Source organism: Amphibalanus amphitrite, unplaced genomic scaffold (assembly GCF_019059575.1).
Source record: "Amphibalanus amphitrite isolate SeventyFive unplaced genomic scaffold, NRLGWU_Aamphi_draft 000157F_arrow, whole genome shotgun sequence".
NCBI classification, from domain to species: Eukaryota; Metazoa; Arthropoda; class Thecostraca; order Balanomorpha; family Balanidae; genus Amphibalanus; species Amphibalanus amphitrite.
This window is the reverse complement of record NW_024881652.1, coordinates 615,716-759,894: the sequence shown is the minus strand read 5'-3', so window position 1 is coordinate 759,894 and position 144,179 is coordinate 615,716. Positions and strand designations below refer to the sequence as shown.

The 144,179-nt window shown below is 48.1% G+C and overlaps 4 protein-coding genes and 1 long non-coding RNA gene across 5 annotated transcripts; 1 reads left to right on the top strand and 4 right to left on the bottom strand.

The window, feature by feature from the left end:
- Window positions 1-17,847: 17,847 nt before the first annotated feature.
- On the bottom strand, window positions 17,848-20,516 carry LOC122383178 (putative histone deacetylase complex subunit cti6). The gene is made up of 2 exons (XM_043369341.1): window positions 19,390-20,516; window positions 17,848-18,192 (listed from the first exon to the last, which is right to left on the bottom strand). Exons 1-2 carry the CDS (start codon window positions 20,346-20,348, stop codon window positions 18,117-18,119), a joined length of 1,035 nt encoding a protein of 344 aa, XP_043225276.1. The 5' UTR covers window positions 20,349-20,516; the 3' UTR covers window positions 17,848-18,116.
- A 4,938-nt stretch (window positions 20,517-25,454) lies between these two features.
- Window positions 25,455-36,777, top strand: LOC122383185. The gene is made up of 2 exons (XM_043369346.1): window positions 25,455-28,878; window positions 36,668-36,777. Exons 1-2 carry the CDS (start codon window positions 25,455-25,457, stop codon window positions 36,775-36,777), a joined length of 3,534 nt encoding a protein of 1,177 aa, XP_043225281.1.
- A 6,767-nt stretch (window positions 36,778-43,544) lies between these two features.
- LOC122383176 (mucin-19-like) lies at window positions 43,545-85,358 on the bottom strand. The gene is made up of 10 exons (XM_043369340.1): window positions 84,960-85,358; window positions 83,919-84,237; window positions 83,476-83,630; window positions 82,262-83,268; window positions 69,891-70,207; window positions 69,164-69,313; window positions 68,221-68,425; window positions 67,298-67,443; window positions 45,273-45,391; window positions 43,545-44,257 (listed from the first exon to the last, which is right to left on the bottom strand). The coding sequence occupies exons 1-9, from the start codon at window positions 85,347-85,349 to the stop codon at window positions 45,327-45,329; spliced, it is 2,754 nt and encodes a 917-aa protein (XP_043225275.1). The 5' UTR covers window positions 85,350-85,358; the 3' UTR covers window positions 43,545-44,257; window positions 45,273-45,326.
- LOC122383177 lies at window positions 55,909-58,844 on the bottom strand. Its single transcript, XR_006256795.1, has 3 exons — window positions 58,821-58,844; window positions 57,282-57,394; window positions 55,909-56,679 (listed from the first exon to the last, which is right to left on the bottom strand). It is a non-coding gene; the product is annotated as an uncharacterized LOC122383177 (long non-coding RNA).
- Window positions 85,359-113,496: 28,138 nt separating the features above from the next.
- On the bottom strand, window positions 113,497-135,148 carry LOC122383184 (trichohyalin-like). The gene is made up of 6 exons (XM_043369345.1): window positions 135,136-135,148; window positions 132,693-133,166; window positions 132,021-132,210; window positions 127,886-127,987; window positions 114,458-114,514; window positions 113,497-113,533 (listed from the first exon to the last, which is right to left on the bottom strand). Exons 1-6 carry the CDS (start codon window positions 135,146-135,148, stop codon window positions 113,497-113,499), a joined length of 873 nt encoding a protein of 290 aa, XP_043225280.1.
- Between the last annotated feature and the right edge of the window lie 9,031 nt (window positions 135,149-144,179).

Here is a 144,179-nt window from a genome sequence, read left to right as displayed (position 1 = left end):
CGAAAATGACCTGACCTCATATGACCTTTAGGGAAAATCCGAGATATAAAAAATGTGAGACTCATAATGGATACTAGATCCTGCAAGTTCCATTAACCTGTGACATCTTCTCTGGCAGTGAGGGCGTTGCGAAGTTGCGACAACTGAAGACCGTGCAGAGGTTCACTTATGACGTCATAGGTCAGTGACCTGACCTGACCCGAAAAGGCGGTTGGTGTCAAAAGATCCGGCTTGAATCAAAGGTTAGGTATGCCAAGCTTCAGCTCTCTATGGCCAGCGTGTTCGGAGCTATCGCGAAAAAAAACCTATGGGGGGCGGCACCCGCCCCCCCCCCTCGGCCGGCGAGGGATATGCAAGACTCTGAGTTGTCCATAACGATGACCTCAACATGAGTTAACGACGGGCGGGCGTTTTTCTTAATTCAACAGTGTGGCTAATGAATTCAAAGTCCAAACCTTCGGGCCACAGCGCTCCTCGAAAAGCGCTGCCCTCGAGAAACGATGACCTCAACATGAGCTAACGATGCACGTTTGTTGTTTTGTTCGTTTCTTGTTGTGTGTGCCTATTTGTCCATCCCAGAAATGGCAAGTGCTCACTCAGCTGCACGTTTCGGTCACTCTGACATGTTTTTGTTGTCTCTGTCCGCACCTCGACTCCATGGTGTTTCTGAGACTGATGTCGACATTTCAATCGGTTCCTATTCTGATGTCGGTCCTGTCATCTCACGACATATTCCGGCACCGACGGCAGCAGATGGGTATCTTGGACTGGATCAAATCTGACTCTATTCAAACGTTATCATTGTATTTAGCACAATAAATGTACTTTCCATCTGCTTACCCGCGCCCTGCTGGGGGAGGGGGTTTTTGAACACCCCCTTGTGGTTTTTCGCGAATATCTCAAAAACGGCGGCGCGGAGCGCCGCCGTTTTTAGTACACCTTATCATACATCAATTCTACACATGTTGTGAAAATTTCAGACCAAGGTCATTCAAGGTCAGGTCACCAGGTCACTTGAAGTGACCTCACCTCATAAAAAAACTTTCAATGTCTGTCATAGCTACACCGAGTGACCGATCGCTTTGAAACTTTCAGCGATTGCTTAGAGTAATAGCATGTACAAAATGTATTTCTCAGAATTTTGATATCGATGACCTAAGGTCAGGTCAATTTTGCGACCTCCCCATTACCTATAAGTCAATGGGAGAAAATTGAAATGCGCCTCTTTTGAATGAAAGACATTATAAACACTCCCAAACACCGAATTACAAGTGGTTTAGACACACTGAGCTTGAAAATGGTGTCCGTGACCCTTGTTTATGCCCTGAGGTCATCTTAGGTCACGAATGGTATCTAACAGTTTTTCGCAAATAACTTTTGATAGAGGCATGCTAGAGCGATGAAAACGCCTTAGATGTGTTCAGCTCGACGATACGGATCGACTGATATGCAACATGACCCTTTCCGGTCAGGTCATGACCTTGACCTGAGGTCAAATTTTCAAGTTGACCTTTCAAGGTCAAGTCATAGTTCATTCGATGCGTCTTGACGAGAGGAACACGATGCCGGTAAAAGTAAGCTCGTACAAGGCTTGGGTCAAAAGTTATTGCAGAAAAACTGTTTTCGAAAAAATCGGCTATTTTTGCAGTTTTTGCCCCCTGCAGGCAAAACCGTTGACGTTAGGTCAAATCTGAGAGAATTACTCAGAAAGGGCGTTAATAGGGCTATCGAATGCGTTTTTTTGCGGCGCTGTAGCTCTATTGGTTCCTGAGTTATGCGTTGGCTTCTTGGAAATTTTCGACATTCGACCTGGAAATCGGCGAAATTTTGCCTTCAATGACCTCTGGTGACCTGACCTTTGACCTGACCAAAAAATTGACTGAAGTGATTTCGTCATTATTTTGTACGCTCTTTCGAACGCCGCCTTCCGCGTATCGCTACGTGGCCCAGGAGCCGAGTTAGAAGGGGGGGTGTTCAAACACCCCCCCCCCCCCCAGCAGGGCGTGGAAATCCAGGACCCCAGCAGGGCGCGGGTTAATCTAGTTACGTTGAACCATCTTATTTTATTGCAAATATCCTGGCTACTTAGTACCTACCTATAGCTAATCTGAAACGCAAACATGATAAATAAATCAATGCAGCAGCTGAAAATGATTCATAATTTGCTCCCTCTATAAACAAGTATGACTGTCATATCTTCCTGTTTTGCTGTATTCCTGAAGTTCGACGCACCTTTCAACGGTATTCGTCTCGTTGCCAATAACCCTTTTGTTTGTGATTGCAGCTCTGGCCTGGAGTTACTGTGACTGGTGCTGCCACCTACACAAGCATCAATTGACGGTGCTGCCATCTATCAAACTGCTTTCGGAGCCGACTGCAGCTCATATCTTGGACATTTGTCTCCAAGGGCAGTCTTCCCTACTGAGGCTTTTCAACACCGTGGTATTGGTATTGTATTGGAGGTATTTACGGAATTGCATAAGCTTTGACATCATGAGAGAGATGCAAACTCTTACAGATATTCACTAGCATGATATAGGTAGGTAAATCGCACTTGGACCATATAATAGAGCGTACCTATATCTAATCATATAATCATACTGATCATAACATCATATCATATAATTCACTTTAATATGTAGAATTGATCAATGCCACGGGTCACATTCTGATTTAGGATCGGTCCACGGCCATTGAACAGTCGGTGGTCTCTCGTATTGCCGCTGTACAGTGATGACCAATCCGGTCCAGTGTTGTGGCCACCGGGTGACGGAGTGCACCTCCCACTTGTGTGTGTGCCTGTGTGTCAGCGGGAGGGGGAGGAGCCATCCGGAGAATAATCAACTTCTCCTTATAACTCACTAATAAGACAATCAGTGAAAAGTGGCTGCGTGGCGTAATAGTTAGCGCGGTCGCGTTCCAAGCCAAAGGTTCCGGGTTCGGGGCCGGGTTACGCCATTTGCTTTTGCCTGTGTTTCTAAATAGCATTTATTCAGTGAGTAACTCTGTCGCTAAAGTGAAACACGCGCGGCGGCGCCGGCGGCGGTCTTACCTTGTGTGTCGTCCTCCGCCAGGTAATGCTGCAGCAGCTGCCACCGGTCCGGCCACCGGCCGACGGCCGCGTCGTAGGCCGCGCGCAGCCGGTCACCGGACAGCAGCTGCTGCAGCCGCCGGCGCCAGAGGCCGGCCGTGGCGACCGCCGTCGGGCCGTCCATCTCCGGTAGATTGACACGGAGCTCGTGCTGCAGGTCACAGCTGAGGAGCAGCTCCAACACCTCCCGGCGCTGCTGGTAGGTGGCCGGTGGTTGGAAGTTCCCATCCCAGGCCTCCTTCTCCTCCCGGTCCACCCCTCGCCACCAGTCCATCTCCCGCGGCACGGCCTCACCGAGGGCCCGCAGCAGCAGCTCGGGCCGCAGCAGCAGCTCGGCCCGGCCCCGCGGCGTGTCCGGCTCGGCGGTCAGGCCGGCCGGCCGCTCCCGGCGACACCAGGCGGCCACCGCGGCCGGCTCACCCAGCAGGAACTCCAGGTCGGAGTCGGTGAGGAGCCGGGTGAGCGGCGTCACGTCGAGCGTGACGGTGACGTCACCGACCAGTGACGTCATCGGCTCGCCGTCCGCCAGGTCCGCCGGGTCCACCACGCTCCAGGCCATGAGCAGGAAACACTGCTGGCGGTGTGTCCCCGACATCACGTGGTGCCACCACTGGAGCAGGCGGGGGGCCGCGCGGGCCAGGCGGGGGATTTTGGCACTCCACCAGCTCTCCCAGCAGGGAGCCGTGGGGCGGAGATGGATACCGGCCAACACAGCCGACCGGAGGAGCGTCCGTCCCAGACGGAGCCGCAGCTGGCGCTCTGAGAGCGGCTCCGTCGGCCGCCCCTCCAGCAGGATGTCCAGGGACCACCCCCGCTTCTCACAGCAGGCCATCAGGAGGGGTGTCAGGTGCTCCCTCACCAGCCGGAGGGAGCCGATGATGGCCTGCCGCTGGTCCGCGGACAGCTCCGCCGCCACGTTGATGGCCGGGTAGAAGTAGCAGGGCAGCACTCCGTCATCGAGGCGCCGCTCCAGCCAGTCCAGGAGCCGGTGGACGCCGTCCGTGACGCCCGTCCGCGGTCCACCGTGCGGCTCCTGGGCCACCCAGAGCGCCGCCGTCTTGATAAAGTACGACTTTAATAAGTCGCCAATGGCTACCCCGCTCTCCTTCAGGATGTTTTTGATGGCCTTTAGGGCTGTAACCGCAGCCCGCAGCCCCGGGCAGAGCTGACGGACGGCCAGCAGCTCCGCCCGAGACAGCGAGATGCGGTACTCAATGAACTCCGTCTTACTGCCCGGCCGGCCGGTGGGCACCAGGTGGACCCCGAAACTGGTGTCCCAGGGGGCGCCGTCGGGCCAGACTGGCGCGGGCCACCAGCCGCGCACCAGCAGGCAGAAGACGAAGTCTATGCCGCCCTCTGTAATGTGTTTGTCACCAGGCCTCTTGACATTGACTGCCGGGCCGGTGGGGGTGATCTCACCATTCATCCTGACCCGGCAGTAGTCTACCATCATCCGACGGACGGAGTCGGCCGGCAGCGCCTCCAGCGGCTCCTCGTGGCCGCACCGGTCCGTCCGCACCCAGTGCAGCGTCACGAAGCCGGCGTTGTCGGTCGGCCGGGCCCACAGCTGCGGCGCACAGCGCGGCTCGATGTCGGCCGGCTTCTCCGCGCCCGGCGGCGCCCAGCGGAAGGGGCCGTCAAACTCCAACATAATGTCGAAATCTGACGTGCCCCCCTTACCGATGATATGGTCCTCCAGCCCCTCAGCCGAGCTCCCCGACCTGTTACAGGTGACCAGCCGGAGCGGCTGGCGGGGCTGGCAGTGACGACACCGGGCGGCGGCGGCGGCGGCCCCGACCTCCGCCAGCGCCGACAGCAGAGGGCGGCGCACCAGATCATCGACGGCGTCACCGACCTCCATAGCGGTGATGTTCGCCTGGTCTGAGGGCCCGTGGTTCTTCACCAGGTCTGTGGCCACCAGCAGCGTGTCGGCGACCAGATGGGCCGCCGACCCGCACAGCGCCACCAGCTGATGCACCGCGGGGTCCAGCCTCCTCTCCACCAGCCTCCAGTTCCGCTCCACCCTGTAAAGGCGAACAGCATCGAGGATGTTAGACATACTTGTATCTATGTAGGCAGTTGAAATAGGTTAGCGATCTAATGTAAGGCAAACACTAGGTGTCACTGATCACTGTCACAGAAGGACTGGCCGGTGCCGGCCGGCGCCGCTGCTGATATACCGACCGCCGGCGGCGGCCCCGATAAGAGCCGCCGGCCGCCGGCAGCGACAGGCGCGCGGCGCCGACTGGAGCCGGCCGGCGGTCACCTCCGGCTGCCGGTGTCACGGCCAGCACAGAGACGAGCCGGGCCGGCGCGGGGCCACACACCAGAGACCTGGTACCTGCGCCGAGTAGTTTATTATGAAATGGTTCGTTTATTAGCCTTGTTAATTGTCAAACAAACATAAATGCATTGTTCCGTGCTGTTTATACACGACAGGGATGGAAACTACCTCCCCCGTCTGGATGGGCAAAATAATGGACTCGTCCGTCTGTACTGGAACGTCCAATGAGCACCGAGTGCGGTGATGCTGGAACATCAGTGCTGAAGTATTGAAATAAACGACTTCTTGGAACCCTTTGCTGTCTGTGGGGGGGGGGGGAGGGGGAGCTAGAGGGGGGGGGGGGGGCACGCAGCTCATACCTGTTCTGAAAACTAACGGTTCAGCATCGTTTGTAGAACGGTGATTGGTGATTGCTTAGAAATGAAGACCAAACCATCGAACTTAGGTAACGTGCAAGCACAATACAACGATTTTAAATGTAATTAGTGTTTAGAAAGTTCCCCTACAACGCGTTGTCGCGAGTTGTCTCGTGCTGTAAATACATCGGGTCGCCGGCGGGCGAAATTGACATGGATACGCCGTTTGTATGTGTGGATGGCGACTTCCAGCGGCGTATTTAGAAAATCGCGAAGGGGGGGGGGCAAGGGTTTGGAGGGCGCCACCTCACCCAAGGAGGGCGCCATACGGTCGCGAGATAAAAAATCGCTCAGCGGGGTGGGGGGGGGGGGGGGGGGTTGGGAGGCGTTTTTTACCATGCCACCAGTTTTCTTTTTTTTGTTTGCGTAACCTCGTATAGGTCGTGCTGCATTGATTTTGCATCGTGTGTATTCTTTATACTCCAGGTCACAAAAGGTCAAGTGTTCTTGAAATGCTGCGCCGAAGGCGCGCGAAATTTTTGAAAACAACCTTTTCCTCCGCTTTTTAGGCACGCCTTTTATACGATCACCGTTCAAAGCTCCTCTCGCTCTTTTACCAAATTTGAAGGTGTAAAAAATACCTAAGGTTTGGTCGGGCCGCTGCCACACAAACTGTATAGAAAGCTTGGCTCATGGGTGTCGATGTATAAAAGTTTATTGGCGGTGGCATATCTACGCACCAGATCACCGTATCGGATTGATACCGGAGCGCGAGATGCGTAAACATCATCCAAATTACCTCAGACCAGCCTTCATAGCCTTCTCACAGATGCATACAGTGTACCCACATAACCAGTTTCAATCACCGAAACTTCAGATGCCTGCTGTTGCGGCCGAACCTGTTGACAATACTTAATCGTAATCCATATAGATGCCATGATGCACGTAAAGTAGGATCAATCCGTTAAGACCAAAGACGTGTTTTATGCATCGTGGAGCGTAGATAGTTTTGGTAGGTATAGGTACTTCATTCATTGTGCTGAATGCACGTTCATTTGTGGCAGTTTTCACAGGCAAGACATCAACTATGTGCAATAGAGCGACTAAGTTGAAAAACATGCCAAAGGAGTAAATAAATGATAAGAGGGCAGCGATCAACGGATGTTGCCAATAGGTAGAAGGGCTGCGATCCACAGGAGGGCGCTAATAGGTAGGAGAGCCCCGATCAACATCCCGAGTTTCGATAGTAGGGCACCGATAGGTAGGAAGTTGGCGAGCAGCAGGAGGGCGCCAATGGATAGAAGGGCAGCGATCAACAGGAGGGCACCAATAGGTAGGAGGGCCCCGATCAACAATCAACAGGAGGGCGCCACCAGGTAAGAGGGTGGCGAGGAACAGGAGAGCACCAATAGGAGGGTGGCGATCAACAAGAGGTCGCCAATAGGTGGGAGGGCGGTCATCAACTGGAAGTCGTTAATGAGCGGAAGGGTGACGATTAAAATGGGGGTGGCAATGGTGAGGAGGGCGCCTTTGCTCAAGAGGATGGCACGAACAGGAGGGCGTCTGTGCGGAGGGCGCTGGTCAACAGGCAGGTACCAGTGGATAGGAGGGCGGTGATCAACAGGAGGGTGCCAGTGGTTAGGAGGGCGGCGATCAACACGAGGGCGCCAATAAGAGAAGGGCCCCGATTAACATTCAACAGGAAGGACTAGGGAACCAATAGGTAGGAGGGCGGCACTGAACAATAGGGTGCCAAAAAGGAGAAAGGCGGCCTTGAAAATTTCACATGAGGGGGCAATAGGTAGGAGAGCGCCAATAATTATGAGGACGCCGATCAGCAGAAGGGCGGCAATATGTAGCAGGGTGGCGACCTACAGGAGGGCACCTTCGGGTGAGAGGGCGCTTATTTACGGGACAGCGGCTTACATAGGCGACCACCGTTACGCTTAGAGAGCTACAGCCTACAAATGTGGTTGGAGGGCGCCCGAGGGAGCCCTCCAACCGTATTTGGAGGGCGTATTTGGAATGGGCGTCCTCCGAGGGCGCCCTCCATCCGTATTTTCCCTGTAAACACATTCGCGATTGGAGGGCGCCCTCCAGTCGCGATTGTTTTTCGATTCGATAATATCACAATTGCATTTGCGATTGGAGGGCGCCTTCGGCGCCCTCCAATCGCAAAGGGCGCCTTCGGCGCCCAAGGGGGGGGGGGCCATGGCCCAGTGGCCCCCCCCTGCCTACGCCCCTGGCGACTTCAGTGATTATTTTGTGCCAATGGGAGCTCGGTTGCAAATAAATAACCACTTGTTGCCTTCACTTGCTGCCTACCTGGTCTGTGAATCTGCTTTTGAAATGCCAAGAACGACAATCGAACGATGCGTTTGGAGGATTGTCAGCAATAATTTACACGATACTCTCACATCTAGGTCAGCTCAAATATCAGGTCAACAGGCGACGTCATAACTCATATAGGTAATGTATTTTTCCTGCGTTCTAGCTTTCAGAGTTGACCCCACAGGTCACACATGGGTGACCTGGGTTTGACCTGAGAGACCGGTCGTCGCAGGAGCTCCTCCAACGATAGCTGAAAGCCGACGGCCGATAGCTGATCCGCCGATGGCAGGTCACCTCATGTCTGAGTCTGCCCTGAGTGGTGTGACACTCGGGCCTCTATAATCCTGTAGAGCCTGTCGTCGGAACAGTCGAGGTGGGCTCGATAACGCGGCGTCGTTCAAATATTGCACGACGCTAACGGCTCTCCATCGGTATCTCCATCTGGGGTTCCGTAGTCCACTCCCTGCCTCAACTTCCTAAATTGTCATTCCCTCACAGTCGGACATTGGAACCCAACCAGGTAAGTAAACCAGGTAAGGTAAATTTCCACTGCAATGAGTGGTCCGATATTGATATAGCTAATGCCCAGCGAAGGCCAGCCCGACTTCTCTAATCCGAACAAGGTATGTCTGTTGAACTCTGTCCTGTGTCACGTGAACTCGACTGGCGTCTGGGAGGGGAGGGGGGGGGGGGGGCTGCAGGCACGGTACCCTGCCGGTCACGGGGCCGACAATATACTGCTGACCTGACTAACTGACCAGGTCAGTCAGTCCCGAACGGTCTGGGCTGAGTCCGGGCTGCAACGAATGGGGTGGCGTTTATTGGTAGGTCACGTTTATTCGTGAACTACTGCGGAGGTCAAACGGGGTCACATATCGAGAAGCTGTTTTCAAGGAACGATACTATGGCTTAGGCTTATGAGCTGATAATGCGCTTTGATTTGGAAATCGACCGACGCTTATAATCGATAACCGCTGTGAGAGTTTATTTTCGAAATAGGTATCCAAAAATGACCTTTGGTCATCGCATGACCCTGGAGACCAATTTGCTACCGAGAAAGTAAGATGTAGGGGAAGATGGGGGAACACCGACCCCCTTAACCTTTTAGGGTCTAGTCACGCAATTTTTGGCCAAATGATAAATCTCTCCGTTTCATTGTTTCATTGGATTGTCGCATCAATTTTACATACATATCAACCAATTGTTTTCTTGTAGTGTCGTTCATAATTGCATTATTCCATATTAAGTAAATGCCTACATTTTTTCGGGGTAACACCGACCGTTGGGTAACACCGCCCGAGCTCAGCAGGCAACGAAATTTGCAGATTGCTGGACTATTAAGTTGTTCTTCGTATCGTAAATTTCGAGGCGTTTTAGTAGATTTCTAAAGTACCTACAGTGGAAACGATTTTTTTATATCACTGGGACAATGTAGTAATCATTTATTTATATAACTAGGCGACTTAAAGTCCCAAAATTTCATTTTCTCGAAATTTTTCATTGTACTCTAAAAAAAGAAAACATAGCAACAACGGTCTTCCATTATTTGAAATGCGCCACTCGTGGGTTAGGTGTCACAATGTGCTTTTAGATACCGAATTTCCCAAGTAGGTGGTGTTACCAAAGTGTCTGCATTTTTCTTAAAAGAAAAATCCTTCACTATGGCAGCACGACAAAAAATTCGCTCGAGTAGGAGCACGTAATGCTTGGATGAGTCCTAATTATGGCATAAAATACAACTTCAGGACTACCTAATGTCTGTCAAATAAGATAAGTTTTCTTCTGCTTATTACCTATGCTAAAAAAGTATAAAACGCATTCACGAAACGTAAATCTAGGAATTTATCGCAAATCACCTAAACCCATACGGTGCACTGACCATACCTGCGCTTCTGTTGTGGTAACGCTGCCAAAACTAAAAGGCAGTCAGCTGTCGCCCTAAACCTTTTTACATTTCTGATATCGGGGTGGGCGGTGTTCCCCAAAGGGCGGTGTTCCCCCATCTTCCCCTAATACTGTCGAGTCGTCTGTTGTCATTTTTGGCGCTTTAGCTTTACTGGGCGGGTTACAATCTGCTGTGCAAATTTTTGGTCATGTGAACTTTGTTGACCTCTGCGGGTCAAACGGCTTGGGGTGCCACCGAATTGCTCGGGCTGTGAAATTTGCATGTCACAGCCTCTATTGCGAGGAAGTTTCAGCTTGATCTGAGGTGTCCCGAATCTGGGCTGAATCCTATCTAAATCTGGGCTGAATATGGGCTGTCTTGAAGTCATCTGGCCCCGATCATGACTCGATGACTGGTGGTGCCGTCCTATATGATCGCTGGACTCCATCTCTGTGGACTGGGTGGGACCGACAGAACATGTCAGTCATCGGCAGCATGTTGATGGTGGTGCCGTCCTATATGATCGCTGTACTCCATCTCTGTGTAGGTACTGGGTGGGACCGACAGAACATGTCAGTCATCGGCAGCATGTTGATGGTGGTGCCGTCCTATATGATCGCTGTACTCCATCTCTGTGTACTGGGTGGGACCGACAGAACATGTCAGTCATCGGCAGCATGTTGATGGTGGTGCCGTCCTATATGATCGCTGGACTCCATCTCTGTGGACTGGGTGGGACCGACAGAACATGTCAGTCATCGGCAGCATGTTGATGGTGGTGCCGCCCTATATGATCGCTGTACTCCATCTCTGTGTACTGGGTGGGACCGACAGAACATGTCAGTCATCGGCAGCATGTTGATGGTGGTGCCGTCCTATATGATCGCTCTACTCCATCTCTGTGGACTGGGTGGGACCGACAGAACATGTCAGTCATCGGCAGCATGTTGATGGTGGTGCCGTCCTATATGATCGCTGTACTCCATCTCTGTGGACTGGGTGGGACCGACAGAACATGTCAGTTATCGGCAGCATGTTGATGGTGGTGCCGTCCTATATGATCGCTGTACTCCATCTCTGTGGACCGGGTGGGACCGACAGAACATGTCAGTCATCGGCAGCATGTTGATGGTGGTGCCGTCCTATATGATCGCTGTACTCCATCTCTGTGGACTGGGTGGGACCGACAGAACATGTTTAGGTTTAGGTTTAGGTTTTACTGGTGGGCTTGGGTAGACCGGGTCTATTCAGGGCCCACATCCGGATAAGGTCAGAAATGACTCAGTGAGGATTCCTTGTGGCCCAGTGGTGGTCCAACCGGTTTTTAAAACTGTTCGTAGTCAGTGCCGATATAACTTCCTCTGGCAGAGCATTCCAGGGGGACACCACACGTTGAGAAAAGAACATCATCCTTGCATGGTGGGTCACTCGTTTCTTGGTCAGCTTGAGGCAGTGTCCTCTGGTTCTCCCCTCCTGGCTCTGCTGGAAGAAGTGCTCCGGCTTCAGCTTCGTCTTCCCCGTCAATATCTTGTAGGTCTCGATAAGGTCTCCTCTCCGTAGGCGCTGTTCTACACTTGTCATACCAAGATTGATGAGTCTCTGCTTGTATGGTACGTTCTTCATCCCCTTCACCATCTTTGTCGCCCTTCTCTGAACTTTCTCCAACGCTTTGAAGTTTTGCGCCATGTACGGTCCAACCGCTTGGGCACAGTACTCGATGTGGGGTCGGACAAAAGCGTTGTAGAGTGGCTTGAAGTTTCTCCTGCTTATTGTGCGGAAGGTCGCCTTGAGCTGCTTCAGGGCTGACATGCCTCTGCTGGCTGCCATCTTGCAGTGTAGTGTCGGCTTCAATGTATTTTCCACAATCACTCCCAGGTCTCTCTCTTTGCAGGTCTCTTCCAGCGACTCCGAGGTTCCGTCCTGTGTCATATGGTACACTCTTCGAGGATTTCCTGTGCCGCAATGCATCACTTTACATTTGGATATGTTGAACTTCATCAGCCATGTCTGTGACCAGTGCGAGAGTGTGTCCATGTCTTGTTGGAGTGCCTGTGTGTCGTTGGTGCTGGTGACTGCCCCATACATTTTCATATCATCAGCGAACATCTTCACTCTGCTATGTAGTAGTTCGGGAATCTCATTGACAAAAAGCAGAAACATGACCGGTCCCAAAACCGAGCCCTGTGGGACACCGCTTGAGACGTGGGCCCAACTTGAGTGGCTACTACCAACCTTCACCTGCTGCTGCCGTGCATGTAGAAAGTCTATCAGCCACCTCAATACTCTACCCTTCAGACCATAGGCACTTAGCTTGCGATACAGTCTCTTATGCGGTACGGTGTCGAATGCCTTCTTGTAATCTAGGTATACGACATCCAGTCCCTTACCCCCATCCAATATCTCCGTCCACTCCTCGAATGACTCCAACAAATTGGTTTGACACGACCTCTTCTGTAAAAATCCATGCTGATGCTCACTGATGATATTGTGCTGCTCCAGGTGCTCAACAATGTGTCGCTTCAGTATCCTCTCCATGACTTTGCACACCTGTGAAGTGAGGCTGACTGGTCGGTAATTACTCGCATCACACCTTGCTCCTTTCTTAAAGATGGGTGAGATGATTGCCTTCTTCCAGTCCATGGGTAATTGTCCACTCTCCATCGACTTCCTGAATAGCAGGCACAGAGGCTTGGCTAACTGGTCCGCACATGCCCTGAGCACTGCGCTGGGCACTTCATCTGGGCCTGGGGCCTTGTTTGGGTTCAGGTTTCGCAGTTCCTTGAGCACTTGCTCTTCTGTTACATCGATGTCGGTCATTACTTGGTCACTGTCCAGACGATCCGGGAACTCTGGGATGTCACCTCCTCTTTCCTCAGTAAACACTGTAAACACCCATTAGATACGCTTGGCAGCTTTTGCTGCCACAGGACAAAATAGCGCCGCATTCCTAAACGTTGCGGTGAACTTTCAAAGTTCTCACCCGAACGGAAGACCAAAACAATGCACGACATGTGCGCTCCGAATTATTGATCGAGAAAGCGAATGGGCTGAGAAATAAACAATTTATCGCGGGGGTGCAAGGGGCGCGCGATGGCGGCCGTGCGGCGGACACCAAAGAAGTCAGTTGCGAAGGTGGTGTGAATAAATGTTACCTTTTTATTATTGATTATTGTAAAGAAATGTGTGATTATCAATGGGAAGAGCTTAGGTGCGACATAAATTTCTCTAAGTACCTCCAATCGTGCGTTATATTTAAGTGGCAGCAAAAGCTGCCAACCGTATCTTACGTAGTCAAAAATGGAGCAGTTACGTTCTTTTTGCTATGCCATTCGTAAGTGAGCAACAATGTCTGGCTTTATGGCTCATAGTGTAATGCCCCAGTTCTTTGCCTTTCCAAAAATGGTCATTACCGGGGTTTCTGCTATTTATTCTTGTCTGCAGAGCATTGCATACCGACACACTACCAGGCGTGTAATGTATTCCGCCATTGCTGAAGCAGGGACGTTGAACGGAGTGGTGCGGACAAACTGTCATCAGAGGCGCCATCCCTCAAGGGGCGCGCCGTCGCCTAAGGGAAGGTGGTGCCGTGGCTCTATAGATGAACGGGAAGAGGGGCGCCTCCTAGGCCTGTTGGGGCGCCTTTGAGGCCTAACTATGTATGGGGTCGCCCCCGCCCCCCGCCCCGCTCCCGCCCCCCATGCAAAAGAGGGGCGCCTACGAAGGTCCTGGCCATAATGGCGCATCTGCACGAAAGAGGGGCGCCTGCATGCCGAAGAGGGGCGCCTATGAAGCCCAATGGGGCGCCTCTACGAGAAAGAGGGACACCTGTAAGGTCTATAGGGGTGCATGTAATGTCCATAGGGCACCTTTATGCGAAAAAGGGGCGCATTGCATATGAAAAAGAGGCGCATTGCACAAGAAAGAGGGGCGCCTCTGAGACCTATAGGGGCGCCTTTGATGACCAAATGGGCGCTTACACGGGAAAGAGGGTGCCTAAAAAGCTTAAAGGGACGTCCTCCATGTGAAAAAGGGGCGCCTGGGACTTGAGCGCCCTTCCGAGCTGTCCAAGGTCGCCGGAAAGTTCGTATATGTCCAGCTCCTGCTGCACTATCCTCCAAAATAATTCGATTGGATTTAGGCCAGGACTGTTCCCTAGCCAAGTGTCCTTCCCCCAGATATCGGACAGATGGTCCTGACACCGCCTAGTTCCGGAAGATCGATGAGATGGAGTACCGTCCAGCATGAAAATGCTGTCCGACCTGCGGGACACCAGGCGCCGTTGGAGCACGGGGTAGTGGTCTTTTAATGCCAAATGCACGCTTTTTCAGTATGTTTTCTAGGTAGTAGTCGGGATCGACTTCGTCTTTTGCTAGATCACGTCCAGCTGGTTCAGCTCAGGCCCTGCTAGGACATCGTGATCGTTCGACATGCCATTGCGGCGAGAATTTTTCGCAGAAGTCTGTCGGAACTTGGGCCGCGTTTTCAGCCCATGCTCGTTTTGGGGGTCCGTGTGGTGAAACCATTGAAACGGAGACTCGTCGCCGAATTAGACCCGCTTCTACATACCTACTCCGTTTCCACTCTTCTACCGGCCAGATTCTCCGTTTCGTGCAAATCTGAGGGCTCTGGGCTTGCTGATTTTCGTTATTTTGGCCGCACCAATAGTCAAGCGCCTTCAGTCAAAGGGCGTTCCTTCCTTATCAATGGACAACATTATCCGAGTGATCATTATGAATAAGACTTCAGATTCTCCGCAGAATGGTCAGACTTCCCAGGTGCTTTCTTCATGACGATCTTGGCGACGGTTGAGACGCAGGAGGACCATGCTGATTGGGGCTTATGCGTGACGCTACTTGTCCCTAAACTTCTTCCACCAGCGCTTGTTGGTGAAAACGGGGGCTTAGAAGTGTGAGGCAGCGTCCTTCCATGTGTTGCCACTTGCCAGCTTGGAGCATGCCAACAGCGCAACTACGAACCTCTCAACTGTAAAGCTAAACCTTCATGCTTAGGCGTTCAGTAAATGCGCCGTTCAATGGTTAAACAATTACCCATGCCAGTGAACCCCATTGGTAAAGGTCAGCTTTTCAGATAATCTCCGCTTCAGAGAAAGACTCAGGGACACAATTCGTTGAAAGGAACGCGATATTTAGGAGCACATTGGAAACACGCCAAGTTGCATAAACGGTCGACGGAAGTCATCAAAACCTTCGTCGCATCCTATATAAGATTTTGTGGGGAGGGGAAGCGCGTGTGAGCTGAAATAATGAGAGAAAGAACATGATCTCTCAGAACGAGCTGAACTGTTAGCTGAGGTCTGGATTTTGAGTTCATTTTTCTTGAGAATTATTGGCTACGGTCGTTATTTGCAGGCTACGGTCGAATGGAAATCCGAACAATTGCACATATTCAAGATCATATCTGGTACGTAAATAGAATAGTTCGTGAAAACTGTACATGCACCAACAGGAGACACTCTGTGGCAAAGGTTGTTGGTATCGAAAGATCATTTCCTCGCGGTTTTGATATGTTTGTGCTTTGAAATATGACAAACCACTCCATTTTTGACTATGTAAGCTACGCTTGGCAGCAAAAGCTGCCAGACCGGAAACGTACACTGCCGGTTTCGTGATCTGGCTAAAAATGCACATGTATTCCCCTAAAGGGTGCCTGACAAACATATGTTAAAATCGCAGTGAAAGTCGACAAAAAAAGTTTTCGGCTCTAATGGGTTAAAGAATGATTGCAGGACCTCTGCTGCTTCTTCATCTGTCTCCGTCTACTGGCCTCTGTTGTCCTTGAGTGGTCCGACAGCTGCTCTCACCCTCTGCTGTGTCCTGATGTAGGAATACAGCTTCTTTGGTGCTTGTTTGAGACTGCTTGTAATTCTTTTCTCATAGTCCCTTCTTGCTTTTCTTATCTTACTTGTCGTCTTATTTCTCTGCTGTACAAAACTCCTCCAATACTCTGTGCTCTTCGTCTCCACATATTCCTTCCAAGCTTTATGTTTCTTCTTGACTTCTCTCTCTAGGCCCTTGTGCCACCATGGCGCTTTGCACTTCTTAGTTCTTCCTGTCTTCATCTTTGGAACATGTTCCTCAATCATCCTCTTGAGTTTCCTCTTGATGCAATTCCAGGTTCCTTCTGTATCCATGTCCAGCAAGATGTCGTCCCAGTTAACTTGTCTGAGTGCTGCAGACATGTTGGTATAGTTCCCTTTCCTGTAGTTGAACTTTGTCTGTTCACTTCTTCTCTCCCCATCACTATCATTACCATACCTGAATAACCATGATAACACTACATGATCACTCTTTCCCACTGGACTGCTTGCCTCCAAGTTGTCTATCATAAGTTCTTCAGTACTAAACACCAAGTCCAGCTGTGATGGGGTACAACCCTCTCTAAATCTTGTCGGGAAACTTACATGCTGGAACAGCAATAGATCCTGGACCGATTCATAAAACATAGCAGCATCAGAGTCATCCGGCCCCCTTACTAGTCCTGCTTCCCAATCTATTTGCCCATAGTTAAAATCCCCCATCAGTAGTATACTTGAAGCTTGAAACCTTCTAGCACGCCCAACAAGGTCAATCAGTCTCTCATTGTTGTCAAATGTACTTGCCGGACTTCTGTAACATAAGCCGACAAGGATCCTGACTGCCCTTGTTGGCTTCACTATACGCCAAACTGATTCTTTGTATGGCATTTCGTTAACCCGCGCCCAGATGGGGTCTGCCGAGCAACGCGGTCTGATGGGGGGGGGGCCATTTTGGCCCCCCCCCTCAGATCTCGAGAACCACGCAACATAGCGACAAGCGGTAAACGGTGTTGGATAGCCCCAACAGGGAACTACCTTGTGACCCAATTTCATTGACCTCGGTCAAACCGATGACGTCACAGGTCAGGTCAAAGGTCGAATTTTCACCGTTTACAGGCATTTCAAGAAATGCGTTGTAAAATCGTGTAAAATGCATTTCATTGAAAATCATCGATGGGGAAATGTTCTTCAAACACATATTTTGCTATTTGAGGTCACTGATACCAGGTCAGGTCACAGAGGTCAGGTCACTGGGGGGTCACAATATGAAAGTGTCGAGTGATACATGTTTTATGGTCCATTTTACATGACAAATGCGATTATGTGAGTCAGACAGACTTTAGGGCCAGCTTAGGTCATGTTTTGGTCAAGGTCAGGTCAAGGTCAGGTCAAGGTCAGGTCAAATTAGGTCAAATTTCAAAGTTGATATTTTTGCATAAAATGGGTATCGATTCGATGCAGCTCGTCACGAGGAGTTCAATGGTGGTCTCCGTTTTGCGCTACGAGGTCTAGAATTGCTAAAAATTGAGTTCAAAAATTTGACGTCATCAATTTTTAACAGTTTTTTCGCTATAACTTGGCCAAAAAAAGAGATATCAATCTAAAATTTGGTATGTATATCGAAGAGCGCAGGGACTATCACATATATTCCGGTTTTTTCGAAATTCGAAAATTTTTTGGAAATTTTTTGAGTTTTTCTAAAAAAAATCAATTTTTTTGATTTTTGGGGGTCCAAATCCAAAAATTTCAAAAATCCGAGATAGCAGTTTTGTAGCGCCGTTTTTTCTCTACACAACCACATAAAGAACTTTAAAATTGCTTGTGAACTGTAGAATTGGTGAGCGTTTCAAGATGTCATGTTTTTTGCTCATTTTTACTCGAACATGACCTCAGTTTGACCTCAATAACTCCTGACCTGAGGTGACCTGTGACTTGAAATTTTGTGTGAAGGTGTCAAATTGATGTCCGGTAAGGTACCCAAAATTTGGCGGCGCTGCGCGCCGCCGTTTTCTCGCTATTTAAGAAAAACCACAGGGGGGGGGGCCAAAATGGCCCCCCCATCAGGGCGCGGGTTAAGTTCCATACACTCAGAGACCGTTAGGCTGTCCCGAACCAACAACATGACGCCTCCTCCGAGTTGATCATCAGGTCGGTCCTTTCTAAAAGCTGCATGATAACCCTCCATCACAAACACCTCTTTTTGCCAAACTTCAGTCAGTCCAATCACATCAGGATTTTCTTGCTGTACTCGACATTTAAGTTCATCATGCTTGTTTGACAGGCTATTGATATTTGTATACATACATTTCAGGGACTTACTTGTACTTTGTGTTTTCTTGTCCCTTTCTGCAGGCTTACTGTCTCGGGACAACTTTGCCCCGAAAGACTCTGTGTGTCTCTCGTCCTTTTGCTATCAGCTCCTCCCTTAACCCGCGCCCGGCTGGGGGTCCTGGATTTCCACGCCCTGCTGGGGGGGGGGTGTTTGAACACCCCCCCTTCTAACTCGGCTCCTGGGCCACGTAGCGATACGCGGAAGGCGGCGTTCGAAAGAGCGTCAAAAATAATGAGGAAATTACCTCGGTCAATTTTTTGGTCAGGTCAAAGGTCAGGTCACCAGAGGTCATTGAAGGCAAATTTTCGCCGATTTCCAGGTCGAATGTCGAAAATTTCCAAGAAGCCAACGCATAACTCGGGAACCAATAGAGCTACAGCGCCGCGGAAAAGCGCATTCGATAGCCCTATTAACGCCCTTTCTGAGTAATTTTCTCAGATTTGACCTAACGTCAACGGTTTTGCCTGCAGGGGGCAAAAACTACAAAAATAGCCGATTTTTTCGGAAACAGTTTTTCTGCAATAACTTTTGACCCAAACATTGTACGAGCTTACTTTTACCGGCATCGTGTTCCTCTCGTCAAGACGCATCGAACGAACTATAATTTGACCTTGAAAGGTCAACTTGAAAATTTGACCTCAGGTCAAGGTCATGACCTGACCGGAAAGGGTCATGTTGCATATCAGTCGATCCGTATCGTCGAGCTGAACACATCTAAGGCGTTTTCATCGCTCTAGCATGCCTCTATCAAAAGTTATTTGCGAAAAACTGTTAGATACCATTCGTGACCTAAGATGACCTCAGGGCATAAACAGGGGTCACAGACACCATTTTCATGTTCAGTGTGTCTAAACCACTTGTAATTCAGTGTTTGGGAGTGTTTATAATGTCTTTCGTCCAAAACAGGCGCATTTCAATTTTCTCCCATTGACTTATAATGGTGAGGTCGCAAAATTGACCTGACCTTAGGTCATCGATATCAAAATTCTGAGATAAACATTTTGTACATGCTAATGCTCTTAGCAATCGCTGAAAGTTTCAAAGCGATCGGTCACTCGGTGTAGCTATGACAGACATTGAAACTTTTTATGAGGTGAGGTCACTTCGAGTGACCTGGTGACCTGACCTTGAATGACCTTGGTCTGAAATTTTCACAACATGTGTAGAATTGATGTATGATAAGGTGTACCAAAAACGGCGGCGCTCCGCGCCGCCGTTTTTGAGATATTCGCGAAAAACCACAGGGGGGGGGGGGTGTTCAAACACCCCCCCCCCCCAGCAGGGCGCGGGTTAACTTCTTCTGAACTTCCCTCTCCTCAGGTGTGAGGTCTCTTGTCAGGTATACATTGTCAAACGTTGTTTTACGTAAGTCCCATCTCTTGCTCATGAGTGCTTCCACATGCTCCTTCTTCTTCAACCTCACCAGCATCAGCCTTGGTTTGGGCTCTTCTTCTCCATTTTCACTCTCCCTTTTCTTTCCCAGTCTATAGATCTTGTCTACCTCCATATTACCTTCTCCGAGCAGAGCCTCCTTTATGTTACTGAAACTTTTCAGGTCATAGCCTTTCCTCGCTTCTGGGTCACTTGACTTACTTTCTGGTACATTGTGAATTATCAAATTCACTTCTCTCTTCTCTTTGTCCTCCTTCCTTTCCACCAGTGTTTTCAACTCTTGTGCGCTTTTCTTGAGCTCCGACTGGAGCTTTGGCATTGTCTGTACGACTTCCTTTTGTGCCTCAAGTGACTTGTCGACTTGGGCTTGCTGCTTGTTCATTACCTCCACCACTACTTTCTCCAGAGCATTGATTTTTTCTTCCAACTGATTGTTCTGATCCGGTTTGGGACCCGACACTTTGAACACTCCGATGATCTTTCTTTCTACTGCCTCTAGTTTATCTTCAAGCCTCTTTCCCATCCGCAGCACATCCATCAAGTTTGGCTTACATGTCATGCAGAGCCAAAGGAGCTCACTGTCTGATATAGCCTGAAATGCCTTATCATCTAGTCCCTGACAGTTTGGATGGAACCACTGTTCACAAAGATCACACTGGATTGAATCTTCCCCATCAGCTACAGCAAGGCCACATACCTTTTTACCTCCTTTACAGGTGTACTTGGTCTTTCTCGTCTTCCTACCTTTCTTCCGCCATGCTCCACCTTCACCTTCGTCGGCCTCTTCTCCATCAACGTACACACATTGACTATCTGCATTTTGCGACGACGCGTTGGAGCCCAGCCGGGCTCTGGTGGACATGTTTGTGAAAGTGCAAAGTCTTGCTAACAGCTAAATATTTTGAATATTTTTTTATATGTTTTCTACTTAATTTTCAAGTCTCCTGTGATTTTGCAGCAACTTGTGCTAAACCAAAACAATTTTCTTCTGAAACATTTAGTTTTCAATCGGCGAGTCTTCAAAACAAACCGGGACCGGGACAAACCGGGACCACAAGGTCAAGGGCTCAGGTGGCGAATTCGGCGCACGACCGGACAGGGCGAGGAGTGGGAGGGAACATGTCAGTCATCGGCAGCATGTTGATGGTGGTGCCGTCCTATATGATCGCTGTACTCCATCTCTGTGGACTGGGTGGGACCGTCAGAACATGTCAGTCATCGGCAGCATGTTGATGGTGGTGCCGTCCTATATGATCGCTGGACTCCATCTCTGTGGACTGGGTGGGACCGACAGAACATGTCAGTCATCGGCAGCATGTTGATGGTGGTGCCGTCCTATATGATCGCTGTACTCCATCTCTGTGGACTGGGTGGGACCGACAGAACATGTCAGTCATCGGCAGCATGTTGATGGTGGTGCCGTCCTATATGATCGCTGTACTCCATCTCTGTGGACTGGGTGGGACCGACAGAACATGTCAGTCATCGGCAGCATGTTGATGGTGGTGCCGTCCTATATGATCGCTGTACTCCATCTCTGTGGACTGGGTGGGACCGACAGAACATGTCAGTCATCGGCAGCATGTTGATGGTGGTGCCGTCCTATATGATCGCTGTACTCCATCTCTGTGGACTGGGTGGGACCGACAGAACATGTCAGTCATCGGCAGCATGTTGATGGTGGTGCCGTCCTATATGATCGCTGTACTCCATCTCTGTGGACTGGGTGGGACCGACAGAACATGTCAGTCATCGGCAGCATGTTGATGGTGGTGCCGTCCTATATGATCGCTGGACTCCATCTCTGTGGACTGGGTGGGACCGACAGAACATGTCAGTCATCGGCAGCATGTTGATGGTGGTGCCGTCCTATATGATCGCTGGACTCCATCTCTGTGGACTGGGTGGGTCCGACAGAACATGTCAGTCATCGGCAGCATGTTGATGGTGGTGCCGTCCTATATGATCGCTGTACTCCATCTCTGTGGACTGGGTGGGACCGTCAGAACATGTCAGTCATCGGCAGCATGTTGATGGTGGTGCCGTCCTATATGATCGCTAGACTCCATCTCTGTGGACTGGGTGGGACCGACAGAACATGTCAGTCATCGGCAGCATGTTGATGGTGGTGCCGTCCTATATGATCGCTGTACTCCATCTCTGTGGACTGGGTGGGACTGACAGAACATGTCAGTCATCGGCAGCATGTTGATGGTGGTGCCGTCCTATATGATCGCTGGACTCCATCTCTGTGGACTGGGTGTGACCGACAGAACATGTCAGTCATCGGCAGCATGTTGATGGTGGTGCCGTCCTATATGATCGCTGTACTCCATCTCTGTGGACTGGGTGGGACCGACAGAACATGTCAGTCATCGGCAGCATGTTGATGGTGGTGCCGTCCTATATGATCGCTGTTCGAGAGAAAACGTACCGTGCCGCACAGCGACGGCAGCGCGCGGCGGGCACGGCCGAGCCCCGCCGTCCACGTGGTCCTCTGCAGGGCCTGGGGGGTCATCTGGAGCACATGTGTGCTGACCGGCCCCAACGCGCCGGGCCGGCCGCCGCCGGCCGGCTCGGCAGTTCGCGGCGAAACGACGACGACGGCGCGGCTCCGCCGGCGCAACGACGCCGGTGTCGTACGATTCGATTGACGTGCAGTGTGTGACGAGTAATCCAGAAATAGATAGACATTCATCTAAGAACTCTTTTGGTCCTCCGGTTAATGAAACGATACGATCAGCTACGCAATTCTTAGTGAACTGGACGATTACATGAACACTTTGGTCTGCCGTGCTGGGTCAGAGTAAACGACCACGATTCTCACGAACATTCTGGTCCTCCGGGCCGGATATCAGTGAACTAGTGTGCGAATGGATTTACAGTGACGACGCGGTAGTGTGAACTGTGAGTGCAATGTCTGACAAACGGTCACGACATGCCAGTGATGCGAAATCACATCAAAGCCGCCGAAGCTCGTATCACACGAGGAGCGAGGCGAGCTTCAGCACGGCGTCCTCCGGTCTCAGTGAAGCCCGCCGACGAGCTGCACTTAGCCAGCTCCAGGCGGAACAGGCCCAGCGCACCGCCGCGGCCAAGGCTGAGCTGGCCCGGCGTCAGGTGGAGCAGGCCCGGCTACAGGCGGAGCAGGCGGAGGCGCAGGCAGCGCTGCAAGCTCAGGCGGCGAAGGATGAAGCAGAATGCCGCCAGCTGGAGTTGGAGCTGCTGGAGCAGGAGGAGCGGGGTTCGCAGCTCGCTCGTTCTTACGCTGCACCATCCGGCGCCGGCCTCCCGGTGGTTGCAACAGAGCCGCCGGCGCAGGTATGCGTGTCTCGACAGACGGACGAGTCGGTCACGCGCACCCGACAGTGGCTGACTCAGTCTCAGCTACACGTGCCACCAGTGGATACGGCTCCCGTCAGCGCTGTGCCTCCACCTGCAATGCGTCTGCAGCGCCCGTCCAGTGACGACACGCGAGCGGTCCCGCATCTGCCGCGCATCACACTGGAGAAGTTCGGAGGCTCTGCCATCGAGTGGCCGCGGTGGATAGCCCTCTTCAAAGCGCTGGTACACGACCGCGCCGACCTCACCGACGTAGAACGGCTGACCTATCTGCAGAGTCACCTGACGGGGCCGGCGAGAGAGTCTGTGCGGGGCATGCTCTGCGACGCCAGTCTCTACAGCACCGCCCTGGGTGAGCTGGAACGAGAGTTTGGTGACCCGTCCCGTGTGATACACGCCACGATGAAAAGACTCCTCACAGCGCGGCCGGTGAAAGATGGCGATCTGTCAGCGCTGACAGAGCTGTCTCGTGAGCTCCACACCGCGGTGAGCGTCCTACAGTGTTTGCACTACGAGCACGACCTCGCTGCCGCCACGAACGTCACCACTGTGACTGGGAAGCTACCAGCCTCCCTCGCCTGGAGGTGGGGCGAGCACATGGTGGAAAACGGCATCACTCGTCCGACGCTCGTCGATCTCGACGAATGGCTTCGCCGTCATGTGTCAGCTGGTCGGTTGGCCTTGAACGTGACCACCAAGCAGCCGCCGAAGGTCGAGGCTAACGACGCTGAGTGCCGCCCGCGACGCGTGTTTACCACCATGTCGGCGCGGCCCGCGCCGGCGGCTGTAAAGCGGGGGAGGACGGCGGCCATAAAACCATCAGCGGACGGGAACAGCGCCGGCTGTGCCATGTGTCAGCAAACACACCAGCTCCAGCGCTGTGACAAATTTCTCGCGTTGACTGTGAGTGAAAGGGCAGAGTTTGTCGGCACTCGGCAGAAACAGACTGTGTTTCAACTGCCTGGGCCGCGATCACATCAGCGCTACGTGTCCCAGTGATGCACGATGTGACGCGGAGCACTGCAGCAGGCGTCATCACGCGCTGTTGCACAACGGCAGACGAGTGTTTCCGCGGAGTGATAACGCTGGTGGCACGCCGTCATCCACCAAACACGTCGGCACAGCGTCGGTCGAACCTCGCGGTCATATTCTGCTGCAGGTGGTACCCATCACCGTGAATGGTCCGGCAGGTAGCCGCACCACAAACGCGCTATTGGACCTAGGAAGCCAGGTCACACTGGTCACCGACGGCCTGTGTGACCGGCTCGGCATCTCGGGACCCGCGGGCAAATTGTCGCTGAGCACTCTGAACGGGAACCAAACGATGCAGTCACGGCGCGTATCCTTTGCTGTTGAGGCTGTGGACGGCGACGGCAAGGCGCACTGCATACAAAACGCCCAAACGACGCCGACGTTAACCTGCGCCCGGCTGGGGGTCCTGGATTTCCACGCCCTGCTGGGGGGGGGTGTTTGAACACCCCCCCTTGTAACTCGGCTCCTGGCCCACGTAGCGATACGCGGAAGGCGGCGTTCGAAAGAGCGTCAAAAATAATGACGAAATCACTTCGGTCAATTTTTTGGTCAGGTCAAAGGTCAGGTCACCAGAGGTCATGGAAGGCAAAATTTCGCCGATTTCCAGGTCGAATGTCGAAAATTTCCAAGAAGCCAACGCATAACTCGGGAACCAATAGAGCTACAGCGCCGCGGAAAAGCGCATTCGATAGCCCTATTAACGCCCTTTCTGAGTAATTCTCTCAGATTTGACCTAAATTCAACGGTTTTGCCTGCAGGGGGCAAAAACTGCAAAAATAGCCGATTTTTTTCGGAAACAGTTTTTCTGCAATAACTTTTGACCCAAGCCCTGTACGAGCTTACTTTTACCGTCATCGTGTTCCTCTCGTCAAGACGCATCGAATGAACTATAACTTGACCTTGAAAGGTCAACTTGAAAATTTGACCTCAGGTCAAGGTCATGACCTGACCGGAAAGGGTCATGTTGCATATCAGTCGATCCGTATCGTCGAGCTGAACACATCTAAGGCGTTTTCATCGCTCTAGCATGCCTCTATCAAAAGTTATTTGCGAAAAAACTGTTAGATACCATTCGTGACCTAAGATGACCTCAGGGCATAAACAAGGGTCACGGACGCCATTTTCATGTTCAGTGTGTCTAAAACACTTGTAATTCGGTGTTTAGGAGTGTTTATAATGTCTTTCGTCCAAAAGAGGCGCATTTCAATTTTCTCCCATTGACTTATAATGGGGAGGTCGCAAAATTGACCTGACCTTAGGTCATCGATATCAAAATTCTGAGATATACATTTTGTACATGCTATTGCTCTTAGCAATCGCTGAAAGTTTCAAAGCGATCGGTCACTCGGTGTAGCTATGACAGACATTGAAACTTTTTATGAGGTGAGGTCACTTCAAGTGACCTGGTGACCTGACCTTGAATGACCTTGGTCTGAAATTTTCACAACATGTGTAGAATTGATGTATGATAAGGTGTACCAAAAACGGCGGCGCTCCGCGCCGCCGTTTTTGAGATATTCGCGAAAAACCACAAGGGGGGGTGTTCAAACACCCCCCCCCAGCTGGGCGCGGGTTAAACGTGTCAGCCAAGTTCATGGACTGCACGGTGGCAAAGGAGGAATGGCCGCACCTGGCCGACCTGGATCTCCCCAGCGCCACCCGCGACCCGGTGGAGGTGCTCCTGGGGACGGACGCCATCGAACTAATTGTGCCACGGGAAGTGATTGAAGGGCCGCCGGGGACGCCGTGCGCGGTAAAAACCCTGCTGGGATGGTCAGTGACCGGGCGAGTGCCGGGGCGTTCCATGTACGAACAAGGTGAACACGCTGTGCACCATGTACGTGTCAGTGACGAGAGGAGTGCGCTCATCGAACTTCAGAATCAAGTAAAGCTGTTCTGGACGACCGAGGCTTTCGGTACAAAGTACGAGAGTGCACAACTGCACTCGAAAGCAGATCAGAGAGCCATGTCCATTCTGGAGAGCGTCACGAGACAGATCGGCGACCGATACGAGACCGGTCTCCTGTGGCGTGATGACGAGGTGCAACTCCCAGACAACCGTCAGACTGCTCTTACGCGTCTGAAGGCGGTGGAGAGACGCCTGGACCGAGACCCTGACCTCTGTCGGTCGTATCGAGACACGATGAGCGACTACATCACCCAAGGTCACGCCAGCAAGGTCAGCGGAGAGCAGCGCACGCACGGGCGGACGTGGTATCTGCCCCACCACGCCGTTCAAAACCCGAACAAGCCAGGGAAGGTGCGTGTCGTGTTCGACGCGGCGGCGAGGTGTGGTGGCACGTCACTGAACGACAATCTCATCACTGGACCCAACAATCTGAACTCACTCGCCGGTGTGCTCATGAGGTTCCGACAGGGCCGCGTGCCGATCGCGTCTGATGTGAAACAGATGTTTCACCAGATAGCCGTCCGTGCTGAGGACCGACAGGCACAGCAGTTTCTCTGGCGTGATATGGACATGACGAAGGAGCCAGAGACGTATCAAATGAACGTGGTCATCTTTGGTGCAAAGTCATCACCAAGCACGGCCACCTACGTGCTGCGACGGTGCGCAGAAGACGGCAGAGACAAACACCCCCGGGCGGCCGACAAGGTCGTCAGCCGCTTCTACATGGACGACTACCTGGACTCCGTCGACACCGAGAGTGAGGGACGCGAGCTTGTCAACTCGCTCAACTCTCTGCTGAGCGCCGGCGGCTTCCACCTGACAAAATGGACGAGCACGTCAGACGTGGTGCTGAAGGACGTGGCGCCTGAGGACAAGTGTGAGGAGTCACGCGACCTTGACCTGACTGGTGAGAACAGATGGATGAAGACGCTGGGCGTTCACTGGTGTGCTCAGGATGACCAATTCAGGTTCAAGGTCAAGAAGGTCGACAGTGGGAACACCAAGCGTTCCATCCTGAGCATCACGTCAGCAGTGTTCGACCCGCTGGGCATGTTGGCTCCGTTCATTGTCCGCGCCAAATGTCTCATCCAAAGGATCTGGCTCGGCGGATGGGACTGGGACGAGGCCATCAGCGACAGTGAACTCCTCGCTCAGTGGCACAGCTGGCAGCTGGAGCTGAACGACGTGGACCGTGTACGAGTGGGCCGCTGTTATCGCCCTGACGACAGAGCAGCCATAAACTGTCAGCTGCACGTGTTCGGTGACGCCTCTGAGAATGCGTTTGGTGTGGTGGCGTATCTGCGGTTCGAGCTCGAGGACGGCACCGGCCACTGCAGCTTCGTGATGTCCAAGGTGCGCGTCGCGCCCATCAAACAGCTCAGCATACCTCGGCTGGAGCTGCAGGCCGCTGTCATGGCCGTCCGCGTGGCTGACACCATCAAGGCCGAGCAAGATATGGCCATCCACGAGACCGTCTTCTGGAGCGACTCGTCCACCGTGCTCCAGTGGATCAACAGTGAGAGCAGGCGGTTTAACACCTTCGTCGCAAACCGCATCGCCGAGATCCAGGACGCCTCGGATGTGACTCAATGGCGACACGTGCCAGGGCCACTGAACCCAGCGGACATATGCAGCCGAGGCTGCTCGGTGGCGGAGCTGGCACCCGGCGGAGTGTGGGTTCAAGGTCCCGCCTTCCTGTGGCGCCGTTCCCAGGACTGGCCCGCCGCGCCGCCCCGCCCGACAGAGCGCCGGAGAGACGAGGAAACGGCCGAAATGAGGGTAACAGCCTGCGCCACTGGGGCAACGGAGCCGGTCATAAACCCCAGCCGGTTCTCATCATGGCTCAGGCTGCTGCGTGTGACAGCGTGGGTGCGTCGCTTCGCTCACAACAGCCGCAGCCGAGCGACTGCTGATCGGCGGACGGGACCGCTGACTGCGGAGGAGCTGAGGGAGGCTGAGCGTGTCTGGCTGCTCAGCGCACAGGCCGAGCAGTTCGGCGATGAAATCGCAGCTCTCCAGCACGGAAGGCGGCTTCCATCAAACAGCCGCCTGCACCAGCTGACCCCCTTCCTGGACTCGACCGGCCTTCTAAGAGTGGGGGGCCGGCTCCGACACGCCCAGATGGACTTCGAGGTCAAGCACCAGGTGATTCTACCCGCACGCGGAGACGTCACTCGGCTGATCATCACCGACCGACACAAGAAGCTCGCCCATTCTGGCGCGGAGCACGTGCTGACCCACCTACGGCAGCAATTCTGGGTCGTCTGTGGCAGAGCCGCAGTGAAGCGGTACACACGTGCCTGCATGCTGTGCCGGAAACGGACAGCCCGGCCAGCGCCGCCGCTGATGGGTGACCTACCGGCCTTCCGAGTGGGCGAGCCGGCCCCGGTCTTCACTCGCGTGGGAGTGGATTTCTTCGGGCCGCTGATGGTGAAGAAGCAGCGCAAACGAGAGAAGAGATATGGCTGCCTGTTCACCTGCCTGTCAACTCGAGCAGTCCATATCGAACTGGCTCACTCACTAGACACGGACTCGTTCATTATGGCTATGCGACGAATGATGGCGAGACGGGGCAACGTCAGCCTCGTGTGCTCGGACAATGGCACAAACTTCCGTGCTGGTGAGCGGGAACTGCGGCAGGCGCTGCAACAGTGGAACCAGACAAAGATAGCAGACACGCTGTCCCAAGAAGGAGTTGAGTGGAGGTTCAACCCACCAGGAGCGCCGCACTTCGGTGGCGTGTTTGAGCGCCTGGTCCGCTCGGCCAAACGCGCACTGACGACCGTGCTGGGAGACCAAGTCGTGGACGATGAGACGCTTCGAACGGTGGTCACCGAAGTAGAAGCGCTCCTGAACGGCCGCCCGCTGACCTACATCAGCACCGACCCGGGCGACTACCAGCCACTCACGCCCAATCACTTCCTGATCGGGCGCGCGTCTCCCCAGCTGCCGCCCGGCGTGTTCGTCGACGGTGACCTGTGCGGCCGACGGCGCTGGAAACACGCTCAGGTGTTAATCGACCACATCTGGCGACGCTGGCGACGAGAATACCTCCCGACGCTCACCACGCGGGTGAAGTGGCGCGCAGACACGGCTGGCGTACAGCTCGGTGAGTTAGTGCTGGTGACAGATGACAATCTGCCTCGCGGGCATTGGCCCGTGGGGCGAGTGGTGAGCGTGTTCCCTGGGGCCGACGGTCGAGTGCGGGTGGTAGAAGTGGCCACTGCCACTGGTCGTTACAGGCGGCCAGTCTCTCGTCTCTGCCGTCTCGAGTGCGATGGTGACGGGCAGTAAATGGACTCAGGGGGATAATGTGTGCGCGAGTGGGGCGACTAGCGAGTCTTTTACGACCACCGTGTGCCGCTGCCGAGCAGCGTCGGAGTCTGGACATTTGTGAGTGTTAACTGCGTCCGTCATTCGTGTTAGGTTGACGCGTGCGTGTGTGAGAATGAGCCGCTCATTCTGTTTGCTGTCACTGGTCAATTGTCATTTGTGTTTGGTGTTTAGCCATTAGCCAACAGCTGTGAGCCGTCTGACAGCCCTAAGCGTTCACACTGTCGCAGTGTCGCTCCTGGCTCATTTAGCCGGTCGGCCCTGTACGAGCTAGTAGTTTACGACCTTAGAGTGTAGCAGCCTTAGATTGGGACCGACGCGCGGCGCAACCGATGTAGTTTACAGCCTTAGCTTTAGCGTTCGTTTATTGCTGTACGATACGGACGGAGACGCTGCCTGCGAGCAACTGTTTGTTGTTTCGTTAATGTTTTCTCTCTTACGTTTAGAATTTCCGCGAGCGACGCGAAAATTCGGGCCGGCCATGTTCGAGAGAAAACGTACCGTGCCGCACAGCGACGGCAGCGCGCGGCGGGCACGGCCGAGCCCCGCCGTCCACGTGGTCCTCTGCAGGGCCTGGGGGGTCATCTGGAGCACATGTGTGCTGACCGGCCCCAACGCGCCGGGCCGGCCGCCGCCGGCCGGCTCGGCAGTTCGCGGCGAAACGACGACGACGGCGCGGCTCCGCCGGCGCAACGACGCCGGTGTCGTACGATTCGATTGACGTGCAGTGTGTGACGAGTAATCCAGAAATAGATAGACATTCATCTAAGAACTCTTTTGGTCCTCCGGTTAATGAAACGATACGATCAGCTACGCAATTCTTAGTGAACTGGACGATTACATGAACACTTTGGTCTGCCGTGCTGGGTCAGAGTAAACGACCACGATTCTCACGAACAATCGCTGTACTCCATCTCTGCGGACTGGGTGTGACCGACAGAACATGTCAGTCATCGGCAGCATGTTGATGGTGGTGCCGTTCTATATGATCGCTGTACTCCAGCTCTGTGGACTGGGTGGGACCGACAGAACATGTCAGTCATCGGCAGCATGTTGATGGTGGTGCCGTCCTATATGATCGCTGTACTCCATCTCTGTGGACTGGGTGGGACCGACAGAACATGTCAGTCATCGGCAGCATGTTGATGGTGATGCCGTCCTATACGATCGCTGTACTCCATCTCTATGGACTGGGTGGGACCGACAGAACATGTCAGTCATCGGCAGCACGCTGATGGTGGTGCCGTCCTATATGATCGCTGTACTCCATCTCTGTGGACTGGGTGGGACCGACAGAACATGTCAGTCATCGGCAGCATGTTGATGGTGGTGCCGTCCTATATGATCGCTGTACTCCATATCTGTGGACTGGGTGGGACCGACAGAACATGTCAGTCATCGGCAGCATGTTGATGGTGGTGCCGTCCTATATGATGGCTGGACTCCATCCCTGTGGACTGGGTGGGTCCGACAGAACATGTCAGTCATCGGCAGCATGTTGATGGTGATGCCGTCCTATACGATCGCTGTACTCCATCTCTATGGACTGGGTGGGACCGACAGAACATGTCAGTCATCGGCAGCACGCTGATGGTGGTGCCGTCCTATATGATCGCTGTACTCCATCTCTGTGGACTGGGTGGGACCGACAGAACATGTCAGTCATCGGCAGCATGTTGATGGTGGTGCCGTCCTATATGATGGCTGGACTCCATCTCTGTGGACTGGGTGGGACCGACAGAACATGTCAGTCATCGGCAGCATGTTGATGGTGGTGCCGTCCTATATGATGGCTGGACTCCATCCCTGTGGACTGGGTGGGTCCGACAGAACATGTCAGTCATCGGCAGCATGTTGATGGTGGTGCCGTCCTATATGATCGCTGGACTCCATGTCTGTGGACTGGGTGGGACCGACAGAACATGTCAGTCATCGGCAGCATGTTGATGGTGGTGCCGTCCTATATGATCGCTGGACTCCATCTCTGTGGACTGGGTGGGACTGACAGAACATGTCAGTCATCGGCAGCATGTTGATGGTGGTGCCGTCCTATATGATGGCTGGACTCCATCTCTGTGGACTGGGTGGGACCGACAGAACATGTCAGTCATCGGCAGCATGTTGATGGTGGTGCCGTCCTATATGATCGCTGTACTCCATCTCTATGGACTGGGTGGGACCGACAGAACATGTCAGTCATCGGCAGCATGTTGATGGTGGTGCCGTCCTATATGATCGCTGTACTCCATCTCTATGGACTGGGTGGGACCGACAGAACATGTCAGTCATCGGCAGCATGTTGATGGTGGTGCCGTCCTATATGATCGCTGGACTCCATCTCTGTGGACTGGGTGGTACCGACAGAACATGTCAGTCATCGGCAGCATGTTGATGGTGGTGCCGTCCTATATGATCGCTGTACTCCATCTCTATGGACTGGGTGGGACCGACAGAACATGTCAGTCATCGGCAGCATGTTGATGGTGGTGCCGTCCTATATGATCGCTGTACTCCATCTCTGTGGACTGGGTGGGACCGACAGCCCCGTCGGAGCGGCTGGCTGCGGACGGACGGACCGACACCGACCCTGTTATCAGTGAACTATCGCGGTACCGGGTGGGACTCTCAGCCAGGCTCACCAGGGGGGGGGGCGTAGTTGATCACACTAGGTTATCTCGAAAAGTAAGAAAGGCAGAAAGACGCGGTAAAAAGGAACAGATATCTTCCTATAATTTTTTTCCGAATCATTACCCCACTGTCGGGCCGGTGCTCGTCGTTAGCCGAGCCGGGCCCTGTGGGGTGTTTGAACACCCCACCCTCTTCTAACTCGGCTCCTGAGCCACGTAGCGACCTGCGGTACGCGGTATTCTAAAACGCCCAAAATCAGGATAAAAATACGTTCGTAGTTTCGTAGGTCAGGTCACAGGTCAGGTCACGTGTTGTCATGAAAAGTAAAATGTTGCCTATTTAAACTTTATTTTGAAACACCAACGCATAACTCGGGGATGAATACAGGTGCAGCACCGCAGAAAAGCGCATTCGATAGCCCTTTTACCCGACGGCCGCTGGGCCTCCGTGACACCAGCCGGCCGCTGGGTGCAGCAGTTGCCCCCCTTTAATTCTCCGACGATATTTTTGCAATGGGGAAAGATAGAAAAACCGGAAACTTTGCACTCATACCTATTTCTTAACCCTCGCCGGCCGAGGGGGGGGGGGGCGGGTGCCGCCCCCCCATAGTGTTTTCTCGCGATAGCTCCGAACACGCTGGCGATAAAGAGCTGAAACTTAGCATACCTGCCCTTTGATCCAAGCCACATCGTTTGACACCAACCGCATTTTTGGGTCAGGTCAGGTCACTGACCTATGACGTCATAAGTGAACCTCTGCACGGTCTTCAGATGTCGCAACTTCGCAACGCCCTCACTGCCAGGGGAGATGTCACAGGGAAATGAAACTTGCAGGATCTAGTATCCATTATCCCTCGCCGGACCTATTGGTTTTCTACATACGCCCCGGCCGAGGGGGGGGGGCGGGTACGACCCCCCCCCTCGCCGTTTCGCCCCTGGTGGAGCTAGCGCGTCGCGGAAAAAACGAGCGTGTGCGCCGTTACGAGACGCAGAGATTGGTACCCGATTTTAAGGTCCTAGGTCAACCGGTGACCTCTGAGGTCAGGTCAAGTGCCCAAAGGTACGGTTCCGTTTTTGGTGAATAACTTCGCGGAAAATGGCCGCAGAGCCGCGATTTTGGCAGCATCGTGTTCGCCTTGCTCAGGCGCGTCGAATGATATACTTTTTGTTCGGGTCAGGTCAACTTGGGGTGTTGACCTCAGGTCAAGGTCAGGTCAGCACTCTTAGGTCACGAAGTTGGTCGAAAGGGGTCATGTCGCATATCATTCGATTCGGCAGGTCTTTCTGAGTCCATTGGTGGCTTTCCCGGCTCGCTAGCTCAATTTGATCAAGAGTTATTGACGAAAAACTAATATGACCTTGATGACGTCATAAATGATGTCACGCAAGGTCAACATTGCAAAAGTGACGCATCTAACCTTGCAAGGAGTGCATCAAATCACGATTCTGTGAGCTTGAGATAGTTGGAGATCGTTCCCGGCGCCAGAATAGCAGTTTGAATTTTTCCCCATTGACTTATAATGGTGAGGTCACGAAAATGACCTGACCTCATATGACCTTTAGGAAAAATCCGAGATATACAAGTTGTGAGACTTATAATGGATACTAGATTCTGCAAGTTTAATTTCCCTGTGACATCTCCTCTGGCAGTGAGGGCGTTGCGAAGTTGCGACATCTGAAGACCGTGCAGAGGTTCACTTATGACGTCATAGGTCAGTGACCTGACCTGACCCAAAAATGCGGTTGGTGTCAAAAGATGCGGTTTGGATCAAAGGTCAGGTATGCCAAGTTTCAGCTCTCTATCGCCGGCGTGTTCGGAGCTATCGCGAAAAAAAAAACTATGGGGGCGGCACCCACCCACCCCCCCCCTCGGCCGGCGAGGGTTATGAGTCTCACAACTTGTATATCTCGGATTTTTCCTAAAGGTCATATGAGGTCAGGTCATTTTCGTGACCTCACCATTTTAAGTCAATGGGGAAAAATTAAAACTGCTATTCTGGCGCCGGGAGCGATCTCCAACTATCTCAAGCACACAGAATCGTGATTTGATGCACTCCTTTCAAGGTTAGATGCGTCACTTTTGCAATGTTGACCTTGCGTAACGTCATTTATGACGTCATCAAGGTCATATTCGTTCTGCGTCAATAACTCTTGATCAAATTGAGCTAGCGAGTCGGGAAAGCCACCAATGGACTCAGGAAGACCTGCCGAATCGAATGATATGCGACATGACCTCTTTCGGCCAACTTCGTGACCTGGGGGTGCTGAACTAACCTTGACCTGAGGTCATTACCCCAAGTTGACCTGACCCGAACAAAAAGTATATCATTCGACGCGCCTGAGCAAGACGAACACGATGCTGCCAAAATCGCGGCTCTGCGGCCATTTTTCGCGAAGTTATTCACCAAAACTGAACCGTACCTTGGGGCACTTGACCTGACCTCAGGGGTCACCGGTTGACCTAGTACCTTAAAATCGGGTACCAATCTCTGCGTCTCGTAACGGCGCACACGCTCGTTTTTTCCGCGACGCGCTAGCTCCACCAGGGGCGAAACGGCGAGGGGGGGTCGTACCCGCCCCCCCCCCCCCTCGGCCGGCGCGTATGTAGAAAACCAATAGGTCCGGCGAGGATTAACCGCAAGCCGATGTTTTGTCCAAATTTTGTGTTGATTCCATTTGCAATGACGATACAGTTACGTCAGGAGTCAAATAGAAGATAGGCGTTTCCTAGTTTCCTCACGATATATCCAACATATGATATCAATTTATGTGTAGAACGACTGATAACTCGTCAGGAACTAGTTGAAAGTGTACCAAGATTTGTCAGGACGACAGCAGGTGCTGTTTAGTTAATTTACCATGTTGCGTTTCATGGTCAGCGACATCAGACATGCTACATATAGGAGGGCGACAGCAGTTTATGACGCCAGCACTGCGACGTTATCCTGAGTGCTAAAACCACTAAATTGTCATCAAATAGCTGAATCTGAATAATACCTTAGGTCTATTCAGACGGCAGACCTAGACCTAGGTCTATTCAGACATCTTGAATAAACCTGAATACACCTTAGGTGTTTGTATCGCTCTTCAATGTCTATCAAAAATTATTGCCAAAAAGCTGCTGGGGACCTTTCAGGGCCTGGGATGACCTCGGGGACATAATAAGGGGTGACAGACCTGCAACTTGTCTATTCAGTATGTCAAGTGTACTTACCCGATGTTTGAGAGTGTCTAGAATGGCGTTCGTCCAAAAGTGACGCCATTGAATTATTAGGTATTTTCTTCCATTGACTGATAATGGAGAGTTTGTGAAATTGACCCGACCGTTGATCGCCGATACCGATATTCCGAATATGTAAATTTGTATAGATACTACTACTCTTGCCAATAGCTGAGAGTTTCAAAGCGATCGTTCAGTTGATGAAGCCATGACGAGCTCTCTAACCCGCGCCCCGCTGGGCTATTCAGCCATACGCGCCCTGCTGGGGGGGGCAGATTCTGCCCCCCCCCCCCCTGTCTAACTTCCGAACCGATGGTCGTAGAAAGACGGGGAAAACGGCAATCGAAAGCTCTCAACAAGGCGGATCTTAAGAGCCCAAATTTTTCTGCTTAAGTAGGTCAGAGGTCAGGTCAAGGTCAGGTCAAGGGTACAAAATGCAAGCTTCTACAGTATCGGCCTTGCACCGTAGTTGCCGAAGAATGGATTGAGACTGATTGCCCAAAACGTGTTCTTAGACTACCAAGACAATATTCGTTGCACACAATGCCATTCAAAGGTCAAGGTCAAGGTCAGGTCAGGTCAGGTCAGGTCAGGTCACCAAAAACAAAATATAGAAAAGGGCATGTGCGACACATGTTTTATGGGTCATTTTACTCATGGAATTCAATAGGCACACTCAATAAGTGATATGGACCACCTCTGGGTGATTTTCAGGTCGAGGTCAGGTCAAGGTCAGGTCAAGTGAGGTCAAATTTCGAAGTTGGTTGTTAAGGCCTAAAAAGGTGTCTATCCGATGCAGTTTTTCACGGCGAATCGAATGGTGCTATTTTTGTTTCCGTACGAGGTCTAGAACTTCCAAAAAAAATCATTTTTCAAAAAAATTGTGTGTCGTGACGTCATAAAATTTTGAATAACTCCAACATTTTTGAACCGATTCTTCTAAAAATTGGTATGTAGGTGCACATAGACCACTTCTTTGACATATATTCCGGTTTTTTCGATAAACTCAAAATTTTGGATTTTATAAATATTTTCCCAAAAAAGTCAGTTTTTTGGAAAAATTTTGGCCAAAATCCAAAATTTTCAAAAAACCGAGATAGCCATTTGATAGACAAAGTAGAATCACGTATAACCTTTTTTGTTACGTCTTGATTCCTTTAAAAATGAAGATGTTAGCGGCGTTTGAAATTTTGCCGTTTTTGAGGCGAAAATGGCGAATATGACGTCACTAAAACGTCAATTTCTCAAAAATTTTCCGACGGATTTCGCTCAAATTTTCAGGGAACGTGTCAAATTGATGTATGATAAGGTACTGAAAGTTTGACGTCGCTGGCGTAACGCGTTTAGAAGTTATTGGCGAAAAACGGGAGGGGGGGGGGCAGATTCTGCCCCCCCCCCCAGCGGGGCGCGGGCTAACTTTGTTACGGCCGTAGAAAGCCCCATCACAGCTTTTTTCTGAGGTGAGGCCACTTGGCGTGACCTGGTGACCTGGCCTTAGGCGACTTGGGTCTGGAATTCTCACAACTTGGGCGGAAAAGATGCATGAATTGGTGTACACAAAAAAGCGTTGCTCTGCGCCGTCGTTTTTTACATATCTGCTAAAAATCGCAGGGAGTTGGGCTGCCAAAACCCCCGGGCCAGCGCGGCTGAGGATCATTTCTCGATCTCGTCTTCCAATCCGTCACCAGTCGTCACCTCGTCTCCCAATCCGTCACCAGTCGTCATCCTGTCTCCCAACCCGTCACCAGTCGTCATCTCGTCTCCCAATCTGTCACCAGTCGTCACCGCCAGCAGCAACGGACGAACGGCATTCAACGAGAAGAACTGACCGATAGAAGAGAGAGAGAGAAAGAGAGAGAGAGAGAGAGAGAGAGAGAGAGAGAGAGGGAGAGAGAGAGAGAGAGAGAGAGAGAGAGAGGGAGGGAGAGAGGTCCTGTTCGGGCCATGACCGGGGTCAGAGGTCAGCAGTATTGTCGGCCCCGTGACTGCCAGTGCACCGTGCCTGCAGCCTCCCCCCATTCTTCCCCATTCTCCGGTTGTTTCACGTGACACAGGACAGAGTTCACCAACAGACACACCTTGTTCGGATTAGTGAAAACGGGGTGGCCTTCGCTGGGCATCAGCTATATCGGTACCGGGCCACATATTTCAGTGATGAATTGTCCCTTGGAGAGCCGCTTGCGCCATGCAATGTTTGAACGACGCCGCGTTATCGAGCCCACCTCGGCTGTGCCATCGGCAGTGTCAACAGCACTGAAGAGGTCCCGGCGCGTCGCCAATCTGAAAAGCGGCGGGGAATGCGGCTCCCTGCAATCAGCGTATCAGCTATCGGCCGTCGGCTCTCGGCTATCGTCTGAAGGGCCCCTCCGACGGCCGGCACTAGCCGGAAGTGGTGTCTGAGGTCAAACTCGGGTCACACCTGTGTGACCTCTGGTGTTCCGGAACAGTCACAATTGTGACCCCGGGTTGTCCACACGGCCTGTGTGAAGAGTGGAACAGTGGAACAGTGACCTGACGTGAATGAACCGCTGTATGACGTCATATCGTACGGTGACGTCATAGTTAGGGATCTGGTCATTCCGGCTACATTTTCTGGGGCATGTCTGTTGGTGTAAGGTGTCGACGACTGCTATATCTCTCTCTCTCTCTCTCTCTCTCTCTCTCTCTCTCTCTCTCTCTCTCTCTCTCTCTCTCTCTCTCTCTCTCTCTCTCTCTCTCTCTCTCTCTCTCCCTCTCTCTCTCTCTCTCTCTCTCTCTCTCTCTCTCTCTCTCAGGGGCGTCGTTTTGTATAGGCCTGGTAGGGCCCGAGCCTTACCAATGTTTATTTGGGCCCTACCAATGTTCGCTGAGCCCTACCAATCTTTTGTCACTTATCAGTTGATAAAAAATCAAAATAAACAGATAAGCAAATATTAAATAAGCACATATGCAAGTACATAAATAAGGTTCTAGCCACAGTAGGTGCATGTAGCTGACAATGAGGTTTCACGTGTCTAGGACTCCGGTCCTTAATGGATTTTAAGAGGCTCGAAAACGCAATTGGTTATAGAGGTCCATAACTGCCTCTGAGTCCCGCATACCACGCGACCGCCCCTAATAGACCCCGATCCGTCTCCACACCAGCCGCTGGAGGCCCTACACCGACTTCGGAAGGTGCCGCGGTGCTCCAGAATACTCGAGGGCAGCGCTTTTCGAGGAGCGCTGTGGCCCGAAGGTTTGGACTTTGAATTGTGAAAAACGCCCGCCCGCCGCAAAACGCAAACACCGCAAAACGCGCAAAACGCACGCCCGAAACGCCAACGCAAAGGTCGTAAAAAATAAACAAACGCCCGCCCGCCGCAAACCGCAAATAAAAAAAAACGCAAAAACGCCGCAAAACAATAAAACCGGCCGCATCGCACGCCCGCTAACCGCCAACCGAAAACGCCTAAAAATAGCCCGCCCGCCGCCAAAAAAAACACCGCAAAAAACGAAAAAGCGGCCGCCAACCGCAAACAAATTTAACACCGCAAACGACGCAAAAAAGGAAAACCGCCCGCATCGCCCGCCCGCCCGCCCGCCGCCAAAGAAAACACCGCAAAAAAAACACAAAACGCCCGCCCGCCGCAAAACGTAAACACCGCAAAACTGTAAAACGCACGCCCGAAAAGCCAACGCAAACGGCAAAAAAATCGCCCGACCGCCGCAAACCACACAGAAAAAAACGCCGAAACGCCGAAAAAAATAAAACCGCCCGCACCGCACCGACGCTAACTGCTAACCGAAAACGACTAAAAGTCGCCCGCCAGCCGCCAAACGCAAACACCGCAAATAAGCGCCCGGCCGCAGCAAGATAATAATTTATCAACGACTGGCATACCGCTAGGCTGGTCATTTTCACAAATCAAAAAGATATCTGCAAAAATCTCCTAGATGAAAGCGCCCGATTAAAAAACGGATGGCACGTGCGTGTTCCTCGCCCCCAACTTCCTTCAGGTCAATCGTCATTTGGGTCACTTAACGCATTGACGACCGGCTGGGTGGAACGAACATTGCGCCAAGAAACGTAAGTATATTGTCAAAAAGAATCCCCAGAATGGTGGATCCCAAAAGTTTGAAACTACCACTTTGGCCCGCTGGACGACACCTTAAACAGTTGCCGACCGGATGACACCCATTGTTTGGTCACCCACGCCATAGTATGCATCATGGGTGCGCCGAAATGACCAAAAGTCCCAATTTCCGGTGTGCAGGGTCATTTTCAACGGCACGTGGCACGTGGTTCTGGACTTTTCCGGCCACTTTGCGACATACCCATGGGTAGTGCACCGAATGGTGGTTGATCTGCATGGAAGAAAATGGGGGGTCGTTTGGATCGTTTTTGAGCAATCTGCCGTGGAACGCATTTTTTCATTTTGCCCATTGGCTTAACACGGGAATTTTCAAAGTCACGTGGCACGTGCATCAGATGGTCCGCGGAGGGGAGACCCATACCAGAACGTAGATCACCTGGCCCACTAAAAATCCTGAAAAAATCAGAATTTTTGGAGCAGCCGTTTTCAAGAGCATCAAGTTGTACTGATCTCAGGCAGCTTTTGCCAAATTGTCAGGGAACTCAGATTTGTTTTTCAATAGAAAAACACAATTCTAAAGAATAGTGTTTTAACTATTGACAACAAACCTTCGGTTACAGAATAGGCCATAGGTATATTGATTTGAGTGGGTGATGCAGCCTGATTCCCCAGGGTTCAACGCCAGGTCATTACCGCATCAGACCCCGAAAACTGAAGCTCGTAACTACGAGGGGCGTTCAAAAAGTTTCGGGCCGAACAATGAAGGAGTTGGAATTTTGGCCTGCAAGGCGGTGTGTTAAATGATGTGTTATTGGGATGTCCACTTACGCAAATTAAGTAAGTGGCCATTAATTAAGTCTCTTCTGTGATTGATTCGGGCTTCTATTCGTAGCATAGTTCGCCATTTCGGATAGGATGGGCGACGCCCAGAAGAGAGCAGTGATTCGTTTCATAGTAGTTAGTGCAGAAAAGGCACCAAGCGTTAACCCTCGCCCTGGGCATTTTTCATAACACGGCCTGGCAGGGGGAGGGGTCGATGCGACCCCCCTCCGCTCGTCAACTTTCCAAAACAGGGGCACACAATGGATGATGTGCGTCCATTCGATAAACATCGAGGAGAGGCTATAGGGAAGCTGACGTAAAGTGTGCACCTGATCCGCGACCACGCACCTGCGTACATGGGCGGGATGACGAACAGTGAAGCGATGAGCTTCGAGTTGTTGTCGCATCCACTTTTTTCTCTCCGAACCTTGCACACTCTGGTTAGTGGTTGCCACCTCTTCCCCAACATAAGAAAATTAGCAGCGGCAACCTCGCTAACAGCAGGGAGACGAAATCAGCCGTCTTGGACGTGCAGGATGGGTCCAAAACCCACTTGGTTATGGAGGCCTTGAGGGCTCTCGCGAAGCGCTGCGCGAAATGTGTTTGTCTTAACGGTGTTTATTTGAATAAATGAACTTTTTGGTCTAATGAGTCGATGCTGTATCTCTCTGCTCCTTCATGGTCGGGCCCGTAGCTTTCTGAACGCCCCTCGTACTGTCATCCTTTTATTTTGGCAAGCAGGTCTTTCTAACTATCGTTGTGTTTCCAGTCCTCGTTAGTTGTCGAACCCTTCAATTGGCGTGGGTCTTCAAAACCGTTCCTGGCCCCGCAGCCGTCTTTTTTAGTCGGCTTGGGCCCTCAAAGCTGTTCCTGTCCCCTTTCAGCACAGCCGTCCTTTTAAGTCGATGTGGGCCTCTTTCAGAATGGCGTGCATTCCTCCGACTCTATTGCCTATATAACTGCACGTTTTGTGCATGGCGTCCGGTGTGGACCCAGATTTCCAGTTTTTTTTTTTGTGTTTTTTTTTTAGATTTCGGTTAGTCTTGTCAATGACCAGGGCGAAAAATAAGTGGCCGAAATCCGATGAGAAAGGCAGATTTGGGGGTACCCTACCTTGTAAGCCCCGTCATATATGGCCAGCCGCCGCCTTTGGGCACTACCAATCATTTTCGGAAAACGACACCCCTGCTCTCTCTCTCTCTCTCTCTCTCTCTCTCTCTCTCTCTCTACAAAATCACACATCCTCTCCAAATGTACTAGCCGGAAGTGGTGTCTCAGGTCAAACTCGGGTCACACCTGTGTGACCTCTGGTGTTCCGGAACAGTCACAACTGTGACCCCGGGCGGTCCACACGGCCTGTGTGAAGAGTGGAACAGTGGAACAGTGACCTGACGTGAATGAACCGCTGTATGACGTCATATCGTACGGTGACGTCATAGTTAGGGATCTGATCATTACGGCTACATTATCTGGGGCATGTCTGTTGGTGTAACGTGTCGACGACTGCTCTCTCTCTCTCTCTCTCTCTCTCTCTCTCTCTCTCTCTCTCTCTCTCTCTCTCTCTCTCTCTCTCTCTCTCTCTCTCTCTCTCTCTCTCTCTCTCTCTCTCTCTCTCTCTCTCTCTCTCTCTCTTTCTCTCTCTCTCTCTCTCTCTCTCTCTCTCTCTCTCTCTCTCTCTCTCTCTCTCTTCCCATCTATCTCCTCTTCTCCATGTTCTGATTTATGATGCTGATCTCTCTTTGTTTTCTTTTCAGAGACGGCGATTCACCAGACTTGAACAGAGACGTCACGGACGGAATAGTTCGTCAGCCGCGACCCGAACAAATATGACGTCATTAGTAGTCAGGAACCAACGTCACGGACGGAATAGTTCGTCAGTCGCGACCGGAACAAATATGACGTCATTGGTAGTCAGGAACCAACGTCACGGACGGAATAGTTCGTCAGTCGCGACCCGAACAAATATGACGTCATTGGTAGTCAGAACCAACGTCACGGACGGGATAGTTCGTCAGTCGCGACCCGAACAAATATGACGTCATTGGTAGTCAGAACCAACGTCACGGACGCGATAGGTCGTCATTTGCGACCCGAACAAATATGACGTCATTGGTAGTCAGGAACCAATGTCACGGACGGGATAGTTCGTCAGTCGCGACCCGAACAAATATGACGTCATTGGTAGTCAGGAACCAACGTCACGGACGGAATAGTTCGTCAGTCGCGACCCGAACAAATATGACGTCGTTGGTAGTCAGGAACCAACGTCACGGACGGGATAGTTCGTCAGTCGCGACCGGAACAAATATGACGTCATTGGTAGTCAGAACCAACGTCACGGACGGGATAGTTCGTCAGTCGCGACCCGAACAAATATGACGTCGTTGGTAGTCAGGAACCAACGTCACGGACGGAATAGTTGTCAGTCGCGACCGGAACAAATATGACGTCATTGGTAGTCAGGAACGGAAATTATGACGTCATACATAGTCAGGAATAAATATATTGTCAACACAAGTCTGATATAAAACTAATCACGTCATAACTAGCTGTGAGGAAATATGATGAAGTCGTAACAATGAAGTGCTTACATGATGATGGATCACCACAAATAAGGAGCAAATAGGTATCATGCCAAGCCCTCAAAAGTCGCGAGGAATTTTGATGACGCCTCCAAACAACAGCCCCGACAGATATAATGACATCACGAATAGTCACGAGAAAATGTGATAATGTTACAAAAGCCACAAGCAGCTATGATGAGAACCATCATTGTGTAGTCAATTCAAAACAAGACATACCAGAACAGCAATCTATGTCTTTTCTGGCTGTCTGGGCATTGTCCACCTATCATAGCAGAAAAGCATTTGGAACTCACTCATGTCGATATTTCGAAGTTATGCTATAGCATAACTGTGCCGACGTCATATACGACGTCGGCGCAACGTATCGGCATAAAGTCAACAAAACGTAAAATGACGGACCTTTCGTCAACCTTGCTGACGCACGCCTGTAACGTTGCCATAGCGTCCTGACAACGTTGTACACCAGAACTTACCGAAATGCAACGTTTTGACAACGTTGTACCAACGACATCCGTGAGCTGGACAGGACCCTGAAACCCAATGACAACTTCACTGTACCAAGTTCTAGCAGCGCCCAATTTTTACGACCTTTGGGTCATTGACTTGACCTATAAAATCAACCAATGAACTAGGTCATGGATGAATCTGCGTAGAATCGGCCTCCTCTCGACAAATAATACAATATGCTCGTTTTTTTGCGAAGTTTTATATTCGTTAGCAAAGTATCGCTATCCAGTATTGTTATCTGCCGTTACCGACCGTTAATCTACTGGATATTGCCGAAAAACGGTTATGGGCAGATTCTGCACCCCCCCCCCCCCCACCGGCGAGGGTCAGCGTAGCAAAAGAACGCATGAAAAAAAAAACGATAGAACTTGCATGTATTTATTGTGAGCAATCTCAAGCAGCAAAAGCATTATCATGTGATTGAAGTATAGAACTCTTGTCCTGTAAGAAAGCAAAAAAAAAAAAAACGCGTAGCTCATTTACCTTTCTCTGATACAGGTGTCCTAAAATTATGTCTCGTTTGCATACTTTCGCGCTCATAAATCATTCACACATTTGTAGACAATGTGGGAAAAGCCAATTATCCCTTATCCCTATCGCCGTGCATAATATCGGCACTTAGCCATTAATTACACTTGTTTCTCACGTCAAACAGTTTCTATCAAATTTACACCCAACAGCAAATTTCAACAGCACACACCATGTGATTGTACAGTCTCTCACAAAAGTACCGATACACAGACAATGTGAGGGGCGGAGAACCGCCGGCTAAGCTCGCCCCGCCCCCTTCCCCTCGCTATCGTCATCCATTCCCAGGTCAGGGGGTTCGGTGGCGCTCAAACTTGGCAGTCCTCCCTCGGTCGGGTTTGTTGACACCGCTGCCCCGTGTATCGATACGAGACACTGAGCGCACTAATAGCTATTCAGTTTTCACAGGCGCCGTTCGAAATGTAAAGGACATATGGTGCGTTCATTCTATCGATTCCGTAGAGCAGGGTGCTCTAAGGGATAAGGCTGGATAAGGCAGCATGATCATCTAACTGTGTATCTTATCCATATTTTTGTTCCCTAAGTCACACAATATCTAATATTGCTCACATCATTTGAATGATTTTCACCGAACTATCACGTCATTGTTTTTCATCATACATGATACAGGAAACGCATAAGCAGAAGCAGCATAGTAAGAACAAGCAGGCGTTATGTTCGACCCCACCGTGTTCACCCGGTGCTGAAGGAGCGCAGCTTCACCTGCTGTTGGAGATAAAGCCCGGCAGACTGTCGTCCCATTTGTCCGTCACCTCGGCGTCTTGTGATGAGCCAATCAGAAGGGGGAACGAGCCTGCCGGCACCGGGTTGGAATGTGACGTTACATGGGGAGAAAATGGACTTATTACGCCAAACAGGAACAATATGTGCGATATGACGTAGCGGGAGAATGCCAAAGTGACGTCACAGCGGCAATACACTGATTAGACATAATGACGTTACGAAGACATAAGACATTATGACGTCGCTGGACAAGTTCGTTAAAATAACCGCGATATTAACAAAAAATAAAAATAAAAACACTTCGGGATGGTTAGCGTTAGAGTAATGTCTCTATTTGTGTGCTGAACACAGTTAAACCAAGGGCTGACGACTTACAATTGCTGTGTTATCGATATACCTTCTACAGCATGCTTAGGAACATGACATCCTACACAATTCCTCCCAGGGCTGCGGAGTCGGAGTCGGAGTCGGAGTCGGAGTCGGTCGGAGTCGACAGTTGTGACCGGAGTCGGAGTCGGAGTCGGGTCGATTTTAGAAACCCGAGCCGGAGTCGGAGTCGAAGTCGCCGAAAATCTGTCGACTCCGCAGCCCTGCTAGGTCTGCGGAGTCGGAGTCTGAAGTTGGAGTCGGTCGGAGTCGACAATTCTGCCCGGAGTCGGAGTCGGAGTCGGAGCTGGTTTTTGAAAGCCGGAGTCGGAGTCGGAGTTGGAGTCGCCGAAAATCCATCGACTCCGCAGCCCTGATTCCTCCTATACCTACCTACCTACTACAGTGACCGCTCGCACCAATGACCTCTGAAGTCTGGACGTCCTGATCTCGTACACACCCATCAGAACTCACCACCGCTGGTCGTTACAACAGCGATACGTATAGGGGGCACACATTTCATATTTAACGACAATTTACTGTGACTGAAGCTAACTGGCCGTTGTTGTCCGTCTATTGGTAAGCAATTGTAGAGTTTATCCATGGTAGGCTGCTGCCATCTGGTGGTGAAACCACTGTGTATGGTGCTGCCACCTGTGTGTTCCCTCCTGTCTATGGAAGGGACTAAATGCACACCACCAGAACAGAACAGAACTCACTGAGGATGTAGGCGCATTCTCAGTCGGCGTGGTATTTTCGAATGATAGGTACTTCTAGGTAGCCTTCAACACTTTGATGCTGCTGGTGGACTTCTGTCTCAGCTTCCCATAGGCAGGTTCTGTGGACAAGACGAAAAATACCTAGGTATAGGTAGTGGTTTGAAATGAAAAAGGTTACATAAAGAGACAAGACGGTCGAAGACAGTGGCGTACGCACATACAGGACATTCCGTGCATGCCCTGTCCCTTTGGCTCATCGTCCCCGGCGCCCTCAGTGACTGGCGCCCCTCTGTCCAGAGTTGGCGCTCCTGCAGTCGATAGCGGCGCGCTTCTAGTTGATGGCGAAGCCCCTCTGTCCAGTATTGGTGCTCCTCTGGTGATAGTGTCGCCCTCCTAGACGATATGGTGGGCCGGTGGCGCCCCTTTGTCCAGTATTGGCGCCCCTCCAATCGATAGCGTCGCGCTCCTAGATGATGGTGGGTGGCGCCCCTCTGTCCAGTATGTCAGTTATGTTCGTTCCGCACGTGTACGAACATAACTGACACATTCAAGTTTCAGATATGTGGCGCCCTCCTTGTTGTTGGCGCCCTCCTTGATTGGCGCCCTCTCGTCCAATGCCCTGGTCCTTCGCAAATTCCTGGGTACGCCACTGGCTACGGAAGATGACCACAACTCGACATGCACAATGGTGGAGTGGTTTCCCGCAGTATAAACTCACATATGATATGTGACGCCACTTAGCGCAAATATAATGCAACGTCACACATAACTAGGTATAACGTAAATGTCTAATGTGACGTCTCACCGGGGCACAAACAGCACATGAGCGGGTATTGATGCCTCATGCAGTAACCACACACGGAGAAAATTTAAAACACTGCTAACGGTGTAAGTGGTTAAACTGCATACCCACGGGTGTTTTTGAAAGGTGTCAGATAACACTTATATGAGCGTCAAGATACACCATTGTACTATCCCTAAGGGTGTCCAGTTTCTGTACTGTGGTGTCATACACCCCAGACAAGGGTGCGTTTCGACTCCCCTCAGACACCCTATTTACACTTATAATGGTGTCACCAAGATAACACCCGTAGGGATACTGGGGGGAATAATCGCTTGGGTGTGTGTTAAACTGCATACCCACGGGTGTAATTTAAAGGTGTCACAACACAACGCTTATAACGGTGTCACCAAGTTGACACCCATAGGAATACTGGGGGGAATAATCGCCTGGGTGTGTGTTAAACTGCATACCCACGGGTGTAATTTAAAGGTGTCACAGCGCTGCTTACACTTATAACGGTGTCACCAAGTTGACACCCACAGGGAGCCCACAGGCTCAATATACTCCATGACACCCTGTGGGTGTCATGGAGTATATGGGCGGCTCCAGTGGCGCAGTTGGTACACGGAGAAAATTTAAAACAACGCAAATTCAAATTAAAAATTCAAAACAAGTCGCATGGAAACATGGTTTCATTATAGGTTGCATGTGGTGGGATTCAATCGGATCTCAGATCCTGATTTTGGTTTGTTATAAGATGCAATGAGATCATAGATTCACAGATTCAGGATACATTTTCTACGTGGGATACAATGGGATTATAGATCCAAGCTTGTCGTTTGCTTTAAGATCCACTGAGATCATGGATCAATCACTCGGATCCATGCACATGTCTACTACATATCAGCCCCCCTCCTCCCTCTTAACCCGCGACCGCCTGGGGGGGGGTCGGATCCGACCCCCCCCCCCTCCGTTTTTCTTGAATAACTCATGAACCGCTTGCGCTATAAACTTGAAACTTCGCATACCTTCTCCCCCATCAATTTGACGTCTCCTGTGCAATTTTTAAGAAAAAAATTTCAAAATTTTTGAGATATATCGATTTTAGTGATGTAACTACATGGCGTTTTCAGTCAAAAAATGGTAAATGTTTAAAAAATCGCCAAAAATCGAGGTTTTAAGCAAATTGCAAATTAAGGACATGAAAAGACGCAACTCAACGAGTTCTTTAAAATGGCTATCTCGGATTTTCCATAAAATGCGTTTTTCACCCCTAAAAATTCAAAAAACTATATTTTTTGGAAAACAGCTAATAAAATCCAAAATTTTGAGAATTTCCAAAAAACCGGAATATATGTTATAAAGCTCTATTAGAACATTAGATGTCCCAAATTTCAACTTTCTATCTTGATTTTTTACCCCCAAATTGTAAAAAAATAGCTCCAACATGCATAGGGCATGGTGACGTCATAAGCATTTTCGCGAATTAGAGGCACTTCTGAACATCGCATGTGAAAACAAATGGCACCACTAGATTCCTGGGACAAAGCTCGTCTAGAAAAGTGCATTTTTATGTCAAAAATAAAAAGTTGAAAAATTGACTTTTTTTCTTAGCCCTCGTTTAGTTATGTATGGTATAAACGATTTTTTATGCTTTCAATGCACACTTATCACCAGCACAGTGACTTGGGGTGACATATAACCATTACCATCGGATTTGGCGTGAAAAATAAGCCATAAAACATGTGTCGCACGCCCATGTAGCAGAAAGTGAAAACCGTGACCTTTCGTGACCTGACCTGACCTTGACCCGTACTTAGTATGACCCCTATACGCACATGGTACATTCACTAGGTCTTTGAGGTCATTTGTGGTGAGTTTCGAGCAGCAGCTATCGATTCCGCTGTCCGTAAGCCTAATCATGCAAAACCCCTGAATTCGACCTTTGACCTGACCTTGACCCGAAAGTTGACCTCAATCTTAAAATCTTAAGAGTGCTTTGGGAAGGTCTCGTAGAGACCTTTCGAACGCCGCCTCGCGGGGCTCGATACGACCATTGGTTCTCGAGATAACAGGGGGGGGGGGGTCGGATCCGACCCCCCCCCCCCCCCAGGCTGATGTGGGTACGGAAATAGCCCAGGCGGTGCCGGGTTAAGTCCGTATCAGTTCAGTGTTCACCGAGGTCGCCGTAGGACGCTAGCTCTCTCTAGCCCTATTCACACACTTCGCAGTTCATAATCGCCTGTCGTGCCTACCCCCCCCCCCCCTCCCTCGCCACACACACCTTTTACAGCTCTGTTCACTTCAGCGCGGCCCGAAGCTTGATCTCTGAGCCCTTCTATCTCTTTGCCCTTTGCTTCAGCTCTTTGAAAACGGAGCGCACTTGAGTGGGTACATGGCAACTGAGCTCCACTTCGAAGACCGTTTGCTCCATGAAAATGTTTATGTTCTTGGCTTTTCAGAGTCAGAGTCAGAGTCATTTATTAGAATGCTCCACATGGTGGGTATTACGAATCCAGTCATTGTACACTGGTAAAAGCATGGTTAAAAATGAGACACATTGCAAGACCTAAAACATTTTGTTTAAAACACAGCGCTGGTGATTCACTTGGGCCTCTCCGGTGCTATCCAGTCTAACTGCGTGTTAATTGGGCGTTCCAGGCGGATGCAGCCCTATAAGTGAAGCTCCGCTGGGTTCTCACTAGGCGGCATCTGGGAAGATCCAGGGAGGCATATTCTGGAGAAACACGAAAGGACGACACTTCGAAATAGAAACACGTACAGACTACAGAAACAAGTATAGGATGACTACGCGGCGGGCTTGAGGTGTTTGAACATGAACACCACTCCCCCTCCTGCGGTATTTCGCAGATCTTAAAAAAACGGCGGCGCCCTGCCCACTTTTGTCCAAGATTTTTGCACATGTTAAAATTCATACCCAGGTCGCTCAAGGTCAGGTCACCAGGCCACATCAAGTGACCTCATCCCAGAAAATTAAGAGTTTGTTCGCCAATGCTACACTATCTGAGTGATCACTTTCAAATTTTAGGCGATTGATAAGATTAACCCGCGCCCCGTAGGGGGGGCCGAAACGGCCCCTCCCTGTCCTTTTCGGTCGATATCTCCTAAACGGCTGGAGATATCGCCACCAAACTTTCAGGACCCCTCCGGGCATCAATTTTACACATTGTGACTAAACATTTTTCCAGAGGCTATGATAGGTTGGCCACAAATGACGTCAGAGTGACGTCATGTTCTGTCATTTTCGACCGAAAAAAGACCTTCGCGAGAAGACCTGTCAGGACTACAGCTTTGAAGATACAGAAAAATGATCAAGACATAAAAGGTGTAGAATTGACAGGGCTACAAAACTGCTATCTCGAATTTTTGAAATTTTTGAGTTTTGACCCCCAAAAATCAAAAAAGCATTTTTTTGGATATATTCGCCAAAAAATCCAAAAAGTTTTTTGAGTTTCGGAAAAACCGGAATATATGTGATAGTTCCTACCGTCTTCTATCTACATACCAAATTTCAGATCAATACCTCGTTTTTTGGCCAAGTTATAGCGAAAAAACTGTTCAAAAATGATGACGTCAAATTTTCAAACTCAATTTTTGGCAATTCTAGAACTCGTAGAGCAAAACGAAGACCACCATTAGACTCCCCGTGACGAGCTGCATCGAATCGATACCCATTTTATGCAAAAATATCAACTTTGAAATTTGACCTAATTTGACCTGACCTTGACCTGACCTTCACAAAAACGTGACCTAGGCTGGCCCCAAAGGCTGCCTAACCCACATAATCGCATTTGTCATGTAAAATGGACCATAAAACATGTATCACACGACACATTCATATTGTGACCCCCGGTGACCTGACCTCGCTGTGACCTGACCTGGTATCAGTGACCTCAGATAGCAAAGTATGTGTTTGACGAACAATGTACCATCGATGGTTTTCAATAAATTACCAATTTACTCGCTTTCACAGCACATTTCTTGAATTGCCTGTGAACGGTGAAAATCTGACCTTTGACCTGACCTGTGACGTCATCGGTTTGACCTAGGTCAATGAAATTTGGTCACAAGGTAGTTCCCGGGTGGGGCTATCGAACGACGTTTGAATTTTGAAAATCGGCCGGTAACTTTCCGAGATCTTAGGGGGGGGCCGAAACGCCCCCCCCCCCCTACGGGTGGTAGGGTCCGCCGGTAGCCCTACGGGGCGCGGGTTAACAGCATGAATAAATACGTATCTCTGAAGCTTGATATCTGTAACCTGTAAGGTCAAGAATGCAAACATTATGCATAAGTCAACGGGAACAAATTGAAATGTGTGCTTTTGGACGAAAGTCATACTTAACGCCCCCAAACATTGAAAAACAGAGAAACATTACACATTGAATGGGAAAATTGCACCCGTGACTCTATTTATACCCAAGACGTGCTATCAGGTCATGACATGTATCCACTATCCACTATTCAGTTTTTTTTTACAGTAACTTTTTATAGAGCTAGAGCGATGAAAACACATAAGATGTGTTCAGCTCGACAATACTAATCGACTAATTTGTAACATGACCTTTCTGGTCGGGTCATCACCATAACCCTTGGTCAAATTTTCAAAATCACATTTGACGGTCATATTATTTTTTAATTAGACGCGTCTCAAATCGAGGAACACGATGCCGGAACATTAAATGTCGTGTCGGTTTTGAATCAAATGAATTGCTGCAGAAAACAATTTCTGTAAAACCGTTTATTTCATGGGTTTTCTCCTCTGTAGGGCAATTAGTTGATCTTAGATCAAATCTGAGGACGCATTTCACACCCACAAAAAAAAAAAACGTTGAAAGAGCTACTGGGTGTACTTTTCGGCGGCGCTGTAGCTCTATTCGTTCACAAGTTATTCGCCGATTTGTCAACAAGTGGCGTAAGAGGCAAAATTTGTCCTTCGATGAACTTTGGTGACCTGACCTTTGACCTAATCTAAGGCTCCCTTAATATCAGCTTCGGGTTACGTTGTTTTTAACGCCCTTTGGAATTTAAGCTCATCCTTCAGGCGTCCATTAAGGGTGTACTTCAACACTGTTAACTGTTAAGACACCCTAGTAACACTCGTAACGGTGTAAAATTGATAACAAACACTGACATTGCAGGGAATGACGCTCACATGTGTGATAAACTGAACACCCACTTTCATCATTGGTGTTATTCAACCTTGTTATTACCAACAATTCATTTAAACTACCAGTGATACATTTGTACCTGACACCCTGTACCCAATGGGGGAATCAATAAGTTGTATGCATACCTATATGATACAGCGTTATGAAATTACACACAGAATGTAGGTTGCAGGGAACAAATGCCACCACATTGCATCGCAAATCAGTCTAGCAGCACGGATTAGAGACTTAAAGGCATCCCAACGCGGCAAGAGCGCTCAAGAACGCTCAACGGGTCAAGACGTCGATTCCGGTAACGAAATCCCGACAAACACGGCCAAGAGCGATGATGGATCAAGCTGGACCCTTGTGAAAAGACGAGCAAACAAGCCAAAGCAGTTTCCCAGTGGAGCCATTCTAGTTGGCGGTGAGAACGTAAGGCGTATCTGCACAGCAGCTAAGGAAGAGTTCAACTTCGGAAGTAATGTCGCATTCTCTTCCTCCCAGCACTCGAGTTCCGCTGATATGAGTCGGCAAATCATCTCCGCGGTAAGAAAAACCAATGCCGACGCAGTGGACGTAGTCATTCATCCGGAAGGAAGAGACGCTGTCGACTCGGAAGCTGACAACATCCTGGAGGGCCTCGCACATACGATCACAACAGCAAAGGGGCGACACAATGTTCGAGACGTTGTTCTCTGCTCGGTGATCGAAAGGAGAGACGTAGGTCAAGTCGCATCGGAAAGAATCAGACTGGTGAATGACCAACTGTCATCCCTGTGTGCTGCCTATGGAGCACGGTTCCTCGATATGCGTACTCGACTGAATGACTGCGCCTACAGGGGAATCAACAGGACTGGCTGCCTGTACACCTGGGAAGGAGCCAGAAACGTTTCGCAGCAAATCATCAGTGAAGTGGTCGGTTTTTTAGATTAGATGATGGGCCCGCCCGTGAGCTGTTGGATGCCAAGCAGTCCCACTCAGCTGACCTGCTCGATGACCAGTGTCTTACGGGACTTCAGCATCAGCGCGCTACCGATGAAGCACCACGCGACAGCATCAACGGTAGGCATAGCGCCGACCGTTCCCTAATCGCTACACGGTCAAAAGGATTTATCATTGGGTCATTGAACATCCAGTCAATGAAACCTAAACTGCTAGAACTGTCGGACCTTCTTCACCAAAATCAAATAGACTTGTTCTGTCTCTGCGAGACCTGGCTGCGACCGGCCACTCCGAGTCGCCTGATTGTCCTGCCAGGCTATAGACTGCACCGTGCCGACCGTCCAGACAACAGCGGGTATGGAGGGGTGGCGCTTGTTGCGAGGGAAGGGCTGACCGTCACTCCGATAAAGGTTTCCTCAGAGACTGTAGCAAGTAGCAAGCTGGAGGCCATGTGGGTAATGGTAAAATGTAATAGCAAGCGACAGATAATAATAGGCACTCTGTACCGCCCTCCAAGGAAAAATGTGGGGGACATTGAGGCTGATTTTTGTGATCTGGACAATCAGTTCCAAAACGTCCTCAGCGCACATCCACACACTAAAATCGTGATTTGTGGTGACTTAAACTGCGATTGGCTAAAACCAAACTCTGATTGTGGCAAAAACGCCCTTAACAACTTTGTCACTGACTATTCACTTGCCCAATGCGTGACTGACGCTACGTACTATACAGGATGCATGTTTATTAATCCCACCCAGAAATGACAAACAAAGCCTCTGATTGGCCAGTTTTGGCTGACAGACGCAGAATATTTGTCAGCAATAGAATACTATGCTTTAGCACGTTTTCGATAATGACGCATCCGTTACATTTACAGGTTAGGGCAGCTAAAATATTGTATTGGATCTAACATGTTAAATATAACATTTTTGGAAGCCCGTACAGATTGTTTCTAGTGAGTTAGGTGTTACAAAGTATTAAAAGAAATGATTGTTATCTGTTGAATAAAGAACAAAAGCTTTTAGCCACTAACATCCGCCTGACAGTCTCCAGAATCCTGCGTACGGGGACACCGCAGTCTCTGTTTCTTATGTTATCGCATTCGCAATGGGGAAAAATTGAAATTTTAAATGACTCAGTATCGTGTTAACCCTCGCCCGCACATGCCATTTTCCCATCCTAGAACGCACATGGGGGGGGTGGTTGCCACCCCCCCCCGCGCCATTTCGTTCCTGTTGGAGATAGAGCTTAGCAGTAAAGACCAAAAAGATTCTTTGGGAAGAGACGAATCCAATGATACCCAGTTTTACCTTCTCAGGTCAGTCATTGACCTTCCAGGTCAGGTCAAACTAAAAAATGTTGCTGTTTTGGGTCACCGTTGGATATCAAGTGCGCTGCTTATCAAATACCGATGACGATGCTGTTTTCTGGTGCCAAGACAGCTAGAACCTCTTTGTCACACTATCCGACCAGAATTTTGCTGCTGAGGTCATTTCAGGTCAAGTTAGGTCAAGGTCAATTATATGTGTTTGTATGTCTGTGTGTGTCTGTGTGTATACTGATGTGTGCACCGATTGTTTTTGGGTCCATATCACATGAAATCATGATCTGAGAAGCTTTTACCAAAAATGCAGTCAAAAAACTTCACAAAAAGTAAATTCAGCTTGCCTAAAACGCAATTATCTTAGATGACCTAGGTTGACCTTGACCCTGACCTTGACCCCTGTACATCGTCGAACAACATGTTCCATGATAGGTGGGAGGTAAGACTGGCAAAAAAGGCCGAAATCAGGGTGTCAAAAGCTCACAAGGCCCATGGCAAACGCAAGATGTTGAGAATTGGCCATTTGGGTCATGACATGACCTGAAAAACAAGGTCATATCTCCGAAACCAAAAATCACAGAAACTTGAAATTTTCAGTGGACATCAAGAAAGGATAGACGAGCAGCTATACGAAAAATCAGCCTTCTAGCTCTAAAAATGTTGAGTGCAGAGCAGAAAGACTGCCTGGGGGGGGTGGCAACCACCCCCCCCATGTGCGGGCGAGGGTTAAGAAGTACTGATGCTTTCAAAACTAAATGCCTTTCAATTCAAATTCCAGAATATCCTTTCGCGGAAATAGCCCTTCTCAGCCTGCCTCTAACGCTACAAGTCTGAACAGTGAGCGTCTCATGCGTTGCTCACGTATCGCGATAAAAAGGACGGTGTCATATAATCAAACGAACTTTTCTTATGCATAGAGCATTTGAAACCTCACACCAAACGCCTCCCTTCCTTGTTTTCCACTGCTGCCTTTCACATACCTTACCTAGTACCTACCCAATGACCGTTCCAGCTCGACGTTCCTTATCGACTGCCTCACATTCAACGACCATATCCCACCTACGCTGAAAACCAATCGGAGGCACTTTCAATCGTCCCTTGAATAAAATTGCTTCCTACACGCATTTAGAGGAGAACGAGGCCCAGAAAAGGCGTGCATAAAACGATCGGTTTCGGCCCCCATGGAATAAGCCAGGAGGTAAAATCATATTGATTGAAGAACATTTTCGAGGACATGATATCTATCAGATATTATTTTGCAAAGGTATTGTGAACATAACGTCCGCGTATCGCAGCTCTGAATCTGCTGGTGTCAGTCCCATGCAGCAGCCACCGGACCACCGCCCCGCCGCCTGCCGTTCGCTGATCATACAGGCCGGCTGTCCCAGTGTCTCATCAAACGATCACAGCTGACTCATTATTTATAAAATGCCAAACAAAAACAGACACCCAATATTATAGATCACGCCAGCTCTTTCAGTCATGCGCGTGTAGATATATCGGTAGTTTTCCTATCACAGTGAGATCACACTGAACAGAGGAAAAGCGTACACACGCAGCAATAAATAATGCATTATCAAGTACACCGATCGATGCATCGTGGAATACACCGAAAAAATACATCACTGCTTTAACGTTCCCCAGGTGGGTGGGCCGTGGGGGCGTTTTTGGCCACACCTGACAATTTTGTGCTTGCATAGATAAAACGACACGAAACTTAGTGTAGCTTATGTATAATGCATCGATTCGCATCAATTGTGAAAAAAGTAACCCCATGTCACCTAAGGTCAGGTCAGGTCACCATGAAGTAGAAATTTGAAACTCGAGCTATTGCATGAGAGAATCAGTACCAACATCTTGAATATCTTTAATTTTGATATCGGTGGTGACCTAGGGTCAGGTCAACTTTGCGACGTCTCCAGTTTCAGTCAGTATGAGGAACTCGAAATGTTCTGCTTTTGAAACAAAAGCACTCAAACATCGGGATCTATCGTATGCTCCTGAGGTCATCTCAGGTCATGTAACGCCTCCCAACAGTTTATTTTTGTACATCGATTTTAGATGGAACGTGGCCAGAGCGCTAAAAGCATCATAATCATAGGCGGCGGAACAGGCCGAGGGCACCGGGGCACCGTGCCCCCTTTGATTTTGGCATTTTAACATTAGCCCTATGGGCGTTGCATGGAAAGAATGAGACCAAAAGTCGGCAATGCCCCCTTAATTGAAGGTGTTCCGCCGCTACTGATGTTAATCTCAATTTCAATGTAACGAATCAATGACATGCAAAATGGCATTTTCTGCGACATTGACCTGAGGTCAAATTTATTAAGCTGACCTTGTTAGGCCAAGAAGACGAGAGAAACGCAGTGCCGGTAAAATCAACGTAATAAAAGGTTGGTATCAGTTAAAAAAATTAAAGAAAAGACGACTTCCGAAGCAAGCCGATTGTTCAGTTTTTGCCCTTTGGAGGCTTAACCCTAGTTGACCTTAGCTCAAATCTGAGAACCTGAAAGATTTTCGAAAGAGCTATCGAATTCGCTTTTCCGCGGCGCTGTAGCTTCTTTCGTTCCCGAATTATGAACCAATTTGTGAAGTTGTCAAAATCGGGGGCCAAAATTCGTCATCATTTTACTTTTGGTGACCTCCAGTGACCTCAGCGATGACCTGATCAAAAATGACCTGTATGATTCTGAAGAAAAATAGCGATCTATAGATTGATTTTACTGCGTCTTTCCAGCTTTGCTACATTCCAAGATAACCTGGTGTGGCCGAATACACCTCCCCCCCCCACCAAATTGGCTGAGGGCCACCCGGGCGTGGGTTAATAACATGGCGCAACAGGTTTTGTTATCAACTTGTCCTTTTCACACATAGGCGACACTAGATATCACAGCCAACGCCTATCACCAAACTGGTGGTGGGCTTTGGCCAGCGATCGCCGATCGGGGCCAACGCGGGCTCTTACTCGTCCACAATCAGCAAGAATGATGAATTACAGCTGCTCCAGACCGGCCACTTCAATCCAGCGTGTAATCTTCAGTCCACATCAGAACCACTAGTGAAACTCTACTGAGTGGGTCAACTGCACTGCATCTTTGACCTCCTTTGCAGCTCTGGCTTTTCAGAATTTGAACAGCCTTCTCTTTCCCACCCTTCTGTGCTGATGAATGATGATCCTTTGGAAACCTGGAAAAAGACAGTACAGACTCAGGGAGATGAAACTGTTTTGCTATGGGTCTGTTCCAGTCGCACTTCCTAACACATCTAAACTCCTCAAAGAGCAAGATAGAGGAGGTTGGAGCAGGGCCCTTCTTGGCTTTGTAGGGGCGAAAGCTGCCACTGGAACAGGGAAGCAATCTTGGAGGAGTTAAGAGGTGTTAGGAAGTGCGACTGGAACAGACCCTATGACAATGTCTGTGCATAGAGCAAGCAGAGCCAGATGGTAGAAGTGGTCAATTGGTGAGTGGAACAAATGCAAATGTCAGGAAAGCAGTCATATTTTGTGATAGACATGATGCAGATGTTGGCCAAGCTGACAAGGCAGATATAATTACCAGCTTGTTATACTAGTCTATAACTCATCATATTTTCATGTTTAACAGAGGGAATATAATGTAAAAAAAGCCTTAGCCAGATGAAAGTAGATAATATAAGTTCTATAGAAAAATGTTTATGTAAGTAATGTAGGATTTGTGGTTTTTAGAGGCTAGGTAAATGTGTTCCCTGTTCAACAATTCTTCAGCATTCAGACATTGATGTCAATGTACAATGTACATGCATCAACATACCTGTTGTGAAGTGATTCTGGGCTGCTTTCCTGAGCAGTTGATGGCCACCACTGGAATCTTAAAAACACAGCTAATTTTTCCATTTTGTTAACTATGACTGAGGATCTTCTGTGCTGAAAGAGAGATAGACAATAGACATCAGCTGATAGACATTGTAGAATGTACAACTCATTTGTGAAACAAGATCAATTCCATTTAGGGGTAGGTCGTAGGATAATGGTGACATGAATGAATTTCAGTTTTCACTTTTCACCAGTCCAGGTACCTGGTGACAAAATGAAATATTGTAGGAGGTATCAATGATAATGTTTCTGGTAGAAAATGCAGGCATTTTAGAATTCAGTTGAAGCTTTAGATGGAGGATTTTTGGAAAATATTTGCCACCAATAACACTGGAATCTCAGAAACAAAAATCAAATCTTACTTGATGTCAAAAACAAATCAAACTATTACCATTGAGCACCAAGCAGCATGCTGAGTAGTCATTTATTAAGACATATGCATGTTACACATGGCTACAGTACTTTGAAATAGCTTTTATAAAATGTATGCACTCATGTAATCTTAGCATGTAAAATGTCAGCTAAAATTTGTTTTACACTAAACCTGCTAAGCCAAGAAAAAAAAGATAAATATGAGAAGCCCAAAACAAGTTATTGAAAATATAAACACAGGTAATGTTACGACAATGAACAAAACTGAGTCAAAACACTCAAAACTAAGTGTTTCAATGAACGCAAGATTAATGCGTGTCACAGAAGCAGCTGTCCACTGTAAAGCAGAGTGGGCACAGCATGGTGAAAGCAGGAAGTGGTGCACAAAACTGAATTAAGAAGAGTTCCCGACTAACTGTATCTACATCCCTTTACATGTAGGTACTTACAAAATTTGAGCACAATCAGCCAAAACTTAACTGTGAAGGAGGCCATGCCCACTCGCACATGAGAGGTGTGCAAAAACATGCCTGTAATACCTTATGCCTAGATACATAAAGATGAAAATGTGTTGTGTCTGTGTGCCTGGTTAGTGGCATGACGTGACATGACTATTATCAATACCTGACAGTACAATTATCATGATATTATCATTATTGCAATTGTAAAAAAATGATCAATTGAACATTTCTTCTCGCTTTATATAGCCAAAATACCTGAGATTTTTTAATATCAAGTTTGCGTACTCCCAAATCGTAACTTCTGCTTCCTCCAGTACTTTATAAGTTTGCGCAAGACTATTATCCATTAGATGTAGGGACGATCATGACCACTTGACTAAAAAATGGTTCACTTGGTTCTTACAAGCCTGTTAACTCACTACACAAGGGGAGGGGGCACTGCAAAACGGTGTGGAAATCGCCACATTTGTCTCATGATGTTTGATGCATAATAATCGGTATCAAAATATCGTCGTATTAGTATGCAAGGTCACCAAAGAATGAGCCAACGTTATTTATCAAATATCAATGCAAATTGGCAATATCTAGCACAACGAAACACATAATTCAACACCTAACGATGCCGGCCGAGACCCCAATACCACCATGGCGACCGCTCAAGTCCAACTGGCCGGCAACTGGCCAATCAGGGAGCTTGTTTGTCATTTCTGGGTGGGATTAAAAAACATGCATACAGGATCGCTGCTTGATGTCTTGCTTACAACTTGTCCCCAAGTGGTTATGCAATGTCATACGAGGTTCTGTCATTTTAGTCCTCATAAGATTGTTCTTGCTTGTATCAGTATTCCCCGTGTCCGAAAGCCTCGTCGTATTATCAGATCACGCTGTCTTCGACGCATTGACTTGCAGGCATTTGTGCTTGACCTCTCCCTTGCATGGGTGGAGCTTTTCCAGGGAAGTTGGTGGGGCAAAAAGTCGTCAAACCTACAATGCCTGATTGTCAAGTTGAATAAAATGCAAGAATGGAACAATTGCTATCGTCACAAAAATAATACATTGCATTACACTGACATTTCAAAAATCCTCAATGTGAAAAAGATGGTTTTGCAAAGCAGTAACGTCCTACAAATGAGTTTAAGTTGGTGGGGCAAAACGCTTATTGGTGGGGCAGCCGCCCCACCAACTGTATAGGAAGCTCCACCCCTGCTCCCTTGCAAATTGGGAATCAGTGTTAACCGCGTCTACCGTCAGCCTCAAATGGGAGCGCTTTCTTGCTCTCTTTTTGCACATTCTTGATATTCACGCTCCGATGAGAGCTATTCGCATACGAAATTCGAATGCACCTCCAGTTAGTGATCAGACGAAACAGCTAATGACTCGCCGTCGAGTGGCACTAAACGCCGGCAGTCACAGCTCGGCCGAGTATAAGGCATTGAACCGGTCAGTACGGTCAGCCATCAGACGTGATAGACGCCTTGACATTAACCCGCGCACCGACGGGGGTCTGCGCCAACTTAGTACCGACGGGGGGGGGGCGGATGACCGCCCCCCCCCTGAGATCTCGAGAACGAAGCAAGATAGCGACAAGCGGTAAACGGCATCGGATACGCACGGTCAAGATCTACAATTTTTACTAAGGTCATTTTCAGGTCAGGTCAAAGATGACGTCACAGGGGTCGAAAAAGTCAAAATGGCGGCGCTAAATATGGAGAGAGTTTTTCTCGAATAACTTTCGAATTAGTCAAAATAGGAACAAACTAAGGGCATCATCGTGATCCTCTCGTCAATCCGCATCGAATGATATATATGTTGACCTCGAAAGGTCAAGGTCAAAGGTTGACCTCAGGTCACGTGACCTCGAGGTCATCATGTATATCATTCGATGCGTCTTGACGAGCTGAACACAATGAGACCATCCACGCGGCTGTATCTTGTTCCTGTACGGAGTTATTGGCCAAAAACCTTTGGTGACCTTTGATGACGTCACATGACCTCACAGCTGCCCAACAGCAAAACAGACCTCAAGGTAGTGAAGGTTGATCGTATATGAAGTCATGTATGGTATATGGGGCCATTCCGACCCGTTTTAGTGGTAAAAACAGGGAGTTGATTTTTCCCCCATTGACTTATAATGGGGAGGTCGCGAAATTGACCTGACCTTAGGTCACCGATATCAAAATTCCGAGATATACAAATTGTAGCTACTAATGACCTTATAACATCCTGCGACTTTCAAAGGCCTCCGACATCTACTGTAGCTCTGGCACGGTGACAAAGTTGCAAAAAAGTGACTTGAGGTTGGGTCATTCAAAGTGACCTGGTGACCTGACCTTGAAAGGTAGGAGGTTCAAACTTGCACACCATGTGTAAAATTGATGAGGGAATAGTCATACCAAATTTCGCGGCGCTACGCGCCGCGGTTTTCCCGCTATTCGCGAAAAACCTCAGGGGGGGGGCGGATATCCGCCCCCCCCCCCCGTCGGTGCGCGGGTTAAACAACGCATCTGCGACCAGGGTCCCCATTCCACTTGGCGGGAAATTAGATCTGTTGTGAGCTCTAAAAAAGCTGAACGCATACTACCCGACCTGACGGCCGATCAGCTTAACGAGTATTTTGTTAGTGTGGGCCCTCGTGTGGCCAACGAGGTGAGGAATGAGGGGCCGGCCACTGACATACCATGCCGTTTACCTCGAGTCGGGGCTTGCGCCTTCAAACCAAGTTTATTAACACTTTCTGAGCTGAGAGATATTGTTTTTCATATGAATGGATCAAACGCATGTGGCCAAGATGGCATCAATATTCAAATGATCCGCATGGCTTTCGATCAATCGGCTATGTGCTTCTTCATTTAGTTAACTCTAGCATTTCCCTTTCCGAGGTGCCATCCTCTTGGAAACACTCTCTTGTTTTTCCTGTTTATAAATCTGGAGAGTCGTCAAAGCCTTGTAATTACCGGCCGATTTCGATAGTTCCCGTCATCGCAAAAATTGTTGAACGCGCTGTTCACCAACAAGTGTACAGGTACCTGTCTTATAACCATCTTCTTTCTCCCTCGCAACACGGCTTTCGTCCACGGCACTCAACCGAAACAGCTCTCCTTACCATTTCTGATCACATCCTTTCTGCTAACGACAAGGGAGAATTTTCACTTCTCTGCACGCTCGACTTAAGTAAATGCTTTGACGTGATTGATCACTCTAAACTTCTAACAAAGCTGCAGTTGCATGGGATCGAAATTTCCTGGTTTTCTAGCTACCTCTGTGGTCACACTCAAAGTGTTCGTTTTACCGACAGCAAAGGAATTGTCCAGTGTTCCAAACCCCTCCCTAATGATATCGGTGTATTCCAGGGCTCGGCCTTAGGTCCACTTCTGTATTGTATTTTTGCTAATGATCTAAGTTTGTTTGCTGAAGATGCAGTGATTGTTCAGTATGCGGATGACACGCAGATTTTAGTCAGTGGCAGAAAAGACGAATTCGAAAAAGTAACCTGCAAATTAGAACGAATACTAGAATGCATAGGGCTGTGGTTTCGTGCCAACGGACTCAAACTAAACGCTGGTAAAACACAGTTGATGCTACTTGGAAGTCCTAAGAACATGCGCGATCCCCCTAATGGCACTGTTAGATTTCATGGTTGTACTCTGATTCCCGTCTCGGAGACCAGAAACCTTGGAGTCCAGTTTGACTGTACTCTCAGCTGGGATGCGCACGTCTCATCAATCGCTCAGCGTTGTTTTGGTATCCTCATCGGATTAGCGCAACTGAGGGGTCACCTGCCGCCGTCAGTAATCTCGATACTGGTTGATGCGTTAGTCATTTCACATATCCGTTATTGTTTGTCTGTTTATGGTAATGGTACACGCAAAAATATTAATCGCATCCAAAAAGTCATAAACTATGCGGCTAAAGTCATTTTTGGACGCAAGAAATTTGATCACGTGTCTGACTTATTACATAAATTAGGCTGGCTTAAAGCCAGTGAGCTTGTCGAGTACCATACTCTGTGTATGGCTCACAAAGTGCGTCGCACGGGAGTGCCTAAAACGCTTGCCGACAACCTCATTTTGAGGTCGGACATTCGCGACCGCGATACTAGGCAGAATAACAATCTGCAGGTACCTATGTCCAGTACAGAAATGGGCCGGAGACGTTTTTGTAGTCGCGCACCCCGACAATATAATACTCTGCCTCATGATCTGACACTACTGCCAATACCAACGTTTGCTAGCAAGTTAGTGAGCCATATATGTGACCGACCTGTACAGACATAATCTAAATACCTGCGTTCTTGATGACATGTATGTTAGTGTACTTGAATGTGGCTGTGAACATCTCGAACAACCATCCCATTGTATGTTACATTCAACGTGCAACCTGCAATTTAATTGTTAGCAATTATTATAATCATTTTTCGTTATGTTGATTAAGGCTGCGGCATTTGTGTTGTGCTCACTATGTATGATGTGATGACGCCACTGTTTTTCGCTGTTACCGATCCTTTTGGAACTGTAATAGCCCCAAGTCGATTGGGGAAAGTTCCGAAACAATGTGAATACATGTTTTTTTTTATGGATACGCGGAGCATAATAGAAATAAGCAGAATCCAACCCCCTCCCCCTCTCCAGTGGGGTTACGAATTCGGATAAATACCCAAGCAGGGTGCGTGTTAAATTGCACACCAACACAAGAGGAAAAAATCTGAGGATATATATTTTTCGGATATTAAAGAACCCCTATCGGGAGTATGCCGCCATCCCCCCCCCCCCAGCGGCCAGTACCATGTCTTTCGGAATTCGCAGCAGTGCCATTGCTAGCCAAGAATAGCTCACCTTTGCTAAAACTGGAGCTCTTCGAGTACCAAGACACCACTCACGATCACTTCTAACTCACTTGCACACACTTATACTCCCAACACACCGTAATCCCACCAGCGCCTCCGCCCGCAGTCGCGCACGTTTCAAACTAGTATGGCGGCCGGCCGCATGGAAGCCAACGGTTGAACATGGGCTACTAGGGCTGCATTATGTTCCCAATATTTTCCCGACGCGTTTTCTTTGAAGTATTGTATATGAATTTATTTATTTATTATCGTGGATTTGTTTATTTGATGTAGTTGAAGCAAATCCATTAGAATATAAATGCAAACTCAGTACACCATACAGCACAGCAGCGCCATCTACCCAACTGCACCCATAGGAAATTTCAAGGGTGTCTGACACTGCAAAGACAGGCTGACGAAGAAAGACGAACGTCTTTCGAAAGCTCCCGTAACTAATAAACGAAGCTGGTAATTTGAATATTTGTATGCTAGAATGTCTCTGTCCCAGCTAAACAATAACATTTATAACTACATGAAGTACCAAGAGAATACGAACGGTGTTAGTCATCCCCTGGCTCAGACCCCCTACGGCTCAGACCCCTACGATAATACTAGCTAACACTTACATTTCATAACACTTCAATACCTACATTGTGATGTGATGTGATATGATACCTATCATTGTGTTCTTTCAAGTGTCACTGACACCTTCAACGCTGTTTAAGTGATGACATGACACTTTCAATACCTACACCCAGAGGGTGTTTTGTTTTCTCTTTGACACCAGCAAAAGAAGTGTTGAATGGGATCGACACTTCGATTGGGTACATCCCAAGTGTGCTTTTCAAGTGTCGTGTGACACCTTAAACGGTGTTTAAGGGATGACATGGCACACTCAGTACACCTAACGGGTGTTATGTTTTCTCTGTAACACCAAAAAAGGTGTTGGATGGGAGTTGAGACACCTCGATTACACCCCAAGTGTGTTATTTCAAGTGTCATGTGACACCTTAAACGGTGTTCAAGCAATGTCATTACACCAATAACGGTGTTCAACGGGGTAATGACACTGCTATGAGTGTTGAATGGGAGTTACGACACCTCGATTACATCCCAGGTGTGCTCTTTCAAGTGTCGTGTGACACCTTAAACGGTGTTTAAGTGATGACATGACACTTTCAATACACCCAGAGGGTGTTTTGTTTTCTCTTTGACACCAAAAGGAGTGTTGAATGGGAGCTACGACACTTCGAGTACATCCCAAGTGTGCTTTTCAAGTGTCGTGTGACACCTTAAACGGTGTTTAAGGGATGACATGGCACCCTCAGTACACCTAACGGGTGTTATGTTTTCTCTGTAACACCAAAAAAGGTGTTAGATGGGAGTTGAGACACCTCGATTACACCCCAAGTGTGTTATTTCAAGTGTCATGTGACACCTTAAACCGTGTTCAAGCAATGCCATTACACCAATAACGGTGTTGAACGGGGTAATGACACTGCTATTAGTGTCATGATACACCATTAATGGTGCTTAACACCCATAATACACTGATAAAACACCCGACCAGTGTTTTATATTTTTTCAGTGCAGCATTACAACCGACAGCCAGGCACCAATGGTTACGCTGGCTGTCCATTTACTACAATGAGTACAGCACACTAGGCTTATTTCTTTAACCCTCGCCCTGGCAGGGCATTTTTCATAACACGGCCTGGCAGGGGGGGGGGGGGGGGGGTCGATGCGACCCCCCCTCGCGATTGGCTCCTATGGCACCTAGAAACACCAAATTTGGTAGGTAGGTGGGCCCCCAGGAGTTCTCACTCCTGTGCAAATTTGGTTGCTCTAGGTCAATATTTAGGGGGGGTTTTGGGGGGTATAAATGTAAAAATTTCGCTAAAAACAGGGCAAAAGTTTTTCGCTTATAACTTTTGATCTAATTAAGATAGAGCAAAAAGAGAAGCACCAGTGAACTAAGCACGTCAAGACGCGTCGAATGATGTACTTTTTAGCTTGCTTAACCCGCGCCCCGTTGGGCTCTGCCGAGCAACGCGCCCGGTTGGGGGGGGGCCATTTTGGCCCCCCCCTAAGATCTCGAGAACCACGCAACATAGCGACAAGCGGTAAACGGCGTTGGATAGCCCCAACGGGGAACTACCTTGTGACCCAATTTTATTGACCTAGGTCAAACCGATGACGTCACAGGTCAGGTCAAAGGTCCAATTTTCACCGTTTACAGGCACTTCAAGAAATGCGTTGTAAAATCGAGTAAAATGCATTTCATTGAAAATCATCGATGGGGAAATGTTCTTCAAACACATATTTTGCTATTTGAGGTCACTGATACCAGGTCAGGTCACAGAGGTCAGGTCACGGGGGGGTCACAATATGAAAGTGTCGTGTGATACATGTTTTATGGTCCATTTTACATGAAAAATGCGATTATATGGGTCAGGCAGCCTTTGGGGCCAGCTTAGATCACGTTTTGGTCAAGGTCAGGTCAAGGTCAGGTCAAGGTCAGGTCAAATTAGGTCAAATTTCAAAGTTAATATTTTTGCATAAAATGGGTATTGAATCGATGCAGCTCGTCACGGGGAGTTCAATGGTGGTCTTTGTTTTGCCGTACGAGGTCTAGAATTGCTAAAAATTGAGTTCAAAAATTTGACGTCATCATTTTTGAACAGTTTTTTCGCTATAACTTGGCCAAAAAACGAGATATCGATCTGAAATTTGGTATGTATATAGAAGAGCGCTGGGACTATCACATATATTCCGGTTTTTTCGAAATTCGGAAAATTTTTGGATTTTTTCAAAGTTTTTCTAAAAAAATCAATTTTTTGATTTTTTTTGGGTCAAAAACCAAAAATTTTGAAAATCCGAGACAGCAGTTTTGTAGCGCCGCCTTTTGTCTACTAGACCATATAAAGAACTTTGAAATTGCTTGATAACTGTAGATTTGGTGAGCGTTTCAAGATTGCATGTTTTTTGCTCATTTTTGCTCGAACATGACCTCAGTTTGACCTCAATAACTCCTGACCTAAGGTGACCTAAGACTTGAAATTTGGTGTGAAGGTGTCAAATTGATGCCCGGGAAGGTACTGAAAATTTGGCGGCGCTGCGCGCCGCCGTTTTCTTGCTATTCAGGAAAAACCACAGGGGGGGGGGCCAAAATGCCCCCCCCCCAACGGGGCGAGGGTTAAGTGTACTTAAAGTTTTTCTTAAATTTTAAGTAAACTTAAATTAATAAATTAAGTTCAAGTTAACCAAATTGCATCATATCGCATATCATTCGATTCGGCTGATCACCAGGAACACAATGATACCATTTTTTAAGCTCTAGCGTCAATATGTGCCAAGTTATTGGCAAAAACGTCATTTGACCTCAGTTGACCTCATATGACCTGACCCATGGATAAGTACACCAAACAAAGAAGCAACAAGTGACCTGCTGTTAAGTACTGTGGTTTCAAAGCACAAAAGTGATAGAACAAAGCGGATATCTCCAGTATTTTCCGAATTTAGTATTTTCCCATAGGCTTAACATTACGACGTAATGACCTCTAACTGACCTCAGGTCAGTGACCTCAAAAAACCCGAACTATATGTTATACAACTCGGTGAACTTAGCACATCCTGAAAGTTTGAAGGAAATCAGTCAAAAACTGTGAGTTGGACGGGTGCAAAAAGAAAATTGAAATTTGACCATGACCTTGTACCGGTTTTTCTGACCTGGTGACCTGACCCAAGGTCACTCGGACCTGAAATTTTCAGGTCATATGTAAAAAGGTTGCCCCATAGGCTGTGCCAAATTTAGCGGCGCTGCGCGCCGCCGTTTTTACGCTATCTTCGAAAAACCTTAGGGGGGGGTCGCATCGACCCCCCCCCCCTGCCAGGGCGAGGGTTAACATCTTTGCTCAATCAAACGTTATACAAAGCTAAGCAACACAGCCAATAACCTCCAGTTGGGTTCAATTTACACTATCAGCCAAATAGTCACTTTTCATATTGTGGGTGTAATTGCAAACATGCACACAGTAGGGCGAAAACACAAAAAGACAACGATATATCCGACATGCATATTGCACAATGCAAATCCCCAACAGCCAGTGGTGTCACACAGGTCAGATTCATGCTTAAAAATGATGCCACTATGCTGTTTATATCAGTTGTGACGTCACATCAGCGTCATGTGTTCATCTCGACCCGTTGAGAGAGTGTGACAGCGGCTTCGAGAGGCCGGTGGCGCCGTGCCGTCTGTTGTGGGACTGATCAGAGGCGCTGGGTGGCGCCGTCACTTACCTGGGACCCCGAACCTCAGTGTTCTCGGCGTGTTGTCATCGCGTTTCCCCAGGTCTGCCCGGACCAGGGCGTCCAGGACCGTCTGACTGAGCTCCTCCGTTGCTTGGAAATTCAGCCACACCAGTTTCCGACAGCTGACCACCAGTCTGCGACAGAACAGGACACAGGCCAATCAGCGACACCAGCCGGCCGACCGGCCGTCTGGAAGGGACGGGTCCGGTCTCCACAGGGCCAGTTCAAGTCCGGTCCGGTCAGTGGTCCCGGTGAGGGTCCGGCCCTGATGTGCCAGCTAATAGATATAGTGCTAACTACTATTGGTCTGTATGCTCGTTATAGTGACAATAGCCGTTTTCACGACGGGCTATCCGGCGAATGCACCTAGTTTGACCAAATCTGCAACTAATCTCTTTATCAGCGAATATCTCCATGTTATGAATTTATTTCAGTGTTTAAATTGATAATACTCTCTGATAGTATGACAAAGCAGACATATAAGCAATTAGTGCAACCCTAGAGCTGATAGCTTCTAAGAGATACACTGAACCTAATTTGACCAAATCTGCACCTAATATGCACCAAATGTGCACCAAATGTGTACCAGATGGCCGTCATGACAAGTAAAACGGCTAATACATACCAAAACCAAGGCTCGAAGCACAATGCATTGTAACAGTGAACACACTACGAGTACACATGCAGACAAGCGGTGGCATGCATTGGTCCCGTCTAGCTAGAACTGGTCTGAGTCTGGTGTGGTCTGGTTCTGGTCTAGGCCTGGTCTGGGTCTGGGTCTGGGGCCTGATCTGGGTCTGGTCTGGGTCTAGTCTTGGTCTGGTCTGGGTCTGGTCTGTGTCTGGTCTGGATTTGGTCTGGGTCTGGTCTGGGTCTGGCCTGGGTCTGGTCTGAGTGTACAGCTGGCTGACCTGCTGACCGCTGTGACCGGTATATCCGTACAGAGTACAGTGGGCGTTCCCAGCTGCATTATACGCAGCTGGGAGCAGCCGTGGAGGGCGGCCAGTGAGGCGTCAGTGATGGCGCCGGACAGAGTGCCGTTAAACGTGACATCTTCCAGGCCGGTGAGGGCGGACAGCAGCCTCTGTAGGGCCCCGGCAGTGACACGCGGGCAGTCTGGGAAACACAGACACATACAGACATGGTAGGTGAACGGTGTGGGAGCTGCTACGCTACTCGCTAGCACGTGCTGAGACATAGACAGGTATGACACTACATGCTGCATACGAGCTAACTGTTACTAACTTACTAACATACGACTAACTGTAGCCAGGTATGACACTACATGCTGCATACGAGCTAACTGTTAATATTGAGCAGTAAATAGTGATAATGAACACATTTAATATTATTTGTTTGTATGTATATTTGTGTATATGTAAGTACGTATGCATGTGTGTATGTAGGTACAACTACTTATGTATGTATCTGCAAAGAAGTAGCTATACACGCATGCATGTATACCTATATGTATATGCATTCTGTGTACAAGTAATGATGCCAACTAATGAAGAACTGCCAAGCAGAAAATGAAACAACACATCCATATATGGTGATTGGTGATTGGTTATGCATTTATATGGAGCACTCACCACAGGTCGCCAACACCATGTTGGCGACAACACTTCCACACACACCACGGAAATGAATATCGACGTATCCGGCATATCCGTCATTCACATATATAATATACCAAATATACCAGCAAAAAGTATCTGACATGACAATTACTCTGGTCGCAGTCCCTGTTTCACCTCTCCCCGAACGGTGTTGCCGTGCTTAGTTAGGTATATGGTGTTTGTCAGTATACCTAACCACTCATACCGATAACCCGTCCGTGCCACCGCCACTCACAGAACATGTTCAGCCCGGTAACCCGTGGTCCCAGCTCCGTGGCCATCTGGCTGATGACGTCATCTCCCGCCTGCATTATGACGACCACCAGCCCATGGTCAGGCTGTCTTCCATTTCCCAGTCTCGCCGGCTTCCCCGTCTCCCCCGGTCCTGTCGGAGAGAGAGCCGCGTCAGCTGACTGCAGTCGGACGGAGCTGCCGCCGGGTCGGGAGGCCGCTGACACTATGGTATGTAACAATGATACAGCCGATACTGACACAGACACAGCCGACTCGTCACTGATAGGAATGAGTTTGGCAATGTCTGCTGTATACAAGCACACATATTGTTATACCTACATAGCTCAGCATGGACCATGAACTATGAACAATAGAGATTGAACACTATCGACGATGCTGTCAAAACTATCTGTATTGGATGTCAGGCCATGATCAACATTACGCGTCGGTTTCCTATGATCATTTGTAGAGCATGTGTTCTTCAAAACAACGTCTATCATAATTTTGACCAGAGTTACAATGAATACGCATTACACATTTTACTGTGATGATGCCACTGCCCGCTAAAACACTGTTTTTGTGTGTAGATTAATATTACATTGCATATGGTATCGGACCGGCTAAACATTACAGCCCACATGCATGGGCTGCAATCGCAATACCTACAAAGCGCTGTCCTCACCACACAGCAGTGTGATTAGGTACAAGTTTCATCGATGACATCTCACCGTAAACGTCCAGGCGCCTCAAGGACGGCGGCAGCAGCTGCAGCCACCGTCCCGTCGAGTCAGGAGGAGTGGAGACCGTGAGCTCCTTCAATGTTTGGACTTGGAGGGACTCCAAAATCGCGATCACCTGTAGCTCTGCAAGACCAGGTGGAAATGTAAACTGCTTCAACTGCTTCACAGTTGAGAGTTCCTGCTTCTGGACTGTGACTACACTGGCCGCAGGGAATTGGCTCGATGTCCGCTTCGAGACGTCACTGGCCGCCGGCGACTGGAGCCCTCTCTGTGCTGTGTCGTTGATGCTGGTTTCTGTAGATGGACTGCAAAAGCAAACGAGAATAACGTCGAAGGCTCATACATAAAACTCGCACCTAGATTGATAGGGAGCGGTCAGGTGAACCCAATCGGTTTTTGACAAATAACTATAGTTCGTTTATTTCAAGTTTGCCCCTCACTGTAAACATTTTTTTTTTTAACACAGCACGAAAATTGCTGGCTGAATTACTGAGACATCTAGTTGATGCACATTGAATTAAACAGACGATCAACTGTATCAAAATTATTTCTACCTGGCGACTCGTAGCTCGTATTTGCCCTTATTTACAACCCCCCCCCCCCCCCCCCCGGGATAGACGACTTCTCAGGAATTATAACTGAACTAATAAATTAATCACACGGCGTGTAACATAACAGGGCCTCGGCTAACATACTGGGGCAAATGCCCCTACTGTACCTAATTCCTTGACTCTACTGGGGCAAATGCCCCAGTAGAGTCAAGGAATGCCCCAGTAGTGGTCAGGCTTTGCCCAACATTCACAAAATGATCATATCTTAAGTCTTAACACCTACCCTAAAAAATTCATGACCCTGATCCACCATGACCTTTCATGACCTTTATGACCTTTCACCAGTGACCTAATTTTTGAGACCATGTTTGGCCAGGATCGCGATTCGGCGTATGTCGGCTCGCATTAGCCGCGCGTTTGCAGTCTTTTCATGGTTTCAAGCGTTCATACATGGGATATCGTGTTCCTCCCATGCATTAGGGTGAGTGTCAATGTCACCGGAAGGTCAGGTCAGGTCATTGACCTTTGATGACTTCGGTTGGTGCCTTCGTAACATGTTACGAATCTGTCAGAGGCGGTTGCCACCTACTATGAATACCCGGCAAAACCCTTACTGGTTAGTGGTTATCCTGACCTGACCAGACCTGGCCTAAATGTATGAAGACACCCTCTATGATCATAACCCGCGAGTTGCTGGGGGGGGGGGCGTTAAACGCCCCCACTTTTTTCGCCGGGCCATGGCATAAAAACGGCGCGCCGCAGGCGCGCCAAATTTTGGGTACCTGTAGGGAATTGATTGAAGTTTATTGTGACAAAGTTTCAAAAAAAAAATCGGTCGGAAAATTTTTTGAGATATCGAGGTTTTAGTGACGTCATGATTTCTGAGTTTTCGACCAAAAACGGTATATGTTCAAAAAATCATATAAAATCACAGAATAGACATACAGACATGCCGTAAACGCCATTAGACTGCCAATACCATGATCAATCAAATGGCTATCTTCGATTATTGATTATCGTTCCGCATTTTCCATAATCTTGAACTGAATCTTGGCAATTTTTCGTGACTACTTCACGACCATGATACATGAATTTCTTAAATTGAACTTTTTGAGCCAAACACGTACACATATGATAAAATGAATGTCACCATCGTGTTCTACGCCCCAAATTACCTACAAAACATGTGTCACAGGCTGCGAATATCAGTTTTGATTTTCGGGGATATGTGCCTACCCGGTTGACCTGACCTTGACCCTGACCTATGCTTGACTGACCCCTACATGGAGCTGACACTCTTGTAGGCCTTATAAGATGGATTATGCACCGTTTTGACAGAGTTTATGGCGAGAGGCGCCCATTGCGAAGTCCTGAAGTCCATGCTACTGAAAGCCCGATTTCAGGTGTTTGACCTGACCTAGACCCGACCTGTGACCTCAAAATTCAACTTTAAAGTACTCATATGAAGCGCCTTGTCGCGCTCTTTCGTTTGCCGCCTCGTGCGTTTCGCTGCGCCTATTGGTTCTCGAGTTATCGGCTGGGGGCGTTTAACCCGCGCCCCGCTGGGGGGGGGCAGAATCTGCCCCCCCTCCCGTTTTTCGCCAATAACTTCTAAACGCGTTACGCCAACGACGCCAAACTTTCAGTACCTTATCATACATCAATTTGACACGTTCCCTAAAAATTTTAACGAAATCCGTCAGAATTTTTTTGAGAAATTGACGTTTTAGTGACGTCATGTTCGCCATTTTCGCCTCAAAAACGGCAAAATTTCAAACGCCGCTAACATCTTCATTTTTAAAGGAATCAAAACGTAACAAAAAAGGTTATACGTGATTCTACTTTGTCTATCAAATGGCTATCTCGGTTTTTTGAAAAATTTTGGATTTTGGCCAAAATTTTTTCCAAAAAAATGACTTTTTTTGGAAAATATTTATAAAATCCAAAATTTTGAGTTTATAAAAAAACGGAATATATGTCAAAGAAGTGGTCTATGTGCACCTACATACCAATTTTTAGAAGAATCGGTTCAAAAATGTGGTAGTTATTCAAAATTTTATGACGTCACGACACACAAAAATTTTGAAAAATGATTTTTTTGGTAGTTCTAGACCTCGTACGGAAACAGAAATAGCACCATTCGATTCGCCGTGAAAAACTGCATCGGATAGACACCTTTTTAGGCCTTAACAACCAACTTCAAAATTTGACCTCACTTGACCTGACCTTGACCTGACCTCGACCTGAAATTCATCCAGAGGTGGTCCATATCACTTATTGAGTGTGCCTATTGAATTCCATGAGTAAAATGACTCATAAAACATGTGTCGCACATGCCCTTTTCTATATTTTGTTTTTGGTGACCTGACCTGACCTGACCTGACCTTGACCTTGACCTTTGAATGCCATTGTGTGCAACGAATATTGTCTTGGTAGTCTAAGAACACGTTTTGGGCAATCAGTCTCAGTCCATTCTTCGGCAACTACGGTGCAAGGCCGATACTGTAGAAACTTGCATTTTGTACCCTTGACCTGACCTTGACCTGACCTCTGACCTACTTAACCCGGCCGGGCCCGGGGGGTAATCCCAACCACCGCAGCCCGGGGGGGGCGTTTTTCGCCCCCCCTGTCTAACTCCGTAAAAAAGGGAGCTACGGAAACAAAAGCGATACCAAACGAAAGGTCCTTACGAGACGATTCTAAAGCACCTAAAATTTTTGACCTCAGGTCAATTTTCAAGGTCAGAGGTCAAGGTCAAAGGCAAAAACCGGCACTTGTGTAGTGATCTCAAAGTAAGCCTTCTAGAGGACGGCAGGCTGCATCAAACCGGCAAAATTGGGTGTCAAACGAAAGAAGAGAATCTGAGGATTCCGAAACTGTGCTCAAAATCAAAGGTCAAGGTCAAGGTCACGCTCAAAATTGACCTCAAACTTGGCACTTTTTCGTACATCTTGCGTGCTAACCTCCAAGATGTTTTGAAATGTTTTGAGGCTTATCAGTTCCCTATTTGTGGTTCATCTTACAAGACAAGGCTGCTCAAAGGTCAAGGTCACAGAACAGTATCCCTGCTAGAGGCTATTTCACTAATTCAAGCTAGTAAGGGTGTCCCAGAAGTCTTGAAGCTTTTTTTATTTTTGTCGTGTGACCTTGCTATGCCACTGATTAAGGCAAATGACGCCTCAAACGAAAGAGAATGAACTGAACTTTTGTATTTTCATGCGTAGAGCACCACTTTAGTTAGGTGGCCCCCGTTGTGAGTCGCGCAAGATTGAGCACGAGAGATCACGTTCTTCGCTGCCGCCAAGATCTCCCGGTTTGCGAAACACCGGTGTCGCCATGCCCGTTTCTGGTCAGCTTCAGAGCCTTATTTCATGAAGCAAGCCAGGAAACAGAGTATTGGATCTCGGAGAAAACATTAGCAACATAATGATTTACTGATCAGAAAGTCTCCTGACATGTTTGCACGCATCCATTACAAAAATAAGGCTCAGCTGCTTGAGCGCGCTAAGCAACAGCCCGTTGTAATCCTTTGATTCGTTGCATTATTATGGGGCTAAAACAAATATCAACCCGTCGCAAATATATGTCGCTAATATTATGTCGCTCGCTTCAGGGAATAAGACTCTGAAGCTGACAAGAAACGGGCATGGCGACACCGGTGTTTCGCAAACCGGGAGATCTTGGCGGCAGCGAAGAACGTGATCTCTCGTGCTCAATCTTGTGCGACTCACAACGGGGGCCACCTGACTAATGTGGTGCTCTACGCATGAAAATACAAAATTTCAGTTCATTCTCTTTCGTTTGAGGCATGATTCGCCTTAACCCTATTCCTGGCGGGGGGGGGGGCCTCAGGAGCCCCCCCCCCTGAGGTTTTTTGGTTATTTCTCCCAAACGCGTTGAGCTAGGAAGCTCAAATTTTCTGACTTTTCCTATAAGGCTTCTACGCAACATGTCTGAAAATTTTGAGTTGATCTGACCTCAGGTCAGGTCACCAGAGGTGGTTTGGTGACCCTACCTCAGAAAAGTTTGCAATCACGCCAGAGCTAGAGTTTTTGACCGATCGATTTCTTCTCTTCAGGCTTTAGTTAGGGTACCAGTATGTGCAATTTGTATATCTCGGAATTTTGATATCGGTGACCTAAGGTCAGGTCAGTTTCGCGACCTCCCCATTATAAGTCAATGGGGGAAAAATCAACTCCCTGTTTTTACCACTAAAACGGGTCGGAAGGGCCCCATATACCATACATGACTTCATATACGATCAACCTTCACTACCTTGAGGTCTGTTTTGCTGTTGGGCAGCTTTGAGGTCATGTGACGTCATCAAAGGTCACCAAAGGTTTTTGGGCAATAACTCCGTACAGGAACAAGATACAGATGCGTGGATGGTCTCAATGTGTTCAGCTCGTCAAGACGCATCGAATGATATACATGATGACCTCGAGGTCACGTGACCTGAGGTCAACCTTTGACCTTGACCTTTCGAGGTCAACATATATATCATTCGATGCGGATTGACGAGAGGATCACGATGATGCCCTTAGTTTGTTCCTATCTTGACTAATTCGAAAGTTATTCGAGAAAAACTCTCTCCATATCTAGCGCCGCCATTTTGACTTTTTCGACCCCTGTGACGTCATCTTTGACCTGACCTGAAAATGACCTTCGTAAAAATTGTAGACCTTGTCCATGCGTATCCGATGCCGTTTACCGCTTGTCGCTATCTTGCTTCGTTCTCGAGATCTCAGGGGGGGCCGAATCGGCCCCCCCCGCCAGTTTCTTGTCCCGGCGGAGCCCGCCAGGAATAGGGTTAATCGGTGGTATAGCAAGGTCACACGACAAAAATGAAAAAGCTTCAAGACTTCTGGGACACCCTGTAGTAAATAAGAGAATTTTGTCATCCGGAAGCTCTAAATGAAGGCTTAGAGGAAAATAGATGCCAGATTCGTGATCAGCGGATACAAATCCATCATAAACGACCTTTCATGTGTCAAGGTCAACCAGAGGTCATTCGAGGTCACATGAGGTCAACATAGAACTTGACCTTTTCCGAACAAAATATATATCATTCGACGCGGCTTGACAAGGCGAATGCGATGGTATCACTGCCGTAGCTCTAGGACCATTTTTGTCGAAGTTATTTGCGAAAAACTAAAACCACATTTCGGGGTCGTTGACCTGACCTCTGACCTCAGGTCACCAAAACTATTTTTCTATTTTTCTCTAGGTCAAACGCTACACAACCGTGCTCGTAATTTGTCTTTATCTCCAAAACTCTATTTTTAGCAGCTATTTGAAGTTTGCGTCTGTGACGCCGAAGTTTGCCGTGCAGGGGTCTAGAAAAATGGACCTTGTGACGTCATCAAGGGGGCTAGGTCCAAATTTTTTACTTCAGAAGATGTCAAATTTATGGGAAAAAAGGTACTGAAAGTTTCGCTTTCCTATCCCTAAGCGTTCGGGAGCTATCGCAAATATTCGCCAGGGGGGGGGGGGCGAAAAACGCCCCCCCGGGCCCGCGAGGGTAAAGCAAAAAAATTTGGGCTCTTAAGATCCGCCTTGTTGAGAGCTTTCGATTGCCGTTTTCCCCGTCTTTCTACGACCATCGGTTCGGAAGTTAGACAGGGGGGGCAGAATCTGCCCCCCCCCAGCAGGGCGCGTATGGCTGAATAGCCCAGCGGGGCGCGGGTTAACGCCCCCCCCCCCCCCAGCAAATGGTGGGTGGCGAAATACCCCAGCAACTGCCGGGATAACTGACATGATATTGGTGATCATCACCCCGAACAACCCCAAAGAAGCCACGTTTTACGACGTTCTAACAGGTCCCGATTTACCGACTTTTGGGTCATTGACCTGACCTGCAAGGTCAACCAATGACCTAGGACCTTAAAATTAGGTATCATCGGCTTCCTCTCGTCACGGGCAACACGCTCGTTTTTTCCGCGAAGCTCTAGCTCGATCAGGGGCGAAACGGCAAGGGGGGGGGGTCCAACGGACCCCCCCCCCCTTATACGTTCGCGGCTGGAAAAACACCAATACGGGCGAAGGTTAAAGATTAATCACCTGACCTGACCTTCAGGTCACCTTGACACCCGCCCTAATGCATGGGACTACTATCTTTTCGCATGTGTGAACGCTGGAAACCACAAAAAAACTGCAAACGCGCGGCTAATGCAAGCCGACATACGCCGAATCGCGATTCCGGCCAAACATGGCCTCGAGAAAAAGGTCACAGGTCAAAGGTCATTTGGGTCAGGGTGATGAAATGTTTAGGGTAGGTGTAAAATTGATTATCCCGGCAGTTGTTGGGGTAGGGGAGAGTGGGGCACATTCGTGCAAAAAATGGATAAATCCATATATCTGTTCGTCGGTTAGTACAATGGCAAAATTGTTGATTGTAGTATGGAAAGAAACTATTGCAGATATTTTTCCTTTTTAAAAGTTATCCTCTAAAGTTATCGGTTCTATTAGAAAAAATGACTTTTAATAACTCTGAACTTTTGCACGAAACTGCCCCACCTATGGGGCACATTCGTGCAAGGGGTGGGGCACTTCCGTGCACCCTGCAAAGTTCGAGGAATTACCGGGCATTGCCAAAAATTTATCAACAGAAATTGGCAGGGGGTCCTTTCACTTGATTCCTTTCGACAAGAATGCATTGCACAACATATGTAGAAAGAATGGGCTGGCCAACAAGAATGTGCCAACTAGTGCCGGCCATCGACCCACATCCGTGACCTCTCCAAGGTCACGTGAATTACTTGTCACGACGTCGCAAGCAGCCGAGGCTGAGTCAGGCGAGCGTCACTACTACAGATAAAGTCATAAATCGCAAAAACGAAAAAAATATGGAGGAATGTGCCCCTAGGCAGTGCGTACACGAACCTGCCCCACAACGTTATTTGTAAAATATTTCAAAATTTCTTATTAAAAAAATGACAGTTTTTCAACAAACAAGTTTGCAGCAGTTCCGTGAATAAAGTGCGATTCTTCGCCCTCAATTTTGAAAAGTTTACCCACATTTCCGAGTCAGGATCACGAAAATGGATGATATGAGAAAGTTTGGAAAGCGCACGAATATTACAAATTTGCGTTTTTATCCAGCATGACAGCAGGTACAGTGTTATCTTCTACGCTGAGCGAAGGGCGGCAATGATAGACATATTTTCATAATTTACCTTTAGCTCGTGCAGTCACTCGTCTTCCCATTAACTGCAAAAAACGAATGTGCCCCATGCACGAATGTGCCCCACTCTCCCCTATTTTGCCATCCACCGTTTGCTGGGGGGGGGGGCGATAACTCGAGAACCAATAGGCGCAGCGAAACGCACGAGGCGGAAAACGAAAGAACGCGACGAGACGCTTCAGATGAGTACTTTTAAGTTGAATTTTGAGTTCACAGGTCGGGTCAAGGTCAGGTCAAACCCCTGAAATCGGGTTTTCAGTAGCATGGACTTCAGAACCTCGCAATGGGCGCCTCTCGTCATAATTTCTGTCACAACGGTGCACAATCCTTTATATAAGGCCTAAAAGAGTGTCAGATCCGTGTAGGAGTCAGTCAAGCATAGGTCAGGGTCAAGGTCAGGTCAACCAGGTAGGCACATATCCCCGAAAATCAAAACTGATATTCGCAGCCTGTGACACATGTTTAAGGGGTAATTTTGGACGTAGAACACGATGGTGGCATTCATTTTATCATATGTGTACGTGTTTGGTTCAAAAAGTTAAATTGAAGAAATGCATGTATCATGGTCGTGAAGTAGTCTAGTCACGATAAATTGCCAAGATTCAGTTCAAGATTTTGGAAAATGCGGAACGATGATCAAAAATCGAAGATAGCCATTTGATTGTTCATGGTATTGGCAGTCTCATGGCGTTTACGGCATGTCTGTATGTCTTATCTGTGATTTGATGTTTTTTGAACATATGCCGTTTTTGGTCGAAAACTCAGAAATTATTACGTCACTAAAACCTCGATATCTCAAGCTTCGGCCGATTTTTTTGAAACTTTGTGACAGGAAACTTCAATCAATTTCCTACAGGTACCCAAATTGTGTTTATGCTGTAGCGCGGCGAAAAAAGTGGGGGCGTTTAACGCCCCCCCCCCCCCCACCCCCAGCAACTTGCGGGTTAACGCGAGGGTACTGAAAGTTTCGTTGCGATCGGCTGCTTTTTACGCGAGTTATTCGCGAAAAACCGATGGCAGAAGGGGTCCGTTCGACGCCTCCCCCTCCCCGCACTATATGGGCGAGGGTTAATTTAACCCTCGCCCGCACATGCCATTTTCCCATCCTAGAACGCACATGGGGGGGGGGGTTGCCACCCCCCTCCGCGCCATTTCGTTCCTGTTGAAGATAGAGCTTCGCGGTAAGGACCAAAAATATTCTTTGGGAAGAGACGAATCCAATGATACCCAGTTTTACCTTCTCAGGTCAGTCATTGACCTTCCAGGTCAGGTTAAACTAAAAAATGTTCCTGTTTTGGGTCACCGTTGGATATTAAGTGCGCTACTTATCATATACCGATGACGATGCCGTTTTCTGGTGCCAAGCCAGCTAGAACCTCTTTGTCACACTTCCCGACCAGGTTTTTGCGGCTGAGGTCATTTCAGGTCCAGCTAGTGTTTGTATGTCTGTGTGTGTCTGTGTGTATACTGATGTGTGCACCGATTGTTTATGTGTCCATATTACCTACATTAAATCATGATCTGAGAAGCTTTTACCAAAAATACAGTCAACAAAATTCACGAAAAGCAAATTCAACTTGCCTAACGCAATTATTTTAGATGACCTAGGTTGACCTAGACCCTGACCGTGACATCAGTACATCGTCGAACAACATGTTCCATGATAGGTGGGAGGTAAGACTGGCAAAAAAAGGCCGAAAGCAAGGTGTCAAAAGCTCATAAGGCCCATAGCCAACGCAAGATGTTAATAATTGGTCATTTGGGTCATGACATGACCTGAAAAAGAAAGTCATATCTCCGAAAAAAAAAAACAGAAACCTGAAAGTTGAAATTTTCAGTGGACATCAAGAAAGGATAGAGGAGCAGCTATAAAAAATCAGGCTTCTAGCTCTAAAGATATTGAGTGCAGAGCAGAAAGACTACCTTGGGGGGGACCCCCATGTGCGGGCGATGGTTAACAGTCTTCTCTATCATCATGCAAAAGGGTATGGAGTTATTTATTAGCAGTTACTGACTAATGCTAGCGCTGCAAACGCCCAGCACAGTACATTCCTTACCCGACGGTGGTTTTCGCCGCCATACTCGTACTAAGATTACTACCAATCCCGGCCATCAGAGTTACGATCCCGCTCCGTTCGGAGTAGCGGCGTCAATCGGAACTTAACCTTCCAGGCGGTGGGGGGGCAATTTTTTGCCCCCCCCCCCCTTTAGTTTTTTCGATATATCTCGAGAACCGCTGCGCCGATCGTCACCAAACTTTCAGTACCCTCCCGGGAGCAGCTAGCGCACATGGTGACCAAAATTTTTTCCAAAGGCTGCGATAGGTTGGCCGCTAATGACGTCAGAGTGACGTCATTTTTGCCATTTTCGACCCAAAAAAAGGTTTCGCGGGAAGAGCTGTCAGGCCTACAGCTTTAGAGATACAGAAAAATGTTTTAGACATAAAAGGTGTGGAATTAAAAGAGCTACAAAACTGCTATTTCGGTTTTTCGCAATTTTTGGATTTTGACCCCCAAAAATCAAAAAATAGATTTTTTGAATATAATAGCCAAAAAATCCAAAAAGTTTTTTGAATTTCGAAAAAAAACGGAATATATGTGATAACCCCTACCGCTTTCTATCTACATACCAAATTTGAGATCGATACCTCTTTTTTGGCCAAGTTATAGCGAAAAAACTGTTCAAAATTGATGACGTCAAATTTTCAAACTCAATTTTTAGCAATTCTAGACCTCGTAGCGCAAAACAAAGACCACCATTAGACTCCCCGTGACGAGCTGCATCGAATCGATACCCATTTTGTGCAAAAATATCAACTTTGAAATTTGACCTTTTTTGACCTGACCTTGACCTGACCTCCACCAGAAAGTGACCTAAACCGTACCTGATGGTCTTATAACCAACACCATTGAGTTGGAAATGAAAAACTGGCCATAAAACATGCATCGCATAACCTTAGTAAAGTTGGGCTCATGTGGTGACCCTTGGTGACCTTTGGTGACCTGACCTGTGACCTGACCTGGTATGACCAGTGACCTCTAATAGCAACATATGTACTAGACAACTGGCGCCTTATCGCTGATTTTCGACAAAATGCGTTTTACTCGGTGTTATAGCGCTTTCCCTAGAAGCCCCGTGAACGGTGAAACATTTTATCTTTGACCTGACCTGTGACGTCATCGGTGACCCCGAGGTCAATGAAACTTGGTTTCCCTCGACAAATTTGACAGGGCTATCGAACGCCGTTTGAATTTTCCGGATCCGTCCAGTAGTTTCGGAGATACGGGGGGGCAAAAAAGTGCCCCCCCCCCCACCGCGCGGAAGGTGGCTGGTAGGCCCACCGCCTGCCGGGTTAAGTCTTTGGAATTCCGATTTTATCCAATGTCCAATTCGAAATTCGGTTGGATAATGACAGCAGGCTTTGAACAACTTTGGACAATCGCTTGCTACACCTCAACATTTTTATAAAGTAATCGTGTTTAACATTGATTGGCTATTAGAAAGCTCAGCTTTCGATATGATTACCACTTTTGAGCTGGTAACGATACATTAATTGCAAATTAACCCTCGCCCGTAAACGGTGTTTTACCACCTTCGCCCATGCAGGGGGAGGGGTGCGACCCCCTCTGGCGTTTGAAAACGGAGCGTCATAGAGCTTAGCGGAAAAGACCAACGGGTTGCTCTCAACGAGATCTCGCGATTGGTGGTATATTTTCTGGTCCTAGGTTAATATTTGACCTACTTATGACCGGTCAAAGGTCAATTTTTCGGAAAAAATCTAACTTTTTCAGATTTTCGCGCCGATCGCGGCAAAACTGTAAGAGGTATCGACTTGAAAACTTCACTATCGTGATCCTCGATCAATTTTCTATCGTTTGGTGTGTATTTCGATGTCATAACTCTAAAAATGATGCGTTGGGAGCGTCGGAAGTCTGCAAGGTCATTTGTGCATTGGGTCACGTCAGGCGTGTGACGTCACTGACCTGACCCTGACCCCAAATGAACTACAAGAAACATCCGACGATGCCTGAAATTGATAGCAAGTTCGAATTCAGGGCATCAAAATACCCCGAAAAGGCATACAAGTGCAAGAAGTCATTACAGGTCAACCGAGGTCACTGACCTTACCTTGACCTTTAGTAACCTTCAAAATGTCAACGGACATTGTGCCAATGTCAAATCAGCCAGTTGTGATTCTAAAACAATCCATCAGTGTGTCAGGTCAGTCGGCATTTATACCAATGTGAAGCAATCTCCAATTTAGCGTAAATCTGGCTGGAGGTTGTTCCCTTTATGACATCATAACTCCGTGACCTGACATGACCTTGACAAAAAACAAAAGTTGCGCAAAGGATGCCCCAAAGGGTACTGAAAATTTGAGCAGGCTATCTGAAACGGTTCGGCGTGTAGCTAAGAAAAACCTCAGGGGGGTGCACCCCCCCCCCCCCCCTATATGGGCGAGGGTTAAATAACGGTGTTGAGTTAAAACTACGTAGATGTCGGACATCTTTGGACAAATGGCTGGCTTGGACATTTTTGGACAAACGGTCGACGTAAGCATTGGACATTGGACAGACATTGGACATATGTTTTCTAAAATAGACATCCCTAGTTCGGAGCCTCACCCATTGGTCGGGGCCGGGGTGGACGCAGTGCCGGCACCAGTCGATCCAGTGGCGGCGGCCGGTGGTGCCGACGGGGCCGGGGTGGCCGCAGCGCCGGCACCAGTCGATCCAGTGTCGGCGGCCGGTGGTGCTGACGGGGTCGGGGTGACCGCAGCGCCGGCACCAGTCGATCCAGTAGCAGCGGCCGGTGGTGCCGACGGGGCCGAGCCGGAGCTGATCGGCTCAGGCGCCTTGGGGGCGGACGAGTTGGCCGGAGTAGGTGGCTTGGCCACGGCGCCGCTCTCGCTGGAGGCCGGCTTGGACGCGGCGCTACCGAACGACGGCCATCCACCGAACACTGATGAGCCGGAGCCGAACGGAGACGACTGGGCACCAGAGGCCACACCAAAGCCGCCGAACAGAGAGGCGGGCTTGGAGTCAGTCCCGGAGCCGCCGAATATCTGGTCTTCTTTGGATGTCTTGTCGCCGGTGGTCGCCCCACCGAAGAGAGATACGGCTTTGTCAGTTCCCTTTTCTCCGAACACCGATGGGGTACCAAAGATGGACGTGGTTTTGGTTTCGGAAGAGGGCGTTCCTCCGAAAATAGACGCAGGTTTGGTTTCAGTTGACGACGCTCCTCCGAAGTTCGAAGTTGTCTTGTTACCCGATGAACCTCCAAATATTGACGTGGTCTTTGTGTCCGCTGCCGCCGCCCCTCCGAAGATCGAGGATCTAGACTTGTCGGCGTCGCCGCCGAATGAGAATTTGAACGGCGAGGAGGCTGCGGACGTGACGCCGAACTCGAACGTGGCCTTGGGAGTCGCCTCGACGACCTTACTCTGGTCGCCGCCGAACGCAAACCAAAACGGGGCAGCCTTGAAATGGAAGGAGCTGTTGGGGGTGGCCGCTCCGGCGCCGGCGGCGGGGGCGGAGGTCACGACGCTGGGGGTGGTGGTACTGGAGACCGCGGCGCCAGAGCCAGAGGTCGAGCTGACAGGCCCCTCCTCCGTGGTGTTCTCGCCCCTTGCCTGCGATAGAAAACGGAACGGGTTATTTTAGTGCAGGTTCTACATCCAGTGGAACACATAAAAATATCATAAGAATCGAGGAAAAATGCCAACCGCACTTGAGTTTGGAGCAGCGATTAATCTAGATGAAAACGTGCATGCATACAAAATGACATCTCACTAAAACACTCGTTCTGACTGTTGCCTCAGCTGACTGTTGACTCTTACCTCTCCGGGCATCTGGTCCCAGCAGCCGCGGCATCCCCGGCACGGCGGTCGCTGTTCGTACAGGTAGAAGCCGGCCGGCAGCTGGAGCCGGGCGGCGGCAGCGCGCTGCTCCTCGGTCGGCTGAACCTCGCCCACCACAGTCACCTCATCCGGGTCTGTCGTGGTAAGAGAGAAGAACGGCGGTGTTAACGGATAGCGAAAGCCATTAGACGTCGTGTAATGATTGAAACGGCAACACATTTCTTGTAAGCTCATCGCCCCACCACACCGATGACAAGACATCGTCAGACCATTATTTGATCCCACTATTTACACGACAGTACTAAGTACGCCTGAACGTCTCATGCATGACTACCTGCCATTTCTTAAGCAATGCTATAGTATCAGCCTAGCGTGGGTCTCCTGATAGCTGTGCGCGATGATTATGCCTTTCGCCAACTTACCAGAGTCTGTTGCTGCCGCTGTGGCGCTGGCGGTGGCCGGCAGTCGGAACGTGAAGCTGGTGCTGGGGCCGTCCGTAGCCGTGCTCTGGGCAGCCGGTGTACCACCGAACCTGCTACCGAACGAGAAGCCGGAGATATTCGGCTTATATATAACGAGATATTCGGCGTTATATAACGAGAAGCCGGATTCAGTGGCGGCGGCCGGTGCAGCGGCGGGGGCGGAGGTCGCGGCGCTGGAGGTGGTGGTATTGGAGACCGCGGCGCCAGAGCCAGAGGTCGAGCTGACAGGTCCGTCCTCCGTGGTGTTCTCGCCCCTTGCCTGCGATGGAAAACGGTGCAGGGGCGGCTTTAGTTCAGACATCCAGTTGAACACATCAGTAGTTGAACACATGAAAATACATTATAAAATAAAGGAACAATGACATGGTGACAAGGGAACACTTAGCCCTCGCTGGACCTTTTATATTTTCTACATACTCGCACGTGCCGGCCGATGGAGGGGGGGTACGAACCCCCTCGCCGTTATGCCCCTGATGGAGCTCAAGAGCGTTGCGGAAAAAACGAGCGTGTGCACTGTTACCATACGCAGTAAATGATACCCGATTATAAGTCCGCGCTCCGCTGGGGGTCCTGGATTTCCACGCCCTGCTGGGGAAGTTGGGGCTCCCCAGCACTCACCGCACCCGGCTACGGGCGGTGCTCGGCTTACGGGCAATCCCGCATGGGATAAAGTTGCCCGTCCAGCCCGGATCAGGGGGTTGCGGCGTGGAGGAGAAGGATTTGACTATCCTGAGCATGGAAACGATGGAACGGTGCGGATATCGATGGAGGCAGATATAGTCACTATAAGCTGAACATTCCATGAGCAAGGTTAGCAGGCGAACTGGCGACGAAATGGAGAGTGTGGTACTTTTATCTGGGCAGACAATAGTGATGGACAGAGTGGGGCGAGAAACTATTAGCCACGTGCCTCGGGAAAGGTAGTGAGCCCTGGGGGCATCGTTCGTAGCTGGCTGACGGTTTGTGTTCTGACTGACTGACCTTGGCCGGTGTGCTGGTGGCGCCCTCGGCGGTCGGCGGACGGAACGAGAAGCTCGGCGTGCTCGGCTGAGCAGGTGGCGCTGTGGTCGGTCCAAAGCTGAAGCCAGTGGAGGCGGCAGCAGAGGCGCCAGTCGTGGTACCGCCAGTCCAGGCCGACGGCGCCTGGCCGAACCTGAGACCGCCGTTCGTGCTGGAGACCGTCCCGGTAGAGGGCGTCGTCTTACTAAACCCCGACCCGAAGATGGTGGAAGCCGTCGTGGCGGGGGCCTTGCCACCGCAGGAAAACAGCTCTTGCGGTATGGGGAGCTGCTGCAGCTGTGGTGCCGCCTGCGCCTCCAGCTGCTTCTGGTTCTTCATCTGGTCCACCTCCAGCTGCTTTGGGTTCCTCATCTGGGCCACCTCCAGCTGCCGAAGGGGCAGAAGGAGTGTCAGAGGTGGAGACTTCAGTGACAACGGGACACTACCTAGGAGCACGACACACCAGAAAATGCACAACACTTATCGCTCCTCGCCATGCGATGAGATCCAACACAACATACCGGCGATGGTTAAATCAACAAGGATCAGTGAGATAAACATGGTCAGCACAGTGAAGGTCTCTGCCATTGATGATGCGATCGGACATTGTTGTGACTGCACAGGCCACCCACCACTGGGTTTGACGGACCAGCAGCGCTCCGTCCAACTGGGCAAGGCCATCTACATATAGAAGGTACAGTCACTCCCCCGCCGACCAATAAGAGACAGATCCTGAGTGACGTCACCCCTGATGCTCGCAAGGGGTACTCCATTCCTTTACAACGTAAAAATGACTAATCTAATTTGAAAATTGTTGGTGACACTGTACACATATCGCTCATCCGTTGATGTCAATGGAAAGTCCAACTAATTTTCTAGCGATAAAAAAGGGCAGCAATATGCTAAGAAATGACCGGTTTTGAAGATATAGACGATTTAAAAATCCTCTGCAGTTGCAGGAAATCAACGTAAAAACGCATCGAGGTTATATTTTTACTATGAAGAATTTTTCAGTAAGTTTTTAGATATGGTATCGATTTATTCAACAACTTTATTAACCCGCGCACCGACGGGGGGGGGCGGATATCCGCCCCCCCCTGAGGTTTTTCGCGGATAGCGGGAAAACCGCGGCGCGTAGCGCCGCGAAATTTGGTATGACTATTCCCTCATCAATTTTACACATGGTGTGCAAGTTTAAACCTCCTAACTTTTAAGGTCAGGTCACCAGGTCACTTTGAATGACCCAACCTCAAGTCACTTTTTTGCAACTTTGTCACCGTGCCAGAGCTACAGTAGATGTCGGAGGCCTTTGAAAGTCGCAGGATGTTATTAGGTCATTAGTAGCTACAATTTGTATATCTCGGAATTTTGATATCGGTGACCTAAGGTCAGGTCAATTTCGCGACCTCCCCATTATAAGTCAATGGGGGAAACATCAACTCCCTGTTTTTACCACTAAAACGGGTCGGAATGGCCCCATATACCATACATGACTTCACATACGATCAACCTTCACTACCTTGAGGTCTGTTTTGCTGTTGGGCAGCTGTAAGGTCATGTGACGTCATCAAAGGTCACCAAAGGTTTTTTGTAAATAACTCCTTACAGGAACAAGATACAGCCGCGCGGATGGTCTCATTGTGTTCAGCTCGTCAAGACGCATCGAATGATATACATGATGACCTCGAGGTCACGTGACCTGAGGTCAACCTTTGACCTTGACCTTTCGAGGTCAACATATATATCATTCGATGTGGATTGACGAGGGGATCACGATGATGCCCTTAGTTTGTTCCTATCTTGACTACTTCGAAAGTTATTCGAGAAAAACCCTCTCCATATCTAGAGCCGCCATTTTGACTTTTTCGACCCCTGTGACGTCATCTTTGACCTGACCTGAAAATGACCTTAGTAAAAATTGTAGACCTTGTCCGTGCGTATCCGATGCCGTTTACCGCTTGTCGCTATCTTGCTTCGTTCTCGAGATTTCAGGGGGGGGCGGTCATCCGCCCCCCCCGTCGGTACTAAGTTGGCGCAGACCCCCGTCGGTGCGCGGGTTAAAATATTTTTATTATTTGTAACTTTATTTCAAAATAATATTTTCAAAAATGGCAACTGTTGGCAAGTAGCTTTGAAGCGATTGTGGCGCACCGCGCCATGATTGTCCTGAGGCCCCCTTATGATGTCATCAAAAGTGGAGTGACATGGGCCTGCCACTGGGCCTGAATCGCCGTCCTCCTGACTCACGCTCAGCTCCTGCAGCTCTCGGCGCAGCTGCCGCAGCTCCTCATTCAGCATGCCGCGAGCGTCGGCCAGCACCGCGTCCCGCAGCTCCGCGGAACTCTGGGGCCGGGTGTGCGGGCCGGCCGCCGGCGGCGACTGCTGTTCCGTCAGAGTTATGACGGCTTCCTTCAGACCCTGCAGCTCGTCGCACAGGCGGTCCATGAGGGGACGCACCTCCTGAGCGGAAGGTACAGGTCTCGGGTCAGCCACACCCTCAGGTCCGCCAGAAAGTGTCATTCCTTGGATAGGGGACAACAATCATAAACACATACATACCTACATCCGTGACGTTTCATGGTAGTCAAAAAACCCTAATTCGTTTCCCTAATGTGGAAGTTCCATCCCAGGTCTCTTCTCCCTTCGCACGATTAGACCACTGTCCTGACCTCGACCCGACCCTCGCCGGCACAGGTCATTTTGCGTCCTTCGACGGCACATGGGGGGGGGGGTACGACCCCCCTCGCCTTTGGCCCCTGATCGAGCTAGAACTTCACGGTAAAAACGAGCGTGTTGCCCGTCACGTCAGAAAGCCGTTGATACCCAATTTTAACCCTCGCCCATGTAGGGGGGGGGGGTGGTGTTGTGGCGAGTTCTTACTTCCTGTTTATTAGAGGTCTTTGTTCTTATTTTATCACGCCTTATTTGACTCATGTTTATTTTCTTGTCATTGTTGCTCCGCGCGTGAAAAACAATATTTCTTTTTAGCTCAGAAAACCGAGTCAACGTCGATGTTTGAAATTGTTTTTAGTTCAGTGTGCGGCCTACTTTCAAACTGTCATGTTCTTTATTTTCGTCTCTCAATATAATTTTATCATATTTTATCGATTCGTCTCGGCCGCCACATTGGTGACCTCGACGTGATGTTCTTTATCTTATAACAGTAAATTATTGATCTTCAAGATTTTATTTATCTATTCGACGTCGACGTCTGTCCTTCGAAGTTCGACGCGACATCAAGAATAAGAACGAGGAAGTGTCAATCATCGAAACGAAAGCGAAATACGATATTTTCTCATGCAACACGAACCATTATCAAACGATCACCTGAAGAATCGCCGGTGGTTTCGGGCCGCGCCGCACCCATGCCGCGCCGCCTCCCTCCGCACCGGCTGATACCAGCTTGATACCAGCGCACCGACCTCAAGCTCGCTTCTCCCAAGAGCGGCTCCGCTGACTTGTGGCCTAACCAAGGTGGATCCAGGCCGCGCTGAGCCACGCCGCCTGCTCCACCGCGGTGCTTCTTATCTTCGTACCTACCTACCTACATACCCAAGCGTTCGTCAACGACATGAACCTATACGTCGCCGCGAAACGCAGAACACAAGTCAGCGAGTCGCAAGTCGCCGTCGCCGGAGTTTCCGGGCTGCGCCGTTTTATCGCCGCTCCCGTCCGACGCGGCAGGCGCTGTGCCGCCATTAATAAGAGCTGGTCTGCGCCCATTCTGGCTGACAATTTGTGATCGATTTTGTTAAGCAATTTACTATACCTTACTTTCTAGCTCCGCTCTGGGGCGGGGAGTGTTGTGGCGAGTTCTTACTTCCTGTTTATTAGAGGTCTTTGTTCTTATTTTATCACGCCTTATTTGACTCATGTTTATTTTCTTGTCATTGTTGCTCCGCGCGTGAAAAACAATATTTCTTTTTAGCTCAGAAAACCGAGTCAACGTCGATGTTTGAAATTGTTTTTAGTTCAGTGTGCGGCCTACTTTCAAACTGTCATGTTCTTTATTTTCGTCTCTCAATATAATTTTATCATATTTTATCGATTCGTCTCGGCCGCCACAGTGCAACCCCCCCTGAGGCTTTTCGGAAATAGTGCAAAAACGGCGTCGCGCAGCGCCACCAAATTTTGGGTACCTTATGCGGCAAACCTTGCGCATCTTTTGATAACAAAATTTGACTGGGTCATGTCAGGTCACGGAGTTATGACGTCACAAAGGGAACAGCCTCCGACCAGATTTTCACAAACTGAGTGCCAACGCCCGAGGTTTCCTGCCGGTGGTACGGACATCGGTTGATGGATCGTGATGAAACTTTCCATGCATGTTGGGGCAAGTATTGGCTATCATATGGTATAAGAAACTTGACCAGGTCAGGTCAGGTCACGGAGCTATGACGTCACAAGAGGAACAGCGTCCGGTACTATTTTTGAAAAGCGCCCGAACCACTATTTTGCTAATTTTTGTCACCTCAATGGGAATATGCAGCAATATTAGCTTCTATAGGGAGCAAATGGACCTCCCAAATCCAAAAATACAATCAGATTTCAAAAATTTAAATTTTGATTTTTCGAATTTCTGCCGCCGACTGTGACCTTGCCGACTTCCGGCGCTCCCAACGCGCCATTTTTAGAGCTAGGGAAACGAAATACATACCAAACGATAGAGAATTGATCAAGGAACACGATAGTGAAGGTTTCAAGTCGATATCTCTCACCGTTTTGCCGCAAACGCCGCGGAAAGTTGAAAAAAGTCTATTTTTCCGAAAATTTGACCTTTGACCGGTCAAAAGTAGGTCAAATGTTGACCTAGGACCAAAAAATATACCACCAATCGCGAGATCTCGGCGAGAGCAATCCGTTGGTCTTTTCCGCTAAGCTCTACGACGCTCCGTTTTCAAACGCCATGGGGGGGTCGCACCAACCCCCCCCTGCATGGGCGAAGGTGGCAGATCGCCGTTTACGGGCGAGGGTTAACCCGCGCACCGACGGGGTTAACCCCTGAGGTTTTTCGCGGATAGCGGGAAAACCGCGGCGCGTAGCGCCGCGAAATTTGGTATGACTATTCTCTCATCAATTTTACACATGGTGTGCAAGTTTGAACCTCCTAACTTTTAAGGTCAGGTCACCAGGTCACTTTGAATGACCCAACCTCAAGTCACTTTTTTGCAACTTTGTCACCGTGCCAGAGCTACAGTAGATGTCGGAGGCCTTTGAAAGTCGCAGGATGTTATTAGATCATTAGTAGCTACAATTTGCATATCTCGGAATTTTGATGTCGGTGACCTAAGGTCAGGTCAATTTCGCGACCTCCCCATTATAAGTCAATGGGGAAAAAATCAACTCCCTGTTTTTACCACTAAAACGGGTCGGAATGGCCCCATATACCATACATGACTTCACATACGATCAACCTTCACTACCTTGAGGTCTGTTTTGCTGTTGGGCAGCTGTAAGGTCATGTGACGTCATCAAAGGTCACCAAAGGTTTTTTGCCAATAACTCCTTACAGGAACAAGATACAGCCGCGCGGATGGTCTCATTGTGTTCAGCTCGTCAAGACGCATCGAATGATATACATGATGACCTCGAGGTCACGTGACCTGAGGTCAACCTTTGACCTTGACCTTTCGAGGTCAACATATATATCATTCGATGCGGATTGACGAGAGGGTCACGATGATGCCCTTAGTTTGTTCCTATCTTGACTACTTCGAAAGTTATTCGAGAAAAACCCTCTCCATATCTAGCGCCGCCATTTTGACTTTTTCGACCCCTGTGACGTCATCTTTGACCTGACCTGAAAATGACCTTAGTAAAAATTGTAGACCTTGTCCGTGCGTATCCGATGCCGTTTACCGCTTGTCGCTATCTTGCTTCGTTCTCGAGATCTCGGGGGGGGGGGCGGTCATCCGCCCCCCCCCCCCGTCGGTACTAAGTTGGCGCAGACCCCCGTCGGTGCGCGGGTTAAGGCCCTAGATCATCGGTCGACCTACCAGGTCAGGTAAATGACCCAAAAGTCGGGGAAATCAGGACCTATCAGAACGTCGTATAGCATGGCTGCTATGTTTTTTTTTTTTTTTTTGGTGCAGATCACGAATATCATGTTATAGTTATGCCATCATACATGATGTCTTCATGCATTTAGGCCAAGTCGGGTCAGGTCAGATCAGGTCACTAGTAAGGGTTTTGCCGGGTATTCGTAGTAGGTGTTAACCGCCTCTGAAGGCCTCGTAACGTGTTACGAAGGCACCAAGACTAAATCGTAAATGTCAAATTAATGCTAAATGTGAATTCAGGTCCAAAAACTAGCCCAGAAACCAGAAACATGAAAAATTCAAAAAAACTGAACCGAAGTCATCAAAGGTCAATGACCTGACCTGACTTTCCGGTGACCTTGACACCCACCCTAATGCCATGGGAGCAACATCATATCCCGCTCCCCGCTGGGGGTCCTGGATTTCCACACCCTGTTGGGGGGGGGGTGTTCGAACAGGGTTCCGGACAAAATATCGAAATTCAAAATATCGAATCGCAAAATATCGAAGGTAAAATATCGAAGTGACAAAATATCGAAAGCAAAATATCGAAATGGAAAAATATCGAAATGGAAAAATATCGAAGTTGCGAAATATCGAAAAGCAGAATATCAAAATGGCAAAATATCGAATCGCAAAATATCGAAATCGCAAAAAATCGAATAGCATAATATCGAAGCTGCAAAATATCGAAAGACAAAATATCGAAAGACAAAAGATCGAAAGACAAAAGATCGAAAAGACAGGATATCGAAAGACGAAATATCGAAAGGCAAGATATCGAAAAGGCAAAATATCGAAAGACAAAATATCGAAAAGACAAAATATAGAATGCAGAATATCGAAAAGACAAAATATGGAAAGCGGAATATCGAAAAGACAAATTATCGAAAGCAGAATGTCGAAAAGACGAAATATCGAATGCTAAATATCGAAAAGACAAATTATCGGTAAGGAGAATATCGAAAAGACAAAATATCGAAAGTAGAATATTAAAAAGAATCACTGATGCACTGACATTTCCGACACTTCTTTCTTTGAAATGAAAAAAACATCATAGCCTGTGTTGCTGTTGGGCTGGGTTAAGTTGGGCTCAGGGCTGGGTTAGGCTAGATTAGGTTAGGTTAGGTTAGGTTGGGTTAGGTTTCATTAGGTTTGATCAGGTTTGATTATTATTTTAGAACAAATGCAACTGTTTCCTTCTAATGAAACGCCAATAACGGGAAGGGTTGAATCAAGTTATGGCTTAGTTGTCCACTGGTTCAGCGGTTTACTGGTTAACTTGCCATCGGTTCATCTGTGACTGGTTTAGTTGTCACTGGTTCAGTTGTCATGGAATAAAGTTTTAGTGCCTCGTCAATTATCCCACCCTGGTGCCGCCTATGCCTTCGTTTTTTTTTTTATATTTCGCTTTATCGATATTTTGTCTTTTCGATATTATGCATTCGATATTTTGCCTTTTCGATATTATGTTTTCGATATTTTGTCTTTTCGATATTTTGCATCCGATATTTTGTCTTTTCGATATTTTGCTTTCCATATTTTGTCTTTTCGATATTTGGCGTTCGATATTTTGTCTTTCGATATTTTGCCATTTCGATATTTTGCAACTTCGATTTAGGTATGCGAGTCGATATTTTGCTATTTCGATATTTTGCTATTTCGATACTATGCGACTCGATATTTTGGGATTCGATATTTTGCGTTTCGAAATTTTGTCATGAAATCTCAACAATCGTTTGAACACCCTCCCCCCTTTTAACTCGGCTCCTGGGCCACGTAGTGTTACGCGGAAAAGAGCGCCAGAAATAATGACGAAATCACTTCGGGTCAAAGATCAGGTCACCATAGGTCATTGAAGGCAAAATTTCGCCGATTTTCAGGTCGAATGTCGACAATTTCCAAGAAGCCAACGCATAACTCAAGAAACCCCTCCCAACACAGCTCACATCACGGAGGTCAGCATGTGAACATGCAAGTTCATTGACCTGTTACACTACGGCGGTCCGTTCTGTACTGGTTTATTGAACCGCGGCCTCGGCTCAGGCCGTGCGCCGCGGGCCGAGTCAGGGGCGGCGCCAGGTATAGCGACACATGGGCCACTGGCGCAGCCAGCGGTGGGGCAATCTACTACATCCCTCCACCTCAGGACAAAACATGACACTTTTGGACAGTCGCCAATTTACACATAAGACAGTCTCTCAGGCGGACGGAGCCGCGCACGGTCTCGCAAAGCGTAACGTCCCCCCCCCCCGGGCCGTCTCCCTCGGCCTCCGTTGCCGAGGGCGACGTCTCAGAGGCCCGTGAGGACGGCTCACGCACACATGAGGGAGGGTATCCAACACTGGGAATGCTGACATTGCGATGGGCAGCATTGCAAGCATTTTGGCCAGACGTCCACACAATGTCGAGGTGTCTATGAATCACACGCCCACCTCTGAGTCGCACTGACAGTTCCACACCCTCTCTCCCCACCAGGACACCGGGCAGCCACGTCCTCCCCCCACCACCGCTGAGCCGGTCCACTGCAGACACAAACACAGCATCGCCTACGGCCACCTGACGACCAACCGTGTGCCGATCGCGATACAATTTCTGTTTCGCTTGCGTCTGCCACACTGTCGCACCTAAATCAGGCACTAGAGCGTTCAGCGGTGTTCGCATACGCCGCCTCCAAAACAACTCTGCTGGTGTAGCGCGAGTCGTGGTATGGGGAGTCGCTCGGTAATGAAACAAAAATTTCGAAACTTTTGTGTGCACAGATCCCGACTGCTGCTTCTTGAAACTGCGTTTAAAATTTCCCACACATTTTTCAGCTAAGCCATTCGATTTCATCTCGCCAATTAAACCCAGAAGGGGCTTATGATCGGTTTGGATAACGAACGTCTTGCCAGCTAAAGAAAAGTGAAAATGTTTGACCCCTGCCACCACCGCTAAGCCCTCTCGGTCTGTTTGCGAGTAACGCCGCTCCGTCTCATTGAGCGTGCGCGAATAATACGCTACTGGGCGCTCGCCGGACGGCGTCTTTTGACTGAGGACTCAACCGATCCCCACCGGACTGGCGTCACATGCCAGCGTGATCGGTAACTGAGGATTAAAGTGTGCCAGAACAGGAGGGCTCCGTAACAGGCGCTTGGCATCCTGAAACGCCTCCTTTTCCGCGTCCGCCCATTTCCAAACAGCATCCTTTCGCAAAGGAGCGTACAGTGGTGACAGCGTAGTGGCCAGCCCACGCAGAAACTTCCCATAGAAGTTAACCAGTCTCAGCCAGCAGCACAGCTGGGACACATTTTCCGGCTCCGGGGCCGCTGTGATCGCCTCCAGTTTGTCATCTGTCGGTTTGATACCCTCACCACTGATCTGATGACCCAGGTACACCACCCTGTGAGCTCGGAAAACGCACATGTCCTTGTTAAGCCGCAGTCCGGCCTCACGGATACGCGCCAACACCGCTCGCAGTGCGACATTATGCTCCGGCAGCGTCTTAACCGAGACTACGACGTCATCCACAAAGACGCACGTCCCTGGGATGCCCGCTAAGAGCACCTCCATCGTCCTTTGGAAAAGTGCTGGTGCGGATGGAATAACCAAACCCGAGTCTCGTGGGCATCAGTAAGCCTTTTAGAGTGTTGACGGTAAGATATTCTCGTGATTTTTCGTCTAGAGGGAGCTGATTATAGGCCGATTTAAGATCAACCTTTGAGTACACCGTACTCCCCTGGAGCTTTGCTGAGAGCTCTTTTAACTAAAACGCGGTAAAGGATACTGCTCCACCGGAGCCGCTTTAACCCGGCAGTTGCTGGGGTATTTCGCCACCCACCGTTTGCTGGGGGGGGGGGGGGGGCGTTAAACGCCCCCAGCCGATAACTCGAGAACCAATAGGCGCAGCGAAACGCACGAGGCGGCAAACGAAAGAGCGCGACGAGACGCTTCAGATGAGTACTTTAAAGTTGAATTTTGAGGTCACAGGTCGGGTAAGGTCAGGTCAAACACCCGAAATCGGGCTTTCAGTAGCATGGACTTCAGGACTTCGCAATGGGCGCCTCTCGTCACAAACTCTGTCAAAACGGTTCACAATCCATCATATAAGGCCTACAAGAGTGTCAGCTCCATGTAGGGGTCAGTCAAACATAGGTCAGGGTCAAGGTTAGGACAACCGGGTAGGCACATATCCCCGAAAATCAAAACTGATATTCGCAGCCTGTGACACATGTTTTAAAGGTAATTTGGGGCGTGGAACACGATGGTGACATTCATTTTATCATATGTGTACGTGTTTGGCTCAAAAAGTTCAATTTAAGAAATGCATGTATCATGGTCGTGAAGTAGTCACGAAAAATTGCCAAGATTCAGTTCAAGATTATGGAAAATGCGGAACGATAATCAATAATCGAAGATAGCCATTTGATTGCTCATGGTATTGGCAGTCTAATGGCGTTTACGGCATGTCTGTATGTCTATTCTGTGATTTTATATGATTTTTTGAACATATGCCGTTTTTGGTCGAAAACTCGGAAATCATTACGTCACTAAAACTTCGATATCTCAAAAATTTTCCGACCGATTTTTTTGAAACTTTGTCACAGTAAACTTTAATCAATTCCCTACAGTTACTTAAAATTTGGCGCGCCTGCGGCGCACCGTTTGTATGCTATGGCCCGGCGAAAAAAGTGGGGGCGTTTAACCCCCCCCCCCCCAGCAACTCGCGGGTTAAACTACCATAGTAAAGTTGGGTTCATGTGGTGACCCTTGGTGACCTGACCTGTGACCTGACCTGGTATGACCAGTGGCCTCTAATAGCAACATATGTACTAGACAACTGACGCCCTATCGCTAATTTTCGCAGAGGTGAATAAAACTCAAAAGCTGTCACCTTTGCAATGTCTAGCTGTCACCAATTTTTTACAAGTCATCTTGAAACAGTATGTACCATGTATGTCAGTATGTTTGTAGGCCTAATGAAATGAGGCCAGAATGTTAGAAAGAAACTGACCTTTCAAATTTCGGCCTCTCTGCATTACAATGCATCACCTCATTTCAGTGACACAACAACACAAAAATAAATTACTAGCATCCAACTTACCTAAGGTCTGATCGACTTCCTAGCTCGTCCTGGCTTCCTGATCTAGTTCAATCAGAACTCACGAAAGGATTGTCAGTTGTCACTGATTCACTTGCCTTTGCTTCAGTAGTCAGAACCAATTATCAACGCTCCTACCAAGTTCCCGGGACCGATGGTCATGGACCTCACCCCAGTTGTGGCCCAGATGTGACGTCCCCCGTCCCGTCGCCCGGTCCCTCCCTACCTCCGGCGGCGGCCAAGGCCGCGCCAGTCCCCGCCACCGCTCAACCGGCGACGAGCGGGGACGAGCTGTCGCGCTGTCGCCGTTTTTCCTGCGTTGTCTATGGCGCTTCATAACGCACCGGCTGTCGTACCGGCGGGATTTTTCAGCAGGAGCTGGCTACAAAGAGATGACGCTGTTAAATTTTTATGCCGTGGTCATAGTGTCCCTCTATGGGAAGACAGCTCTGATTTTAGCGGAAACGGCCTATTTATCTATTTTAACCCGCGCGGGGCTGGGGGGGGGGGGGTAAATTTTACCCAACCTCGCGAATTTTTGTAATAACTCAAAAACCGCGGCGTAGAGCGCCGCGAAACTTTCAGTACCTTTTTTACATTAATTTGACACGTTCCCTGAAAATTTGAGCGAAATCCGTCGGATTTTTTTTTGAGAAATTGACGTTTTAATGACGTCATGTTCGCCACTTTCGCCTAAAAAACGGCAAAATTTCAAACGCCGTTAACATCTTCATTTTTAAAGGAATCAAGAGCAACAAAAAGGGTTATACGTAATGCTACTTTGTCTATCAAATGACTATCTCGTTTTTTTTTGAAAATTTTGGATTTTGGCTCAATTTTTTTCTTCAAAAAACTGACTTTTGGGAAAATAATTATAAAATCCAAAATTTTGCGTGCATCGAAAAAAACCGGAATATATGTCAGAGATGTGGTGTATGTGACCTACATACCAATTTTTAGAAGAATCGGTTCAAAAATGTGGGAGTTTTTAAAAGTTTCATGGCGTCACGACACACAAAATTTTGAAAAATGAATTTTTTGGAAGTTCTAGGCCTTGCACGGAAACAAAAATAGCATCATTCGATTCGCCGTGAAAAACTGCATCAGATAGACACCTTTTTAGGCCTTAACAACCAAGTTCAAAATTTGACCTCACTTGACCTGACCTTGACCTGACCTCGACCTGAAATTCAACCAGATGTGGTCAAAATCACCAATTGAGTGTGCCTATTGAATTCTATGAATAAAATGACCCATAAAACATGTGTCGCACATGCCCTTTTCTATTTTGTTTTTGGTGACCTGACCTGACCTGATCTGACCTTGACCTTGACCTCTGAATGATATTTTATGCAGCGAATATTGTCTTGGTAGCCTAAGAACACGTTTTAGGCAATCAGTCTCAGTCCATTCTTCGGCAACTACGGTGCAAGGCCGATACTGTAGAAACTTGTAATTTCAGTACCCTTGACCTGACCTTGACCTTGACCTCAAGGCTCAAACTTTAAATTAAGTGCATGTTTTTAGTTGTTCGTGATGAGATCTTTCGATTGGCGTTTGAATTTTCCAAATCGGACCATTAGTTCGTGAGACAACAGGGGGGTAAAATTTACCCACCCCCAGCCCCGCGCTTTCGGCTGGAGACCCCAGCCCCGCGCGGGTTAAGTGCATCATCTGAGATGTTCGAATCTGTCTCTTTATTCCTATGGCTGTCACCTACGCACGCAGGCGAGTAGCAGCTTTTTTCACCTCTGAATTTTCGATAAAATGCGTTTTACTCGGTGTTATAGCGCTTTCCCTAGAACCCCGTGAACGGTGAAACATTTTATCTTTGACCTGACCTATGACGTCATCGGTGACCCCGAGGTCAATGAAATTTGGTTTCCTTCAACAAATTTGGCAGGGCTATCGAACGCCGTTTGAATTTTCCGGATCCGTCCAGTAGTTTCGGAGATACGGGAGGGGGGCCAAAAAATGCCCCCCCCCCCCACCGCGCGGATGGTGGCCGGGAGGCCCACCGCCTGCCGGGTTAAACCTCTGCCCCACCTCTGCCTGCGAGGATTCCTGATACCAACAAAACATCAAGCACATTAGGATTGAAGTACCAAATACCAACTTGGTATCGGTTGGGTATCGGTATACCAAAAAGTTGGTATCCGATTGACATCTCTAGTGAGGTCACGTGACCGACCTGACCTCATGTGGCCTTTAGGAAAATCCGAGTAGGGTAAGGTGCCTAATTAGCGACCCACTTAATTTGAACCGTCATTGCTCACGCTCTGTGGGTGCCACTGTGTTACTGGCTTGATTTTCGGAGAGATCGTTCATTTTTCTATTAAAATATAGTCATTTTCTGCCCCAATATTCACTAACTTATTTGTAGTGAGCATTTTGGCAAACCATTGCAAAAAAACGCTAATAGGGAACTCTTCCCGATTAGCGACCGGGGAGGGTCGCTAATAAGTCTATGGGTTTCCCCATATTAAAAATGGCAAAAAATGCGACGCCGGAAAAGATGAAATATGATCTCAAAAAGATAACCTATACGCAAAGCACTCAATCACTCGAACAGGAACGTTTATCCAACACATTTACGTGAGTAAAAACTGATCACGTGATGCACAGAAGGCGAAAAGAAGGCGGAAACCCAAATTTTGCGGGCTATCTTGTATGATATTCGAGGTTCGCCCTGAATTCGGCACCCCTGCAGTCGGTGACGACATTTGGCATCCCCTACCACACATTGCAAGCTTCAGCAACACCTCATTTTCATTTCTCTCTTTTCCCCTTTCTTTCCCTTCTTGAGCTATTTGCGACCATGTCAGGCGCAAATAGGAAATATGAGTTGCGACACATTTTTAACCGCAATGCTGTGCACAGTTGAGCGATTCACTATGGGAAAACGGCAATCAATTAAAAAAGGAATGTCGATTCAGAATAAAAAAGGTGCATCATCCTAATGTGCATCGCTTTTCATCAGAGAGGGCCCAAACACACACGTTTTGGATAAGAAACTCGTCTTTTTCATTTTAACTCACCTGAAACGTCCCACCAGAAACATCGACGACCGGAAAATAATTTAATTTGATAACCAAAGTATGGCTGACCTTTTGACGATGTTTTTACCCCGTTTTCTCCTACCAGTTTTTCTGTAGGGAGGTAGGTCGCAAATCGGAAAGGGTCGCTAATTAGGCACCTTACCCTAATAAAAGTTGTGACCCTCCTAATGGATACTAGGCTCGGTAAGTTTCATCTCCCTGTAAAAGCTCCTCTGGCACTGAGGGCGTTGCGAATTTCCGACATCTGATCTGAAGACCGTGCAGACGCTCCTTTATGACGTCATAGGTCAGTGACCTGACCTGACCCGAAAATGCGGTTGAGGTCAGGTATCCTAAGTCTCAGCTCTCCATCGCCAGCGTGTTCGAAAATAGGAGCTATTGCGAAGAAAAAAAAACGATGTGGGAAGGTGGCAGCCCCCACCCCCACCAAACACGATTTGGCAGCACTGTAATGACGCCTGCTGGGCGTGAAGTTTTCCCTTCACCATAGGGTTTACACACAAACTGGTCAAAGTTTGACCCAGGATATACTAGTCTAAAAATGCAAAAAACGAACAAATTTTGGCATCAATAGATTCAGCATTTCATCGTGTGCCTCAAACCGTCCATCATTTGACCTCAAAGGAGGTAATAATTGTTCAAAATCGAAGTTGAAAAGATGCTTTCTGAGCACATAATCTGGTAGCAATCACGTGACCTGCTATAAGCAGCTTATCGATAATTTACAAACATAATTATTAATATGCTGCTTTAAACAACATTAATCATACATTTTGAGCTTTTAATACTTTAAAAGTATATCATTCGACGCGCCTTGACGTGCTGAGTTCACTGGTGCTTTTCTTTTTGCTCTATCTTAACCCGCGCGGGGCTGGGGGGGTAAATTTTACCCCCCCTCGCGAATTTTTGCGATATCTCAAAAACGGCGGCGCGCAGCGCCGCCAAACTTTCAGTACCTTTTCTTACATCAATTTGACACGTTCCCTGAAAATTTGAGCGAAATCCGTCGGAAAATTTTTGAGAAATTGACGTTTTAGTGACGTCATGTTCGTCATTTTCGCCTCAAAAACGGCAAAAGTTCAAACACCGCTAACATCTTCATTTTTAAAGGAATCAAGACGTAACAAAAAAGGTTATACGTAATTTTACTTTGTCTATCAAATGGCTATCTCGGTTTTTTGAAAATTTTGGATTTTGGTCTAAATTTTTTCAAAAAACTGACTTTTTTGGGAAAATCATTATAAAATCCAAAATTTTGAGTCTATCAAAAAAACCGGAATATATGTCAGAGAAGTGGTCTATGTGCACCTACATACCAAATTTTAGAAGAATCGGTTCAAAAATGTGGGAGTTATTCAAAATTTTATGACGTCACGACACACAAATTTTTTGAAAAATGACTTTTTTGGAAGTTCTAGACCTCGTACGAAAACAAAAATAGCACCATTCGATTTGCCGTGAAAAACTGCATCAGATAGACACCTTTTTAGGCCTTAACAACCAAGTTCAAAATTTGACCTCACTTGACCTGACCTTGACCTGACCTCGACCTGAAATTCATCCAGAGGTGGTCCATATCACTTATTGAGTGTGCCTATTGAATTCTATGAGTAAAATGACCCATAAAACATGTGTCGCACATGCCCTTTTCTATATTTTGTTTTTTGGTGACCTGACCTGACCTGACCTGACCTTGACCTTGACCTCTGAATGATATTGTATGCAACGAATATTGTCTTGGTAGCCTAAGAACACGTTTTGGGCGATCAGTCTCAGTCCATGACTCCATTCTTCGGCAACTACGGTGCAAGGCCGATACTTTAGAAACTTGCAATTTGTACCCTTGACCTGACCTTGACCTTGACCTCAAACTTTAAATTAAGTACATGTTTTTAGTAGTTCGTGATGAGAGCTTTCGATTGGCGTTTGAATTTTCCAAATCGGACCGTTAGTTCGGGAGATAACAGGGGGGGTAAAATTTACCCCCCCAGCCCCGCGCGTTCGGCTGGAGACCCCAGCCCCGCGCGGGTTAACCCTCGCCCTGGCAGGGGGGGGGGTCGATGCGACCCCCCCCCCCTAAGGTTTTTCGAAGATAGCGTAAAAACGCGGCGCGCAGCGCCGCAAAATTTGGCACAGCCTATGGGGCAACCTTTTTACATATGACCTGAAAATTTCAGGTCCGGGTGACCTTGGGTCAGGTCACCAGGTCAGAAAAACCGGTACAAGGTCATAGTCAAATTTCAATTTTCTATTTGCACCTGTCCAACTCACAGTTTTGCACTGATTTCCTTCAAACTTTCAGGATGTGCTAAGTTCACCGAGTTGTATAACATATAGTTCGGGTTTTTTGAGGTCACTGACCTGAGGTCAGTTAGAGATCATTACGTCATAATGTTAAGCCTATGGGAAAATACTAAATTCGGAAAATACTGGAGATTTCCGCTTCGTTCTATCACTTTTGTGCTTTTAAACCACAGTACTGAACAGCAGGTCACTTGGTGCTTCTTTGTTTGGTGTACTTAGCCATGGGTCAGGTCAAATGAGGTCAACTGAGGTCAAATGACGTTTTTGCCAATAACTTGGCACATAATGACGCTAGAGCTTAAAAATGGTATCATTGTGTTCCTGGTGATCAGCCGAATCGAATGATATGCAATATGATGCAATTTGGTTAACCCGCGCTGGGCCGGGGGGGGGTGTTTGAACACCCCCCCCTGCGGTTTTTCGCAGATATCTCAAAAACGGCGGCGCGGAGCGCCGCCGTTTTTGGCACACCTGTTTGTGCATCTTTTCCGCACATGTTGTGAAAATTTCAGACCCAGGTCACCTTAGGTCAGGTCACCAGGTCACGCCAAGTGACCTCACCTCAGAAAAAATAAGAATGCTCGTCATAGCTATACCGATTGATCGATTGCCTTGAAACTTTCAGCGATTGATTAGAGCAACATTATCTATAAAATGTATATCTCGGAATTTTGATATCGGTGACCTAAGGTCAGGTCAATTTTGCGACCTCTCCATTATAAGTCAATGGGAGAAAATTGAAAAGCGTCTGTTTTGCACGAACGTTATTCTAGACACTCTCAAACATCGAGATGTAGGTAAAATGGACTCACTGAACCGGATAATGGCAACTGTGACCCCTCGTTATGTCCCCGAGGTCATCTCAGGTCACGAACAGAATCTAACAGTTTTTCGCCAATAACTTCTGATAGAGACGTGCTAGAGCGCTGAAAACGCCTTAGATGTGTTCGGCTCGACGTTGCGGATCGACTGATATGCAACATGACCTTTTCCGGTCAGGTCATGACCTTGACCTGAGGTCAAATTTTCAAGTTGACCTTTCAAGGTCAAATTATAGTTCATTCGACGCGTCTCGACGAGAGGAACACGATGGTGGCAAAAGTAATGTCATGACTCTTTTGAGTCAAAAGTTATTGCCGAAAAAACGTTTTTCGTAAAAACGGCTATTTTTGGAGTTTTTTCCCCCTGGAGGCTAAACCGTTGACCTGAGGTCAAATCTGAGAACATTACTCAGAAAGGTCTGTAAAAGGGCTATCGAATGCGCTTTTCCGCGGCGCTGTAGCTCTATCGGTTCCCGAGATAGCCGTTGGCAGTTTCCAAAATGTTGAAATAGTGGACATTTGACCTTTGGTGACCTCTGGTGACCTGACCTTTGACCTGACCCAAAAAATGACCGAAGTGTTTTCGTCCTTATTTTGGACGTTCTTTCGATTGCCGCTTACCGCGTGTCGCTACGTGGCCCAGGAGCCGAGTTAGAAGGGGGGGTGTTCAGACACCCCCCCCCCCCGGCCCGGCGCGGAATCTCAGAGCACCGTCCCGGCGCGGGTTAACTTTAACTTAATTTATTAATTTAAGTTTACTTAATTTTTTTTTTAATTTTACATTTATACCCCCCAAAACCCCCCTAAATATTGACCTAGAGCAACCAAATTTGCACAGGGGCGAGAACTCCAGGAGGCCCACCTACCTACCAAATTTGGTGTTTCTAGGTGCCATAGGAGCCAATCGCGAGGGGGGGGGGTCGCATCGACCCCCCCCCCCCCCCTGCCAGGCCGTGTTATGAAAAATGCCCTGCCAGGGCGAGGGTTAAGCTTGCTTAAGTGTACTTAAAGTTTTTCTTAAATTTTAAGTAAACTTAAATTAATAAATTAAGTTCAACTTAACCAAATTGCATCATATCGCATATCATTCGATTCGGCTGATCACCAGGAACACAATGATACCATTTTTGAAGCTCTAGCGTCATTATGTGCCAAGTTATTGGCAAAAACGTCATTTGACCTCAGTTGACCTCATTTGACCTGACCCATGGATAAGTACACCAAACAAAGAAGCAACAAGTGACCTGCTGTTAAGTACCGTGGTTTCAAAGCACAAAAGTGATAGAGCGAAGCGGATATCTCCAGTATTTTCCGAATTTAGTATTTTCCCATAGGCTTAACATTACGACGTAATGACCTCTAACTGACCTCAGGTCAGTGACCTCAAAAAAGCCGGACTATATGTTATACAACTCGGTGAACTTAGCACATCCTGAAAGTTTGAAGGAAATCAGTCAAAAACTGTGAGTTGGACAGGTGCAAAAAGAAAATTGAAATTTGACTATGACCTTGTACCGGTTTTCTGACCTGGTGACCTGACCCAAGGTCACTTGGACCTGAAATTTTCAGGTCATATGTAAAAAGGTTGCCCCATAGGCTGTGCCAAATTTGGCGGCGCTGCGCGCCGACGTTTTTACGCTATCTTCGAAAAACCTTAAGGGGGGGGGTCGCATCGACCCCCCCCTGCCAGGGCGAGGGTTAAATAAGGTCAAAACATCGCAAAACACAAAAGTTAATACAATAGTCACGTGGATGTCAGGAAATGTCACAGGTGCGTCAAATTCGTGACTGGGGCTTTACTTTCAAACATCGGATCTACCTGTTTCTTATAGGTATCTTGGGCAGCCCCCCCCCCCCCCTCCTCGGCCGGCGAGGGTTATAACACCGTACCAACATTGCGAGCAAATCCAGCACCCGCCCCCCCCCCCCCCCCCAGCGAGTGAGCGGGGCGCGAGTTTGAAGTCAAAGCACCGCACCAGCAGGGCGTTGAGACCTTAAATCTAGGACCCCAGTCCGGGGCGCGGGCTCAACTTGAATCGCTTACCTTACTTTCCTCAACACACCTTTCGTCCTAGTCCTCCACTCTCTGTACGAGGTCACAGCGCTGACACTGCGCAGTGCCGCCCCTGTGTCGCTTTGTCATGAGGCCGAACTAGCATGGCCTTGGAACTAACCCATTAACCTGGTGGCGGGGCTCAATAATTTGATGACGTCATCAGAGCTACCATGGTAACGTGACAACACGAGTCGGTCAGTGTGCAGGCTCCCCCTCCCCTGGCATGCAGCTTGCAGTTTCAGCCGGCAGTACATCCAGCCCAGGTGGTCGATTTGACGGCGCTTACCCATGACAACAAAGTAGGTACAAACTTACTGAATGTCAATGCTAAATAGATATACAATACAATGGAAGATGATGCATATATGTAGAATGCATGACGATTACAATAATAACATCCTACATCGTTTATAATGGTTGGTTGTGGCAATAAATTAAACACTTGCGAATGCCATTTCAGTAAAATTGCGTATTCGATACCTCCCTCCTTAGGCTCTCATGTACTAACAGGAGGCCTGAACACAGATTATTGAACACAGAATAAAATTACTAAGCCACCAATAATGTAATTCAATCGCCATCAGTTCGGTGATATCACAAAAATGGACGACATCGAACCGGACAAATCTGGTCCAAACGAACCACAGCCGACCGGACCAACGACGGTCCGACACAGTGACGGGCGAGGTCCGATATCGCCTGGACCAGACACCCTCTTAGCTGGCTCCAACCACTCTCTGGTCTAAACTGAAACTACTACACAACAGCACAGTGCAGTGGTGTGAGCCAGCGTGACGTCACGTCTGACGTCACAATATACGTGACGTCACCACGGCGGTACCACCGGCACGGTGACCAGTGGTCGATAAAACTTCCAACGTGCCAACGCTCGTTGGAGCAAGATATTAGCAATACTTGGAAGAGCTGGAGACAGCCCGCCCGTCTACATGGATGCTTCCTTACGCCTAAAGTACAGCATTGACTTATGACTTACTAATCGTCCGGTGCTGTTATCGGCTGCTCGGTACCGCGTGTATGTTCCCTCATTCACTCCTGGTCACCCTTCGGTTACCCCTCGCTGGGTCGGGCCAGTCGGCTATTTTTATCCTCTTTCCGGCTAGGCCACCCGCTGAGCTCCCGCCGTGCCGCGCCGTCTGCGAGGGACCTGACCCTTCTGCCGGCAGAGGTTTCTCCAGGTGTCTCCAAGGAGCCATCGTAGCGCTAAGGGTGTGCTCCGCATACACATACATTGATTTTCGCCCTTACTAGCAGGGCCGCTGGCACGCGTTGGCAGCGCCCTGCGGGCATTTTTTCGCTTAGGGTCATTTTGTGGTGAGGAGGATCGGAAAATCACCCTTACAACTTTCTCCAGGCCTGGGTGTTTTATCGAGCGCGCCTGAAAACGCACAGTGGACCGAAATCACACTTCGATTGCGTTACTTCGTATTAGGTAATACGATAAAAAGTCCGCCTTTTTCTCAATCAATAAGGACAAGTGCGTTAAAGCACACATATAAACTTTTAAATTAAAAGCTTTTAAAATGCTAAATTTCAACATCTCTAAGCTGATGATAATCGTTAGTTGCTTCAGACTTTGGCGCGAAAACGTAGGCATTCAGATCCACCGTGCGACCGGTCACCGTATGCAGTAGTGTGATGGTGTGAGTTGGGGAATCAAGGCCGTATGGGGAGAAGGTGAGGAGATACCGGTGTGCCGACGCGGCGGATGGCAGTGAATTTTCAGGATAGGTAGCAAAAGGCTCATTCCCAGACGTTGTGCCAAATTTTGCGGCGCTACGCGACGCCAACTTTTACGCTATTCGCGAAAAAACTTGGGGAGGCTGCCCCCCCCCGCCAGGCAAGGGCTAAGTTGGAGACAGTGATGGGACTAAGATGTTCGTTGGAGCAACTCCAAGCATTTTATCGACCTCTGACGGTGACAACGGTTTACCGACGGCTGGACAGTGTTCTCGAGTGTGATAAATCGTGGATACTGAACAAACCTACTGTCTATCAAAGCAGTGTCAACAAACGTAGCAATATGTGCCTAAATCAAATGACAGGCCTTCAGGTGGCGACTCAAACAATAATCCGTTTGACACGGCGGTAAAGTACCCGAGGACCTGGCCCCATGGGACAGGGCGGCTCAAAACAACTCTGGATATGGAGGGCTAGATGTGCATTGTGCTCCGTACATACGGCATACGGGGAGGGGGGGGAGATGAGACGAGACATGAGCCGGACTTACCGACCTCTACAGTGAACTAACCCAGACCCAGCGACCTCTCCAGTGACCTGACCCGGACTTACCGACCTCTACAGTGACTTCACCCGGACCCACCGACCTCTCCAGTGAACTAACCCAGACCCACCGACCTCTACAGTAACCTGACCCAGACCCACCGACCTCTACAGTGAACTAACCCAGACCCTCCGACCTTTCCAGTGACCTCACCCCGACCCACCGACCTCTACAGTGACCTGACCCCAACCCAACGACCTCTCCAGTGACCTGACTCGGACCCACCGACCTCTCCAGTGACCTGACCCGGACCCACCGACCTCTCCAGTGACCTGACTCGGACCCACCGACCTCTCCAGTGACCTGACTCGGACCCACCGACCTCTCCAGTGACCTGACCCGGACCCACCGACCTCTCCAGTGACCTGACTCGGACCCATCGACCTCTACAGTGACCTGGTTCAGACCCATCGACCTCTACAGTGACCTGACCCGGACCCACCGACCTCTCCAGTGACCTGACCCGGACCCACCGACCTCTAGAGTGACCTGACCCGGACCCATCGACCTCTACAGTGACCTCACCCGGACCCACCGACGCCCACTCCAAACTGCGCCGTTCGGCCGACCAGATAGCTGTTCCGCCCCGTCCCCCCTCCCCGGACCGTCGTCGGGTCCACCGCATCACCCTGCCTGCGGCTCTGGGACTCTGTGGTGTTAGCCCGGCTATCTGCCGTCCTTCCTGGCCAGCTGCAGCTGCGGTGGCGTGGGAGCCGGATAACAAGCGTCTTTACCCGCCGACGGAGCTCGGTCTCACTGCCGGCACTCGAGGCACTCGGGGGGACTTCACGGACTCCCGGGGGGACTCCTCGACACTCATGATCACTACCAGGACTCCATTGACTCTGGATGACTCTTCATGACTCTGTATGACTCAGTAGACTCGTGAGTCAATGTCGGTACGGGCCGGAGCTGTAACAGACAACAAACACAACGGAGTCACAACAAACACACAACAAACACCATAGATGATATATGTGACACACACACTAGGTACACAGCACACGGAGTCGCCATAAATAGTAAACAACATCGGCGTGACAAACCACACAGACTGGTTTATCGTCAATATATATTGCACCACGGTCCACCGTGCACTGTCCATTACTTATCACTGCACTGGCCATCTGACAATGTGTGTAGTCTACAGTGGCGGCGGAAGCAGGGGGGCAAGGGGGGCAGCTGCACCCTAAAGCTATGGAAAGGGGCGCCTCGAAAATCTGTAGAGGAGGCAGAAAATCTATAGATCTGTAGAGGTGCGGCAGCCATAAAGCTGAGCAGTGCGAGGCGACACCGCAACTGATAAAGGCACTTGTAACACGAAGAGGGTGGCAATGACGTGGGAAAAGTATCTTCTGATATGCTGAAGAGTGGAGGGCATCCTTATCTGAAACAAAGGCAGATGCTGCCGACCCTGTCGAATATAATCTTGCCAGGCGATAAAGGCTAGGAGGGCGCAGCTACTCGAGAAGCGCGCCATGCGGAAGAGGGGCGCCTGCATGCGAAAGAGGGGCGCCTGTGTGTGGGACGAAAAAGAAACATTTATGGAGACGTCTTTGAAGGCGATAGCCTCCGAACGCCAACACGAACATATGAGGGCTTATAGCGTTGCAGGCTCCATGCGACAAAAAGGGGCGCCTGATGGCTGATATGCGAGAGGAAATTAGTTTGTGTAACATTTATCGGGGGCGGTTTGCCGTTTACAACATATGAATGTTAACCCGCGCCCCGTTGGGCTCTGCCGAGCAAGGCGCCCGGTTGGGGGGGGGGGCCATTTTGGCCCCCCCCCCTAAGATCTCGAGAACCACGCAACATAGCGACAAGCGGTAAACGGCGTTGGATAGCCCCAACGAGGAACTACCTTGTGACCCAATTTTATTGACCTAGGTCAAACCGATGACGTCACAGGTCAGGTCAAAGGCCCAATTTTCACCGTTTACAGGCACTTCAAGAAATGCGTTGTAAAATCGAGTAAAATACATTTCATTGAAAATCATCGATGGGGAAATGTTCTTCAAACACATATTTTGCTATTTGAGGTCACTGATACCAGGTCAGGTCACAGAGGTCAGGTCACGGGGGGTCACAATATGAAAATGTCGTGTGATACATGTTTTATGGTCCATTTTACATGACAAATGCGATTATATGGGTGAGGCAGCCTTTGGGGCCAGCTTAGATCACGTTTTCGTCAAGGTCAGGTCAAGGTCAGGCCAAGGTCAGGTCAAATTAGGTCAAATTTCAAAGTTAATATTTTTGCATAAAATGGGTATCGAATCGATGCAGCTCGTCACGGGGAGTTCAATGGTGGTCTTTGTTTTGCCGTACGTGGTCTAGAATTGCTAAAAATTGAGTTCAAAAATTTGACGTCATCATTTTTGAACAGTTTTTTCGCTATAACTTGGCCAAAAAACGAGATATCGATCTGAAATTTGGTATGTATATAGAAGAGCGCTGGGACTATCACATACATTCCGGTTTTTTCGAAATTCGGAAAATTTTTGGATTTTTTCAAAGTTTTTCTAAAAAAATCAATTTTTTGAATTTTTTTTGGTCAAAAACCAAAAATTTTGAAAATCCGAGATAGCAGTTTTGTAGCGCCGCTTTTTGTCTACTAGACCATATAAAGAACTTTGAAATTGCTTGACAACTGTAGATTTGGTGAGCGTTTCAATATTGCATGTTTTTTGCTCATTTTTGCTCGAACATGACCTCAGTTTGACCTCAATAACTCCTGACCTAAGGTGACCTAAGACTTGAAATTTGGTGTGAAGGTGTCAAATTGATGCCCGGGAAGGTACTGAAAATTTGGCGGCGCTGCGCGCCGCCGTTTTACTGCTATTCAGGAAAAACCACAGGGGGGGGCCAAAATGGCCCCCCCAACGGGGCGAGGGTTAAGGGAGGTCCGAGATTGGGGCCTGTAAAATTGCACTGTCCGTATGGGCGGTTACACCCCTAGTGCTAGGGCGTACCTATTTTGCGTTTTTTTACTGGGGAGATGATTATGACCAGGAATAGCACTCTGCAAACTTCTATGGGCGCCTGTATAGGGGCGAAACTGATTTTCCAGTGCAGGGACGGCCATCGGCATTGTGGGGCAGCATTCATTCCACTGGGGCGTCTGCCAGTGTTGAAGGGCGGTATTCATTTCAATGAATTCATTTCATTTCAATGTTTCAATTCATTTCAATGAATACCGCCCTATATGGTAAGGGGCGCCTATGGTAAGGGGCGTATATGGTAAGGGGCGCCCAGCGGGAAGGGGCGCTTCAATATCGTTTGCACCCCTATCCTAGAATACCTTCCGCCGCCACTGAGTAGACACCACCAGAAGAGGGGGACCCACCTGTGAGGTCTGGGTAGAGCAACAGGAGCAGCGGGCAGAGGAGGGGAGCACAGAGCCGCAGACAGAGCACGTCAGCGACACTAGCGCCGCCTACCGGTCTGGTCCGGAACCTGTGGTTGCCGAGTACACCGCATGGCGAGGAGAATAGGACGAGAGGTTAGTGATCTCCTGAATACCATCCCCCACTGGCGGATACAGTCGCCACCACGACCAAGATGATGCTGTCGGAGAACCCGTGCGTCCTCTGGACACTGCAGCAGAGCCGACACCTGACCACGTCGTCATTAGAAGCGGAAACAGCGGTACAGGTGACGTCACATGCCAGGTTCCTGCAACACACTCAAATCTGGTGAATACTACAGTGCAATACTTACGTGTGGCTCTGTGTGGCTATTGGCATGACCCGCAATCCGCCACGTGGAGGCTGCCACATCGGACTGCGTCTCTATTATCGCCCGAGACCCCTCAGGTAGTGCAGAGCCCACCATGTCCTGAGGGAAGACACGGCAGCCATATACGGCCCCGAGTAGCACTCGGTGTGTGCTACTCGCAGCCGATTGGTGGCGGCACAAACGGCCGTTGGGTGAGTCAGCTCTCCAAGCACGGCAGAGGCAGGCTTGTATAGCACTCATCTGTCGTGGATGGCCTACACCAGCTGATCGTGATGGCTGAAAATGTACCGGTGGGTCAGTGCACTGCCGTACAACGACTGGCGTTTTATCATATATTTTTCCATAATATGTCATTGAATAGATAGGTTTACATTCTGATAAATCATAATGTATGCTCGAGCTGGGAAGGTCACCCAAGCCAGCTCCGATAACATGTGCACATGTCAGTTTTCCATTTGTTGGCCCACGTACACCTGTCTGCCCGTGGCTGAACACTGGCTCCTCCAGAGAGACGGACACCCCACCGAGCGTCGGTCCCCGGGCTCTGGTCACCGTCATGGCGACAGCTGGCCGCGCGGGGAACTGGTGACGCCAACAGCGGAAGGAAAACGAGTCATGACGGGGACTGGTAATGCAATAATTATGAGTCTGGTGTCATTTGTGAATGCTGCTAACTACACATCGCCTCGTATCAAGTATATTCACAAACGTTGGAACATAAGCAGGTATGCATCATGCAAAAATAGCCCACCAAACTAACCTGTCTCGGGAGGCCTCTGATCCTGTGACGGGCGAGTGTGCGGCAGCTGAAATGCCGGACTGCCGGATTGGCTCCGGCGGTCGACGGGTCAGCTGCGCCAGAGCCGCACACCCGCCTCCGTCAACCTGCCGGTGCAGTAAACGGACAGGTGATTATTCCAGATGATTTATGAATGGTGTTTTTAGATTCAAGTAGTCAAAATTATTTAGAATAAAGGAAAGGTGGACTTGATAAAGCACAAAACTGAAGCGGGACACGGAAACAGGACACGATAACCGGACAATTGGTAAAATCAATAAGCAGATTATTCCGCTGGTGAACTCACGCACGCTGGTGGTGGGCTTGGTCCTGAGGCCGGCAGTGCTGGTGGCGGTGCTGCCAATACTGACAGGGAACCTGAAAGAAGGGAACCTAAAAGAAATCAATTGTGTAGGTGCCGGTAATACATATATTACCAGCACCTAGACAATTGATTTGTGTTTAGTGGCAGCTTATTTAGGTGCAAAAAAGTCGCATACTTCAGAGCATTGTAATTCGTCACTTTTTACAAGTGTATTTTATGAATCAATTTTCTACAGCACGTCAACTCGATATCCTCCTCAATATTCTATATACGACTCGATACTCGATATGCAGAAGAATAAAGCATATGCCAAACGTCATGCTAAAAGTTATTCAATGAAATTATTGCCTCAAAATGGAGTAAAACTCCACTTTTGCTATCACAACACTCTTCAATCGTTCTCCAATTTCACACTTGACTCTTACCACCCGAGGAGCGGTGACAGCGGTGTGGTGTCTTTCACCTTCTCAGCTGCACCTGAAATGAGATAGCTAAATTAAATGTTTTCATTAGAGATCTATAAATTGGTGGATATGATTGGGAAATGGTATGATCAACAGCTTGATTGTTATCAAGTATAGCTACCAAATGAATTCCAGAGCATCAATTCCCCTAACAAAAAAAAAAAACGTTCCCGAAACTAGCCTGTTTCGGGGGGCCTCTGATCCTGTGACGGGCGAGTGTGCGGCAGCTGAAATGCCGGACTGCCGGATTGGCTCCGGCGGTCGACGGCTCAGCTGCGCCAGAGCCGCACACCCGCCTCCGTCAACCTGCCGGTACAGTAAATGACAAGTTATTATTCCAGGTGATTTATGAATGACGTCATCTGCGTATTTTCAGTTTTACTTTCTTTAGCATCATGGACTACTGTATTACTAATACTACTAGTTACTATATTGCTGACTACTGCATTATCGATATATAGTAGTCTAGGTCGGCATGTAACAAAAAATCACTTTGCAAGTAAATGGCGAAGTACTTGTATGAACAGCATTATGACATATATATGTTTTCAAATATAACCTTATGTTCAATGATTGCGAAATGCAAAAGGTTCCAAAATTAATTACAAAATGATTGCATTTCGCAATCATCGAACATAAGGTTATATTTGAAAACATATAAAAAATCACTTTATAAAAATACACTTTATACAAATACGCAATACATAATACAAAGGACTGCACAAAAATACCAAAATACATATTTGAAATAAAAATATACGGGACACGGGAATAGGGACGCATGGGACACTGACTTAGGAAAATATGTTCATAACAATAAGCAGATTCCGCTGGTGAACTCACGCCCGCTGGTGGTGGGCTTGGTCCTGAGGCCGGCGGTGCTGGTGGCGGTGCTGCCAATGCTGGGACGGGATCTGAAAGACCAGAGATGAATATCCAGCACCTAGCTATTGACCGTTGATTGTTGGTCAGTTACGATTTATGTAGTACCGAGCCAAAAATCGCATATCGATGTAATTCGTTAACTGTCACACAATCTACAAAGTTTTGAGTAATCTACAAAGTACAGGACGTCTACGAGATATCCTATCCTTGAGATCCTATCTTTGAATCAATATTGGAAATGCAGAAGAGTAAAGCTCATGCCAAACGCTCAATAGGATCTTATTTAAATTTGAACTAAAATCGTCAAACTGCGCCACAAACGACTGAACAGAGCGTCACATTGGTCTCTGACCACCAGAGCGGTGTGTTGTATTTCACCGTCTCAGCTGCGTCACCGCCACTCACCCGTCTCAGCCGGTCGGAAACGGGAAGCTGAAATTGAGGGCCGCCATCAAAAATAAATAGAGACAATACAAAGGTCTAACCGGTAAATGATGAAAAAACAGTCACCTCCCATGAAGTGCAACTACAAAGGTTGAATCACAAATATGCATCACACAAGAAGCGTCCCTCAGACTAACCTGTCTTGGGAGGCCTCTGATCCTGTGACGGGCGAGTGTGCGGCAGCTGAAATGACGGACTGCCGGATTGGCTCCGGCGGTCGACGGCTCAGCTGCGCCAGAGCCGCACACCTGCCTCCGTCAACCTGCCGGTGTAGTAAATGGACAGGTGATTATTCACAGATGATTTATCTACGATATGATCGGCATGTTCCTAGTTGTATTTATTTATTTTTCACGTAAAGGGGACTAAATAAAAAAGGTACACGGGGACAGGACACGGAACGGAACACAGGACATTGACACATAAAAATATGTGTATATCAATAAGCTGATTCCGCTGGTGTACTCACGCCCGCTGGTGGTGGTCTTGGTCCTGAGGCCGGAGGTGCTGGTGGCGGTGCTGCCAATGCTGGGACGGGAGCTGAAATATATAAATATTTAGCACTTACACCATTTGTAGGTATACATCGTAACTTGTAGTTTTTTTTGCGACATGAAAACTGACTTACATAGGTATCGCTTGCAAGATTCCTCACAATATTTCTAAGATGATGGTAGGAATAAACTAACACTAAGCATACACAAAGCTGTTTGAGATTACTATCAAATCCTTTATCAATGTATTGATAACACATACACAATTCATGCGTGTCTGTCCACTGTCAGTACAATACTAAAACACTCACGGAGGCTGGTGGTGGTGATTCCGGAGCCGGTGGTGCTGGTGCTGGTGCTGAAGATGGCTGGTGGTGATGGTGGACCTAAAATAAATGGTAATTTTCATCAATATTTGCTCAAATTTTTATTTATATTTGCTGAGGTTCTGTAGAAAATTGAACACTTTTGAGATAAACGACCTCAGTTTTGACGTAACAGCCAAACATTTATGAGGATATGTTTGTTTCGTCGTAACAAGCCTTAGCCTGCTAATAACACAAACACGCAAACAAACAAACAAACAAAAAAAACACGCAATCGATATTTTAATGTTAGTTGAAACATACAAATGGAAACAACACAAAGGTCAAAGGTTTGGCAAAAGGGAGTATTTCTGGAGCCGCACCTACCTGCTGGTGGTGGACTTGGTGCTGGTGGTGGTGCTGGTGGTGCTGCTGGTGGATGGTCTGAAAGGAAAGAAATACAAATTAACCGCAAATAGATCGGCAACTGTTCAGAAATACAATGGGTTCACCTCTGAACCAGTCTAATGGTCAGAAAGAAAAAAAAATCATGACGGAGTCCGTTATCAATATTTGAGTGAGGATGGTACTGCAGTTCTTCCATTGCGTTGATTATGAAGAAGAAATTACTGACAAAATATCATGTGCAGCATAGGAAAAAAGTTTTTCGTTTTCAGTTTCAATCAAAGATCAGCCACTCACGGGGGCTGGTGGAGGACTTGATCCCGGAGCCGGTGGTGCTGGTGGCGGTGCTGGTGATGGTGGTGGACCTAAAATAATACAAATGTTTTAACCCGCGCCCCACTGGGGGGGGGCTATTTATAGCCCCCCTCCCGTTTTTCTGCAATAACTTCCAAACCGCTTGACGTATCGACGCCAAACTTTCAGTACCTTAGGCTGCATCAATTTGACACCTTGTGTCAAAATTTGAACTTCGTACCTACAATAGGTCGTCCGAAAATGACGTCAGAGTGACGTCATGTTCGGCCGATTTCGACGCAAAACATTGAACCACGGCAATCGCTCCCAAGAGCTCAGTTTTTAAGCTAGATCCAATTTCGTTGCATGAGAGGACTCAGAATAAACTGCGCTATCAAACTGCAATCTCGGATTTTCGAAATTTTGAAAATTTTGAAAATTTTATATAATAATATCCAAAATTTATATTTTTACATTTTTTTTTTCAAAAAGTTTTTGGCTTTTCGAAAAAAACCGGAATATATGTGATAGAACGCATTATTATGACTAACTCTAGCAAGTTTTAGCTAAATATCTTCAAAAATGGCCAAGTTTTACGCATTATTGCAAAAAATTCACTTTTTTTTAATTATTTATTTTTTAATCAATTTTGCAGCACGTATTTGACATCGTACGCCAATATAAATAGCACCATCGTGTTCCTGAGCTCAAACTGCATCCAATAGACACCTTTTTTGTTAAAAATTTTTAACTTCAAAATTTGACCTTTTTTGACCTGAAAGTGACCTAACATAAGCTAAATTCGACTCAAAATGACCTCAAATAACACAGACGACATCAAATTCGAAATCTCTGACCTAAATTGACCATAAAACATGTGTCACGTGACCGACGCATGATATAATATTTTCGTGACCTGTAATGACCTGACCTTGACCTGAAAATCAAAGTACAAGTTTGTTACCCTCAGGGTAACTAGAGCATCTGTTCCCGAGTGTGTGATCCAAAAATGAGCCTGGTCTGACTTGTAAGACGGCGGCCAGAGCCCAAAACGTGATCAAGCCAAAATGCTAATAATTTTTACTTTGACCTGACCTGTGACGTCATCGGTGACCTCGAGGTCAATAAAATTAGGTTTCGCTCGACAGTTTTTCCGGGGCTATTAGACGCCGTTTGAATTTTGACGATCGGCCTAGTAGTTTCGGAGTTAGGAGGGGGGGCTATGAATAGCCCCCCCCCCAGTAGGGCGTGTTATACGCAGACCCCAGTGGGGCGCGGGTTAATAACTAGGTACGCAGAGACCAATTAACGCCGCATATAATACAGATAGGCAATAAAACTGCTAACCACACAACCATTGGTTTGACGTTACATACGTAGGCCTAGGTATATTGTACCAAACTCTTCTTATATTTTGATAGAAATATTGTAAGAAAAAGGAACAAAAGATGATAATTGTGGTTATTTGACGCAAAAACACGACCATTCATAACACCAGTAAAACGATTTTTGGGCGAAGAACGAGCGAGCGAGATAGTGAGCCCTGCACGTGCGGAAGGGCGAGAGGGTACTTCCAACGGGGCTTGTGCAAAGCACCCTTCTAAACGGTCGCTAGCGGGGTGCCAAATTTGAACGCAATCGGCCCAGTCGTTCCTGAGATCTAGAAGCGGCATTCTGCACGTGCGCACGTGCAAACGGGGTCCAAACTGACTTTTGCACGGCACCCTACTAACCGGTCCCCAGCCGTGTACCAAATTTGAGCACAATCGGCCCAGCCGTTCTCGAGATCTGGAAACGCCCCCTGCACGTGCGCACGTGCAGTAGCACCCTAACTGCAACACATGGGAATGCATTGCCTGGCGGGTGCCTAACTGTATGCCAAGTTTCAGCGAAATCGCCCAAGTAATTACCGAGTTATTAAAATGGGAACAAATTTGACACCTCTTATTGTTGTATTTTGCACGTGCACTGGGGATGACCCACATGCATCGAGAGTATCCTATTTTTGGTAGAAGGGATGCAGTTGCCCTACAAAAACTATCGCAAGACAATCGCCCTAGCGGCTGCTGAGATATGAGCCTCTCAAAATCACTACTTTTGCAAAACAGCTTGAACACCCTTGACTTTTCACGTGGCACGTGCCACGATGGTCACTGAGATGTATCAAAAGTAGTCAATTACGGGGTAAAGGGAAGGGGCTACCCAACAAAAAAGACCGCAGGCCAATCGGTCCAGCGGTTGCTGAGATATAAGCCTCTCAAAAGCGTTACAGGCCGGGCCGGGCCGGGCCGGGCCGCTCATACTGAGATTTGTCCCGTTATATTGAAAAGACTTCGCTTCGCTCGCTGCGCTCGCTCGCTCGTAAAAATGAAAATTCAGAACTGATCGTCTTGCAGTTGAAAAAAAATCATCTAAGATAAAACTTGTATTCTATCAACATTCATTACAATAATTACCAAAAAATGTATTTCCTATTGACGAGTAAGGCGGGCGACAGTGTTCCCGCCGATATCACGTCTGTACTCACGGAGGCTGGTGACGGGCTTGGTGCTGAGGCTGGTGGTGCTGGTGGTGGTGCTGGTGGATGACCTCACATGTTGAGTTTTACTTGTTATTTAGGTATTGTAAGAAAAATATGGCGTTCACTTTGTCTTAACCCGTTTTGCGCTAATTATAATTCCTGATTGAATATTTGGTACAATTCAAAGTATGGCCTATCGGTATAGGTATGAATATGATGACAAAAAAGCAGACTATATCAATGTGTCTCGAACTTGCAACTAAAATAAAACAACTACGCTTTTATGGGCAATTGATGATAAGACACTTACGGACGCTGGTGACGGGCTTGGTGCTGAGGCCGGTGGTGCTGGTGGCAGTGCTGGTTGGTGGTCTGAAGGGAAAAAAATATAAATTAACCCATTTACGCCCTTCGTTGCGTTTTCGCAACGCAAGCAAGCGTCGACGTGATCGAAGCTTGAGAAGTGTGTAAAAGAGACTAACCGATGAGACAAGTTTCAGCGTGTGTAGCATGGTTGCGCGCATGATGCTACGCAGTTACAAGTCTGTGCGGCCGGTAAGTTACTGCCTAGAGCTCCCAGAGGGAAGTCGAAGGTTTTGTGAGTGATGACGTCACGAAAACCAAGATAAGTAGGCTAAGTGCTTAACAATATCGTAATGAAAATTGTGTAAACATACTCTGCAGAGTCCTTACAATAGCGTAGATATGCATTTTGTTAAGAAATAATGCTACAAAAAGGGTTTGTGACTATTTTCAAATATGACTACGGTCGCGTTGCGGGAACGCAACGAAGGGCACATGGGAAAGACAGCGGTGTTGCGAAAACGCAACGATGGGCACATTTGCAGGGTAGCGGAAGTATGAATATCAACAATAGACTTCACTCGTGATACGCTGTGGGTTCTCTCTTTCTCTCCCCCATCTTCCTCCCTCTCCTCCTCGTTCCCCAACTCTCTCCCTCTCTCTCTCTCTCTCTCTCTCTCTCTCTCTCTCTCTCTCTCTCTCTCTCTCTCTTTCTTTCTCTCTCTCATTTTGTAGCCATGAGGCTGTAGCGGCGGAACATCTTCAATTAAGGGCGGGGGGGGGGGGCACTGCCGACTTTTGGTCCCATTCTTTCCATTTCCATTTCCATGCAACGCCTATAGGGATAATGTTAAAATGGCAAAATCAAGGGGGGCACGGTGCCCCGGTGCCCCCTCCCCCCACGCTTCGCCGCCTATGCCATGAGGGTCGAGGGACGTGCATAGGTATGTTTATTGCAAGGTGCGTTCGCACGTAAAATGTTGCGACACATTTCATATTTGCTGGCTCAAACAGCCACAAACACTCCTTTCTTATTCTCTCGCAGATTTCGGCCTCGGGCTGTTACTAAGCAATGTGTCCCCATGCATCTGAAAATCGCATGGTAGGAAAAGGACCCATGCATCAAACGGTCGGCGATGCTAACGGAGCTGAGAGATAATTAGGTCCTTTGGAAATTGGATCTACTATGTACATTGTGCATATATAATGAATAAGGGGATGTATTCTGGTATCAGGCGACCGATAGGCATCGCCATTCTCTGGATAGAATCTGCTGACTACCAACATTTGCGTTAGAAAAGATAACTGAGGGTCGGCAAATATTGGGATAGGCCCCCTCTGGGGGTAGCTGAGCCCTTCGGCAGGGGTAATGAGGGCGGACCTGGGAAAATAATGATTTTTAGGATTCATAACTCGCATAGATTCATAAGCTGCTTAATGTAGAGTATACGCTTGTTTTCTTGCTTTGATAGGCTTTTTATCTAATCAGACCATTTTTAGAGCTAGCAGGATTATTGGAATTAGGGGAGACATTTGTCTGACCGGTTAATCGTAGACTGGAGACTGAGCCCAGCCAGTGGGCAGGCCACCCATGACCCACCCCCTTCCCCCCTCCCAAGCACTCACTGCACCCGGCTACAGGCGCGCTCCTATGTGAGCTGCCCGATTGCGATATACGTTGCCGGTCCAGCCCGGAACAGGGGGTTGAGGCGTGGAGGAGGATTCAACTATCCTGAAGATGGAAAGGACGGTTTGACGTCGAATCACCATTCTGTCCTGGCATTGTCTCGAGAAAGAGGTTACACGTGAAGGTCGCTGAGAGTGGGGCCATGAAAATTTTGGATTAGGTGTAAACATGATAAACTGGGAGTCGATTTGTTGTGATGCGCTACGCCTTACGCGGGTTATTTGTTAGAGCCGGATCGGTCCTTTTTTTTCTTTTTGCTGAGAGTGGGTACGACTAACCTGCAATGGAATTTAACTTTACTCCTAGGAGGGTGGTTAACAATGATTGCGGATATACGCGCATACGTGAGGCACTGGTTTACTCCCAATCCTCCGTTTAATTGTATTAGTGTGTGGTCTGATAGGTGGGGGTAATGGCTCTGTCTAGCTTCCAAAAAGAAAACATCACCCTGGATACGTGTCGACCACAACTTTAAATGAACAGCAATGGACAACGTAAATGGTTGATAATGACCGTGTTGCCATCTCCCCGTTCGCGAATCATGAAGTTATGCTTCCTCAATGAGGCTCTTAGGCGGGTTATAGAGCATGACGGATGTGGGTTCCGCATTTTCAAGCAATAGTTGTCAACAGTTGATTGATGTTTTGTCAAAACAAATTAGCATATACGGCAGTTCAGTGTACTTTATGTCCGTCTGGTGTGCCCGTCGTTGCGTTTTCGCAACGCTGATGGCGCCCGGTGTGCCCTTCGTTGCGATTTCGCAACGCATGTTTTTTACGTTTTTCTCGAAAAACTTTTGCTGCAGGCAAAAATTATTTTCGATTCCATGCAAGGCCCTGGTAGGAGCATAACATATTTTGATTTCGTCGATTTTCATGATGGTCAATATTCCTGGGCATAAATGGGTTAACCACAAACCGATGAAACTGTTATAAAATACGGTGGATTCACCTCTCAACCAGTCCTACGGTCAACAAAATCGTCACGGAATCCGTTTCCAGCGTTTTATTATTATATTTTATTGTTACAGCGTTTTATTTTATTATACACATATTCTTCCATGATCTGATTATGAAGAAGAAATTACCGAAAACAAATATCGTATGTAACATAGCGAGAAGAATAAGTTTTACGTTTTCAGGTTTCAATAAAAAAATCAGACACTCACGGAGGCTGGTGGCGGGCCTGTTCCCGGAGCCGGTGGTGCTGGTGCTGATGCTGGTGATGGTGATGCTGGGGACGGTGGTGATGGCGGACCTGAAAAAAAAAATACAAGCGATTTATTTATTGTATTTGACATGATCACCTTATCATACAGACAGAGCGGTAGCAATGTCTACGACAAAATGAACAAAATTGCTCTGACACTTATATGCAATACAAACAGTTTCGACACAATATAACAAAACCGTAAAATTTGTAACAAAAAAAAAACAAGTTCATGGTGCATTTCACACAGATAGAGGACTATTAGAAACAACAAAGAAGAGTCGCAATTTACAGTTTCGTATATCGAATCTAAATAAGTGTATCCAAGGCAATGACGGATCAAATTATTCCATTTGTTTCGTCTGTGTATCAATTATCAACGTCAAGCGTTCCTTTGCTAGAAACTAGCCACGGACGACAGTGCGCCCAATGACATCGTGTCCGAGCTCTCAGAGGCTGGTGGTGGTCTTCCCTGTGTATTTACTGAGACCTGCGGCGCAGCAATCTTCAGGTGCTGTATGCCAGAGCCATCTGTTGTCGACATAAGAAACTACTGAGTCGTGCGGTACAGCATGCTTCAGGCGCTGTATGCCAGAGTCATCTGTTGTCGACATAAGAAACTACTGAGTCGTGCGGTACAGCATGCTTCAGGCGCTGTATGCCAGAGTCATCTGTTGTCGACATCAGAAACTGCTGAGCCGTGCGGCGCAGCAATCTTCAGGTGCTGTATGCCAGAGCCATCTGTTGCCGACATAAGAAACTACTGAGTCGTGCGGTGCAGCATGCTTCAGGCGCTGTATGCTAGAGCCATCTGCTGGCTAGCGCTGAAACTACTGAGTCGTGCGGTACAGCATGCTTCAGGTGCTGTATGACAGAGCCATCTGTTGGCTAACACTGAAACTACTGAGTCGTGCGGTACAGCATGCTTCAGGCGCCATATGCCAGAGCCATCTGTTGCCGACATAAGAAACTATTGAGTCGTAAGGTACAACATGCTTCAGGTGCTGTATGCCAGAGCCATCTGTTGGCTGAAACTACTGAGTCGTGAAGTACAGCATGCTTCAGGCGCTGTATGCCAGAGCCATCTGTTGTCGACATAAGAAACTACTGAGTCGTGCGGTACAGCATGCTTCAGGCGCTGTATGCCAGAGCCATCTGTTGTCGAGATGAATAACTACTGAGTCGAGCGGTACAGCATGTTTCAGGCGCTATATACTAGCGCCATATGTTGGCTAAATATCAAACTACTGAGACGTGCGGTACAGGAGGAAACAGTGTGCCCGCCGATATCGCGTCTGTACTCACGGAGGCTGGTTGCGGGCCTGGTCCCGGAGCCGGTGGTGCTGGTGGTGGTGCTGGTGGTGGTGCTGGTGGTGGTGATGGTAGATGACTGGAAAAGAATCAGCACATTTTATTATAATTGTGATAGGTACACTGTAAGAAAAAGCATCGCTAATTTCTTTTCTAAACACGTCTTACGTTTTAGGGCATTTCTGACAAACTATTTGCCACAACACCTACAATGTATGGCCCATCTATCTACATTTTGTGATGAGAAATGAACTACGAATGTGTCTCGAAATTACGAATAAAATAAAATGTTTACGCTTTTATGGCCAATATATGTTATAAAACACTCACGGACGCTGGTGACGGGCTTGGTGCTGAGGCCAGTGGTGCTGGTGGTGGTGCTGGTTGATGGTCTGAAAGGAAGGAATAAAATTATAAATTGAGCCCGATTGCTGCATATATAATACATTACGGTGGTTTCTTTCCTTACCACATCTTACGATTAGAAGCTTCCTGACAGAATCCGTCATCAGTATTTGAATAAATATAATACCTACTACAGTACTTCACTTTATCTGATTATGAAGAGGAAATTACTCACTAGTCACTAAATCTCCTGTTTAAAATACAAAATCAGTTTTTCGTTTTCAGGTTCAAAGATCAGCCACTCACGGAGGCTGGTGGAGGACTTGATCCCGGAGCCGGTGGTGCTGGTGGAGGACTTGATCCCGGAGCCGGTGGTGCTGGTGGGAGTGCTGGTGATGGTGGTGGACCTGAAATTATACAAACGTTTTATTTGTTAGGTTCTTAGAGACCAATTTGCGCCGTATATAATACAAATACAATACAGCTGCTAACCACATAAGAGATATCACAACAATTGTTTTGGCGGTGCCTAAATTGTATCAATTGCTCGCTCATTATAATTCGATGAAAACCATACTACAAATGGTATAAAAAAACGATGACCGTGGTTATTTGACGTGGAACCGCGATCATTCATGACAAAATAAAGTCAGTACTGTTGTTATTGTAGCTAACAAAGATCAACTGAATTAAAAAATCCCTATTCATGTTTTCTATTATCTGCAAACATTACAATTGCCAAATATTTTATTTCCTATTAACCCTCGCCCCGTTGGGGGGGGGGGCATTTTGGCCCCCCCTGTGGTTTTTCCTGAATAGCAAGAAAACGGCGGCGCGCAGCGCCGCCAAATTTTCAGTACCTTCCCGGGCATCAATTTGACACCTTCACACCAAATTTCAAGTCTTAGGTCACCTTAGGTCAGGAGTTATTGAGGTCAAACTGAGGTCATGTTCGAGCAAAAATGAGCAAAAAACATGCAATCTTGAAACGCTCACCAAATCTACAGTTATCAAGCAATTTCAAAGTTCTTTATATGGTCTAGTAGACAAAAAGCGGCGCTACAAAACTGCAATCTCGGATTTTCAAAATTTTTGGTTTTTGACCAAAAAAAAAATCAAAAAATTGATTTTTTTAGAAAAACTTTGAAAAAATTCAAAAGATTTCCGAATTTCGAAAAACCGGAATATTAGTGATAGTCCCAGCGCTCTTCCATATACATACCAAATTTCAGATCGATATCTCGTTTTTTGGCCAAGTTATAGCGAAAAAACTTCAAAAATGATGACGTCAAATTTTTGAACTCAATTTTTAGCAATTCTAGACCACGTACGGCAAAACAAAGACCACCATTGAACTCCCCGTGACGAGCTGCATCGATTCGATACCCATTTTATGCAAAAATATTAACTTTGAAATTTGACCTAATTTGACCTGACCTTGACCTGACCTTGACCTGACCTTGACCTGACCTTGACCAAAACGTGATCTAAGCTGGCCCCAAAGGCTGCCTGACCCATATAATCGCATTTGTCATGTAAAATGGACCATAAAACATGTATCACACGACACTTTCATATTGTGACCCCCCCGTGACCTGACCTCTGTGACCTGACCTGGTATCAGTGACCTCAAATAGCAAAATATGTGTTTGAAGAACATTTCCCCATCGATGATTTTCAATGAAATGCATTTTACTCGATTTTACAACGCATTTCTTGAAGTGCCTGTAAACGGTGAAAATTGGACCTTTGACCTGACCTGTGACGTCATCGGTTTGACCTAGGTCAATAAAATTGGGTCACAAGGTAGTTCCCCGTTGGGGCTATCCAACGCCGTTTACCGCTTGTCGCTATGTTGCGTGGTTCTCGAGATCTTAGGGGGGGCCAAAATGGCCCCCCCCCCAACCGGGCGCGTTGCTCGGCAGAGCCCAACGGGGCGCGGGTTAACCCTCGCCCGCACATGGGAGGGGGGTGGTTGCCAACCCCCCCCCCCCAGGTAGTCTTTCTGCTCTGCACTCAACATTTTTAAAGCTAGAAGGCTGATTTTTTTGTATAGCTGCTCCTCTATCCTTTCTTGATGTCCACTGAAAATTTCAAGTTTCTGTGATTATTGGTTTCGGAGATATGACCTTGTTTTTCAGGTCATGTCATGACCCAAATGGCCCATTCTCAACATCTTTCGCTTGCCATGGGCCTTGTGAGCTTTTGACACCTTGATTTCGGCCTTTTTTGCCAGTCTTACCTCCCACCTATCATGGAACATGTTGTTCGACGATGTACAGGGGTCAAGGTCAGGGTCAAGGTCAACCTAGGTCATCTAAGATAATTGCGTTTTAGGCAAGCTGAATTTACTTTTTGTGAAGTTTTTTTTGACTGCATTTTTGGTAAAAGCTTCTCAGATCATGATTTCATGTAATATGGACCCAAAAACAATCGGTGCACACATCAGTATAAACACAGACACACACAGACATACAAACACATATAATTGACCTTGACCTAACTTGACCTGAAATGACCTCAGCAGCAAAATTCTGGTCGGGTAGTGTGACAAAGAGGTTCTAGCTGGCTTGGCACCAGAAAACAGCATCGTCATCGGTATTTGATAAGCAGCGCACTTGATATCCAACGGTGACCCAAAACAGCAATATTTTTTAGTTTGACCTGACCAGGAAGGTCAATGACTGACCTGAGAAGGTAAAACTGGGTATCATTGGATTCGTCTCTTCCCAAAGAATCTTTTTGGTCTTTACTGCTTAGCTCTATCTCCAACAGGAACGAAACGGCGCGGGGGGTGGCAACCCCCCCCCCCATGTGCGTTCTAGGATGGGAAAATAGCATGTGCGGGCGAGGGTTAACCCTCGCCCGCACATGCCATTTTCCCATCCTAGAACGCACATGGGGGGGGGGGGGCGGTTGCCACCCCCCCCCCGCGCCATTTCGTTCCTGTTGGAGATAGAGCTTAGCAGTAAAGACCAAAAAGATTCTTTGGGAAGAGACGAATCCAATGATACCCAGCTTTACCTTCTCAGGTCAGTCATTGACCTTCCAGGTCAGGTCAAACTAAAAATGTTGCTGTTTTGGGTCATCGTTGGATATCAAGTGTGCTGCTTATCAAATACCGATGACGATGCTGTTTTCTGGTGCCAAGCCAGCTAGAACCTCTTTGTCACACTACCCGACCAAAATTTTGCTGCTGAGGTCATTTCAGGTCAAGTTAGGTCAAGGTCAATTATATGTGTTTGTATGTCTGTGTGTGTCTGTGTGTATACTGATGTGTGCACCGATTGTTTTTGGGTCCATATTACATGAAATAATGATCTGAGAAGCTTTTACCAAAAATGCAGTCAAACAAACTTCAAAAAAGTAAATTCAGCTTGCTTAAAACGCAATTATCTTAGATGACCTAGGTTGACCTTGACCCTGACCTTGACCCCTGTACATCGTCGAACAGATACAGATACAGATGTGTATTCACGAATAATCCACAGTACACTGTGGCTTTTCATACTCGCACGTCGAACAACATGTTCCATGATAGGTGGGAGGTAAGACTGGCAAAAAAGGCCGAAATCAGGGTGTCAAAAGCTCATAAGGGCCATGGTAAACGCAAGATGTTGAGTATTGGCCATTTGGGTCATGACATGACCTGAAAAACAAGGTCATATCTCCAAAACCAAAAATTACAGAAACTTGAAATTTTCAGTGGACATCAAGAAAGGATAGAGGAGCAGCTATACGAAAAATCAGCCTTCTAGCTCTAAAAATGTTGAGTGCATAGCAGAAAGACTACCTGGGGGGGTGGCAACCACCCCCCCCCCCATGTGCGGGCGAGGGTTAACGAGTACAGCGAGCGACAGTGTGCCCGCCGATATCTTGTCTGTACTCACGGAGGCTGGTGGCGGGCTTGGTGCTGAGGCCGGTGGTACTGGTGGTGGTGATGGTAGATGACCTAAAAAAAGAATCAGCACACATTGAGTTCAAATTGTTCTTCAATGTAAGAAAAATATTGCGTTCACTTTTTTCTTAACACGTTTTGCGCTCATAAGCATTCCTAGTGGAATATTTGTTACAATATGATGTATGGTTGATCGATATAAAACTTAGTGATGATTAACCCGCGCCGGGCCTGTGCTCTGAGATTCCGCGCCGGGTCGCGGGGGTCTGAACACCCCCCTTCTAACTCGGCTCCTGGGCCACGTAGCGACACGCGGTAAGCGGCAATCGAAAGAACGTCCAAAATAAGGACGAAAACACTTCGGTCATTTTTGGGGTCAGGTCAAAGGTCAGGTCACCAGAGCTCACCAAAGGTAAAATGTTGACTATTTCAACATTTTGGAAACTTCCAACGGCTATCTCGGGAACCGATAGAGCTACAGCGCCGTGGAAAAGCGCATTCGATAGCCCTTTTACAGACCTTTCTGAGTAATGCTCTCAGATTTGACCTCAGGTCAACGGTTTAGCCTCCAGAGGGCAAAAACTCCAAAAATAGTCGTTTTTACGAAAAGCAATAGCTTTTGACTCAAAAGAGCCATGACATTACTTTTGCCAGCATCGTGTTCCTCGCGTCGAATGAATTATAATTTGACCTTGAAAGGTCAATTTAAAAATTTGACCTTAGGTCAAGGTCATGACCTGACCGGAAAAGGTCATGTTGCATATCAGTCGATCCCCAACGTCGAGCTGAACACATCTAAGGCGTTTTCAGCGCTCTAGCACGCCTTTATCAGAAGTTATTAGTGAAAAACTGTTCGATTCTGTAAGTGACCTGAGATGACCTCGGGGACATAAAGCGGGGTCACAGTTGCCATTTTCCGGTTCAGTGTGTCAATGTTATCTAATCTACATCTCGATGTATGAGGGTGTCTAGAATAGCGTTCGTGCAAAACAGACGCTTTTCAATTTTCTCCCGTTGACTTATAATGGAGAGGCCGCAAAATTGACCTGACCTTAGGTCACCGATATCGAAATTCCGAGATAGAAATTTTATAGATAAGGTTGCTCTAATTAATCGCTAAAAGTTTTGAGGCAATCGATCAATCGGTGTAGCTATGATGAACATTCTTATTTTTTATGAGGTGAGGTCACTTGGCGTGACCTGGTGACCTGACCTAAGACGACCTGGGTCTGAAATTTTAACAACATGTGCGGAAAAGATTCACGAACAGGTGTGCAAAAACGGCGGCGCTCCGCGCTGCCGTTTTTTAGATATCTGCAAAAAACCGCAAGGGGGTGTTCAAACACCCCTTTCTATTCTAGGCCCGGCGCAGGTTAACAAACTATGAATGTGTCTCAAACTTACGACTTAAATGAAAGATATTTGCTTTTATAGTCAATTTGTGATAAGATACTCACGGAGGCTGGTGGCGGGCTTGGTGCTGAGGCCGGTGGTGCTGGTGGTGGCGGGCATGGTGCTGAGGCCGGTGGTGCTGGTGGTGGCTTGGTGCTGAGACCGGTGGTGCTGGTGGTGGTGCTGGCAGATGACCTGAAAGGGAGATAATACAAATTGACCACAAACCGATAGAACTCCTATAAAATACAGTGGATTCAACTCTCAACGTGTCCTACGGTCAGAAAGGTCCTGACGGAATCCGTTATCATTGTTTTATGTATTATATCAATATTACTATTTGTTATTCCTATCGATCTGATTATGAAAAAAAATATGGACCACAAATCCTATGTAACATTGAGAGAAGAACAAGTTTTACGCTTCAGGTTGCATTCAACGATTACACACTCACAGAGGCTGGTGGAGGTCTTGATCCTGAGGCCGGTGGTGCTGGTGGTGGTGCTGGTGATGGTGACCGTGATGGTGACGGTGATGGTGGTGATGGCGGACCTGAAATAATATAAACCATTGAATCATTCTATATGACAGACGAAACGATCACCTTGTCATGCAGACAGAGCGGTAGCAATGTCTACGGCAAAATAAACAAAAATGTTCGGACAAGTACATTCAATACAAAAAGTATCGATAGCATATAGCAAGACCGTGAAATATATAACTGAAAAAATACATTCATGGTGTTTTTCATGCCAAGTAAAGGACTAGGTATTTATTGGTAAGATCAAAGAAGAGTCGGAACTGACAGTTTGGTAGACCAAAAAAATATCAATGTACCCAACGAAGACAATGGAAAAAATCAAATATTTCACTGGTTTTATTCTTATTTTTATTTTTAGTTTTTTATATTTTCTGCATCATTCAGCAACGCCAAATATTTTTTTTTCAGAGACAAGCAACAGGCAACAGTGGCCGCCGATATCACGTCTGTACTCACGGAGGCTGGTGGCGGGCCTGGTTCCGGAGCCGGTGGTGCTGGTGGTGGTGCTGGTAGATGGTGCTGGTGGTGGTGATGGTAGATGATCTGGAAAGCAGTCAGTAGGTTTTTAGATCAGCGTGTTATGCTCAGTAAGAACAAGCAGTAAGACAAACAGAGGAATTTGGTCAAAATTAGAACGATTGGAAAAAAACTTTTGAGTATTACATGTTCATTGCCATTTTATGATTCGACACTTACGGACACGCTGGTGACGGGTTTGATCCCGGAGCCGGTGGTGCTGGTGCTGGTGGTGGTGCTGGTAGATGGTGCTGGTGGTGGTGATGGTAGATGATCTGAAAGCAGTCAGTAGGTTTTTAGATCAGCGTGTTACACACTGTAAGAACAAACAGTAAGACAAACTGAGGAAATTGGTCAAAATTATGACGATTGGAAAAAGGTTTTGAGTTTTCCATGTTCATTGTCATTTTATGATTTGACACTTACGGACATGCTGGTGACGGGTTTGTTCCCGGAGCCGGTGGTGCTGGTGATGGTGATGGTGATGGTGATGGTGATGGTGATGGCCATGCTGGAGACGGTGGTGATGGTGGAGCTGAAATACAAGGCGCTAGTTATTAATGTGGTCTTTGATGTTTATATCTTAGATACAGCGCTAAAGAAGCGAAATCACAACCACAAATATTTTGAGTTAGCAGACAAATTGTAAAAATGACAATATTAATTGTCTTATAAAGTATAATAGCTGTGTTATCATTTCCGGTAACTCTAAGTCAATGGCAGTTCACTTGATAGTGGTTTCGGAAGCCGTGAAGCTGGACCCGACTGCCGCGGGTGTACTCACGCCTGCCGGTGGTGCTGGTGGTGCTGTCACTGCTGGTGATGGTGACGTCTGTGGTGATCTGAAACACCAGTGTCCAGTTTTAGGTCCCCTGATATTGACAGCCACACCCGCCGCGTCGCTACCGCTATCCCACACCGGGTCTGACAGTGGTGTGACGTCACTCCCACACCCGCCGTGTCGCTACCGCTATCCCACGCCGGGTCTGACAGTGGTGTGACGTCACTCCCACACCCGCCGTGTCGCTACCGCTATCCCACACCGGGTCTGACAGTGGTGTGACGTCACTCCCACACCCGCCGTGTCGCTACCGCTATCCCACACCGGGTCTGACAGTGGTGTGACGTCACTCCCACACCCGCCGTGTCGCTACCGCTATCCCCCACCGGGTCTGACAGTGGTGTGACGTCACTCCCACACCCGCCGTGTCGCTACCGCTATCCCCCACCGGGTCTGACAGTGGTGTGACGTCACTCCCACACCCGCCGTGTCGCTACCGCTATCCCACACCGGGTCTGACAGTGGTGTGACGTCACTCCCACACCCGCCGTGTCGCTACCGCTATCCCACACCGGGTCTGACAGTGGTGTGACGTCACTCCCACACCCGCCGTGTCGCTACCGCTCCCACACCGGGTCTGACAGTGGTGTGACGTCACTCCCACACCCGAACTGCTGGTCCGACCGAGTAAACAGCCAGGTCCGGACCGGCCATTCAGTATCGCTCTGCCCGCCACAGAGACTGACCAACAAATAACACGTCATTTACCGTATACCGTATGTTTCAGAGCCTATACTCACGGGGCGGTCAGTGTCCATGGCGCCGCTCAGTGACTGACCAACAAATAACACGTCATTTACCGTATACCGTTTGTTTCAGAGCCTGTACTCACGGGGCGGTCAGTGTCCATGGCGCCGCTCAGTGACTGACCAACAAATAACACGTCATTTACCGCATACCGTTTGTTTCAGAGCCTATACTCACGGGGCGGTCAGTGTCCATGGCGCCGCTCAGTGACTGACCAACTAATAACACGTCATTTACCGTATACCGTTTGTTTCAGAGCCTATACTCACGGGGCGGTCAGTGTCCATGGCGCCGCTCAGTGACTGACCAACAAATAACACGTCATTTACCGCATACCGTTTGTTTCAGAGCCTATACCTACTCACGGGGCGGTCAGTGTCCATGGCGCCGCTCAGTGACTGACCAACTAATAACACGTCATTTACCGTATACCGTTTGTTTCAGAGCCTATACTCACGGGGCGGTCAGTGTCCATGCCGCCGCTCAGAGACTGACCAACAAATATCACGTCATTTACCGCATACCGTTTGTTTCAGAGCCTATACTCACGGGGCGGTCAGTGTCCATGGCGCCGCTCAGTGACTGACCAACAAATAGCACGTCATTTACCGCATACCGTTTGTTTCAGAGCCTATACTCACGGGGCGGTCAGTGTCCATGGCGCCGCTCAGTGACTGACCAACTAATAACACGTCATTTACCGTATACCGTTTGTTTCAGAGCCTATACTCACGGGGCGGTCTGTGTCCATGGCGCCACTGTGACTGACCAACAAATAGCACGTCATTTACCGCATACCGTTTGTTTCAGAGCCTATACTCACGGGGCGGTCAGTGTCCATGGCGCCGCTCAGTGACTGACCAACAAAAAACACGTCATTTACCGTATACCGTATGTTTCAGAGCCTATACTCACGGCGGTCAGTGTCCATGGCGCCGCTCAGTGACTGACCAACTAATAACACGTCATTTACCGTATACCGTTTGTTTCAGAGCCTATACTCACGGGGCGGTCAGTGTCCATGGCGCCACTGTGACTGACCAACAAATAACACGTCATTTACCGCATACCGTTTGTTTCAGAGCCTATACTCACGGCGGTCAGTGTCCATGGCGCCGCTCAGTGACTGACCAACTAATAACACGTCATTTACCGCATACCGTTTGTTTCAGAGCCTATACTCATGGGGCGGTCAGTGTCCATGGCGCCGCTCAGTGACTGACCAACTAATAACACGTCATTTACCGCATACCGTATGTTTCAGAGCCTATACTCACGGGGCGGTCAGTGTCCATGGCGCCGCTCAGTGACTGACCAACTAATAACACGTCATTTACCGTATACCGTTTGTTTCAGAGCCTATATACTCACGGGGCGGTCAATGTCCATGGCGCCGCTCAGTGACTGACCAACAAATAACACGTCATTTACCGTATACCGTTTGTTTCAGAGCCTATACTCACGGGGCGGTCAGTGTCCATGGCGCCGCTCAGTGACTGACCAACTAATAACACGTCATTTACCGTATACCGTTTGTTTCAGAGCCTATACTCACGGGGCGGTCAGTGTCCATGGCGCCGCTCAGTGACTGACCAACTAATAACACGTCATTTACCGTATACCGTTTGTTTCAGAGCCTATACTCACGGCGGTCAATGTCCATGGCGCCGCTCAGTGACTGACCAACAAATAACACGTCATTTACCGCATACCGTTTGTTTCAGAGCCTATACTCACGGCGGTCAGTGTCCATGGCGCCGCTCAGTGACTGACCAACAAATAACACGTCATTTACCGCATACCGTTTGTTTCAGAGCCTATACTCACGGGGCGGTCAGTGTCCATGGCGCCGCTCAGTGACTGACCAACTAATAACACGTCATTTACCGCATACCGTATGTTTCAGAGCCTATACTCACGGCGGTCAGTGTCCATGGTGCCTCCCCTGGCCGTGACGCCGGCGGCTGAGGCGCCGCTCCAGATCCTTCCTCTCCTGGCGGTGTCGGCTCTCCTGCTCCTCCAGCTCCTGGCGGTGTCGTTCACTGAGCTGAAGCTGCTGTCGGCGGTGTCTTTCGCTCGCCTCGAACAGCCTCTGACTGAGACGCCGATCTTGCCGCTCCTCGTCAGATTCTGCAGCAGATCAGGGCCAATACAATTCACGTCGTTGAACAAGCTGGCCAGAGAAGGACAGGGAGACTATGAGTTCTTGGACTGATGGCAGATAAAAAAAAAATAGTAGCGAACAGAGTCAGAGACATCCCTTAGGGCAAAGGGACAGAGAAAAAAGAGGGACAAAGACGATTCTGACACAGATCAAACGTATGTAGAAATATTTAAAGATAAATACCTTAGGCTCTCGTAAAGATAAAATGTGTATTTATTTTGTAAATGTAGAAAATGAGGACTCAGTACATAAGAAAAAATTAGCTCAATTCGGCCAGCTTTCGAAAAGTATTTACAAAACGTTGTGAGGGTGTCTCAATAAGGTTCGGGTCAAACAAATCACCAGTTTTCTCTCCCACGTAAATAGCGTGGTTGCTCAGAAAGCGTTTGACGTCTGATTGTTTCAATGTAAATTCGTTCACCATCTGAGTTCTAAGCCTGCCGCTAACCTTCCTCGTTGGGGTGTCTCTGCTCCAGCTCTCGTGGCTGTCTCTGGTGTCTCTGTTCTAGCTCTCGTGACTCTCTCTGGTGTCTGAGCTCCAGCTCTCGACACTGCTGCTGCAAGGTCTGCTGGAGGTCTTCCCACTGCTGCTGGTGGCAGCGGTCCAGCTGCCTTATTTGGTCCTCATTTGGCATGTTGATGCATCTGGTGTCCCCCCTGTGCTGCTGATGAAGCTCAATGCGCTCCTCATAGTGACGTTCGTCCAGCTCCTGCCACTCCTTGCCGTGCTCCTGCTCCTGCTGCCGACGCTCCTCTGCGTGTTTCTTGTTCAGATCGCTGCGACTGTGTGCGGCCCCTCGCGGTTCCAGCTGCTGACATCGCCCTTGGCTTGGGCGAGGAGGACCATCTGATGGCCGCTCCTCCTCATCGCAGTGCTGCTCCTCGTCTTCGATCTCTCCGTCGCGGTCACCATGCGGCGAGTCTGGAACACAGCAGATCAGGCAGAAGTCATATGCTGGGAGGACGGTCGATAGGCGACCAAATCGAAATAAAACTGGATCACTATTCATAGTACAATGTAAAAGAACTTGTGTTATGGCATGCCATTTATCAGCATGGGCAACAGAGTTGCAAAATCTAGTTACTTCGCTCAACATTTTTTTATGCATTTGTTTTTACGATTCGTTACGATTTGCTCAAATAGTGATTTTTTTATTTTTACGATTTATTCCAATAATGAACACTGCATCGTGCATCACGGTGATAATGTAACAAATAAGACACTGACTCGCGGTACTGTACCTACAGGACTAAAACTGTTCAGTATCAGCGTCATTACTATCGCCATCTAGCCCATGATGTTTGATAAGAACACAGGACGGCAGTCGGTGGACACTGGACAGGGTACCTACTTAGAGTGGTCGGGTTTAGTTTTTTAACCCGCGCGGGGCTGGGGTCTCCAGCCGAACGCGCGGGGCTGGGGGGGGGGGGGGTAAATTTTACCCCCCCTGTTATCTCCCGAACTAATGGTCCGATTTGGAAAATTCAAACGCCAATCGAAAGCTCTCATCACGAACTACTAAAAACATGTACTTAATTTAAAGTTTGAGGTCAAGGTCAAGGTCAGGTCAAGGGTACAAATTGCAAGTTTCTACAGTATCGGCCTTGCACCGTAGTTGCCGAAGAATGGAGTCATGGACTGAGACTGATCGCCCAAAACGTGTTCTTAGGCTACCAAGACAATATTCGTTGCATACAATATCATTCAGAGGTCAAGGTCAAGGTCAGGTCAGGTCAGGTCAGGTCACCAAAAAACAAAATATAGAAAAGGGCATGTGCGACACATGTTTTATGGGTCATTTTACTCATAGAATTCAATAGGCACACTCAATAAGTGATATGGACCACCTCTGGATGAATTTCAGGTCGAGGTCAGGTCAAGGTCAGGTCAAGTGAGGTCAAATTTTGAAGTTGGTTGTTAAGGCCTAAAAAGGTGTCTATCTGATGCAGTTTTTCACGGCGAATCGAATGGTGCTATTTTTGTTTCCGTACGAGGTCTAGAACTTCCAAAAAAGTCATTTTTCGAAAATTTTGTGTGTCGTGACGTCATAAAATTTTGAATAACTCCCACATTTTTGAACCGATTCTTCTAAAATTTGGTATGTAGGTGCACATAGACCACTTCTCTGACATATATTCCGGTTTTTTCGATAGACTCAAAATTTTGGATTTTATAATGATTTTCCCAAAAAAATCAGTTTTTTGAAAAAATTTAGGCCAAAATCCAAAATTTTCAAAAACCGAGATAGCCATTTGATAGACAAAGTAAAATTACGTATAACCTTTTTTGTTACGTCTTGATTCCTTTAAAAATGAAGATGTTAGCGGCGTTTGAACTTTTGCCGTTTTTGAGGCGAAAATGGCGAACATGACGTCACTAAAACGTCAATTTCTCAAAAATTTTCTGACGGATTTCGCTCAAATTTTCAGGGAACGTGTCAAATTGATGTAAGAAAAGGTACTGAAAGTTTGGCGGCGCTGCGCGCCGCCGTTTTTGAGATATCGCAAAAATTCGCGAGGGGGGGTAAAATTTACCCCCCCCCAGCCCCGCGCGGGTTAACCTTCGCCCCAGTGGGGGGGGCATATGTTACCACCTTGTCACGTTTTTTGCGTGTAAATAAAAAATCACGGGGCGTGCCGCTTGGGGTAGCTTTTGGTACATCAATTTTGGACAATGTGTGAAATTTTTGACCCCAGGTCATGTCAGGTCAGGTCACCAGGTCAAGTTAACTGACCAAGCCTAAAAAAGTATGCGATCATGTCCAACCTGCAGTGTTTATCAGAAAGGTTTCAAACTTGGTGGATTGCATGATGTCATAGATGCCTACAATTTGTATATCTCGGATTTTTTATATATGTGACCTAAGGTCAGGTCAGTGTCGTGACCTTACCATTATAAGGCATTGGAGGAAAATGAAAATGTCTCTAGATCCGTGTGTACGCATAGGAACAGTCCAAATATTTCAGAATCACAATGATTTGGACCACCCGTGATGACCAAGGTGTCATTTTTGCTGATAGCCTCTAGAAAGGTCATCCGAGGTCATTTGAGGCTACAAACAGATTTTTGCCAATAACTCTCGATTGGAAAGAGATAGATCGCTGGGGATGGCCTCATTGTGTTTGTCTTGCCGAGACGCATCGATTGATATGCAACATGACCTTTTCCGGTCAGGTCATGACCTTGACCTGAGGTCAAATTTTCAAGTTGACCTTTGAAGGTCAAATTATAGATCATTCGACGCGTCTCGGCGAGAGGAACACGATTCTGGCAATAGAAATGTCGTGGCTTTTTTTTAGTCGAAAGTTATTGTCGAAAAACACTTTTCGTAAAAACAGCTATTTTTGGAGTTTTTGCCCTCTGGAGGCTAAACCGTTGACCTGAGGTCAATTTTGATGATAACCTTTTCATAAGAATATTTCAAAAGCTATCGATTGCTTTTCCATTCGTTTTTCTAGCTATCATAGTTCCTGAGATAAATGCATGTTTTCTGAGAAATATAATGACATTTGGCAAATTTTGACCTTTGATGACCTCCAGTGACCCCAATATTGTTCTAAGATGAAAATGAGCCAAGTACTTTCAAACGTACGCATTGAGAGCTATCGACTGCTTTTTACCGCGTCTTCCTAGCCCTCTTAGTTTTTGAGTTAGAGGTGGGTGGTAACATATGCCCCCCCCCCCCACTAGGGCAAAGTTGGCTGAGACCGCCACTGGGGCGGGGGTTAACCCTCGCCCACGCATGCCATTTTTCCAAAGTAGAGCGCACATGGGGGGGATGCTATACCCCCGCGCCATTTCGTTCCTGCTGGAGATAGAGCTCCGCGGTAAAAACCAACAGATTTCTTTGGAAGAGACAAATCCAATGGTATCCAATTTTACCTCAATGTGTAGTCATTGACGTTTCAGGTCAGGTCAAACTAAAAAATGTTGCTGTATGGGGTCACCGTTGGATCACGTGCGGTGCAGTGCCCATCATATACCGATGATGCTGCAGTATTGGTGCCAAGCCAGCTAGAACAGCTCTTTGTCACACTATCCGACTAAGTTTTTGCTGACTGGGGTCATTTCAGGTCAGGTTAGGTAAGGGTCAATGTTTTGTGTTTGTATTTCTGTGTTTGTGTCTGTGTATAGTGATGTGTGCACCGATTGGTTTGTGTGTCCCTGTTACATGAGATCATGAATTGAGAAGCTTTTACCAAAAATGCAGTCAAAGAAACTTAACGAAAAGTAAATTCAGCTTGCCTAAAACGCAATGTTTAAGATGACCTAGGTTCACCTTGAACCTGACCCTGACATCTTTACATCGTTTCATTGACCTTTGGTGACCTCGGTTCACTTTTCAAATTTTACATGCCTCAAGGCCAGTTTTTGGAGCTGAATTCGAATTTAGCAACCATATGAAGATTTACAAAGTAGTTTTGGTGCCTTCGTTACATGTTATGAAGCTGTCAGAGGCGGTTGACACCTACAACGAATACCCGGCAGAACCCCTACTGATTGACCTGACCTGACCTGACCCGACCAGGCCTAAATGCATGAAGACATTATCTTTGATTAAAAACTAACAGGATATTCGTGATCAGCACCCCGAATAACCCAGAGTAGCCACATTTTACGACGTTCTAACAGGTCCCGATTTTTCCGACTTTTGGGTCATTGACCTGACCTGGAAGGTCAAACAATGACCTAGGACCTTTAACCCGGCCGGGCCCGGGGGTAATCCCAACCACCGCAGCCCGGGGGGGGGGGCGTTTTTCGCCCCCCTGTCTAACTCCGTAAATAAAGGAGCTACGGAAACGAAAGCGATACCAAACGAAAGGTCCTTACGAGACGATTCTAATGCACCCAAAATTTTTGACCTCAGGTCAATTTTCAAGGTCAGAGGTCAAGGTCAAAGGCCAAAACCGGCACATGTGTAGTGATCTCAAAGTAAGCATTCTAGAGGACGGCAGGCTGCATCAAACCGGCAAAATTGGGTGTCAAACGAAAGAAGAGAATCTGAGGATTCTGAAAATGTGCTCCAAATTAAAGGTCAAGGTCAAGGTCACGCTCAAAATTGACCTCAAACTTGGCACTTTTTCGTACATCTTGCGTGCCAACTTCCAAGATGTTTTGAAATGTTTTGAGGCTTATCAGTTCCCTATTTTTGGTTCACCTTACAATACAAGGCTGCTCAAAGGTCAAGGTCACAGAAGAGTATCCCTGCTAGAGGCTATTTCACTGATTCAAGTAAGTAATAATAAATAAGACAATTTTGCCATCCGGAAGCTCTAAATGAAGGCTTAGAGGAAAATAGATGCCAGATTTGTGATCAGCGGGTACAAATCCATCATAAACGACCTTTCATGTGTCAAGGTCAACCAGAGGTCATTCGAGGTCACATGAGGTCAACATGAAACTTGACCTTTTCCGAACAAAATATATATCATTCGACGCGGCTTGACAAGGCGAATGCGATGGTACCACTGCCGTAGCTCTAGGACCATTTTTGTCGAAGTTATTTGCGAAAAACTAAAACCACATTTCGGGGTCGTTGACCTGACCTCTGACCTCAGGTCACCGAAACTATTTTTCTATTTTTCTCTAGGTCAAACGCTACACAGCCGTGCTCGTAATTTGTCTTTATCTCTAAAACTCTATTTTTAGCAGCTATTTGAAGTTTGCGTCTGTGACGCCGAAGTTTGCCGTGCAGGGGTCTAGAAAAATGGACCTTGTGACGTCATCAAGGGGGCTAGGTCCAAATTTTTTACTTCAGAAGATGTCAAATTGATGGGAAAAAAGGTACTGAAAGTTTCGCCTTGCTACCCCTAAGCGTTCGTGAGTTATCGCAAATATTCGGAAGGGGGGGGGGGGGCGAAAAACGCCCCCCCGGGCCCGCGAGGGTTAAGTTGGGTATGATTGGCTTCCTCTCGTCACATGCAATACCCTCGTTTTTCCGCGACGCTCTAGCTTGATCAGGGGCGAAACGGCAAGGGTTGGGTCCAACGGACCTCCCCCATTTTACGTTCGCGGCTGGAAAAACACCAATACGGGCGAGGGTTAACCCGCGCCGGGCCGGGGGGGGGGTGTTTGAACACCCCCCCCCTGCGGTTTTTCGCAGATATCTCAAAAACGGCGGCGCTCCGCGCCGCCGTCTTTGGCACACCTGTTCGTGCATCTTTTCCGCACATGTTGTGAAAATTTCAGACCCAGGTCGCCTTAGGTCAGGTCACCAGGTCACGCCAAGTGACCTCACCTCAGAAAAAAATAAGAATGCTCTTCATAGCTACACCGATTGATCGATTGCCTTGAAACTTTCAGCGATTGATTAGAGCAACAGTATCTATAAAATGTATATCTCGGAATTTTGATATCGGTGACCTAAGGTCAGTTCAATTTTGCGGCCTCTCCATTATAAGTCAATGGGAGAAAATTGAAAAGCGTCTGTTTTGCACGAACGTCATTCTAGACACTCTCAAGCATCGAGATGTAGGTAATATTGACACACTGAACCGGAAAATGGCAACTCTGACCCCTTGTTATGTCCCCGAGGTCATCTCAGGTCACGAACAGAATCTAACAGTTTTTCGCTAATAACTTCTGATAGAGGCAAAATAGAGCGCTAAAAACACCTTAGATGTGTTCGGCTCGACGTTGCGGATCGACTGATATGCAACATGACCTTTTCCGGTCAGGTCATGACCTTGACCTGAGGTCAAATTTTCAAGTTGACCTTTCAAGGTCAAATTATAGTTCATTCGACGCGTCTCGACGAGAGGAACACGATGCTGGCAAAAGTAATGTCATGGCTCTTTTGAGTCAAAAGTTATCGCCGAAAAAACGCTTTTCGTAAAAACGGCTATTTTTGGAGTTTTTGTCCTCTGGAGGCAAAACCGTTGACCTGAGGTCAAATCTGAGAACATTAATCAGAAAGGCCTGTAAAAGGGCTATCGAATGCGCTTCTCCGCGGCGCTGTAGCTCTATCGGCTCCCGAGATAGCCGTGGGCAGTTTCCAAAATGTTGAAATAGTCAACATTTTACATTTGGTGACCTCTGGTGACCTGACCTTTGACCTGACCCAAAAAATGACCGAAGTGTTTTCGTCCTTATTTTGGACGTTCTTTCGATTGCAGCTTACCGCGTGTCGCTACGTGGCCCAGGAGCCGAGTTAGAAGGGGGGGGGTGTTCAGACACCCCCCCCCCCGGCCCGGCGCGGAATCTCAGAGCACCGGCCAGGCGCGGGTTAAACGGTGAATGAAATTTGGTCACAAGGTAGTTCTCCGCTGGGGCTACGACCTACAGGGCCGTCATGTCATTGGAGAGCACTACCATGCTCCGCTTTGCGAGTAGTCAGGGCACTTTTAATGAGTGATATCGACTGATGTCAGCCAGCACTCTTTGCTACTTACTTTCTGTGATCGCGTCTGGTGTATGTGTATGTATGCTGGGAGGGGATTGTATGTGTGTAGGGGGACGGCAGTGCGGGTTGAATGCCTGAGGGGGTGGGATGGGAAATTAGATTTTATTGCGACTGCAGCCTTAACCCTCGCGGGCCCGGGGGGCGTTTTTCGCCCCCCCCCTGGCGAATATTTGCGATAGCTCCCGAACGCTTAGGGATAGGAAAGCGAAACTTTCAGTACCTTTTGTCCCATCAATTTGACATCTTCTGAAGTAAAAAATTTGGACCTAGCCCCCTTGATGACGTCACAAGGTCCATTTTTCTAGACCCCTGCACGGCAAACTTCGGCGTCACAGACGCAAACTTCAAATAGCTGCTAAAAATAGAGTTTTAGAGATAAAGACAAATTACGAGTTCGGTTGTGTAGCGTTTGACCTAGAGAAAAATAGAAAAATAGTTTTGGTGACCTGAGGTCAGAGGTCAGGTCAACGACCCCGAATGTGGTTTTAGTTTTTCGCAAATAACTTCGACAAAAATGGTCCTAGAGCTACGGCAGTGGTACCAGCGCATTCACCTTGTCAAGCCGCGTCGAATAATATATATTTTTTTCGGAAAAGGTCAAGTTTTATGTTGACCTCATGTGACCTCGAATGACCTCTGGTTGACCTTGACGCATGAAAGGTCGTTTATGATGGATTTGTACCCGCTGATCACGAATCTGGCATCTATTTTCCTCTAAGCCTTCATTTAGAGCTTCCGGATGGCAAAATTGTCTTATTTATTATTACTAACTTGAATTAATGAAAAAGCCTCTAGCAGGGATACTCTTCAGTGACCTTGACCTTTGAGCAGCCTTGTATCGTAAGAGGAACCACAAATAGGGAACTGATAAGCCTCAAAACATTTTAAAACATCTTGAAAGTTAGCATGCAAGATGTGCGAAAAAGTGCCAAGTTTGAGGTCAATTTTGAGCGTGACATTGACCTTGACCTTTAATTTTGAGCACATTTTCGGAATCCTCTCCGATGGCATTGTCTCAGATTCTCTTCTTTCGTTTGACACCCAATTTTGCTGGTTTGATGCCGCCTGCCGTCCTCTAGAAGGCTTACTTTGAGATCACTACACATGTGCCGGTTTTTGCCTTTGACCTTGACCTCTGACCTTGAAAACTGACCTGAGGTCAAAAATTTTAGGTGCTTTAGAATCGTCTCGTAAGGACCTTTCGTTTGGTATCCGTTTTGTTTCCGTAGCTCCCTTATTTACGGAGTTAGACAGGGGGGCGAAAAACGCCCCCCGGGCTGCGGTGGTTGGGATTACCCCCCGGGCCCGGCCGGGTTAATGTGGGCCTCGGCCTGTGGTTGTTATGAAATAAATAAACAAATAAACAAATAAGCTATCGAATGTCGTTTGAAATTCGAAAATCGGTCGGTAACTTTCCGAGATCTTTGGGAGGGGGTGTGGGGCACGGGTGGCAGGGTCGGTTGACGGCCATACGGGGGTCGGGTTAACCCCACTCAAGCTCACCATATAACAAAAAACAGGCATTTTTGTGGGTGGATAGTGAATCAACGAAAAGGGAAGTCCCCCCCCCAGGCCAATGCGACATGCGAACTGTGAACTGTGCATCCTTCACAATCTTGGATCCCGGTATGGCGGGAAACTCGGCCAATTGGAATGCCCAGATTGGTTGTCATGGCAACGGTTGCCTGGCAACGGCTTGTATCGGGGAGCGGAGGGAGGGAGCAGATGGAAATGCCGGCGAAAACGGATTCTTGTGTGTTCATGTGGCATCAGCTCTAAATAGGTATGAGAAGATGTGAACGTGATTGAGAGCGAAGATCAGAAAGACGGCCTTCAGGAATTTGGGACACAACTCGGTCACGATACCTACGACATACGTAAACAGTTTTTTTTAAATTTTTTATTTTTTTTTTATAAATTTAGTCCGAACCTTTTGATGGGAAGGATTCACAAGGACAGAGCCACCGCTAAGCGAAGCTTGTTGCGGCGACCCTGCCCTCTACCCTCCGATCGCGCAATTCCAGTTCTATGGCAGAATTTAGAGTCCAAAGTTTAACGTGCGCACATAGCCGCGCACGGCCGGTCCCCTCGCTGACTTCACCTGGCTACGGCCTGCCACCAACCGCAACCATACCTGTCAGGAGGCCCATAAATGTCAAGCGCCCGTCGCGCCTCGAACCCGGATTGTTGTAACCGGGAACGCGTGCTCTCACCACGCGGAGTCCAACGCTCTAACCAACTGAGCTACGGGACCGGCTTATAAGTAAATAAACTTATAAGTAAATAATAACTTATAAGTAACTTATAAGTAAGTAAATAAATAAGCTTATAAGTAAATAAAAACAGTAAAGTAAATACTCGAAAATATTATATAGGGCCTGTTCCAGCGCCTCCAGAAACCTCCAGAAAGCTCCAGAAAGCTCTAGAACTCTCCAGAGAGCGTTCCAGCGCCTCCAGAAAGCTCCAGAAAGCTCTTGCCAAAGCTCCAGAAACCTCCAGTAGCCTCCAGAGAGTTGGGAGGTCCAAGTTTCTCTGGAGGCTCTGGTCTACAATTATGGCGCACATGTGACAATCACGAATGTAAACAAAGAACTTTTGACTGAGAATTTTACAACTTGAATGTAAAGAAAATTACATTGCTATAATTTTGTTATTTTTTTTTACTAAAATTGAAAACAAATTTTGCGTTTCAAGAGAGAACAATCGTCATTCTTTTGGTATCTATGACGCCAATCTCCAGAAATCTCCAGATTGCGTTCCAGCGCCTCCAGTGAAACCTCTGGTAGAGCCTCCAGTCAAGAATTTCTACTGGAGGCGCTGGAACAGGCCCGCTTCATTCATCCCTAGTAATAATAATAAATTAGGTATAGGTGTAAGTTTCATGGAATATGAGTGACACAATTGTTCTTATCTTAATGTTTTATTGCATTTTGTGTTATTTTTTTTTATTTTTCGCCTTAGATTCTGTTGCCATAGTGACCGCTTGTGCAAGTAGGTACCTACTTTTTGTTACAAAAAAGCAAGACTTATATTTCGTCATGACAGAGGGTAAGCTATCTACATAGGCGTGGAAACCCGCGCAGTGTGTGGGGGGGGGGGCAGTGGGGCAGCTTGCCCCCACAATTCTGGGGGCGTGGGGGCGGTGCCGCGGTGCCCCCACAACTTTGAGACGGAATATCGCACTTTGTATGCAAATGTGTTCTTTTTTTGTTGAAAGGGTCAAGGGATGAGAAATAAGAAGCCAAAAAAAAAAACGATGAGAAAACTAGATTTCGGGGCACCCTAGGTTGACCTCTATTAACCCGCGCCCCATTCGGGGGGGGGGGGCATTTTGGCCCCCCATGTGATTTTTCCTGAATAGCAAGAAAACAGCGGCGCGCAGTGCCGCTAAATTTTTAGTACCTTCACGGGCATCAATTTAACACCTTCACACCAAATTTCAAGTCTTAGGTCACCTTAGGTCAGGAGTTATTGAGGTCAAACTGAGGTCATGTTCGAGCAAAAATGAGCAAAAAATATGCAATCTTGAAACGCTCACTTAATCTACAGTTATCAAGCAATTTCAAAGTTCTTTATATGGTCTAGTAGAGAAAAAGCGGCGCTACAAAACTGCTATCTCTGATTTTCAAAAATTTGGGCTTTTGACCAAAAAGAAATTCAAATTAAAAAAAACTGAAAAAATCAAAAAAATTCCGAATTTCGAAAACACCGGAATATATGTGATAGTCCCTGCGCTCTTCTATATACATACCAAATTTCAGATCGATATCTCGTTTTTTGGCCAAGTTATAGCGAAAAAACTGTTAAAAATGATCACGTCAAATTTTTGAACTCGATTTTTAGCGATTCTAGACCACATACCTACGGCAAAATAAAGACCATCATTGAACTCCCCGTGACGACTGACGAGCCTCATCGATTCGATACCCATTTTATGCAAAAATATCAGCTTTGAAATTTGACCTAATTTGACCTGACCTTGACCTGACCTTGACCTTACCTTGACCTGACCTTGACCAAAACGTGACCTAAGCTGGCCCCAAAGGCTGCCTGACCCACATAATCGCATTTGTCATGTAAAATGAACCATAAAACATGTACCTATCACACGACACTTTCATATTGTGACCCCCCAGTGACCTGACCTCTGTGACCTGACCTGGTATCAGTGACCTCAAATAGCAAAATATGTGTTTGAAGAACATTTCCTCATCGATGATTTTCAATGAAATGCATTTTACTCGATTTTACAACGCATTTCTTGAAATGCCTGTAAACGGTGAAAATTGGACCTTTGACCTGACCTGTGACGTCATCGGCTTGACCTAGGTCAATAAAATTGGGTCACACGGTAGTTCCCTGATAGGGCTATCCAACACCGTTTGCCGCTTTTTTTTTTAGGCCTCCCTCCAACGGGCTCTTGTATTGTCCCAATTATAGGAGGGCTCCATCTCCTCCCGGCCACTGTACCCCACCCCCCCAGGCTACGGCTGAAGTGGGAGCCTACCCCACACCTGGTGACACAGCCGGGG

What these genes read in the sequence shown, in the direction of transcription:
- LOC122383178 (XM_043369341.1), bottom strand. Translation starts at nt 20,348, where the DNA reads ATGTCCACCAGAGCCCGGCTGGGCTCCAACGCGTCGTCGCAAAATGCA. An exon ending in GAGAGGGAAGTTCAGAAGAA is followed by an intron (nt 18,193 to 19,389) that starts GTTAACCCGCGC and finishes AGCCGGGCGCGG; the next exon opens with GTTAAGGGAGGAGCTGATAG.
- LOC122383185 (XM_043369346.1), top strand. Translation starts at nt 25,455, where the DNA reads ATGGACTGCACGGTGGCAAAGGAGGAATGGCCGCACCTGGCCGACCTG. An exon ending in CACGGCTGGCGTACAGCTCG is followed by an intron (nt 28,879 to 36,667) that starts GTGAGTTAGTGC and finishes ATCCGTCACCAG; the next exon opens with TCGTCATCCTGTCTCCCAAC.
- LOC122383176 (XM_043369340.1), bottom strand. Translation starts at nt 85,349, where the DNA reads ATGAGGAACCCAAAGCAGCTGGAGGTGGACCAGATGAAGAACCAGAAG. An exon ending in ACCCCGGCCCCGACCAATGG is followed by an intron (nt 70,208 to 82,261) that starts GTGAGGCTCCGA and finishes TTGCTTTTGCAG; the next exon opens with TCCATCTACAGAAACCAGCA. An exon ending in CCGGTCACAGCGGTCAGCAG is followed by an intron (nt 67,444 to 68,220) that starts GTCAGCCAGCTG and finishes GTTCTGTCGCAG; the next exon opens with ACTGGTGGTCAGCTGTCGGA.
- LOC122383184 (XM_043369345.1), bottom strand. An exon ending in GAGACACCCCAACGAGGAAG is followed by an intron (nt 132,211 to 132,692) that starts GTTAGCGGCAGG and finishes GATCTGCTGCAG; the next exon opens with AATCTGACGAGGAGCGGCAA. An exon ending in ACCTCCACCAGCCTCTGTGA is followed by an intron (nt 114,515 to 127,885) that starts GTGTGTAATCGT and finishes CTTTCCTTTCAG; the next exon opens with ACCATCCACCAGCAGCACCA.